The sequence below is a fragment of the Equus caballus genome, chromosome 27 (assembly GCF_041296265.1).
Source record: "Equus caballus isolate H_3958 breed thoroughbred chromosome 27, TB-T2T, whole genome shotgun sequence".
Lineage (NCBI taxonomy): Eukaryota > Metazoa > Chordata > Mammalia > Perissodactyla > Equidae > Equus > Equus caballus.
Window position 1 is genome coordinate 32,892,429 of NC_091710.1, and position 103,267 is coordinate 32,995,695.

Consider the following 103,267-nt stretch of genomic DNA (forward strand, 5'->3'; position numbering starts at 1 on the left):
ACCCCAGTTGTAATCTTTTAGGAATTAGAAAGAACCTGATACATAGAGGCATTCATTATAAGGAAGACGTTATTATTTCTGTTCTTAACTTCATTATTTCATTTTGTGGGACCATTTTTATCTCAAAAACCTTAACTTTGCATTAGTAGGTGTTATTATTTCTTAATTAAACAATTAAAGTTTATGGATTTATTTCTAAATCCTGCTTGGCCTCATTTCTTGCTTTGATATGGATTTATTATTTCCATTATTTTCTAAATAACATATTATTGGTTTATTGATTTCCTCCTTGGTCCAATGGTTGCTAGAAGACTTTAAAAAAATTCCAAATCGTTGGGGTTTTTTTCTGTTTATAATTTTAGTAAATTGCTTTTAGTTTTGCTGTACTGTAATTAGGGAATGTGGCCTACCCAATTTCTAGTCTTTGAATTTATTGTGGTTTTCTTCATTTATGACCATTTGATTAATATCTGGTAAACATTCTATGGGTCTCTCAAGAAAGAGAAGATTTATATTCTGTAGACAAGAGCAGAATCAGGGTCCCAACTAGATTAAAATTCAGGTTCAGGGGCCGGTCCCACGGCCAGGTGTTTAAAGTTCTGTGTGTTCCACCCAGCGGCCCAGGTCCACAGGTTCAGATGCCTGTTGTGGACCTACACCATTTGTCAAGCCCTCCTGTGGCAGTGACCCACATACAAAATAGAGGAAGACTGGCACAGATGTGAGCTCAGGGTGAATCTTCTTCAAGCAAAAAAAGAGGAGAATTGGCAATGGATGTTATCTCGGGCAAATCTTCCTCAGCAAAAAAAAAAAAAAAAAAAAAAAAATTCAGGTTCTAGAGCATGAAGCTGGGCAACACTAGCCATACATCACATGTGGCAAGAAGCCCTGTGGGCAACAACTTGAAATCTGTCCAAACTGGAATTTAGGCATCTACAGGCACATTTAGTGGGTTGGAGTGCTGGGGAGTCAATTCCGATTGCTGGGTGGAATTAGACAGTTAAATAAAATTACCACAAGGGACCACAGCATCAGGCACTGATGGGCTGGTCTCAGCATCAGACCCCCTGACCAGGGAACTGATCTTAGAGCCGGGCTGTGCCACCTGGCCCGGGCATCTAGGACCCTGACGTGCCCTGGGGTTTAAATAACGTTCCGCAAGCCCCCTCTAGCAACATGGTCTAGGAGGTGGAAGTGAAAAAACTGTCACCAGAGCTCAGAAAATGCTGCCGTTTTCTTTTCCTCTTCTCTCTCCTACAGAAAAAGCATCTAAAGAGTGGAGCACTGCTACGCCAGGCAGAAACATAAGGTACAGAAATCCCTGAAGTTATACAACACCGGCATGAATTGTACAGGAGGCAACGGCCCTCGACTGTTGAGGAGAGGCCGGAGCACTGTCTGTCAGCAGAGGAAGGCAGTGGGGGGGATGACAACGCTGAAGGGGATCAGAGCTGGTGTGCAGCGAGCACCAACCTCAGAGCCGACACTGTGCTCAGCACCTTTTATGCGTTATCACAGGCAGCTATTGTGATTATCCCATTTTACAGATGAGGAAACTGAGGCTCAGAGAGGTGACGTATTTCTCTTCTTAAGCGAACTGAAGAGCTGAGAAGTGAAGTGTCTGATTCCAGAGCCTTACCTTTATTCTATACTGCTTTCTTCCTAAAGACACGGGCACCAGCTAGTACAGGACCACACCCAGGATCCCAGCCTCAGAAAGATGATAAATATATACATTTACATATACGTACATAGACTTTTATGTAAATGTATACAATATTATTTTTAAGTGATATTGCTCAAATACATTCTTATATTTGGGGGGCCTCTGTTTGCTCTGTCATAGACTGATGTGGCTTCCGAAATTATGCTTCTGCAATATCTCTTTTCATTCTAACAATTTTTGCCCTAAGACTTTTGTTGATGCTTTCTTTGGTACATGACGGTTTGCTGTTGTTATGTCTAGCCCTTTCCTTCTATTTTTTATAGAAGTGTTATTTTACACACTGACTATACAGTACATATTGAAGGTATACACACACACACACATCCAAAGATTTTTCCACATCCCGTCGTCCCTGTACTGATGATCTATCACAGCTGTGTGTACTTTGACCAGCTGTGAGATGATTCTATGCCGTCTTGTACTCTACGTTACAAGTGAGAGGAATAGTATTTCTCAGTATAAATTCTGCTGTCTTTTAAAATGTGGAAACTTATTCAGTGTCTCTAAAATCTGACTCGTTGGTCCATGGATATGCATTTTAATGCTTTTTACCATCCTTTTCAATAGTTCTTGGTTAAATGAGTTATCTCTTTTTTGCAATGAAGGCACCATTGGATACTTTTGGGCATGGGGATGTACAAAGGAGGTTTTGTGTCCAGATATAATTTCATATTGCCCCATAGCATTTGTACTGAAACATATTTACTGGGGCCAGCCCGGTGGTGCAGCTGTTACATTCGCATGTTCTGCTTCTCGGCAGTCCGGTGTTCACCGGTTTGGATTCTGGGTCCGGACATAGCACTGCTTGGCAAAAAGCCATGCTGTGGTAGGTGTCCCATGTATAAAAGTAGAAGAAGATGGGCATGGATGTTAGCTCAGGGCCAGTCTTCCTCAGCAAAAAAGAGGAGGATTTGCAGTAGTTAGTTCAGGGCTAATCTTGCTCACACACAAAAAAACTTACCATCTTCAGACTACAATAGCGGAGAATCTCTGAATACTTATTACAATGCTCAGAAAACAGAATCAATCCAGGTAGGTTACTAGGCAAGTCAAGATGTCTAAAATACCACACTAGGTTCCAGAAAACACCTGGATGATGAGTCACAAAGCCTGCCACTGTTACTGTATGATTGTCTTCATTTTCTAATAAGCTTTCAAGTTCCTTCCATGCTGTTAAGGGACCAAGATAGGAAACAAGGATAGGATCTGGGCTTGGGAGCTGCCATTCTCATCCTAAAAACTGCAGATTCTTGTCAAGTGGCTGGTGGGCTGCCTGTAGGAAGGAGTTTCTGTCTTCCAGTATCTCCCTTAGCCAAGGAGTCATAAACATCAACACTCCTGGCCATTCAAAAAATTGGACATTTTGACATAGCTCTTCTTGATCTATCAGCAGGAATCTGAATACTTCAGGTACATGCATTTTCTTGCCATTTGGATGTACATTTAGATCAAACGTCCCTCCAACAGAGATAACAGATGTGTGCAGACCAGAGGCTGATGCTGAGATGCAAGACTGCCTTGTCTGACTTGAAAGGAAGATGGAAAATGCATATTTTCTGTAGATAGGCTTGACTTCAAAAAGCATCTCCCAGGTCATCTTAAATCTCTCATTTCAATATTTAGAAAAGATTGCCAAAAATCAGGCATGTGGTATTAAGACGTGAGTCATCTGCTGTCCAGGCTGGGTGATTCCCTCATCGTGGACGAGACTAGTTTGACACGAAGAGTAACCTGAGATGAGAACCTCCATTACATAATTCTGCGATATATTTGTATACTTGTACTGCACTAAGATGCCACTTCTGATGTCTCAGGTAAGGCAAAGTTGACAGGGATCCTTCTAAGGAGGCGGAACTTTCCAGGTGCATTCAGCTGATATCAATTCCCTTAGTCCCTGAGGTGGCACTGCTCTCTTGGGAGGAAGCAGGTCCTTCTGACTCATGGCAGATACCTATACCTGTTCAAGAGGTGGATTCAGCATCCTGGGCTCCCACCTGAGTACCGTGGTATATGGTGAATCTCGAATGCCATTTGCTTACTTTCTCTGCAACTCCTTTTCCAGGAATGCATGTACTGTCTCTTAGAACATCTGAGTGAAATACTAGTGGTGTATCTAAAGTAAGTGAGGGTGCGGAATGGGTTAATGTATCTTGAGAGTCTTCCCTAAAAGGGAAAGTAGATGAGAAGGCTGGTGAAGCCCAGTCTGTCCCGTGGTCTGTCCTACTTTCTGTATAGCTTTGGATTGGTAAGTGCCACTGGCCTAGTAGAATTAGGAGGAGACTAGTCCTTCTGCATACCTTGACTAAGGTTGGACTTTTCTTATTGCTTCATTTTTCATCGTCTGATTTAAATCAATGTTTGATGTACTAGTCGTCAAAGGACTGCTCACGTCCCTCGTATTTATCCCAATTTCTTCAGCTAAGTCACGCCTAGCAGATGGTGTTGACATGCTTTCGCTGTCGTCTTCATCCTCCTCCTCCTCTTCTTTTGCTATTGTTTAGTCTCCGCAACTGAAAGAGAGAGGGGATCAAATCCTGTTGCCACATCAGTTTTTTCAAAAGGTTTGACTGGAGACTGCTGTTCGTATGTTGTATAGCCAAATCACATTTACGGAATTATCAAATTTATAGAACAAAATTACTTCCACTAATCCTTCCTTCACAGCTCTCCCCCTGCCTGGAATGACTTTGTCGTTTACCCGGTTAATTCATGCTTCAAGGACCAGTTAACTGTCATCTCCTAGCGAGCCTTTTTAAGAGACTCCTTTTTCTCTACTCAGCTCCTGTCTGCTACCGCCTAACTTCTGCTTTAGGAAGCCTTCCTTCTGTTTTAGCATATTTTGTGCGTACTATTACTACAGTACATATGATATTATATCATTGCTAGTTGTGAATGAGTTCTGTTGTCTCATGTTCCAGATTCTGAACTTCTAAGGACTGTGTCTTATTCTTTTCTCTATTGTCACAACCTGGTTCAGAAGCTGGTGTGCTGAGCATGTGTTCACAGCTATCTGTTGAATGGGCATATGACCGTGTAGCACAGGGGTTCTCCTCTCTGAGCCTGAGTGGAGATTTTTGACCCTGCGGCCATCCCCAGGCATCTGTTTGCATGAATGAATGGTATAACCTTAGAGGAAGATTCCTGAGCATGCTCCAGGTCAGAGGCAGGCGCAGGAGATGGGGAGGACTGGAAGGCATCTGCTCCCCCAGTCCTAAGCTAGCTCCCTTTTTAGAGAGGGGCTGCAGGCTCAGCAAAGGAAGGCGCTGTTTCCTCAGGACTTTGTAAGATTCTGGGCTCAGGCAGTGCCACCCTGGGACCCCAGAGAGCATCGTGCAGTACAGGCCGGGGGAAGGGTATCACCCATTTCTGTGATACAGGTGCATGGTTCCAGGGGTTAAGAGGTGACTTGAGGAAACTTCATGCCATTGTCACCTTCAGGTGCCAGAGAGCAGCTTTGCAAACTCCCAGAGACTGTGCTCTTGGAAGAAGAAATCTCAGGGGTCCCTGTCACACCAGAAGCAGTGCTGGTGGCAAAGGCCAGGCTCTCTGGAAACTGACCTGTGGGGACCAACATTAAAAAAGAGGCCAGAGGAGAGGACCGGGAGCACAGGTGAGAGTCCCTCAGAGGACTCTCAGGTCAGACTGGGAGGGCTTGGGGACAGGGGCTGAGGGCTACCCAGCCAGCACTACTGGGTTTAATGAAAACGTAGTGCTGTCTGATGGGCTTTGGAAAGCTCAGGTTATAAATGAATAGTAGCTTCCTAGTTTTGAATAGAGGACATGTGTAAAATGTGAACACTCACATGCTCATTAGAATTAGGATGTGTTCAGAGGCTTCTGCAGATATGTCAGAACGTTGATTGGGTAACTCAGGTTAGGGGCAAACTTCCATTTCCTGGGTTTATCACCACGGAATCAATCATCCGAGTGGGCGTTGAAAGTGGAGCGTTCACCTTGAAAGATGAAAGTCCGGGAGGGAAATGCGGTGTAGACGGAAGGCTGACTGCCTGCTACTGGGTACTTCAAAGGGGAAGTCACCTGGGTGATTTAATCACAGTCCAGGGTCTGGCCTTTAGTTTTTCAGGTTCAAAAACTGAGAAAATTGGTTTTGTCAGCAGACGGAAGTAAGACCAGTTTATCAGACCCTCAGTCGTACTAACCAAGTTCACAAGAGACAGACGTGTAAATCAAAATGCCATTTTATTAATTTACAATGACAAGCAAAATCGGCCAGGAGATCAGACACACATTCTGTTTCAGGCACATTCTCTCCCTGGTGAAATCCGTGTGGGAAGTAAACTATCATCCGAAGAGAGCCGGGCGAGCCTGGAATCAGAGGAGAAGAGGGAGCTGGTGTCTGACTGGAATGTTACATGAAGCCAAATGCCTCACTCTCCACCAAAGGGATATACCTGGAGGGGATCAGATGACGGAACAGGCAACACACTCCAGGACAGACCAGGGCGTTTTGACTCTTTCTTCCTCTTGGACGCTGTTTTGGCCCATGCTGACCACACCTCTGTGCTGACGTGTTCTTTCTCCAGCTGTGTCAATCTCATTGACTAGGTTATAGCCCAGTTCGCCCTCTTCTTTGACTTTGACCTTGCTTTCGCCCCTGCCTACGTGGTGGGGCTGGGAAACAGACAGTTGTCCCAGAGTGACCCTACTCTAGTGTCAGCAGGGCCCATAGCGTTCTGCTGAGGTTAGGAAGCCTTGTATAATCACATGTGATCAGCACGTTAACCAAACAACCCCACCAGGATGTGCTTGTCAATCTTCAGGCCTGATGCAGCTAATGAATTGTTAACGACGGGTGATCAATGCCTTTATCTCAGAACAGGGGCTGCCTCTTCCCTGGAAGCCATTTGCTGCCTTAATTGAACCCAGGGTGAGCTGTTCTTGGGAGCTGAGCTGACAAGGGCCTGCTGCAGTCCTAGAAGCACAGGCTCATGCTTTGCACATGATATTCGAAATGCTGAGGGTGTTAGCTGACACCTTCGTGAAAGGAAAGAAATAGCCTAAAGGTCACAGCTCTGGATTGGTTTGTGGGGAACAGACATTCATGGCATTCCCTACTTTGAGCTCTGCCCTTTTGTCTAAGGTTTCTGTCTTGCCCCATCATCCTTTCCGGAGCCTCCTCTCTTACAAACACGCTGACCCATGTGAGCCTTCACCTTACTTAAATCGTATTAATACGTAACAGTTACTGAGCGCTTATCATGTGCCAGATTGTTCAAAGCCCTTTGCATATTAATTCACTTACTCTTCACAGCAATCCTATTATCTTCACCTTACAGATGAAGAAATGAGACAAAGAGAAGCTAAATATCTTGCCCAAGGTCACTGGCTAGTAAGTGGCAGAGCCAGAACCCACATGGTCTGTCTGATTCCTGAGCCTACCCTTTGACCTGCAATGTTAAACAGAACTGAGAGGTTGCTCTAAATGTCTTCAACTTGCCCTACAGAACTGTTTAAATTTTAGCTGACTCTACCAGCTCTGACTATCTGAGTTTCCAGGAATCTGCTTAAAAATTGGAACCTTTTAACAATAAATATTTGATTCTCCTGATAGTCCAGCCTTGTACCAGTCATGTCTCTCTCTGGAACTCTGTTTGAAATGAGAGGGCTAGGCTACGGAATCTCTAAGTTCTCCTCTAATTTTGACTTTGTGAATTTACTACCAGGACCACTCCTAGGACTTTGTAGGGATTTTAACAATTTACATAAATTATTTTATTTTTCCATTCAATGATCTTTGAGTCAAGAAATAAGACTTATCTGGGCTGGCCGGGAAGCATAGTGGTTAAGTTCGCACACTCCACTTCAACAGCCCAGGGTTCCCAGGTTTGGATCCTGGGTGCAGACCCACACACTGCTCTTCGAGCCATGCCTTGGTGGCATCCCACATACAAAATAGAGGAAGATTGGCACAGATGTTAATTCAGGGACAGTTTTCCTCACCAAAAAAAAAAAGAAGAAGAAGAAGAAGAAGAAGAAGAAGAAGTAAGACTTATTTACCTTTATATTTCCAGAAATAGCTATTACAGTGTTGGACATGGTGGGTACTGCTTATACATTTATGCACTTCAACTGATTTTCATAATCACCCTGTAAGATGGGCAGGCAACATTATTATTTTCGTTATTCAGATGAAGAAACTGATGCTTTGAGAGCTTTAATAAATGACCTAAAATCATAGAGTTCACCTCCATGCCCTTCTTTATTTCCATCCATCCACCAGCAGTGTTGTAAATGCACCTGTTCTCCCACAGTAACAAATTATCAAGTAATACCCAACACTACAGAGTATATTTCCTTGGCAGCTGTCTGCCAGAGACATAATAAGACTGTGCTTGGCATCATGTAACTTTTCTAGCTACTCATTTAAGAGAACAAATTGTTCTAAGGTGGGTTTTGTAGAGCTATGCATCAAATGATTACAGTGGGTACAAGTCATTTTCACATTGAGTAACTGGTAGCAAAAGATGAACATTTGATTGCTTTTTGTTGACTGAAATAGAAATTCTGAGTGTTGAGCAAAGATCACGAGGAGGTTGATACAATGAAATGGTAGCCCACGTGGCTGAGACTTCAACATTGTACAGTGTGACCACGTTTTATTATGGGGCCAGCAGTCCAAATGTCTGCATACCACAAATGTAATGGAGAGGGAAACAGCTCATCAAGAATCGGATTCATGCTTTGATTAATTAGGGTTTTAGATGTGTTCATTAATGATTTTTGCCGCCAAATGTTTTCCAAAGAGACACTCTGTGAATGGAGGAAAAGGATGGCTAATTATCTTAAGATCAATCTAAAGTTTTGTTCCCTGAGGCTCTGCTCTCTGGGAAGTGTTCAGCTCCTCCAAGCTTCAGATTCTCTGGACTTCAAAAGGAATGTTGGCCTCAGATGGGATGATCCGTTGGGAAAACAGAGCCCCATAAATACATCAACTCTAATTATCAGCATGAAAAATCTTCGTTGGAGATGCTGGGGTGTAGTCAGGACTGGGAACCATACAGGGAGAAGAAAGGGCTGAACGAGATGAGAAAGTCAGAGAGTCACCTTAGCTAGAAAGTATAACCTGCAGCTTGAACTCCCATGTCCCACCAAAATGAAGAGTCTAGTCACTTAGGTCTGGCTCTTAGAGGCACATACGCTGCTTTTCTTCCTTGTTCTTTTTCAGAAATGCCTTTGAGGGACAAGAAAGACATATCTAGACATAGTGAGAATGGGATACTGTTTATCCCGTTCACCGACAGAAGCTCTGCACTCACCTCAGAGGTTATGAGCACCTTGAGGGCAGGGATTTTGCGTTTTGCATCTTTAGTTCCTTTTATCTCCTCCTCATTCCTCCTTACTATCAATAGACAGGTTTACATTGTTTCTTGAATTAATCTCCAGTGGGATCTCAAGTAATTTTTTTTTTAAGTTTCAGTGCATAATTGTGTACCCCAGTTGTTAGTTGTTAGTTCTCTATGTGAGCCGCTGCCACAGTACGACAACTGACAGATGAGTGGTGTGGCTCCACAACTGTGTAATGAACCCGGCCGTGGCTGTGAGAGTACCGAATCTTAACCCCTAGAACGTGAAGGCTGGCTCCCAAATAATTTTTTAATTAGAAAATGGTCAGTCTTCCATGAATAATATAAAGTTTAAGTTCACATGGCCAAGATCTGCTGAAAGGTAATGTGCCTGGGTATTTTACGGCTTTTGTTGCTATTGCGAATGGGATTTTCTCTCACAGTGTATCTTTTAATTAGTCATTTCTAATGGGCAGGAGACTAATTGCATTGATTCAGTATTGCCACAAAAACGTTGCATAACAAACCACCTCAAAACACAGTGGATTACAACAGCAATCGTGTTTTCTCAGGGCCTGTGGGTCAGACGAGGGTGACTTACATAAGCTGGACTCAGCCCAGTGGCTCTGCCTTGAGTCGTGGGCCCATTTGGCTGGGGCAGCTCCTGCTCCACGGGTGTTCATTCTTGGGCCCAGGGGTGAAGGCAGCAGGGACCTGGGGAGCTCAGAAGCACTAAGAGTCCAGCAGAAAATCAAAAATGCCTTTTAAGGCCTGAGGTGGGTTGAATTATGTGCGCCAAAAAGATACATTGAAGTCCTAATGCCTCCCCCATCCTACCGATGTAGGTGACCTTATTGGAAACAGAGTCTTTGCAGATGTAATCAAGTTAAGACAAGGTCATACTGGGTTAGAACCGGCCTAATCCAATGACTGGTGTGCTTAGTAGATGAGAGAAATTTAGATGCAGACACAGGGGGAGAAGGCCAGGTGAGGACAGAAGCAGAGAGTGGAGCTCTGCTGATACGACCAAGGGATGCCGAGGATTGCCAGCACCCACCAGAAGCCAGGGGGAAGGCATGGGACATGTTCTCCCTTTGAGCTGGCAAGAAGGAACCAAACATGCCCACACCTTGATTTTAAACTTCTGGCCTCCAGAACTGTGAGAGAATACATTTCTGTTGCTTTAAACCATCAAGTTTGTAGTAATTTGTTACGGCAGCCCCAGGAAACTAATGCAAAGCCCAAGCCTGTCACCTCTGCCCATGTTTCTTGGGCCAAAGCAGGTCCAAACCCCAAAGTCAAGGTGCAGAAAGAACATGCTGAACCATTGTGAGGCCATGACGAGGATGTGGATGTAGGGAGAAGTGGGAAACTGGGCACAATAATTTAATCTACCACATACAAGATTCAGAATATGTAAGAAAACTTCATATTCTGAAGTATCTTTGGAGAAGACAGTAGAATCTAATGATCCATAGCATGGGTCTTGTATCAAGAAAGCTTTGGGGTGAATCCTGTTCTGATACTTCCTACCTGTGTGATCTCAGGCAAATCACTTAACCTCTAAGCATCAGTTCCTTTATTTGTAAGATGAGAAAAATAATCCTGCCTATCTATCTCACAGGACTCTTATTGGTGTGACCTGAATTGATGTTTATTTCAGTTGTTGACATAGCAGGGGCCGATAAATGTTACCTGTTACCATTATTATTGCTATAATAGTATAATAGTGAAGGACTTGGAAATACAGGTAATATTTTCTACTGTGACTTTAGAGGTGAGAAGAAGATTGCCTATGCAAAGCTGGTGAAAATTCAAATTTTGATTTATGAAGAATAGTTTAAGATATGTTAATGATCCTTTGGGTAGGCGTGGTTCATATCTTGTGAAGAAAGAGAGGAGCCTGTTTGCCTGGAGAAGAGCCAGTTAGTTTAAGAAGACTTTAAATTGAATATAAAGGAGGATAGGATGAAGTTCCCAACTACAGAGAAATAAGGGGCTTTGTCAGGAAACGCATGGGAAAACACTGAAGGGGGGGGGCAAGGCAGAAACAGTATGGGGAGCATTTGACATCATTCGCCAACACGCAGAGCCTTGGAAATAAGTGGACATAACATAAAAATATAATCTCAGGAGCTGATTGCCTCAGCCTATGGGATGAAACTCAGAATTTTGGCTTGGGGATGAGACTAATGTGCCTTTTTCAAAGGGAACCAGCTTATGAGAAAGAGATGTGACCCTAAGTATCAAGAAATGTTCACGTGCTGGGGAGGCCACAAACTCTAGGAGGTTTGTGGAGAACCTGTGGGAAGTGGTCAAAGGAGATTCAAGACAGTATTATTATTTGAGTTTTTTTATGTCACATGATTAGATGAAAAAGGGTATTATGTCATTTTTAGCAAATGTCAGATATAACAAAGACAATAAAGGGAGAGTTTGGAGGAATGGTGGAGGACTTGGACTCTCAATCATGGAAGTTCCCCATTAGGCCGAAAGCAGCAGATACGACAAGCTTTTGACCTTCCTTAGGAGGAGCTGAAGCAAAAAAGGGAACTAACTGTTCATACAATCTTATTTTTACAGACAGTGAGGAATTTGGGAAGTCTGTAGTATTAATAAATAATAGCTAAACTCACTGAGCTCTACTGTGTGCCAAGCATTTATCTAAATCATTGCACACTTCATCACATTTAATCTTTGCCATGACCTTATGAGGTTGGTATCTTTTAATCTTCATTTTATGGGGGAGGAAATTGAGGCAAAAGAGATTAAGTCAATTGCTGAAGGTCACAGAGGAAAGGGCAGAACTGACCAGCGCGCATGCTCTTCACCATCGAGTTGTTCTGCTCCCACTGCCAAAAGGCTGCGTGAATCACCACTATCTTTATGGGCAGGGAAAATTTTTAGATGAACGTGACCCCAAGGGTCTAGTGGATGGTGACCTGAGCCAGCCACTTGGTGCCAAAGGGCCAGAAAATCTGGGCTCAAGTGGCCCATGATGTAGGATTAGGAAAGGGCGCAAAAAGTGCATAAGCAATTCATGCTTTTACAAATTTGCAAGCAAAGTCACACCTTTGTTCAAGGAGTAGCAACTGCCCTCTCACTGTGTGTACTGACTTCATCATTTCCCGACATGATCATGCCATTTTCGACCTTTGAATCTTTGGAAAGGCTGTTCTACTGCTTGGAATACCATTTCATCTGTTTTCTACTTCGCAAACTTCTGCTCTTCCTTCAAGACTCGGCTCAAGTGCCACTCCCTCTTCTGAAGACTCCTCTCTCCCTGACTAGCTGGGAGCTCTTTGGGGCCGAGACGGTGTCTTCCTAACCTTGTCTGAGCTCTCTAACACTAGCACACAGCTTGGCACAAGGTAGGTTTTAAGGCATATTGAAAGGATATACACATCAATGTGAGTCCAAATGTTAGTCACCATTAAATGATCAAAATGAAATAAGCCGCATCCTGGGCTATTTGTCTAGGATTTTGGAAGCATGCCATTGCTTACTCTAATTGAAAGGCAAAAGTTAAAGATGCATGCAACCTATTTCCTTTTGAAGGGAAATTTGTCTTGCTGTTTTATGCAAGTGGATAAAATATGCTCATAAAACAATCTGTTTTGAGAATGGCAAATGTTTCAGGGAAACCTCAAGGGAATAAGTTCCTTGTGATTTTATTACCTAACTCTATGTAAAAATGGCTGGAAAGACAAAATATATAGATTAGGGGAATGGCTCCAAATATTGTAGAGGGGAGCAGAGTAGCTGAACAGGAATTCATCATTAAGGAAGATTTATGCAATCTCAAGAGTGCCTTAAAAGTTAATCTCAAAAAAACCCCTTTAGCTTGAGCAGATTATTCTTAAGAAAATCTTTTTGAGTAAATCCATGGAAAACAAATAAATTTTATTTTATAATTTAACGGAAAATAGTATATATTTGTACTGTAATAGCAATTTAGGATTTATTGTTTTAGGTAAAGTCGCACCAAAAAATGTTTCTCATTGACATATCCTGCCTACATACTTTCTAGGTTATTTGTGAAAGCTCCTATTTCAGCTAAAATATGTTATTAGTTACAATGAATTATCCAAGTTAATTTTTCAAGAAAAACACAGTATTAGAAAAGAAGGGGCTGGCCCCATGGCCGAGTGGTTAAGTTTGCATGCTCTGCTTTGGTAGCCCAGGGTTTTGCCAGTTTGGATCCTGGGCGCAGACATGGCACCGCTCGTCAGGCCATGTTAAGGCAGCGTCCCACATGCCATAACCAGAAGGACCTACAGCTAAAATATACAGCTATGTACTGGGGGGATTTGGGAAGAAAAAGCCAAAAAAGAACAAAGAAGATTGGCAACAGTTGTCAGCTCAGGTGCCAATAAAAAAAAAAGAAAAGAAAACTGTTCTCTCTCTCTCTTTTTGTGAGGAAGATTGGCTCTGAACTAACATCTTTGCCAATCTTTCTCTATTTTATGTGGGGTGCTGCCTCATCAGTGTGGCCTCATGACTGGTGCTAAGTCTTCACTCAGGATCTGAACCTGAGAACCCTGGGTCACCAAAGCGGGGTGCACAAACTTAACCACTACGCCACTGGGCTGGTCCCGAAAGCTGTTCTCTTTAGAGGGTGAGCCAATTCAACGTTGGATGGTCAGTCAGAGTTCATACGATAGGAAATGATGAGATCCAAACATACATTTGCTCAGGTAAAGACAGAACAAAAACAATTACAACAAATACATCTCATTACTTGTTGATTCATACTCTTGCTCTAATCAATTAAGGGGAAAATAAGCCACCAACATGTAGAAATGTGAATTTGAAGCATTTCTGTATTTCATGGTTCTTGCACAGGGTTTGAAAAGAGTCAACAATAATTTTCAAGTCCACACGTGCCAAATATGGCCTCCTTGGAAGGTCGGGTGGCTCGGTACTATTGTCTCATCTCTGAGTAAGGCATTTCTACTTGGACTTTAGATACTAAAATAGACTAGATCAAGACATTTCAGAGTTGGGGGGATTTTTAAAGATTATCGTAAGAGCTACCATTTGTTGAGTGCTGACTATGTTTCAGTCACTGTGGAAAGCAGTTCATACGCATTTTCTCATTTAATTCTGAGAACTACCCTATGTAGTCAGCAGTATTAGCTCCAGGCTTACAGATAAGGAAACTAGGGCTTACAGAGGTAAATGCTCCAAGTCTCACAGCTGTTAAGTGATGGATCTGGAATTAGGATGCAGGTCAGACTCTGGGATTCCTCTTGAACACAAACACTCATTATTATATGCTGCTGCATATTTGAATTTCTCTTACCAAAATCCCACCAGGTGATCTGGCCCATGTTTGAGAAGAATAAGACCAGAGATGGTATGTATTTTTTCTTACAATTGTACATAGTATATATAGCACACAACCTTGACAGCTATTCATATTTGTTGAATGAACAAACTCCTCTTACATATCAATCTTTCATGTATTTAGAACCTGAGAGAATTCATACAATTATATAATTCTTCTGCTCCATTATAAAACATAGCTTTTAACAGATGGAAAACACAAGTCTAAAAGGATTGAATGAGTTGACCAACATCCCACAGCAGGCACTCCGTGTACACCAGGTTACCTGTCTCACAGGTCTATGCTTGGTGCCAAAAGATGTCTGTCTACTCTCTCTGACTTTCTGTCAGCCTCTATCTCTCTGTCTCGCCATCTCTCCCTGCCTTTCCATCTCCCTCTTCATCTCTCTCTCTTGTAAGCCAGAGAGTGAGACCGTACCATTTTACATGGCTTTGACCATCTCTGTATCCCAGAACCTTGCAGGCTCTTAAAATATTGATGGGTTAAATGGATGATTCACTAACGAAAACACAATTTTCATCCGAAACCCATCATTCTCTCTCCTTTTAGACCCAAGACCACACTCTGCATTATAAGTGTTTTTGTAAGTCACACTTTGATGGAACAATGGGAAAGCTACAGAAAAGAATACTCACCTGATGTAATTCAATGATCTCTTAAGTCTTTAGTTGTTTTTTTTTTTCATCACTAAGAAATTATATCTGTTTTAGCTAATGTTCTTCCTTTCCTCATTGATTAGTCCAGGTGAGGGTACTGTTTGGGACTCTGATCTTACCCTGGTTTTCCAGAGCCCCTCTAACGCACTCATGGGCGTTGCACAGATGGGGTAAGAATGTGTAGATTTCCACCTTTCCTGAAAGCAGCTCACAGTCCTACACATGTGGCTCTTTGTGTTCTGTGGCATCATGAGAAGGATTTTCCCCCTTACAAATCACGAGGCATCCGTTCTATAGAATGCAGGCCGTGTTCAATAGCAGGTGCAGAGTTGCTGATGGAATTTCAGCTCTAAGGACCATAGTGCAGGCCTCTCACGCTTATAAATCTGCTTCTTTGCTCTTTAGGAAGATTCCAAGGATAAATTTGGGAGGCATCGGAATGCTAGCACCTTGTGCCTATATGAATATGGGCTAATTTCTGGGCTCTCTTGGCATGATCTTCTCCTTGTTTTGGCAATGAGGTGGTTAAAGCACCTCTAATGATTTCTGCCAAGTTTTGCCTAAAAGTATGACTGTAGGCAGCCTCAGACATCTGCCGTGAGGTAGCCATGCCAACGTTAGCTATAGGAATGGAGAAAGCATCTCAACACTAGACAAATTCAAGGAAGTCTTAGAGCCCCCCTACCTCGCAGGAATGAGCAGATATTTCAGAGTTCCACGTCTGTCAGTGTCTGTCTTCCCACCCCACCTGCCTACAAAGACGTCTGTGCTGGTGGGCTGCACACACGTGCACAAGTCAGTGTTGTCTCTGGATGGTTCATTCTTTTTTGTGAAGAGCTTCCAAAGATGAGAAGCATAGAGTCTGCCCTTAGTTTCTAACCATTTTATATTCACCAAAAAAAAAAAAAAAACCAAAGAGAAAAAGAAGATAACTACCCTCCCACTCTGGGAGAACATAAAGACATAGGCAGGTAAAGCTGAAAGCCTGCGTCGCCCAGTGCTATTTGAAAAAGTGGGGAAGGTGAAGAAAGGTGAGGTGAGATACTTAAGTTGTCACATTAAGACAGTCTGGGCGCTAATGCCCTCATTTATCAGTGCTCCCAGCCCTCATTATATTTGCCTCATTCGACTGTGGAGGGGATAGTGTCCCTGTTCTCTACAACTTTTCCAGGTAATTCTAGCCCTTAAGATTTTCTGGGTCATGGTAATAATGGGCCATTTTTCTTCACAGTCCAGAAAGCTGTACTATCTTTCTCTAGTCAATGTCCTGGGAGGAAGTGGAAGCACAGTTGCCAAAGCGGAGGGAAGGGGGACCCATAGTTACATAGCACTTAGTTTAAAAATTCCGTCACACTTCATGATTTCATTCTCATTCCAACCCTGTGAGAGAGGCCCACGGGAAGCTGGCCTATTTTATGGAAGAAGAAAGAATGGAGTTGAGATGAGGAATGACTGTGCTGGGGCCCCGGGCTCCTGAGTGGCAGAGGGGTCTTGAACTGAGGTTTCCTGATTTGGTGATCCTACTAAGCATGTTCTCCAAAAGCAGTGTCTTCCCCACAAGTTTCCTTTGCTCTTTTTTGGGGTGTTATTTTGGCACAATGGTGGTTAGAGCTATAACAAAAAGGTGAGACCATGGAACTGCCAGAGACTATGGTTGAAGGATGGCTCCTTTTCTATGTGTGCACCCACAACCAGCAGCCCAGGAACTTCACCCTCTGCCATGATGACCCCCCGGCTTGCTCCCCTGGGTTGGAAACTGGTTAAACCTCAGCTCCTAAGTGAATATTTGTCTCCATTCATCATGCCTATAACTTACTGCAGCCCACACCTTCACCAATATCACTGAGTCTCTGAGATAGAGGGTGAGTCTTTCTTTCTCTAAATAAAACTTTATTTTTATTAAATTATTATATGCCCACTCTTTTTGAAAACAATCATACATTACTAAGGGGTTCACCTTTGTTGGTGGGGGGTATTATTTCCTTGTTCCACCCTTTTCCATCTGCAGTTTTCTTTCTTAGAAATAAGCCCTTTCAACTCTTTTAGGTAATCCATCTGTTTATCTCCATATTTTTCTATATAATATGCATTTTTTGCTATTTCTTAGTGTGTCAATTTTAGATGGTGTCTATAGACTCTGATAAGGTAGGTAAATATTTAGCTTTTATTTCTTTGCCTTCTCCACTTACGCTTCCCCTTCTCCAATGTGGTTGTATTACAATTTTTTTTACATTATTAAATAAAGTTTACTGCTCAAATACTGTAATTCATTTTTATATTAGTTATCTATTTCTTCAAAACAAATCACATCAAAACTTGGCGACGTAAGGCAATTAACATTTATTATCTCACACAGTCTATGGGTCTCGAGTTTGAGAACAGTTTAGATGAGTGGTTCTGGCTCTGGGGTTTCTCATGAGGTTTCAGTCAAGATGGCAGTCCTGGTGATTCATGTCTCTCCCACATGCAAAATTCACTAGCTCCCCTCTCAACATCCCCAAAAGCCTCATCCCATGATGGCATCAGCTAGGAGACCAGAATTTCACTTTTAAATCAGGTTTGGGGAAAGAGAAGCTCCTCAGGGCTGGCTCCTGGAGAACAGTTCTTCAAATACAGTCGTGTCAATCTGAAGACCCGTGAACTAAAGAGGCTAGTTATCTGCAGCCCCCACACCCAATGTACGTTGATGGGACTTGTATGTGACAGCTGTTAGAAACTCTCCTATCAAAAAGAGGAGAAAGAGGAGACACACAAGAGTCAACGGTCAATAGTAATTCTTAAATCTAGCAAGACACAGCTGACATTCCTGAATTAAGACTCAGAATCTGGGAAGAATTCTCCGTGGCTCTTGATCATGTTCTCTGAGCATTTGTTTCTATTTTCTGAGTCATTCTTCCATTGCCATGAAAGGTAGACTGTGTTTACAGCTGAGAAGTTTTCTCAGCCTGCTTTTTGCCTGTAGAAGTTTGAAGGTCCAAAGCCTTCTTTGTAATTTGTTCTGTTTCTGTTCCTTTCGATCCAAGCTGGAGGTATTTTTGCCAATGCAACTCATATAAAAACTTTATAGGTCTCCTGTGAATCTTATTGCAGTTCATGCCATTAGATGAGAACCAAATCCAGAAATCTCTGAGATAGGGCTTTTTCTATCTTGGGCTTTTGCTGAGATGGCTGAGGGATAGAACTCAAGATTCTTGGAAGCCTTGTTTGACTAAACAGTTCTCTGAGGCACTGCTTTAGATATTTCTGAAGTTTTAACAGTTTTTTTTTTCACAACCATACAGTCAGCTTTATCTTTTTTCCTAACTTTGCCCTGGATTTGATCTTTGCCTAGAAACCATTTCTTAATTTTAAAACCATTTGCCATCTTGTGATGCTGGGAATTTTCAAACCATCACACCCCATCTCTTTTTCAGTTAAAAACAAAACAGAACAAAGGCTCTCTCTCTACTCTCACATTTTACTGTAAGCAACAAAAAGGACTTGTGTGGCACCTTCAGCATTCTGCTAGGAAATCTTCTGAGCTAGATTACCCACTTCATTAGGTACATTTTCTATTTTCCATGTTGCCACAGACAACGGTATTGCTAAATTTCTGCTCCTATATAACAAGGATCATCATTCCTCTGGTTTCCAGTAACATTTCCCTCGCTTTCTTTTAGGCCCTCCCCAGCTTCCCCCTCAAAAGAAATCATGCTTCTACCAACAATATCTTTAACATCCCTTAGGCTTTCACTAACACTCCCCTCAAGGTCCTCCCAGCTTTTTCCCACTACTATGTCCAGATCCACACCCATATTTTTAGGTTTTTGTTATAGCTGCACCCCATTTCCAAGTACCAAAACCTTAATACTCCAAATGTACTCCAAATGTACTTAGTGCCTTAAAACCACAGTAAACATTTATTATCTTACATAGTTACTGTGCACCAGGAATTTAGGAGGAGTTTAGGCAAGAGATCTTGGCTCAGGGTCTCTCATTTCTTGCAGTCAAGGTGTTGACTGGAGCCTGACATCGTCTGAAGGCATCACTGGAGCTTGAGGACCCGCTTCTGCAGAGGCTCACTCACACGATTGGCAAGTTATGCTGGCTGTTGGCTGGCTCTTGGTTCTAAGGCTGCTTGAACATCACCGTATTGTGGAAGCTGGCTTCTTCCAGAGCAATTGATCTATGAGAGCAAGCTAAAAGTCCCAGTGTGTTTTATAACCTAGCTTTAAACTCCTACACCATCATTTCCACAAATCCTAGTTGTTACATGATCATCCCTATTGGAAATGGCTTAGTCTGTTCAAGCTGACATAGCAAAAAGCTGCCATACAAAAATGTTATAAAATAACATAACGATAGACTGGGTAGCTTAAACAGGAGAAATTTATTTCTCCGTTATGGAGGCTGGAAGTCCAAGATGAAGGGGCCAGCATGGTTGGATTCTGGTGAGGACCTTCTTCCTGGCTTGTAGGTGGCTGCCATCTCTCTGTGTGCTCACATGAGCTTTTCCTTCTGTGCATGCAATGAGAAAAAGAGAGAGATCTCTGGTCCTCTTCCTCTTCCTATAAAGACACTAATCCTCTTGGATCAGGGCTCCCCTACTTATAACCTCATTTAACATTAATTATCTCCCAAAGACCTCATCTTCAAATCCAAGAACATTGGAAATTAGGCTTCAACACATGAATTTTGGGGGGAACAGAACTCAGTCCATAGCACCCCATCGGCTTCTGTTTTCCCCTTTATTTATAGAAATCTTTTGTGTCTATTTTTCCTTTTCCATTTCTATTTTCGTGCTCTTTGCCTGTGGGTTAATGCCCTTTTTCAATTTCTTTACTATTTTTTTAATTGGGGTTTTGGAAAGGAAGAAAGATAAACATGTTTGGTTATTTTTCCATGTATAGCTCTAAGTCCAGGGATAAGATTACAATTTGTAAAACAAAAACTTTAACACGAAAACTTGAAAGAAAAGAAGGTCAACCTGTAAAGACTCCAGATGAGAGGTGGGGGGACCTACCAACGTTGCCCCAAATGAGCAGCTCCAGTCTTGCAGAAGATGAATCTTCACACCTTCCCTGAATGGGAAAACACCGCCCCTTCTCCAGCACCGGCTCACTTCAAGCATCTGTAGCCAGTGCCGCGGGCATGAACTCCACGCCAAGGAAAGCAGATGGCTTTCAAGCACTGATTAATCGCTGCTCTCCCTTCACTTAGGTTTCCAGCTGTGGTTCACTTTCTCCTTCTTGGCATGGAGTCATTTCTGCTGGTTTCTTTTCTTCCTGGAGAAATGTAAGAAGCACTCCTGTCTTTTACTAAATCTCTTCTGGTCATCAGCTTCACATTGCTGGTGGTCAGCATTGCTTTTCGGCTTATCTCAAAGCCACCCTTAGGCTATAATCTTCCACTGTTATGGCACGAAGAAATCTATCTTCATCTGGCTCATTGACCTCTGATTGCATGCATGGTCAGTAGGAAGCAGAAGGTCAAACTAAAGCAAACCTCTAGGGGTCAAGGAAGTCTTTCTGTATGCCTTCTAGAGTTGGACCCAAGAGAAAAGTCACCTCTGAGCTTTTTACCTTCCTGTTTAGCCTTATCTCAAAGTCACATGGTGCATCAAAAACCAAAATGGAGTCATCAATGATAAAGCGTTGAGGTCTGGCAAATGGTTGGTGAAATTTGTTAGCACTGAAACAGTACATCTGGTCACATAGTTTTGATGGTGTAGCAACCTCTCTATACTACCTCTTTTCGCTAAGCAGTAGCTCTGAATCAGTGATGTACATCAGGATTGCCTTGGGAATTTTGTCATAAGACGTGTCCAGACCCCACTCTGAGAGTTTATTAGAGCCAAGGAATTTGTGTCTTGGAATAGCGCTCCAGGTCATTTCAGTTAAGAAACGTTGCTCAAAAAAACTATCTCTAAAGTGAAAGAGGCAGCACAGTATCATAATTATTAAAAAATAAAGACTCTGGATACCTGGATGTAGATTCTGGCTCCAGCTTAGTTGCTTCTCTCATTAACAGGGAGACTATATAATTTATTGTCCACATTAGGATACATTTGAGAGTAAGAGAGGGAGCTATTAATAACTACGTCAGGACAAGGGGCATAAATTGAAACTGTCCGGACAAATCGGTCACCCTACTCATTAGTCAAGTGAGAGACTAGAGGAGACAACTCTGAGATCCCTTTCAGATTTATGATTCTATAATTCACCGCCACTGGGACAAGTGCAAAAGATGTTTTCATTCCGAATGTGTGCAGGACAGGGCTGTTCGGGCATCAACTGCTCTCAGGGAAGCTGAAATGACAAACAGGGGCAACTTAGAGGCAGGGAGCTGATGACACCAAAGCTGAGAGGCCAGGCAGACAGAGCGAACTGGAGTGAGTGACCCTCCTGGGGCAAAGGCACCCAAAGGGGTGGGTCAGCAGGGGCAGGTTCATAATTGGGACTTCTCAGAGGCAGCTGCTACTGCGTCAGAGCCCGAGGGATAGAAATGAATGATATTTGAGATCTGTTGACACACAGATTTCTGTTTTGTCTTCCAATATGTTACACAAAGAATTTCTACAACCATTTCCTTATGCCTCTCTGCCATGTGGCACAATTAGGGAAAAGGGTGTTTAGGTCAAATCAGAATAGTCACGCATCACTTAACTATGGGGATACGTTCTGAGAAATGCATTGTTAGCTGATTGCATCATCGCGTGAACGTCATAGAGTGAACTTACACAAACCTAGATGGTATAGCCTGCTACACACCTAGGCTATATGGTACTCATCTTATGGGACCCCCATCGCATACACAGTCAATCGTTGACTGAAATGTCATTATGCAGTACATGAATGTATATAAATTGTACCATACACAAATTACCAATTTTCTAAAAATCAAAGTGTAATAAAATGCCTCCCAAAGTCCCCTAAACCCTGATCATTTGCTCTTTCATATTTTAGAAAGCACTTGGGGGCTCCAACTTGTCATAATAAAGATCGTGTCACACTGTAGCTGTGAAAGGTCAGCCTAATAGAATCCACGGTATCAACGAGTGTTAATGAACACGGGAGAGTTAAGCTCAGTGCAGTTTGGTTTTATAGCTTTTTTCTGCTGTATTTTTTTGTTGCTGCTTATCAAGCACGTATTAAAGAAACTCTGTAGAGTGAGACGCTGGGACACAGTGATGGGGAGTGAGTAGACGACACAACCCTCACAAAGCTGACGCTTTATAATTTCAGGGCCATGGGCTGAATTCTCTTTTTTGCCCAGTTTTAGGCATCAGGGCGATTAGTAGAGATGAGGGGAGAGAGGCACATACAGATAGAGAGAGAAGATAAAGAGAAGGAAGTGTGGGAGGAGCGGGGAGAAGAAGGGAGTGAGGAAAAGAGGGAGAGAAGAGAGAGAAAAAGAGAAGGAGAGAGAAGGGAGAGGGGAGGAAGAGAGAGGGGGAGGGAGGAGAGAATATATAAACAGAGAAACAAATGGAGAGAGAAACTAGAGAAGGGAAGAGGGGGCGGTGCATACGAGCCAAGTTAGGTGTATATGTGTACACATACACACTGTGTCTCTGCGGGAAGAAAAAATAAATCATGGGTTATAATTTTTCGTGAAAGCCTCGAAAAGTCTTGTATTGGAACAGAAGAAACGGAACGGCTCACACAGTTGCTGGAGCTATTTCTGATGAACACAATCCAGTTCATTTCACGTAGATTCAGGCTCATGCTGTTGGAAGGAAATTGCACACCGCGGCTGTGCTTTAGGGGTCTAATCAGAGCGACTGGCAGTGATGGAAGCTCCTTGCCGCCACCCTAGGAGGAAGCCAGAGGATTGCGGATGGCTCTGCTTCCACAACTGTGGCTATGTCATCTGTTTGTCAGAGTCCGTGCCCTAGGTGCATTTGGGATGCGAACATGCTTAGCCCAGGATTAGAATTCTTCTGGCTGCAAAACAGTTTCTGCTTCTTAGTGATTCCCACCTGTGGCAGAGAACAGCAGCATGGCAAGGAGAAACAGCTATTGTCGGGCGGAGTCATTTTCAGAGGGCCTTGGAGAGAGTGTCTATCCCTGAGAGAATGCAGGAGAAGGAAGGCCAGAGGTTATCATTCGGCTCATCTGCTGGCATGGGTTGATGTGACCAGAGGGGCCAGCACGAGGCTGGTGTCGCCAGGAAGAGCTTTGAAAACACATAACAAATGCTTGCGTTCCCCTGAGGTAGCTGTGCATCCTTCTCAAGAAAGCCATATGGAACTGGAGAAGGTGCAGGGACGGGCCAGCGAAAGGATCAAGGGACTGGAGGACTGGGCAGATGGGAAATACTGGGATTGTGAGTCAAGAGTGGCCGAGGCTCAGAGGAATGGGACAGGTCTCTGAAACAAAGAAAGGGTAAAGATGGAGAGCAGGGGCTCTATCACAAGATTCTTGGATACCAGACCCTTGAAGGTAGAAGGGACTTTTTAGGAAAAAAGAAACAAAGCATGTATTTTTATAGTGAACAGGGCGCTTAGGAACCTTGCAGATGGTTGCTAAACACCACTAATCCCCACCCCCTAGACTCTCATCGGCTTTGGGCGTGAATTCTCCTGATTAAACCCAAGCAGGTGGTTGATAATTGGCCTCTCTGTCAGTGCTGAGTCTGTATCCTGGTGTTTGCCCTCGGATATAGGGAATTTGCCCAACAGAATTGGGACACCTGGTGAAAGCTATAACACAGCCAAGCGGCAGATACAGAGCAAGAAAAAGAAAGGGCAGTGTTCTGGAAGTGAGTTCAATAAACGCCATTCAGAAACAGCCAGCATAGACCAAGATAGACAATCACAGTGTGATGGCATAGGACAAGGTCCTTAGGTAATCCACGACTTGCCACAGCGGGTGGAGAGGATCCCTCGCAGGGCATCTCAGATCCATGAGGGTTGGGTATATTTGGTATATGTAATGTCATTGTAATGTTGTAAAAATAGAAGCTCAATTGTATCTAAATCCTCTTGATTGGGGAAGCTATTCAGGAAACAGAGAAAGCATTGGGGAGAGCACAAGATGGAAACGTTGGAAAACACCAGTCTGATGTCGCAGTCCCTCATCTCTCTCCTGTAGCTCCAAGCACTACTGCGGCCAGACGCCTGCCGTGCTTCATGGTAATGGCCTATTGGTCTGACTTTGCCACGCGATTGTGAGCTCTGATGGCAGGAGCTCTGCATCGCTCATCAGCCGATCTATTTGGCACGTCCTCAGCGTGTGTTGCATACGGACCAGTGTCCACCTGGCTCTAGACAGGACATGTAGTTGTCAGCGTGTCCACCATATATTTTATCTGCTCTTCCTGGAGCACGTAGTGCCCTCCCTGAAGCTCCTCCACTCCACTGTCCTCAGGTACAGAAATATCCCCCAAGAGGATATGACAAGTCCTTAAAGAACATGGAAGCCCCCCATTTCACAGATGAGGAAACTGAGGTTCAGACAAGGAAAGTAAAGCTAAGCCAAAGTTAAGCAGCGAATCTGCAGCACATCTGGAATCAGAACTCCGGCTGCCCCGATGTCATCACTCTTGTTGCTAGGCAGCGCTGCCTCAGATGTTCAAAGTTTGCTGAAATTCTAAAATAGACCACATTGATTGATTTGCTCATTTTTAGCTTTGTGTGAGGGGGAGGGTGGAGCAGAAATGGGTGAATTAATGCTTCATCCATACTCTCAGAGATAAGCTTTCGTCTTCCCGCTGCGTTTGTAGGAGAGGTGGAGGCTGAGGTGGGGGGTATTGATTGCGGGGGAGGGAAGGAGGCAGCGGGCAGAGAGAGAGGAGTGGAGCGGGCCTGCCTGGGGCTCTTCATGGCTCCTTCTTTCTTAGGAAGTTCAGTTTCAACCAGCACCGCTCCTTAGCCAGACATATTTTTTCCAGTTTTATTGAGAAATAATTGACATACATCACTGTATAAGTTTAAGGTGTACAGCATGATGGTTTAACTTACATATATTGTGAAATGATTAGCCCAATAGGTGTAGTCTCACGGAGATACAATAAAAAGACAAGAAAAAAAAATTTTCTTTGTGATGAGAACTCTTAGGATCTACTCTCTTAACTTTTCTGTAGATCATACAGCAGGGGTAACTGTCGTTATGTATGTTGTACATTACATTCCTAGTACTTATTTACCTTCTAATTGGAAGTTTATACCTCTTCACCACCTCCCCCGAGTTGTCCTTCCTCCAATCCTCCTGCCTCTGGAAACTACAAATCTGATCTCTTTTTCCATGAGTTTTATTTTGTTGTTGTTGTTTTAGATTCCACATATAAGTGAGATCATACAGTTTTTGTCTTTCTCCATCTGACTTATTTCACTTAGCATAATGCCTTCATGTCCATCCATGATGTCACAAAATGAAGGATTTCCTCATTTTTTATGGCTGAACAATATTCCATTGTGTATATTCCCAGCTGCTTTATCCGTTCATCCATTGCTGGACGTTTAAATTGCCTCCGTGTCTTGGCTGCTGTGAATAATGCTGCAGTGAACATAGTAGCCCAACATTTAATGTTTTTCTTGCTTTTCTACCCTTATTTTTCTGAAATAGCAATGATAATGGCACATTGAGTTTGTGCAGCTATTTAGAATTTTCAAATAGCTTTCACATCCACTATTTAATTTGATCTTTCCAAGGACTCTATGAGGGAGAAAGAGTTGTCAAGAAAGGAAGACCCTGGGCCTCAGCAGCCTGTTGTCTTTGCCCAAGGCCCTTGGAGAGCCTCACTGGCTCCGTGCAAGGTCGGCGCGAACACTGCCTCTTCCAGCTCCCGTCTGGTGCTCTCCCTACACGCTTGTCTCCTCCCTGCCTTGGTCACATGCTCTCTGTCACCACCTCCTCTCAGAATTCCCACTCCTCTCTGCACAGCTAGGTGAATCCTTCCCCCTCAACTCCTGGTTCAAGTCCCACTTTCTTTATCAAATCTTCCCCAAAGACTCTGGCCCTTTGCTCTCTCAGACCTGGCAACCCCAGCTGGCTCAGGCAGCCCTTAAGATGGGCTGTCTTGGAGTGCTGGACAACTTTTATGTGTTCATGTCTGTCTCTCTGGAGGATGTGGATACTACATACCTCAGTTTACCCACAGAGCCTCGCACAGGGCCTGGCCCACTGTCAGAAGTGGTTGGTGGCTAACACTTTCCCTAGGGACATGACAAGGATGTGAGCCAAACTGGCAGGTCTCAAATGTGAGGACCCAGACAGACCCTGCTGCCTGCACTCTAGGGAGACCCCACCTGAGACTGGGATCTCTAATTTTGTTAATGTTTTCTTCTAAAATCATCATTTCCCACTAATATTTGGAGGGTAATGGATTTCTAGAAGTGCAAGCCAGGTGACGGCTGGAGGAATTATGGCAAGGCAGACGTGACCCCATAAAACCTCCCTTGGAGCTGTCACAAAGGCACACGACAATACCTCTAGCTACCTAGAGACAGGGAGATGAAACCAGAGCTCAGGTGAAGGTGGTCTTTAGAGGAAAAGCCGTACGTGTATTAGCATTGGTTTGCCAAAGACAAAACAATTTAAAATTATAATTCCATCAAAGGTTGAAATACTTTACAGAGGTTGAAACGTGCCAAGGGAAGTGCCCTATAGTTTATTACCTCTGGGGAAGCCTGTGCTTGCAAATAGTATAGAGGACTTCATGAACTCTTCATATTTTGTTCCTGTCAATCCACTATTGTACTTATTCCTTCGCTCATTCATGTACTCAACCATATTTTTCTACATTTTCTCTATGCTGGGTGCTGCTCAAAAATTTGAGATAAAACTTTAGGGGACACGATCCTTCTGCACAAGTAGATGATTCTTGTGAGCTAAGCAGAAGAGGTTATTTTTATTTTACAAAATAAGAAACAAAATTTCAGAGAAATTTGGTGAATTTCCCTTGTTGCACCTCAAATATACAATGAAGCCTTTAAAAGGTTGATGTGAGAATCCGCTCTTCTTCCCTCAAAGCTTGACAACAGTCCCCGAGGATCTATAATTTATCAAGTAAACAAGTAGTTCTGGGGGCCGGCCCGGTGGTGCAGCGGTTAAGTTTGCCTGTTGCGCTTCTTGGCGGCCCGGGGTTCGCTGGTTCGGATCCAGGGTGTGGACTTGGCACTGCTTGCCAAGCCATGCTGCGGTAGTCATCCCACATATAAAGTAGAGGAAGATGAGCACAGATGCTAGCTCAGGGCCAGGCTTCCTCAGCAAAAAGAGGAGGACTGGCAGTAGTTAGCTCAGGGCTAATCTTCCTCAAAAAAAACAAAAAACAAAAAATAAAAAACCAAGTAGTTCTGAACTCCACACCTCCATTCTCCCTCCCCGAGTCCTGGTAGATCTTGAAGCCAAGAAGAAATTGAGGGCTTGAATTCAGGTCTGCACGTATTCAGAGTTCAGAATAATGTGGCCAAACTCTGTTGCCTCCCACAGAGCTGTGTGGGACAAGACTTTTAGCTTCAGAACCAGTGTGTCTGAGACCTAAGTGAATAAGTGATTTTTCTACGAAGAAAAGGAACACTCTCTTGGCTCCAATAGAGTTAATTTTAAGATCAGGAATACTCCTGAAGAACCTGACAGAGACACAACTCTGGACTGTGGGGTAGCTCATTTTGAGGCTGCATGAGACTAAATTTATTCCTCCCTCATGCTTAATTGGCATCTTCACTTCCCCCCTCCGGCTCCCTGATCTAAAAGAAACGTCTATTACTGACATAGAGGAACAAAAGGATATCTCCTCCAATTGGCTATTGCATTCTGTGAGTGACAACAACAGGAGAATTAACCCTTGAGAAGAGAAAAGAAATCAGCCCTCGCCCTTCTCTGAGGGGTGTCGCACCCATATACAGGAAGAGATGGAGCCCCTCTTTAGAGAAGGAGTATGTTGATTTGAAAGCGGGCTTTCTCCATTTTGTTTCCTTGCACATTGATTTGAAGGAGCACATGTTTGGTTGCCTCGGTTTGGCTGATTCCCAGCTGTATCTTTATACTTGTCTGTGGAAGATGAAGCAGCTAAGTAGAGGGGAAGCAAGTGGCTGCATTCACAGATGATGACTTATCGCAGCACTGTGTACTGTGATGGTTTCAAATGCGATGTGCCTGATTGATTTGTCCTTTTCTTGTCTTCAAGTATTCATGTCTAAATGTTTTGGAGGATTGCTAATGTCATGCCGATGAATCTCCCCAAATGCTCTTCCTTTGGGGAATAAATAGCTATAGTCTCCTCTTGCCTTGACATTCCTCATCTTTTCTGATGGCATTTTGTGAAATAAATGGGCATCGTTTTTCTTGGACTTCCTTTATGCAGACACACACACAAACACACATGCATTCAGATTTAGAATTTTTTTGCTCTTTAGCCCACTTTTTAAAGAATCTCTTACTTAAAGATGGACTTTTAATTTTTTAAAACCTCACGTGTCTATTAACTCTCCTCAAATGCATTCTTTTTAGAAGATGACAAGGCTGGAAGTTCAAAAGCTTTTTATCTTAGCACGATCGCTGGGCTAAAACAGGCAATCAAACTATTGGCTAACTGAGGCACTCATGGTGGGGAAAACGCTCCCTAAGGCATGTGCACAGGATGTCTTATTCCTAAAGGAGAGGAGACGCCACAGTAATTTGGGGAAGATTGTTAAGGGCGAGAGCTCTCTCAACCAACAGACAGGCCTACGGAGTAACTGCTCGGACCATGAGCTTTGGAATCAAGTAGAAGGCGATTCGAATCCTATCTCTGGTGTTTACAAACACTGTAACCTCGAAGGAGTTGCTTGCACTTTCTAAGTCTCCATGTCTTCATCTGTAAAATGGGGACAATATTACTATATACGTTATAGAGTTGTTGTGAGAATCAAACGATGTGTGTAAAGTGCTCAACATGGTGCCACGCATCTATAAAATACTCGATAATTGAGCTCTTGTGGTTATTCTCTAGTTATTAGAGTAACACAGAGGCGTTTAGGTGGGGTAGAAAGATCAGTAGCGTAGGAGCCAGAAGCCTGAGACCCTGCATTTGAAGTATCATTTAGAAAGTGGCTGTGCCTGTCGCTGATTCCACAGAGGATTTCTCATTCTCCAGCACTGTTTAAATGGCAGTAGAGAGGCACACCCTCTCTTCCCACTGACATTCAAAAAGTAAGAGTCAAAGTTGGATGAAGAGTGTTTCTGCTGAATTTATGGAGTCGCTGTCTTTATGGGCTTTTCTTGAAATGCTTGAGGCTGAGTCAGAGAAAAGCTACGAGGAACATTTTCTGAGGAAAGACGTTCAGCAAGCTTCACGAGGAGAGAAGGGACCATCTCTCCCTTTTGAAAAGCTTTTTGTGAGGCGCTAAAGATGAGCCACAAAACAACTAGATCCATCGCCCAGGCAGGATGGCTTTCCAAGGGCCCTCGGGCACTAACTGTGACCCCACATGGCAACCTCTACTTATCTTGGATAATTTCACAGAAAAAGAGGAGAAGCGAAACCACTTTTCATAGAGTTTCAGCTTTTTCTTAAATTGGTATTAACTCTCAAACAGCTTTAGAGAGAAGGATAATAGAATATTTCAATGGTTTCAATGATGATTTCCTTCCATTGTTTGTCATATACCCCTCATTTTTACGAGCACATATACACTGAAGACAACTATTTGCAACTTCCTTCTTCTACTTAACGTTATGGTGTCTTTATGTCTTCATGAACTGACACAGCTTACAGATTCTTCCTGGCGATCTGGTGGTTAAGATTCGGCACTCTCACAGCCTCAGCCCGGGTTCACTTCCTGCTCAGGGAACCACACCCTCTGTCTGTCAGGTGTCACACTGTGGTGGCTGTATGTTCTACGATGCTGAAAGTTATGCCACTGGGATTTCAAATGCCAGCAGGGTCACCCATGGTAGACAGGTTTCAGTGGAGCTTCCGGACTAAGACAGACTAGGAAGAAGGACCTGGCCACCCACTTCTGAAAAAACTGGCCATGAAAACCCTGTGAATAGCAGTGGAACATTGTCTGATGTAGCACTGGAAGGTGAGGGGATGGCGGAAAAGATGGGGCAGGGTTCCCCCTGCTGTCCACAGGGTCGCTAGGAGTCAGAATTGACTCGATGGCACTAAAAAACAGACTCATCATTTGTAATATTGTTCAACTGTGGGTTTTCTATCCTTATGTCATAAAACTAGGATTATAGAATGCTATAGCTGGGGAGATTTTTGAGCTATATTATATCTATCAAGAGCCAGTTTTTGTCAAACCCTTACTGTGTGCCAGGCACTGTGTGCTAAGTACTCTATTCATTTACTTTGGTCAGTCATCCTGATAATCCTATGAGGTAGGTTCTACTAATTCTCCATTTTACAGATAAGGCAACTGAGGTTAAAAGGTTTAAATGTCTTGCTCAGAGTTGTGCAGCTAATAGGGCTGAAACTCACACACAGGCTGGACTGAGTCCACACCCCTGCTTAACTGGGGTGCTGCGAGCTGGGTACCAGATGGTCCTTACTTTTCAGATGAGGGACCTAGACACCCAGAGGAGTGAGGTGAGTTTGCTCAGAGCTGTTGAGTTAGCGGCAGCGGGGCTGGAACCCAGTTCTCTGTGTCTCCAGGCGCAGCTTCCTCCCTGCATGCTTCCCTCTGCATCTCATTCTGTGTGAGAGGTAGAGCTCCAGTATCCTCGTGGAACTCTCCTTTTTTCCCTTGTGTTTGCAGCATTCACAGTGTGTAATTTTATTTAATTGAAAATTAAATTTTTATATAAACTACTTTTTAAAATGACAGAGTTTCTGTTTTTATATTCCTTGTCTTCTCATTTTCTTGGGGAAATCTAAATTTTCAGACTTTTTAGAATCAGAAAGTTCACTTTAAATAAGGCATCTTTCCCTAAACACATTTCCCAAGGTCTCTTCTGGTTTCCTCACGTCACAGCTCTGAGGCACCAGCTTCCTTGAGACTAAAGAACAGACCATTCCAGTCACTAAGTTGTTAGGCCTTTGTGTCTTTAGAAAGCAGAATAAAACACGCACATCCTGCCCAGAATGGAACCTAAATGAAGAAAACCATCAGAGGAGAAATGCACCCAGATTCAAATTAAATTTTATTTGGCTCATTTTCAGCCTATACCTTCCATTCTAGACAGATCTCTGGTAGATCCTTAAATAAATAGTCTCCATGTTTATTCCACACACCTGTCAAATGTTTCGTAAGGTCTTATCAGATCAGGGAATCTCTGTTTGGGTCCCAAGATGGATGAAATCTGCTCCTTGTGTGTGTCACTGTTTATTTACTGTCTGGATGAATTCATATTACGGGAAGACTCTGGAAGGGTTGTTAATTATCCCTGTAATCTAATTTATTACTTCGGGCGCCCGATATGTTCCATACCTTAGATAATGTTAATTTTATTCTTTAGTCAGTTGAGCCTGGTGTTTGCAAAAAGCTATAAGATGTAATTTATTTCTCCCCACTTGTCTTCAGAATATTAACTCTATTGAAAAATGATTAAATAGATTATGTAAATCATGGTCATTGCATCCACTTTAAAGGTTAATCCTGCCATCGTGTAACCAGATAATTAATTTGAATTCATTTCCGAGCACTAATTCTCAGGGAAGCCAAGGTGTGATGGGTGGCAATACCCTCTTATGGATGTCATCGTATGCCTGCCTGGGATAAAATTTGGAAGAAACAAACATTAACGCTTCGAGAACAAAAATTCCTTAGGGCCATTGAGAGACTCAATGCCTCGTAGGATTAGAGCTACACTTTCTCCAGAATTTTAGGATATAGGTTTTACCAACATGTTCTCCTCTTCCTGGAGTTTTCTTAAGTGTCAATCCGTTGTTGGGAAGCCAGACCTAGCTTGGTTTCAAGGATTCTGGGACAGCCCTGCTGCCTCAAACAGAAAATCTCACCCTCTTTCTGAAAATTCCAGGCCAGGAGAGACCATATCAGGTGCTTTCGCAGCTTCCTCTGTCCCTTGCCATACCCCATGCTTGAGCACATCCACTAATTAGCTCCCTCCACCTTCCCCTGTGGGGAATCACCCACCAGCTGTGTAACTCTCCTCCTGGGTTGATAAAGGATTTCCCCTCTCCAGCTGGCTCCATGAATCCTCTGCCCTGTCTCACGGGAAACCTGCTGTTAATCCCTCATCTCAGGCAGGGGTGGGGCCGGTGATGTGGAGCTCAAAGCTTATTCAATTCCACGGGCCTTCTTTAAGAACTGGAGTAGGAAAATGTAAATTCAAAATTAGGCACAGACACGAATACGTATTTAGAATGTGAAAAGAAGCCACAATCATAAATTTTAAAAAGCTGACTGATACTACAAGCATCACAAAAGCCATTTAAAAAACCCTATATTTTTATTATTTAATTACCTGAAACACCTTTATAACATATTCCCCCAATTTTTTGGCTGCCTGCTCTTTGATTACTTCTTCATATGACAGCAACTCTGTAATAGCTTTTTCTATAGAGAGACGAGCAAGATAATTCAGTCTTTCCTCTACCACAGATCATCAGCGTTTGTTTCTCATTGCTGATAGTTGGGTTGACTGAAAGATGTCAGCTTCACACACGCACAGACTTGCTGTTTGGGTCCTACAAACATAAGATTTCTGGTAAATTCTATTTCACACAATTCCCATCAAAAAAGAAAAAAATACATGAGGCGAGTTTATAGTTGTAGATGTTGCTTTACTGAGTGTATTCTTGACACAAGAGAGCTTCCAAGTTTGATTTGGCATCGATAAGATTCAAATCCTCTGCTTCAGTTTTATCATCTGATGATTATAATTTTCCTAGACTAGCTCTTGCTCCAAACATTTCCAAGCTTATTTCTTCCACACTATCCAGATCCTTTCTTACCCATCACTGGAGAACTCGTTCATATCTCGATGTGACCTCTGGCCCTGCATCTTGGTGCTATGATGCTGGGCAAGTCAGCGCCCACAATGGTAGGTATGCTCCTGAAAACCATTCCTACATGGAATGACTATTCATAGAAATAACTGAAAACCATATTAATATATCCCATTAGACCTCAACTAAATATACCCCCAACACAAATTCCTCTTAGCTGGATTCCCAAAAGGACCAAGGACATTCTGGGGCCACTTGATCTATGGGCAAGTAGGGTGAAGGGGAAGTTGGAATAAAAAGATTCACCAAGCTTAACTAATTTCAGCTAAAACATCTCTTTTCCCCTAATTTTACCAAGCATGTGATCATACGAATGCATTGTCAGTGTACTTTGTAAGCTCTTGGAAAGGAGCCTTTGGGAGTGAGGGACCCTCAAGCTTCACCTTCACAGGATTTCTGCCTCTCTCTGTCCATGGGGTCTGCTAGTGCAGAGTTCCTTATCTTGCCTTCCAGAGAGCACCTTATCCTACTCTCACCAAACTCGTAGCGCTGAATTGCATCTCTGCCTCCTTGGGTTCATTCCTTCTGTCTCTTCTCATGGATTATTTCTCCCATCATCTCTAGGATCCTTTCTCTCTCTCTAATGATCCAGATCATTCAGAAGCATCACTCCAATCTTCCACCTTCTCCTGAAGTAGATGTCCACTGCTTCATCTCCACAGCATCTATGGTTGATGAATGTCTCAGGCAGCATGACAAACAGCACAGACCCTGCCTGCTAGTCATTGAAATGCTCCTCCAGGGCTTTATCTCTTATGGGCCTGGCTGGAACCCTCTGGTTTAGACCCAGGAAAGTGTTGCAGCACATGCCATTTGGGTTTCTGGAAATGTCGCTTTAAGCTTCCCTCTCCCTCTCTGTTAATTGTAGCCCATCTATGAGGCTATTCAGCAAAAAGCACTAACTTTCCCCCATAGTCCTTCCCAGCCTTCTTAACAGGCAATGAGAGCAGAGAGATCTTTGAGTAGAATATTCTAAACCTTACTCTTATTCCTGCTTTTTTGTCTTCAGAGATCATTTCTTTCCTGCTGGATTTTCCTATCTGCAGACTCACTCTGGTCCTACCAAGCTCTTCAAAACTTCGCTCATTCTAGGAGACAGTAAGTAGAGCAGAGTGCAAAGAGCATAACTCAGGAGACAGACCTGAGAAATCCAGGCTCTCGTTGATTGGCTGTGTGTTCTTGGATAAGTTGTTTAGCATCTGTGAGCATCAGGTTCCTTATCAATATCACAGAAATAATAACAGCTGTGAGAATTGCACGTGATGCATGCAAAGTTCATAAAACAGTACCTGGTGGTTAGTAGTTGATCATGAAATGGTGATGATGCTAAAATCTCAGTGTTCCTTGCGGGTGATGCTGTTCTCATGTTGCTCTGTTTCCTAGGTAATTTTTGGAGGTGGGATCCCATACCCCAGTGTTGGCCACTCCATCCTTACTTTCATTTCTGTGAAGAACGTAGAATACTTCTCTGGTCCTGTGCGTGTAAAGACACTGACAATATCTGTAAACTGGAATCGAAAAAAGTTTTGGAGTGTGGTGGGCAGGCAGAGTCCTGCCAGTTCAGTCAACAAGTTCTGAAGAGTCTGATTACGAGGAATAAATATTCACTTCCCTTAGTTTTAGAAGTTGATATTATTGTGAACGGGCCCACAGCAAAACATCAGCATTGTCTGCTGGGTGAGATGGAATGTTCTTCACATCTTGTTTCACGGGAAATGTTCTGAGGATTCAGACGCAGACGAGCATGGAGCCAGCACGCACTTATTTACATGGATCTCAGTGAACCTGGTTTTTTCCTTCTCAAATTCACATTATGTGCAGATAAGATGCTAAAATGATTCTTCCAAAGTAATTTCTTTCCTTTTTGATGCTATTCATATTATCTGCCTTTGCAACAAACAAACATTCTCTCACTATGTTGTTTAATTTTTGCCCTCATTGCCAAAGGTCCCCTTCACTGTGCTCCCTCCGGCTCATGCACTCTGTGCCCCGGCTCACTGGGGTGCTTCTCCCTCTCCTGTGGGCTTTTCAGCGGTTCTCTCTGTGTTCTCCTCCCACCCTCACTTCTTGCCCAGGTTCTGCAAAAAGCACATGGGGCGCAGCAATGGTGGACACAACTGAAGGACCAGGAAGCTGGCTATGCCCAGAATCAGATGTCAGAGCTTGAGGTTTGCAAAATTTTACTGAAATCTAACATACATACAGAAAAATGCATAAACCATCCGTCCTGAGCTCAGTGAATTTTCACAGCATGAGCACACTCGTGTAACCAGCACCCACACCAAGAAATGGAACATTACAGCATTAGAATCCCAGATCCTCCTCTCCCATGGCCCCTTCTGGTCATTATGCCCTTCTCCCAAGGGTAACCACTCTCCTGACTTCCAGATGTAATTTTGCCTAATATTGAGCTTGACATTAACCGAATCATAGAATGTGTACTTTGAAGCGTCTTGCTTCTTCCCTTGTGTTAGTGAGATTTATCCATGTTACTGCTTCTTTTTGCTGCCGTATGCTCTGATGTTGTGGGAATATACTAGCGGTTGTTTATCCATTCAGCAGGAAATGGATATTTGGGGTTTTTCTGTTTGGGGCTATGAACATTCTATTATATGTCTTTTGGTGAATACATGGACACATTTTTGTTGGATACATGCTTATGAGCAGTGCTGTTTTCTCCTATGGTAAACTTCCTGGCTTCTGATGAGGCTGTTTTGATAACCAGGAATATTTTGAGGTGATCTGAAAAATCTTGGTAATCGAGTGACTTGTGGGACTACAGTTTTCTTTGGTTTTGTGCTGTGAAGGGAACTGAGTCCTCCAAAAATTCATACATTGAAGCCCTAGCCCCAGTGTGATTATATTTGAAGATAAAGCTTTTAGGAGGTAATTAAGGTTAAATGAGGTCATTCGGGTTGGGACCAAAAACAATAGGACTGGTGTCCTTACAAGAAGAGGAAAGGAGAGAGTTCTCTCTCTCTGTCTCCACACGTACACCCAGGGGAGGCCATGGGAACGCTCAGCGAGAAGGTGGCCATCTACCAACGAGGAGAGCTCTCACCAGAAACTGACCCAGCTGGACCTTGATCTGGGATGTCCAGCTCTCAAAACTGTGAGAAGATAAATTTCTCCTGTTTAAGCCACTCAGCCTGTGATATTCTGTCATAGCAGCCCGAGCTGACTGAGACATTTTGTTCTTTTGGGTTTTTTGAAGTTGGAAAAGTATCATTTTAACATTGCTAGTAATTTTCTGTTATTTGTGGAGCATGTTTCCTTTGGGGAAAATAACCAGAACGGGCCCCTTGGTCACGCAGATGTGAAGCAATCACCTGCCTCTTGTTTGGGGAAACCCTGACGTCACGGCCGTTGCCTTCGGTGCAGATGTTCCATGTGAGTTGCGCGTTCTGTGCTGTCCTAGCAGGGCTGCATCTTTGCAGGCGTGAGAGACGTTTGTCTGTCTTCCCTCTAACTGTTTTTTCAGTTTCTTTGAGATGTCATTGACATTGATGCTGGATAATTTTAAGGCGCACATTATAATAATTTGACCTACATATATTATGAAATGATTATCACAAGTTTAGTTAACATCCATCCTCTCATATAGATAGAAAAAAAAGAAAAAGAAAAACATGTTTTTTTCCTTGTGATGAGAACTCTTGGGATCTACTCTCTTAACGACTTGCAAATAGTCTTCCCTCTAAACTTGAATTTAGAGTGGCCTGGCCCCAAAAATTGCCTGCTCGTGGGGGATGGGCGAACGTCTTTGTTCAAAGTAGCTCAGAAAGGACCAGCCACACTGAATGCCTTCTCTGTGCCCTCACTCTGCACCATGCACTGTGCTAAAAACTTTACATGGATTGTCGCATTTAATTAGCTCAAAAACCCTTTAAGGTGGGTACCGTTATTGTCCTCATTTTATAGATGAGGAAACTAAGGCTTGGTGAAACTAAACAATTTGTTCAAGATCATATAACTAGCAAGCTGCAGTGCTCAGAGTCAAGCTCTGTCTGATGGCGGTTTCAGACTCTGAAACCACTGTCACACATTCACACGCACTCACACACATGCACAAGAGAGAAAATTAGTATTCTCTTTACTGATGCTGGAGAAAAGATCCTAAAAATGAGTGGGACTAGGTTGGGACGTTGCAATTGGATAAGTCTGTTGGTGGCCCAAATGGTGTGCCAAGCCATTCTCTCCTTTCTCTTCCCTGCTCCATGCTTGGGATGCCGACCCCTGTGGACTGCATCCCTTGGGCCCCTTGCTGACTGGCTGCCAGGTGGATTTGGTACAGGGAGACAGCGGCAGGGCATCAGAGAGGGGATCAAGGTATCAAGGGGGCAAATGGATAACCCCCTCCATGCCTTCTGTTCCTGCCAGTTGGCCCCATCTCTACCTTCAGCTTGCACCCAGCTCTGGTAACTCTATTTCCTCCTTGTCTCTCTGGCCTTAGTGGAGGTAATGTCTTCCAATGTCGCTAGTCTCTGGATATCTTTGTTTTCTGGTTTGTTGCCTTAATCTTGCCTATACATCTGTGAATAGTTCTTCACAAAATCTCTTTATTCAAACCACCTGAGATGAATTCTGTGCCTTCCCAGAACGCTGAATGATAAGCTGAGTGGTTTTAATTAAGACCAAACAAGAAACGTACTGTCAACAATTGTGATTGCCTTCTTTGGGCCCTGGGGGCAAGATCATCTTCACTCATCTTTGGGCTTCAGATGATGGGATCCTGAACTCCCTCTTCTCTGGAGCCAGGGAAAGTTTGCTCTGAGAAATAGGGCAAGAGCGCCATTGGTGGGCAGTTGTCTGGCCCCTGCAACATGGTGACAGGTAGAGGGAAATATTAAGGATAGAAAAAGCCAACAGGAAATTCCCTGTGGAGGCTCATGACCAATGGACCCAAACCACATCAAGTTCAGATTGGTTAACAGTGATCCAAAGATTGGGAAAAGTTACCTCGTTTCTTATAACAACCAGTTTATCAGGAGTTCATTATTTCTGCCCCCCCCCCCCAAAAAAACCTCCCAAATCCGAACACAACAATAATGAAAAAGATACTAAAAGCTTAAGGTTTAGCCAAAAGAAAAGGTCGCATTTAGCTTTGGGGTTTGGGACACCAGTGTAGCAGTCTATTAAAATTTTGATTCACAGTTGTCATCATGTGATTGCAGGAGAGTAAGTGGAATTCTGCCCAAATGCATCCTCTGCAGTAGCCAGGTTATTTTTCAGTCTGTCCTACCTCTTTTCCTTTTGGAACTCTTGTTTCCTGCTTTCCATAAGATCTGTGGGTTCTGTCAATTGAGGGTTCTCGCTGCCTTTGCCATGGGGACAGGCACACAACCCAGTCTGACTGATTAGATTATTCTGGAACCAGTGAGTTGTCCAGGGGCTGACTCAAGGCAAATCAGGATCCTTTATTGATGCAACTATTGACAGAGGAGCTTTAAGGGCAGAATAAGCTCACAGCTGCCTGCGGCCATTTGCTGTCACAAGGAGAAAGACTTTCAGACAATAAAGCTAAACAGAGAGAGATGGACAGACACAGTGTGCCCTTCTCCTTGTTCTGGCCCCTGAATCCAGCAATGCCTGTAGGGCACCCTTGGGCTTTCAATAATATGAGCAATGATTTCATCTTTTAAGAAGGAGCTAGATGTTGCATTTCTGTCACTGTACAGTGAAAAAGTTTTGACTAATTCTCCTATCCTCAAGAATAACTAATTCCAGTCAATACAAGGGAGCATGTTGTTTTTTTTCTTTAAAGCTTTAAAGAAGAGAATTCTTGCTCTTTCACCTGTTTCAGAAGCGAAAGTCCTCCTTGTATTGATCCTTCTAAATCCATCCTGTGGCAGTTTAAGTCAGCTTCCTTTGTTCTCTTCTCACAGGTTGTACAAAGTAGCTGGTTCCCATCTTCTGCAGAGTAATCTTTGTATCATTTAGGCAAGTAATGGGGTACCCTGAAGCCAGTTTCCTCCAGGCTAAGAAATTTGAGGCACTTAAGTCTATCTCAAAGGTTTTTTTTCCAGCACGTTTCTCTCTGAATTGCAGAATTTTGAATCTTTTCATTTGATCTGGAGAGGTGGAGGGAGGTTCCAGAAACTAGTAGAGAAGGTCTTTATTGAAAAAACTTTACTCCAATGATAAAGAATTCTATTACTGTAATTTCAATACTAAATAAATGTTTCAGAAAATAAGGTAGGTACAAAAGATTCACGCAGAAAAAAATGTAAATATATATATCTATAAACCGCTTTTTGGTTCAGTTTCAAAGCAGATGGCAAATTTCTGAGGATGCACTTAGTGGCTGGGTTTTGCCATCTCGTCGATGTGTTGTCAAGGTGAAGGAGGGGCCGGAGCCTTTGATGTCTGCGAGGTGGGGCTTTCTAGGTCTTTCTTCATGCTCAAAAGAAGAGTATTGGTTACTCCCAGTCTCTTTGGAAATAAGCTTTTAGGGAATCAGGCCAAAAGGACTAGAACTTGGGGGAGTGTGTTTCATGCCAGGAAGCCTTAATTAAAGAGTGGGAGGTATAGATTATCTTGAAGAAAGACCTCTGGTAAAGATCTATTTTTAACCTTAATGAATATGCTATTAATTAAAAAGTCTTCCGGATAAGACACAAAGACTTACCAAAAGATTATTGCCTGCTATGTTTAACCTGGGAACATGACACAAAATGCTTTAAACAGGAAACTTATTACATTGAAAGAGAACTTTCTCTTGGTAAAATCATGTTCAGAATAATGAACTGTCAATTTGCTTTAATTACTTTTAAACATATAAACATTTTCAAACACCAAGATAACACTGTGCCCCAGGAAATCTCGGGGTGCAGGGGGCTTGGGGTTCCTGAGATGAGCTGTTATTTCTGATATCCAGCAACAGTTTTGCAGACATGTCCCCAAATAAACTATTTAACAAAACTCAACTCTCTCTTCTCCTCATGTTCTTCTCTTTATCTAACTTCTAAATATAATTCAATCATAGGTTTGAGCAATTTAATTAATTAAATTACCAACGCTTGCCTAAAGAACAGTGTCTATTCTTGGTGAGCTAAATTATTTTGAAGCAAATTAAACATTTAGAAAAGTGGTTTGCATCCCTCACGGCACATTAGCATTACCGGGGGAGCTTAAAAAAAATACTAACATCCTGGTTCCACCCCCAGAGGTTGTGTTTTAATGGGAATGGGAGGGGAGGCAGCCGCTCTGAGATTTTAGCTTGCAGTCAAAGGTAGGATTCACCGACTTAGCGACTGAAAGAAATCACACTGCCAGTTCAAGTGCAAGTCACCAGAAAGCAGGATGGCTTCGCAGGAAGAGCACAGGATGCAGAGTGAGGGGTTGTCATCTCACCTGTACTTTGTCCCCTGTTTGGACTTGATCATGTACTTGGCCTCTTCCTCTCTGTGCAGCATTTCCTCGCTGGTAAAATTGGGATAATTATGCCCAGTTTGCAGAGTTGTTTTGAGGAAAAGAAACACCTTGTACATGAGGGAACCTCTGTAGCAAGAGCTGTTATTAATGTCGTGTGTAACTCTGCCTGGAAAAAATATTTTCTTTCTTATTTGCCTCCCCTCTGCGAATAGGAGTCCAAATCCACATTGTTTCTGGGAACCGTGAATTCTCTGGACTTGCATGGATGGTCCTAAAGGCTATATTGAGGTTGCAGAGTCTTAGGGTTTAGAAAACCAGCACCTGTGACTTCAAAGCTGAAGCAGCGTGGGTCAGTGAAATGAGTTTGAAGGTGAGTCCAGCTTTTTCATGAATTGAGTTACTACCTCTGTTACTATGGACACGTTACCACCTAGCTCTGGGCCCCTCCGCTTCTTAGTTGGTAAAATCAGATTAGACTAGAGGATCTCTCAATTTTCTCCCAGTAACATGAGTCTGTGAGCTTTAAAGATGCTACAAGATCCAAACTAGAGAAGCCTGCAACATTTTTACCTGTCTGGAGGAAAAAATACTGCCCAACCAGCTTCTGCAGTGGGAAGGACCCAAGAAGAGAGTGGATTTTCTTATTCTGGAAAGCTGGTCCTTTTGCAATTAATAGTGGAAAGGAGTTCCATCCTGACTTTTGGCTTGGGGACAGAGTGCGTGAGTCTCCCGGTCAGTCTTGATGGAGAGTAAGGTCTCAGGATTGACATTAAGGTCAAAAGGAGAGCACATCAGAGCTTCCAGGGAGTCTGAGCTCTATGGTTGCCAGGAAAGGGTCTTTTATTGAGTTCACGGAAGAAATGCAATGAAATCGCCCATGTAAGATTTAGGCTGAAATCGCCAGTGCTACCAGGACACTTAGAAGCTCTCCGGGTGAATGGTTTTCAAACTGAGCCTGCATCAGAATCTCCTGGAGGGCTTGTTTAAGCTCAGGTTCCTGGACCCCAGTCCCAGAGTTTCTGATGCAGCAGGTCCAGGATGGAGCCTGAGACTTTGCATTTCTAACAAGATCCCAGGTGATGCAGGTGATGCTGGTCCCAATCTCATACTTGTAGAACCACCGCTTTAAGTCTTACTTCACAAACTCTTGTGTTGCTAAGAATCCCCTGGAGCACTTGCTTAAAAGACAAATTCCTAGATCCCTCCAGTGGGAATACTGATTTAGTAGATTTGCGATGAGGCCCAGGCTGTTCTCGTCATCAGGGAATCTGAAAAAACCCTGACTGGGTCTACTACCATTCCTTGAAACAGAATCACCTGGGAGGTAGTTTTAACAAACACTGCTCCCTGGGACTTCCTCCCACTCTTCAGACTCTGATTCTGAAGAGTGGGCCTGGGAGACTCTGCATTTTAAAAATTTCTCAGGTGACTCTGATGTGTGGCTAAGTTGCCTCATCTTGTAGGTGAGGACACGAGGGAGGTTAAGGCATTGCTCTAGGGTAAGTGGTAGAAGCAATGATAGAAGCTGCATGGCTGGACTCCCTGTGCTTGGTCTACACTGCCACATTTCTTCTTGTCTGGTCAATCAGAGGCTAGGGCTATTTCCTCTGCCATTGACCTTCAAGTGGAGAAGCCCAATGAGTTGGATATTCAGCTAAGTTCTGACACTGATTTTTTGACCCAACTGAGTGTCTTCCACTTCAGTTTAATTCTGACACTAAATCCTGGAATTAGCATCAGATCTCACACGTTGAAAGGCAGGGTCCCCAACAAGAATGCTCTTACTTCAGATGCCAGTCACAGGTGGGGTCCCCAGGCTACCTACACTTCTGTCTGACTTGGCTACAGGTTCAGAGCTTCCCACAACCCCTTCAGGTTTGCTAACTCACTAGAGGGACTCACAGAAACCAGGAAAGTGCTGTGCAGTCGTGTGTTCCTCAACGACAGGGATGCGTTCTGAGAAACGCATCCTTAGATGACTGTGTCATCATGTGAACATCATAGAGTGTACTTACACAAACCTACATGGTATAGCCTACTACATACCTAGTCTATATGGTAGTCATCTTGTGGGACCACTGTCATATATGTGGTCCATTGTTGATTGAAATGTTGTTAATGCAGCATAGGACTGTACTTCCAATCACTATTTTATTACGAAGAATACAAATGAACAGACAGATGAAGAGATACATAGGGCAAGACCTGAAAGGGTCCCCAAAGCAGGAGCTTCTGTCCCTGTGCAGTTGGGGTGCACCACCCTCCTGGAACATTGATATGTTCACTAACCAGGAAGCCCCCCCCTGAGCTTTGGTGTGCAGAGTTTTTATTAGGGTTTTGTTACATTCACGTGTTTGATTAAATCATTGGCCATGAGAAGGAACTCAATCTCCAGTCCCTCTCCCACCCGTGGAGGTTAGGGGGTGGGGCTGAAAGTTCTAACTCTCTAATCACATGCCGGATCTTTCTAGTGTAGTTAGCTCCTTCTTGAAACCAGTCAAGGGCCCACCATAAGTCACCTTGCTAGCATAAACTCAGGTATGGTTGAAAGGGGCTCAGGGACAAAGCTAGATTATATGTCAGGAACTGGGGACAAAGACCAGATATATTTTTTACTATATCACATGCACCCACAGCCTCCCAAACTAGGCTTCCCTTATAAACAAACATAGTTCCCTAGATTCTCATCTTCCACTCCCACACCATCTACAGGGAGTAGAGCAATTCAGCAGATTCAAATGCAGACTGCACAACTGCTCAGCTCATTAAAAAGACATTCTCCTTGCCTTCGTAGAAATAGCTCCAGGTTCCAATTCTGCTGAGACCCCAAGCAATGTGTTTTCTCTCCCGATGTGTGTAGGCGATGTGGCTTCCAGAAGGCCAGGTCCCAGCTGTAACTTTCGCATTCTGAATAATGCAGTTCAATGAGACACACGTCTCAGTTAACAACACTTAACTTTTGTTTATTGCATTGCGACTTTCAAAATACTCTTACTTTTCTAATTTAGGCTCCACAGTAGACAACTATGTAAGGTAGGAGGAGAAGGATAATGAATAATATTATTTATTCAACAAACATTGAATGCTTCCCATGGATGTGTCTAGCACTATTCTAGCCACCAAGGAATAGAGAGGAATGAAATGTGGTCCCTGCTCTCATCAGATGGGGAACCATTTTTCAGATAAATGGAGTGACTTGCTCAAAGCCATGTGGGTCTTCTGACTTTCTTCTCATTACTTTTTCTACTATAGGGTGCAGGGAGCAGGAGCTTTCCTTAGGAGGGTCCCAGGTCATGTCAAGAGGACCTGCCAAGGACATAGTAAGTGCTTCTCTGGGATGCACAGGCCCAAGGTGGCCTTGCACCTGGTATTCGTTTCCTGTGGCTGCTGTAACAAATAACTACAAACTTGGGGTTTAAAACAACAGAAATTTGTCTTCTCACAGTTCTGGAAACCAGAAGTCTGAAATCAGTATCACTGTGTGAAATCAAGGTTTCAGCAGGGCTGTGCTTTCTCCAGAGGCTCTAGGGGCTAATCTGTTCTTTGTCTCTTCCATCTTGTAGTGGCTGCTGGCATTCCTTGGCTTGTAGCCACATCGCTCCAATCTCTGGGGCCAACATCTGTGAATTACTCCCTGCTCCATCTTCAGACCACCTTTTCCTGTGTGTGTGTGTGTGCATGCGTGTGCATGTGTGTGCACGTGTGTGTGAAATTTCCCTCTGCCTCTCTCTTACAAGGACATTTATGATGGCATTTAGGGCCCACCTGGATAAACCAGGATAATCTCATCTCAAGATCCTTAATCACATCTGCAAAGACCATTTTTCCAAAAAAGGTAACAATTATAAGTTCTAGGAGTAGATGAGGGGCCATTATTCAGCCTAGTACTCACCTGTGAACCAAAGTACTGTTTGAGCAGAGGCCATCAATGTTTGTCTTTAATCTACAAAGGAGCCCCTCTCCCCGTCCCCCATGGCCAGAACTCTGGACGTTGAAGAGTGCGTGGAGAATCAGCCCTGAGCAGGAAGGGCCTTTCCCAGATTCCTTGCACAGAGCTAATAGCTGTGGAAGGATCTGGCCCCCTACTTTCCAGTCTAAGGTTCTTTTTGCCAAAAAGTTTTCCACTGAGATCAGGTTTGGGCACTCTGCACATCCAGGGCCCCTACCCTCTGCTCCCACTCCCCTCCTGGGCCTCTCTCCAAAGGCCTATCTTGACTCACTGTCTCCTGGGTTACTGTTGCCGCAAGAGGGGGCGTAGGAGGCAGGGCAGGAGGTTCCAGCCTGGTCTGGTGACTGGACGGGGACACAGAAGGAGCTGAGGATGATCCTTGGTTCTGTCCCAGAGATACCACAGGCAACTACTCCTTCCCCACTCCACCTTCAAGTAGAACTGCAGCAGAACTTCCCAGGGGATGGGTCTCAGTGCTGTGGACAGATGCTGATGAGCAGCCAGAGCGAAGGCATTGCCCCCTCTCATTAGGGCTGGGCTCCAAGGTTGGGCTCTGTGAATGCAGAAGCAGAGGAGCCTTTGAAGTGGAAATTAAGCACTGCTGAAGGGTCTTGGATCCTTAAAAGGAGATTTCTTCCTAGTGACTGATTAGATGGAAATTCTGGAAGTTTCATGTCATACCACAGTATAAAAGCAAAATACTAGTGGGCTTGCCTAAAAGGATAAACAGAGCTGAAGGAAACCTCACCTTCCCCAAATTAGCTCCTCGTGCCAAGATGTCCACTAACAGCCTACCTTGCTGTCACCCAGCTGCAAGCCTGGGATCTCTTTCATTTTCCTTTCTTCCTGATATCTATTGGGTTGTCCATTCTTGGAGACTTGATCTCTGCAATTCATCTCACATCAGCCCTTTTTCATCTTCACTGCCCTATTTCTGGCCCTCATTGACTTTGCCCCTCTTTATTTTAATTACAAAAACAACACAGCTTGTTTCAGCAGGGGCCAACAGGAATGCAAGGAATGCAAGAAATGCAGCTCTAGAAGCTGGAAGACAAGGAAATGAATTCTCCTCTAGAGCCATCTTGATTTTGGCCCAGTGAAGCCGATTTTGGACTTCTGATCTCCAGAACTGTAAGAGAGTAAATGTCTGTTGTTTTAAGCCATGAAATTTGTTGCAGCAGCCATAGGAAACTAATACAGATGGTTTCTTACTGTTTGAATTTATAAATATTTTATTTCCTCCTACCTCTAGACAGGAGCTCTTGATTCCAATCTTCCCTGGCTTCAGTCTGTTCATATGGCCACTCCTCTGCTCCAGGGCATTTAATGACTCCCCACTTCTGAAAAATGATGTCTAAATTCTTTAGCTAGAAGGCCCTCCCTACACCAGCCCTAACCCACTTTTTTAGCCTTAAAATGGACTATTCTGTGACCACCCCCACCCTCAACACTTCCTACATTCGTTACTTGGCTCACGAGTTTTTCAATACATGAAATGCCTTCCTGAGCCCATCTTTGAAGATGGTACTTTAAACTCCAGCTCAAATGGGATCTCTCCCAATAAGGCCCCTCTGTCCTCAGCCCACCCTCAACAAGATGTGATCTTTGCATTCTTCAGATATGCATAACACTTGACCTCTCTCTTCCAGCGAATATCAATTCTACCTTGTATTTAAGTTATATATTTAAATATAAAGTGCCTAGCATGTAAATAATTTGCTGAATTACTTGCTGATCAAATATGTATTGAACTGAATTGAAATGTGAACCATGCCGTAGAACTAGGCTTACTTCCTGTTTGTGTTATAATTTGATACCCATGATGAGATGGAAACACCATTGATTTTAATAACAAAAGATGGACATAGGAAAGGAGGGCAGAGCAAACTAACTGGGCTTAAATAAGTTTCCAGTTTTTCAAATCTCATCCCTGTGTTGTGCCTTTAGAGATTTGAGAATAAATATCATGGTGATTCATGAGAAAAGAATTTGAGAATATTCACTGACCCCAAATTCAATAAAGATTCCCTACTATGATTCCATCATTGAAAATGCTAATACCGTCCCAGGCTGCATCTACAGGAGTGCAAGTCCAGAACAAAGAGAGGATTGTCTCATGTTTCTTTCAGATGCATCTTCTGTGGGAGGTTTGGTCAATGTGATCATTGTTTCCAGGATCTGGTACAGCACCCAAATGACCTGGAAAGCTGTTAAAAAATACAGATTTGTGGATCCCACCTCCAAGAAATTCTGAATGAACAGATCAGGGAGAGCCTAGGGGTCTATATTTTAACCAGCACAAATGGTTTGAGGCTCACTGGTCTAAAATAATCCTTACGGTTGTTTCCAATTCTGGAATTCTATTATTCGGAGTATTGTGTCCAATTTCTGGTTCCATTGTCTCAAGCTTCCTCCTTACTGTCTCTGCTGGTTCTCACCATAGGCAGTCCCAAGCTTTGGTCTTCTGACGCTCTACCTATGGGAAAGGGAGTACCTATAAATTGGCCAACAGGTAAGGTTTGGAGTTTTAGCTAACTGGTTATTTTAGAGTTAGTCACTTAATATACCAAGCCTCAATTTCCCCATCAGTAATGAGGGCTATAACTCACATGTCCGAGACACTCACTTTATTTCCCAGAGATGACTGAAATGGACATAGGATATTATCACAGCAGAGGAGCCACCAAAGACAAAAATATGCAAGTGTTTTTATCAGGTGGTCTTGAGTATGTGAAGGTGAGAAGATCCCAGGTGGCAGTGGCACGCATAGAACTGGCATCTTGTCAATCTGATCCTGTATTCTAGAAGGAAACCTGCATGATTAAAAGAAATCTTGTCGCTCATAACCTTTTCCTCCCCTCAGAGGCAGAAGTAGTGTTAGCTGTTCCCACTGCCTGGGGGTGGAAAAAAGTGGTAGATGGAAGCCACGGCTGGGGAGCAAGATGGGCTTCTTGCTCTGTCCATTCCATATCAGAGATTTACTGCTGCCTCCTAAATAAACAAAGCCATCGGGGCTTTAAAAGCCCAGACCAGACAAATGACCAAGAGGAAGGAGTCATTTTTCAGCCTTAACACTATTTGTTTATTGTGTGTCCACTGTCATTAGCCCCTAAGAGTGAAAGCAGACTGGTCCATTTCATTTTCCTATTATCTAGTTTATGACATCATTAAAATTAATTGAGCGCTCATCTCAACACAGAACAAGCAGGCCATGTGGAGGAGGCAGTGTTCCTGGAAATATACCGGCGGAGGATCTGAGTGTGTTCTCCCTGTCAGGATGGTGCAGCCTGGACCCTTATCCCACGCAGGTCACGGAACCTTAGCTAGGACAGTTGTGCATCATGGTGGTCACTCCATGTCCTCAGCCCTGTTGTTTCTCAGTAGAAGGTACCACAGGACTGAAGCAGTGCTTGGAGTCAGACAGGAGAGAGTAACACAATTTGCACAGTTGTTTCCTACGGATTAAAGAGCAAGTGGAGAGTTTCTGTTTAGGACGACGACAAAGTTTGGGAAATGATGACAAAGTTTTGGTAGTGGTGATAGTTGCACACTATTGTTGAGTGGATTTTTAATGCCACTGAATTGTACAAATAAAAATGGCTAAAATTTTATGGCTTAATTTTATATTATGTATATTTTACCACAGTCTTTTAAAAAAGGGAAGTGGATTGGCTTCTAGATAGACTAGTCCACTGGTAGAGAGGGAGGTAATCAACAAACACTTGCCACCTTATTCCCTTTTGATTTCAAATGGCACACTGAACAAGCGATCTTCTGTCCCTTCTGTAGGGTTGACTTACCTTGGAAGCAGTGACACATGCTGGCTCTTGTTACAGGAACCACACAGGCACTTATGCTCAATGTAATTCTGGGGCGTTTGAGAACAAATGGAACCCCTCCAAATCCTAATACTTATATATGTTTTGGCAAGGCTTGAACTCCTTTTGTGCTCCAAAAGATGGACCTAAGAGTTTGTCTCGGGGTGGACTCTCCTACTTTTCCTACGGGAATGATAAACGGTTCATCTCATTTAATGTAGGTACTCCATACAATTTTTTGAGTGCCACCTCCCCCTTTTTCTTTCACTTCCAGAACTGAGTACTTTAGCACAGAGCTGGAAGAGGTAAAGGCTTTTGGATTTCTGGCCCAGACACACTTCATTCTGCCCTTTTTGAGCCTATGGATGTCTTCACCGCCTGGAGTTCAGACTAATAGGATTGTAAGGTTGGAAGAGGCCAAAAGGTTCCCTTGTTATCTTCTGTACGATGCCTATCACATGGTCACAGTCGTTGGTCAGACACATCTGGTGTGGCTCATATCTTTGAGAAAGGTCACACCCTGTGACCATTACTCGTGTTATCTCCTCAGAGAGCCCCTCAAAGTTTCAAACGTAAACACATTTCTAAAGTATCTTCCAGAAATCCAGAGGCTTATAGTTCTGCTATGTCTGTGTTGCGTTCAGATTGGGTTATTTTAATATTCCAAGAAGACACTTTCAGGTTTAGAAATTTCAGTTCAATTCACATTTTCTACTTGTAATTTCTACCTGGAAATTACGTATGGAAGCTGAGTCACCTCCCTCGCTCCTGGAGCCTGAGGGCAGTTGCCAAGGCCTTCCTCATTATTCAAACCACCACACATTCACACGAATGCCAACAGCAACACTTGATGCATGTAGAAGATTTTCATGCTCACAGGTCATGAAATGCATCAGAATGCTTTCTCTGCATCCCGTACACTAAGGATTTATGGCTGTCTGCGTGCTGTATTTCTAGCCACTGTATTCTGAAGGGAAGCATCCTGCCCTGAGGTAAAGACAGCTTCTTTATTCATATTAGAAATGATAGCAAGTAAAGGGCAAGAATTTTTTTAAAAATCTCACTTCTGGTATGTTCAGAATGAACATCTTATTGAAATAATACCTTTTAAGTGCTTCCTTTTGCTGTTCATTTGGGAAGATATTCCACAGACTGTACAGACACCCTCAAATGTTGCCTGGTCCGAAATCTTTTATCTGTAGCTTTAGAAGAACAAAGGGTATGACATATGGAGAGGAGAAACCAGCGTGGGGAGGCATGGCTGGGGACAGGGACGGGAATGTAAATCACATAACCGATTCTTACCTCAAAACAGTTTTGGTTGGTTTCTACCTGTGGGGGGCTGTCCTTGGGTACAGGAGGGAGATTACATATGGGGTGATTAAGGGCATTGTAATTCATGATGTGATTCATTGATAGTAACGCAGAATTGCCAGCTTTGCAAATCCCACCCCTTGACCAAAGCCATACGTTTAAAAGGAATAAAGGAGGTGGGTTTTATTTTTACATAGCCATGGTTAGTGTGGATTGGACTGCGTCCCCTCCAAATTCACATGTGGGAGTCCTGACACCCAGGGTCTCAGAATGTGACTATTTGGAAATAGAGTCATTGCAAATGTAATTAGTTAAAATGAGGTCATACTGGAATAGAATGGGTCCCTAATCCGACATGACTTGTCTCCCTATAAAAAGGAGAAATTTGGACACAAAGACACATAGAGAAGGGAAAATGATGTGAAGACACAGGGAGAAGACAGCCATCTACGAAGGACATCAAGGATTGCCAGCACACCATCAGAAGCTAGGAGAGAAACATGCAAGAGATCCTTCCCTCTGCAAAAAACAAGACAACAGGCCCCAAATGGAGTCGCTGATGCTAAGCCCGTGTCACCAAACCAAGACTTAAGTTAATTACAGTATTAGCTCTCAAAGAAATGAAATCTTAAACCAGTCGATCAGGAATTGCCTGATCGGCCCTAGTTGGGTAATCTGCCTGATAGACCCCTACCGTCCCCTACAGGAAAGTAACCTTGCGATAACCAAGCCACTTGTTTGCCTAATGTAACTTCCTTGTTCCTGCTCCTTTCTGCCTGTAAGTCTTTCATTTTGTACATAGCTCCTCAGAGCGCCTTTCTATCTGCTAGATTGGATGCTGCCCAATTCATGAATCGTTGAGTCAATAAGATCTTTAAAAGGTACTCAGTTGAATTTTGTATTTTATGCCTCACAGTCCTCAGAAGGAACTAACCCCATTGACACCTTGATCTCGGACTTCTAGCCACCGGAACTTGGAGACACAAATTTCTGGTGTTGAAGCCACCTGGTTTGTGGCAGCCTGAGCTCACTAATGCAATGGTCACCCTAAGGGCGTCCAGTGCTTACATTGTTTTGCAGTCATAGAAGCTGTAATACCTTACAGTGCAATTTTATTTTCAAAGCATTTGTCATTAGAAATGTTTCTTAATATCTTGCCTTCTATCCTGTTCCTCTTATACTCACCTCATGTACACATGTAGATTTTTATAGAATTCAAGGTCTTTCTCTACTCCCAATTCCTAATGCTTGGGATTCCTATGCTCAGCCCTTGAAACTTCTCCAAAGACTTAAGAATCTTAGCATCTCAGTTCTGTCATCTTAAAATATCATATCGCAGGTTCCTTATTACATGTCCCACTTTTGACTTCCAATCTGCCCACCTTTCTACCCACCTTGAATTGCTCCTTGCACACCTCTGTCCTTTCTGAAAGTCTGAACGTCTCTGGGGTTATAACGGAAAGGTCGATGGGAACCTCCACAGCTTGCTGGATGTGGCCTCTTCACTTACATGGTGCCGGTTGTTGGAAGGGGTCTGGTGCAATTCTGTGGACTCTAGTGAGATGACAGGGCAATAGGCACCCCATACTTTTCTTGGTGCATATCACATTTGCTTTTGGGGCAGCCATAGGTTCTCTTTTGCTGGCCTATTTCCACATGTCACACTGCAAGTGTGATCTAAGTTTGGATGTTTTTGCATGTTGCACTCACAATCTGATCCTATCCACCTTTGAAGTATCATTTCCTTCCAGAATTATTTTGATGTTGAGCAAATTAAAAATTTTATATTTATAACTTTGTATTTCTATATTCATACATACGCACTAAGTTGGCAATTTTTAGGCTGATAGATTTGTTCCTGTGGTCAATCTAGTGAGCCATACTCTTTGAATACCATGGTTGGGGTTTTTGGACCAGCGTTTTCTGTGGTGAAGACATGGCTGATGCCTCTATTACCTGTAGGCAGCTGGGTCTCCTCATGACAGTCTTAGCTCAGTGTAACCTCAAACAGGATTGAGAGTCAGTTATCCTAAAAGCATGGAAAAGTTATTCAGATGTTTGTTCAAGTCTCTTGAAAGGGCATCAAAGAGTAAAACTCAGTACACTGAATGTCATATAGCAACACGCTGTAACGTTCTCTACCCGACAGTGCTTTTCTTCTCTTCTCCATCTCTCCTGCACAGCATGACAAATGGACAAACTGACAAAGAACAAATCCAGTCTGCCCCTCCCCTCCCAACAACTCACACCTGTGGATCCCTCTCCCAGCCCCTCCCCCTCAGGCTGACATTGTTATCATGCAGATTAGTTTAGTCTCTCCTGGATTTTTCCAGATGTCATTTTTCACTCCTATTTAAATCTATGGTCTTCAAACTTTTGACTGTTTATTGCATCCACAAAACCTAATAACCAGAAAGAGAAAGTTTCAAAATGTTTATGTACCATTGATGTATATATTTTGTCCATTAAAAATGTGCATAGAAGAAATTGTTAAAGTTTGAGACTAAGGTCATATTTATATCTCATACTATATATACATGTTTTAAAGCAGTTTATTGACAAGTTAACAAAACTTTGCCCTCACAAAGGAGCTTATGAATGGTAATTTTCAGTGGAATGGTATGATTGCAAATGCTTCATTATTTTAGAATACAGTGGCGTAATACTTGTGATACAGTAACTCTAATTCAGGTTATAGGTTCAGTTCTGTCTCTCTCCCTCCTTCGCTCTCTTTCTCTCTTTGATACTTGACTTTATTGCTTATTACAGCTGAAATAGTTCCCTTGCAAAGATGCGCAGAAACAGATGGACTATGTGCCCCTTTAGAGGCTCATTTTCATTCCACTCCACTGATTATGCAAAGGTTTTTGCTTAAATTCTGCTAGTGAATTTTATCTTCTCTGATGTCAATCAGTTGCTCTTCCTGACTAATCACAAAATATTTCATTTTCATACTTTTGACAAAAGGTTCAAAACTCACTAAAACTCTGAAGAAGTTTCAGCAGAGTTTTGATAGTTTCTTTAAGTATGCTGATATGAGGTTTTATAGGTGGCACAGAATTTTTTTCAGGTAAAAATTAGACTATATAGACATGGAAATGTTTCCAAATATCCACTTTCAATTTGTTCTTTTCATAACATGTAAGTCTTCAAAAAGCACTTTCTCACGGATTGACCAACTTCTTTTCACATCCAATAGGTCATCTCTGATTTTTAAAATACCCCATGATGTGAGCAGATGAAGACTCGCTGAGGAGTAGGAAAAATGTCAGCTCTTCCATTGCCTTGACGTTCTCTTGTGTTTGCATTATTATTATCTTTAGTTGACTCTTTGGGTTGTTTGACTTTTTTAGGTGAGTTTTCTGTGGTAAAGATATGGGCAATTCCTCGAAGGAATTGTTTTAAGCCACTTGTTTTTTTTGTGAGGACTAGTTTAATTAAATCTAGATAACATGATCCATAAGTCCACCTAACCAGTAACATGTCTACCGCAATATCTTTCAATAACCTGACAGCTCATGGCTAAATGAGAGGCTGTCATCATCCTCCTTGATCAAAGACTCCCCACTCTTTTCTTAAGACACTGGGAATGCTACAGGGGTGCCATGACTGTGTCTGGAACATGTAGACTAAGTGAGGGTGCCAATTCCAACATAGATGTTAGTATTAGTTAAGTTAAACATTTATTTTTTAGATAAAACTAAATATACATGAAAATTCCAACATTTTCCTCTGCACCCCTGTGGATCAACATCGGACACCCCATTTTGGAGATCACCGATCTGAATCAGCACCACAAAGTCACAGAATCCAGAGAAACTCAGAAACTGCCTTGTTGGGGGAGGGTGATTGGAAAGGCTATGACATCCTCTAATACTTTTTATTATATTTTGCTATATTGCTTACAATAGCTTTGGGAAACACAAGGGTCAGATGGATCACCAGTGTCCAGTCAAGAGAACTCACGGCAAGCCATCCAGCCACATCCAGGATTACTGGGACTATCTATGTTCATTACCTCGAATCGCTAAGTGAGTCTTTGTTCCGTTTTCATAAAGCTGTGCTGCCCTTGTGTTATGACTCCAGTGGGACTTCTAAAGATAAGCCAGAATATCCAACAACAAACAAGTTGCCAAATCTATCAGACTCATTTGTTAGGACTTTTTTATTAAGTTAAAGAAATACAGGGTTCAAAACTCATAAAGACTTTTGCAGGGCTCATAAAGTTAATGTTCACACTGTCTCTAAGGATTCCTTGACCATGATTAAGAAAAACAAACAAAAGAAAAATCTTCTTATTTCCCAGAGCCCTGGGAATATCACAATGGTGGTGAGGTTCCAACAATTTGGAAATGTTTATCACCCTTTATTTTTTCAACACACACACAAACACACACACCCCTACATTGGTTTGTTTCTGAGTGATATGCAAGGGAATAAAAAATCGTTTACTGGGGCCAGCCCTGTGGCCAAGTGCTTATGTTCACATGCTCTGATTTGGTGGCCCAGGGTTTCGCAGGTTTGGATCCTGGGCACAGACATGGCACGCCTCATCAAGCCATGCTGAGGCGGCGTTCCACATAGCACAACCAGAGGCACTCACAACTAGAATATACAGCTATGTACTGGGGGGGCTTTAGGGAGAAAAAGAAGAGAAGGAGGAGGAGATTGGCAACAGATGTTAGTTCAGGTACAAATCTTTGAAAAAAAAAAACACAAAAAAACCACTCAGAGTAGACCAAAAGTGTCCTTTTCACAATGTCTTAAAATGTACCAAGATTAAAAAAAAGAAATCATTTGCTAAACAAGTCCTAGTGTGAGCGTGTGGAGGTTATCAGTTTTAAACACTTCATGTAATATGAATTGCAAGTAAGAAGGCTCTCAACTAAAATGATTTTTTTAAAGTGATGCCATAGAAGAAAGTGTGGTCCCAGAATCTCCTGCATCAGTATCACCTGGTGAGACCTCTCCCCCAGGATTCTGATGTAACAGAGGAGTAACAGGCTTCCTTGGGTGATTGATATGGCCGCTGAAGTTTAAGAACCATTGATCTAGGCTGTGTATCTATAGAGATAAAGATGTCAACCCAAGTGTGTACACAGTACAGATCCGCTGCAGCAGAAACAATTACTTCTTTCTTCCAGATCCATTCACGGCTTCTATTCATGTCAAAATACCTCCTGAGAGTAGGCAGTTATCACAGCAATGAATCTGTTTCCTCAAGACTCTTGGCTGACACTACCCTGACCTGCCCCCACCTATGTCACATCCTATTAGGTTTTGTCGTGGAGGCATGGCACTTGTCACAGAGTGACACACATTGGGGCAGAAGCTTGATAGGGCAGGCTGAGCCAAAGCAAAAAGTAGAGATGAACCAAGATACAACTTTTCTAGAAAACTCTCTGAAACAAAATCAACTCTGTGAGACAAGACTTCGGGGAAAGCTTGGCTACTGATGGAGGTGAAGCCTGGTAGGTCCAGGGTGGGGATCCCAGAGGGATGGAGACAAAGATAGCTGGTTCTGAACCCAGGTTCTTTGACAAGCATTTCCAAGCATGTGTTCCGAAGAGCATTAATCCTACCAGTGCTCTGGGAACAAAGGGTCTCAGGGTTCAAACCCTTTCTTGGACATTCTAAATCTTTGTTTTTAACTTTCTATTTTGAAATAATTATAGACTCACAGGAAGCTGCAAGATAGTACACATAGTCCCGTGTATCCTTCACCCAACTTCCCCCATGGGGACATTTATGTAGCTGTCGTACAATATCAATCAGGAAATTGACACCGACACACTCCTAATAACTGGACAGCAGGCCAAGTTCAGTTTCCCCATTGTTTACATGCATTCATTTATGTGTGTGTAAATAGCTCTGTGTAATTTTATCCCATGTATTGATCTGTGTAACCATGACCACAATCAAGGTATAGAACCATTCCATCACCACAAAGGGACTTTCCTACATTACCCCTTTGTATTCACACACCCCTCTCTGTCCCTGAGCAACCACTAATCTGCTCTTCATCTTTATAATTTTGTCATTTCAACCATGTTATACAAATGGAATCATATAGTACACAACATAACCTTTTGGGATCAACTTTTCACTCAGTATAATATCCTCAAGTTTGGTCCAGGTTGTTGCAGGTATCAATAGCTTATTCCCCTCTATTGCTGCATAATTAATATTCCATGGTATGGATGTACCAGAGTTTGTTTAACCATTCACCCATTGAAGGATATTTGGGTTGCTCTCGGTTTTTGCCTATGAATAAAGATGCTATGAACATTTGTGTACAGATTTTTGTACGAACATAAATTTTTATTTCTTCAAGATAAATGCCCCAGAATATAATTGCTTGATTGTATGGTAGTTGCATGTTTAATTATATAAGAGACTGCCAATGTACCATTTTATATTCCCACCAGGGAAGTAGGAGAGAACCAGTTTCTCCAACATTATCATTGTTTTTTGTTTTAGCTGTTCTAGGAGGTATGTAGCAATATCTCACTGTAATTTTAATTTGCAATTCCCTAATGGCTAATGATGTTGAATATCTTTTTCACGTGCCTGTTATTCATCTGTATCTCCTCTTCAGTGAAATCTCTGTTCATGTCTTTTTCTCCAGTTATAATTGGATTTTTTTGTTTTATTATTATTGAGTTTGAGAGCTCTTTATATATTCTCTGTTCTGGTCCTTTGTTAGATATTTGATTTGCAAATATTTTTTCCCAGGCTGTTGGTTTCCTCTCCATTCTCTTAACTGGATCTTTCACAGCACAAAAGATTTTAATTTTAATGAAGTCCAATTTACTTTTTCTTTTGTGGACAATGCTTCTGGTGTCATGGCTAATAACTTTTCACTTGGACCTCAGCCCAGAAAATTTTCTCTTATATTTTCTTCTGAAAGTTCATAGTTTTACTTTACCTTTAAAGTAAAGTTTAATTTGATCTGTTTAAATGTTATATATAATTCTAGTTTTACACTTAAATCCGTGATTCATTTTGAGTTAATTTTTATATAAGGCATGAGCTTTAGGTCAAGGTTCATTCTCAATGCTTTTTAACATTTTAAGGGCTAATTAAAGTTCCATAATCAAAGACATCTATTTTTAAGTTTAACCTGAGTTCCCCAAAGTTGGCCATCTATCCATGCAGCAAATATTTGTTGGGCTCTTTCTACGTACAGTCACAGGGTTGGGCGCTGGGGTAGAGACAGCATCTCTGTTCTTCATGAACTATTTGTGTATGCCTAGTTTGCACAGCACTCTTGGAATTGTATTTTGTGGAAATCCTTTAGGGAATTCTTTTTGAGACAGCAGACAGACTCAGAGGCTGAGCTGGATACGGGTATAAGAAATGAGAGATGCAAAATCAGAAGAGTGCCCAGGCAAGAGCCAGCATGGAGGGCAATCTGGAGTCAAAAGCCAGAAGAGTATAAAAAAGAGCAAGGGCTCAGGAGCTGGAGAGAGAACACCAGGGACAAGTCATGTGCTGGTGGACCGCGGCTGTCTGCGCCCCGCCCGCATCTTCACTTTTGAAGATCTTAGTTGCCTTTTTCTGTCCTTATTTGCTGGGCTCCTCAATGCCAGTGTCTGGCTACAACCAGCTATATTATACATGTGTATGTAGGTATATGTATGTGTCTATATATATGCCTGCATATACCTACACACATATATGTATATATACACCCATACACATATATGTATAACATACATATAATACACACACATATGTATATATATGATATATAAACTTAAAAGTTTTTTAATGTAAAAATGTTTTCTAGTTCATACCATTTTGGAGGTAAAATCTATGGTCACAGTAACCCTTATAGCACACTTATCTGGCATTTCAGATGCCTCACATCCTCTCCAACCGTTGTGGAAGACCCAACATGTTGCTCTGTGCTCCACAGTCTTTCCCAGTGTCTTGAAGAAGGACACCTGAGCTCTTTCCTGTTCCAGCTCACAGTGGCAACACCTCACTTGGATGTTGGTGTCAAGAGTGCTGCCGATGTTGCTGGCTCTCACTCTGCCCGCACCAAGGGAATGTCCGCCACAACTCTGCCTCTACTGAAGAGAGCATTTCTGATGCGCAATAGCTTTTAGTGTTTTCTTTCTACTTTCTGTCTTTTTCTCTAAGACATGGGCATTGGTCCGTGGGGCTGGCCTAAGGTGAGGTGTCCATTACTTAGAGTCACCTTGCTCCCTGAACTTGCCTCATGGTCCAAGAACCAAAGTGTGTCCCTGCTTGTCCTCCTCGGGCACATCAGTCCCCTTGCAAACAGCTTTCCCGTGGGTCCTCCGGTCATTTAGAAATGCCCTTCCTTATCTGAATCATACTTCTGGTTCAGGCCATTTACAAAAGAACCTGCTGTTCTCAATTTACAGGCAGGTAAATTCTGAAAATAAGCTGGTAAGCCATTCATTTAGAGTTTGGGCCTCACATCCCATAGCTACAAAATTATACATCATGGCAGAGTTCCCAGGCCAGCCCACAAAAGCCTACTTATCCAAAACGCAGCTGAACTGAGGTGATAAAGCTATGTGCAGCCTAACCATGCTTACCAACGTGCTTCTGTTGGAATGCATGTCTTGTATCAACCAGGAAGCCAAGAAGATAGAGGGAAATTAATCTTGAATTTAAGTCTATTTGGTTGTTGGGATTTCGTAGCCAGGTACCAGTAAACCAGGCCCCAGAAGGGGGAGGAATCTTAGATGGAGAAGCCCACAGAGTCGTTTATCAAATCCTGGGAGCTTCCAAGGAATGTGTAAAATTATGGTTTAGGTATATGGAGGTACAGCCTTAATATAACCCCATCTGACAAAGCTCTGCAATGTCTGTCATCTTGGGATGAAGTTGAAGACCCAAAGTCAAGAGAGGATGAAGGCACCCTGTTTGGGGTGGCACCAGGTTCTGGAGCATGCCTAGATGAGTAGTAGATGGGCAGAAAGGCAGTTGAGGCTCTAACAAAAGCAGTGTACTCTTGGCCACCTGGTTCGGGAAGTGGTTTTATTCCATCTCGATTACAACTACATCATGTTCTCTGTTCCTAGCAGATGGGTTTCTCTTTTAGATTTGCCCACTCCCCACTTCTCTGTATAAGAACATCCTTATCTCACACTGATCAAGAGAACAGGCCATTAAATAATATGAGGAAAAATAACATTAGAGAGAGATTATCTTTAAAACTGACCAGATGGCAGAGACATCTTGACCAAAGGGGAAATAATGGATTGAGTACCTACCATGTGCCAGTCACTGTCCTGTGTCTTTTCACCTGCATATCTTTATTTATCCTCCTAAAAATCCTAGGATGTGGGCATTATTATCTCTATTTAAGTGATGAAAGCTGAAGCCTGAGGGGTTATGCTAGACTGAGGATCTTGGACCAATAAGTAAGCGTCATTGCAGGGCTTCCAACACAATTTCTGGCTCCAGAGTAATACTCTCTCCGTGACCTCAGCACCTCCTACCATAGAAATAGAGCATTTCCCTGTCACTACCCTAGAAACAAATACATTTTACTCATTGTTTTCAACCAGTAAAAAAAAAAAAATTATTCAAAAAGCAAGGATGATCCTATTTCTCTTAGCTACATATTCAAAAAAGGGAAGATGATGAATGCGCAAAGTAGGTTTGGCATTGAGCAGGCTTAGCTATACGCTGCTGGGCAGACTGAATGAGACGGTCAGTTTCCCGAGAGCCCTGGCAGATGCTGGCACTTGTGAAATTGACACTGAGCTAGCCAGCACTAACGAGGAAGGAGCCGGCCCACTCCTTTGACTATGTGTGGTACCCAGCTCAGCCAGAAAGAAGGGAAGATTATATGTATTATTTTATAATAGAGAGAGAAAAAAAGGCCTGTGATGCAGAGACAGTGTTTGAGCTTTTTAGATCACAAAAAAAGGGAGCTGGGACATCCACTCTGACAGAACCCATATTAAATCGAACCACAAAAATCATATCGAAGCCAATGCATAGAAGAGAGTTGTGTTTCCAGTTAGAAGACACACACACGCACAAATCCAGTTTCTTTCCGGTTCAGTCTCTTCGATAACAGCGCCTCCTGGCGCCCGTGCTGCCTTAGAATCTCCCCCTAGTGGAAAGCTGGCACATTTCAGTGTCAAGGCTTGTTGGATTCACAATAGAAATGGGTCAGGGTTTCCATTTTAAAATGTTTCTTTAGTTGGGGCTGAGCAAAAACTGATACCAAAACAAGTGGATTTTTATGGAACGCAGGTAATAGAATTCTTTCCCCTCCCCTCAGGTTTATGCTCAGGAAATCCTAATAGACCACACACATTGAACGTACAGGAATAACTCAGCCGTCTCATTCATGCCTGTGCACGTATTAGTCTTGCTCAATCCCTCGCCTCCAGGGGGACCCAACAACAATATGGATCCCAAGATGTGGTAAACACAACAGAAAAACAGAGACAATCCATTAGAAGGGCCCTTTCTAACCCCTGCTAAGGCCTGACTCTGTTGGGTAACATTCCACTTAAGTGTCTGCACCGACTTTCTGCTTGAGGGTTGCCCTTGGCTTACACTCAAAGGGCTGCTGACAGGATCCGTCAAGTGACAGTTTTGTGTGCCCTCTCCCTCTTACTTCACTAATAGGTGAGCAACTCGAGCCAAATATGAGGAAGCCACTTGCTCCAAATCACAGTGGGAAGCTGAGCATATGACCGCTATGGAAAATAATGGGGCACCTTCTCATCATGGCAAGCTGGCCACCAGCAGTGCCATGGAGCAGCCCTCAAAGAGAACCGCTGTCTCTCCCCTGATGAGCTGGACAGAGGGATGTGGGTCACTCTGCTGGCCAAATACCCTGCTCCCTTCTGGAGCGATCCAACTCCCTGTTAACTTGGACCCCTTCCAGGAGACAGACATCCTATACTAATGTAACCCTCAAGAAGAGGGAATGAAAGGTTTAACCACACTTTCCAGGCTGTGTTACCAGTCTCTGTACAAGCGAACTCTTTGAATTCAAAAGCAGTGCAGCTTTTGATGTTAGGAAACAGGAAAATTACGACAGAGAAAAGGGCATTTGAGTAATAGCTGAAAATCTTCTGGGGAGTGCTCATTCCCATTAATGTGTTAGCATTAGGGCGGCACCTAAGTGGCAGAAAAAGTCATCACACAGCCATCTGATGTGTTTCCAGCTCTCACAGAAAGAAAAATTCTTGTGTTGCATAAATTTGTGCAATATCAATATTGAAAGAAAGAAATAAGGAAAGTTATCAACACGTTTTAGGCGCTGAATTTTGAGAGTTTGTTGATAGAGAAGTTGAGCATTCTGAAATTAGCACATTAGCATGAATGTGGCAGAGGAAACCAGCCCGGGGAGACTCGAGAAGAGGATGAGGGACCTGGAGATAAAGTAGAAGGATGGGAGCAGAGAAGCTGTGATGAGGGCCAGGCTGCCAGACCCACACTTCGCCCTTCTAACAGGGGCTTCCCAGGACCTTGGGGTCAGGGGTTAGCCATGAACTTCACTGCACCCAAAGGGCTCCCTACTGCCAGAGAACAGGGAGGGGAGGCAAGGAAGGCCTAGGCAAGCCTGGCTGGGGAGGGCTTCCCTGGGTCTTTGTGGCGGACAGGAACTCCTGTCCACACTTGAGAGACTGCAGAATCTAGAAAGCACAGAGTTGAGCAAGAAGCTAAGGTCAGGGAACCAGACAAGAGCGTCTGAAGGGATCTAGAAGTGGATATGAAAAGTTGAGGTGTTAAGCCAGGGATTAGAGCCTGGGGATCAGCGGGTCTGGAGGATGAGTGGGAGGCCAGTGCTGGACAAACACGCTGACCAGGCACTAGAGCCAGTGCTGGCTCGGGGGTGCCAGCTACAGCCGCCTCATGGGGGGCTGGCTGCGTGTGAAGGATCCAAGCGCTTTAAAAAGTTGCCTCCCTAAGCCATGGAGGTGTCAGCCAAACCTGCCTTTAGGAGTGGCAAGAGGGGTGTGTCTGAACGAGTCCTTCTACTGGCCCTGGTCCTGGTTAAGTGTTCACATGTGTCCTTAAGTTAAATTGATCATCCAGAGGTTGGTTTCATTCTTTCCTTACCTTCTGCTGTCTCCCTGAATCCATGCAGAATGGAGACCCCTCGAATACCGTAAGAGGAGGTATGTGAGTTTGGGTTGCCCCAATTGGTCCTGTGAATTTATTTCGTCGAGTCATCAGGGATTGGTTCAGATTGGTTGGTTGGTGAAGTTGTTAGTTAACCAGAAGCTGAGAAGGGGAGAAAGCATTGTAAACCCCACCTGGTACGAGCAGTGTGCACCAAACTTCCAGGAAGCTCCCATCTCTCTCCAGCACGGTCCTCGCAGGGAAGTCTCTCCATCCCGCAGGATACAGATGCAAGTTTACAAGCTCTGGAGGGCAGGGACCATGTGATGCAATCCTTTATGTCCAATACGTCATTATCTAACATGGCAGCCACTAGGCACACGTGGCTACTGAGGACTTCAAAGTGGCTACTCTGAACTGAGACGCGCTGAATTCAAAGACAATGTGGAAATATAATGGAAAAGATCTCATTAGTATGTTTTTATATCAATTACATGTTGAAATGATAATATTTTTGTTAAATGAAATATATGAAAAGTTTCTTCTATTTCCTTTTCCTCTTTTAAAAATAGGCTTTATTTTTTAGAGCAGTTTTAGGTTCACAGCAAAACTAATGAGAAAGTACAGAGTTCTCATCTATCCCTTGTCTTCACACATGCACAGCACCCCACGCCCCCGTCAACATCCTGCACCACAGCGGTACATTTGTCACACTCGATGAACCTCCGATGACACATCATTATCACCCAAAGCCCATATCCTTTTCCCGTTTAATGTGGCTATTTGAAAATTTCAAACTACACCTGAGGCGTTATATTTCCTAAGGGCAGCACCTCTCTCTACCTTTTCTAGTGGCAAATCCCAAACAAAGACCCTTAGATCTGTTCCATGGTAAGTCCACACTTACAGAAGAGTGAACTGATCTCAGCGCCTTTGAGATCTTAACCCAACTAAAAACTGACTGTTGTTCCTCTTTTTTATAGCCAGTTAGGAAGGAAATTACTCAGAGAAAGATTTTCATATATTCTCTCAACCAAAAGTCTTGTCTCGGACCCAGACTGACTTTCAACCCATTCCTGAAATTCGACAATCCAGCAGGAGCCTGCTGTGGCTCATCGAGCTGAGACGGGTTGAATCCTTCTGGAAAAAGGGGCTGTCTTGAGTGTCTCTGGGTGTTTCTAGCTTCTGGCCGTGTTCTCTCAGAAGGCCAGTTTCAATGTGAAAGCCCACAGGTCACGCGCTGGATCTGCTTCTCCTCCATGTCCCTCAGGGGCCTGCTCGGCCGGGAGAGTCAGGGTGACGGTAAGAGTTATAGCTGTTATTCTTCTTGGCTCCTATGAAGCCACGCTGAGTACTTATGTTTAGATTGTTTTTCCTTCCTCACTTGGTGTTTGGCTGGGGTTATATGGAAGACTTGTGCCTTTAGCAAATTGGTTTTCCACACCTCACAAACCAACTCATGCACTCGCTCCCAGTGCTCACAGAATAGCCAGTCTAATTTCTAAAGTTGGCCTGCGTTTCAAGCCAGAATCATCATGAGCTCCTGTCCAAGGCCTGGTGAGAAGGGCCTGTTGGCCTAAGAGGATTAAGCAGAGCACAGTCAGCTAAGCTTCCATGGAGACTGTTTAATGACTTCAGCTCTAATCTCTTACCAGTGTGAGCCTTGTCGACAGCGCCCAGTCCCGACTGCATTTCTTTATGACTACTGTTACTAATCTGAGCCTCTCTCTTCACGCCCTCTTTACTTCCCCTTCACAAACTCCGTTTTTATTCTTCCGAAGAATGTAAACTATCTCTCTCCCTCTTCTCTCCTCCTGCTTCTCTCATCCCACCAGGTTAGCCTCCTCAATGCCCCCTTCAGAACCTACTGGAATTTTGGACAGGAAGTAGAACTGTATTGACAGGTTCACATCATCATTTTGGAAGAACTTACTTAAACAGAACATTCACTTTCACATAAGAAACTTCTCCCAGATTGGAGAAAGCAGAGTCAATGCCTGGGTTTGTGAGCAATCTCTGCCCCTGGCTTTTCTATGACTTACAAAACCTACTTGCAGGGCCGGCCCCGTGGCCGAGTGGTTAAGTTCACACGCTCCACTTCGGTGGCCGAGGGTTAGGATCCTGGGCGCGGACATGGCACTGCTCATTAGGCCATGTTGAGGGGGCTCCCACATGCCAGAACTAGAAGGACCCACAACTAAAATATACAACTATGTACTGGGGGCATATGGGGAGGAAAAAAAAAAGAAAGAAAACCCACTAGCCCGCAGCCAGCCTCTTAACTCTGATCTACTACTCTTTCACCTGGTGGTTCCAACACTGACCTTGATCCAAAGGCTGTGATCAAAAGTCAGTTTTCCCACAATGCCCTTCTGTATTGTTGAAATATTTTCTTGATTTCTTTCTTTTGTAATAGAGCTACCTTTTCCTCTTTGGTCAAGGAGCTGATAGAAAGTGTGTCAGTTTTTGAGCCAGCCCTGAAGCCTAGTGGTTAAAATTTGGTGCTCTCTACTTCAGCAGCCCAGGTTTGGCTCCTCGGCGTGGAACCATACCACTCGTCTGTCAGTAGCCATGCTGTGGTGGTGGCTCACATAGACAAACTAGAAGGACCTACAACTAGAATATTCAGCTATGTACTGGGGTTTTGCAGGGGAAAGAAAAGAGATGGCAAAAGATGTTAGCTCAGAGAGAATCTTTGTCAATAAAAAAAAGAGTTACAAAAATTTTTTAAAAAGTGTGTCAATTGCAAAAAAGAAAATCCTAACTCATGTATTGATATTTTATGTATGATTTTTGCATTAGATCTATTAGTAAAATTAGTCTGCTGTTTTTTTGAGTTCTGTGTGTGCATAACACACCATCACTGTCAAATCTGGGTATCAGCGTTACACTGGCTTTATAAGATGACATTGGAAGCACTTATTTTGGTTATTCTAGAAAAGTTTTTAAAGTATTAGAACAATCTATTTCTCAAAGACTTAATTCATTTTGAAATTATGTGGGCTTGGCATCTAGACAACTTCTCACTTCGTATATGATAATTCCTTAGGTTTTCACATTTGCTTGCTAGGAGTTGAGCATGGAGTTTTCTTTGAACTTTCTCCATCTTTGTGTTATTTCCCCATTCTCCTTTCTAATTTTGTGTATTTGTATTTTGTCTGTTATTTGGGAGGGGGGGTACTAACAGTTTATCTATTTCATTTAAAAGCATTAGATTCTGGATTCGTTTACTTTCTCTTCCAAATATCTATTTTTTAAAAAATTTGTTCATTTCAGCTCTCATCATTATTTATTTCTTCTTTTGCTTTCTGTAATCACCTGGTGTTCTTTTTAAACTTTCTTGAGTTCAATAAATAATGCATTGTTTTGATTATTTTTTATTTATTAGTGCTAAGAGCTTAAGCCTAATAATTTTCCCCTAAGCATGGTTTTAATCATAGTCCTTGGTTATGGAGTACAGCTTTCAAATTTATTCATAATTATTATTGTCTAGGTTTTCTGCACAGATGTCCTGTACTCTTTGCTCTGAATAACTACCTGGTTTAAGTTTTTGGCTTTCCCCTCCTTTGCAGCCAGGAGTGCTTGGCGTGGGGATGGGATCTTAGAACACACAGATGGCTTACCCTAGGTTCCATCCTATGACATCCGTACCTCCCCTGCCATTCTGAATGGACAAACTTTAGAATACCACTATGGAAATGGTCCTTTTTCCTCCTGTGTCCTCTCCAGGAATTTGAGCTTAATTGTTCCAAGTTCACACTCTTGCTTGGGTTTTAGAGAATTCTTTCACTCAGCATCAGGGATGTGAGCATCCTGCTTTAGATCTGGAGGGTCAACATTTACCAAGTGTCAAGCACTGGCCTGATTGTTGGTATTCCTTGCTCTTGTTACTCTCACTCAATCAGCTCTAAATATTCTTCAGAATGGTTTACGGGTTATACATATTATTTTCTGTGTGTTCCAGAAAGGGAAAGAGACCAATAGCATTTTATTCCATCATCTGTTACCAGATATATCAATGGTTAATTTTTTGAAGAGTACTTGAAAACTTTTTTTAGACCCATGGGACTCATATGAAACTTAAGCTTGATTTCCAGTGACCACCTCACAAATAGAAAAAGAATTCTCTAGGCCTAAACATTTCCTAAGCATTAATTGATCTTTCATCTCCTAAATATTATTCATCCTTCATGCCTTTTACCTCCCATTAAGCGAGTAGGGTTTATTGGCCTGATTTATCCTGTTGAAAACATGGGGCAGGCAAGGCTGGTAATAAAGGGAGAGAGTTGACTTCTGCCCTTGTCCAAGGAGAATACTGACTCCCAGACCTTTGTAGACCTGACTTTGAATTTGAAAATGTGCTTAGCTTCTCTTGTGATTGCCAGAGGCTGTCTAAGGTGGCCTGGCAACAACAACTAATGAGGATGGTCAGTAGGTGTGTCAATATTGTCTTGACTTTTTTTTAAAACCTGCACAACTTGCTTTGGTCAAGAGTGAGCCTGAGAAAGAGGACCCATCCATCTTTGGGTCATGTGATTCCTGTGGCTTCTGGTTAGGCCTAACTCCAATGAAAAAGAATCAAAAACTAATCATAAATCACACTGGTGGTTTTACATAAAACCAGAGAATAATCAGATGGAGTAGTGTGTTTCTCAGGCAGATTTTTGCTTGGGGCCCACTAACTCATCCGTGTTCATGGCCTCCATCGTCTTTTGCTCGATGCAATGGGCTTCCAGAGAGCGGCTTGCAGACTGAAGCCAACTCTGCATTCAGGGAAACCTAAGGCAGTGCCAGGTGAGGTTGTACACACTTTTCAGCCACCTGCCTTGTGTTAAGATGCTTCAAAATGCCTTCAGGCCAGAGATTCACTTCATATGCTGGCTCAGGCTTTTGAAATAAAAAATCCTCCTAAAATAAGAGTTGGCAGGCTCTCCTTTAGGGATGTAACAGATGCAGGAACCTTGGCCCTGTCTCCATACGGCTTTGGGTGATGCAGTATCTTTGAATTTAGCCTCTATTTCTAGTGCTTGCTGAAAGAGGAGAGTATCAGCAGGACATCTTCCAAGGCAGATGGCTCTTCTATTTATTTTCTCAAAGCAGGGTGTAGGAAATGGAGAAAAGGTGATTAAAGAGATGGTGGTGGGAGTACACGATCTCCAAAGCACTGTGTTTGTGTAGGGTGAGAGCTCAAGCACAGGATAGTCAACGCATGGATAAGGACTTTGCAGAAATTTTCTGGGAGATCTGGAACTGACTTCTAGAAAATGCTTTCCTCCTGGACCTGGCTCTCTTAAGAGGCAAGATTCACCTTGCTGGGCAGGAAGGCAGCAGAGAGATAATAGCAGCATTAAACTTTTCCCAGCACAGGGCAGCCTGACCCTTCTGGAGAACTAACAGAGGTTCTGGGCTAAAAATGACCTCTCTTTCTACACCTATGTTTGAAACACTAAATCTGACTTTCGTCCTGAGAGCATTTATCAAACTCCAGTGGCCAGGCCACAGGAGAAAAAGCCTAAGGACTTCACAAAGTACAGAACCTAGTAGAAGATCTTCACATAGAACCTGGAATCCCAGTGGGTTATATCTTTCGTGTGAGCATGAATTAGATATATGCTTCCCTCCCCCTCCCCCATCATTGCCCTAGCCATCAAGGAAAATTGCCTTTTTCCAGCCTTAGTACTTGGGTTAAGGGAACAAAATCTCTGCCTTGATTATTCATAAACATAAGGCCATTGTAGAATTTTCCAACTTGAGTTCATATGATCTGAGTAGAGCCAAGAAACTCAAGTTGAGAATTAGCGTATCATGCTGCTGAGCTGGAAGGGGCCCTAGGCTCATGGCACTAAGAAAAACAAATCCTCTCAGATTTGCCTTAAAGAATTCCCATCGATAAAACTTTTGAGAAACATGAGTTTACCTGCACAGATCACAAAACTCACAGAGACCAGGCTCCATCAGCATAATACCACTGAAAAAAACAGGCAAGAGCTTCAGCTTCCAAAAGGTTTCAGATGTTGGCTTATCAGTCAAAGAATATAAAAAAAGTATTTTTAACTATGTTTAAAAAAAAGACACTGAGGGGTCTCTATGAGTTTACCAGGCCTGCCGTAACACAGTGCCACGACTTGGTGGCTTGAACAACAGAGATTTATTTGCTCACAACTCTGGAGGCTAGAAGTCCAAGATTAAGGTGTCAGCAGCACTGATTTCTTCTGAGGCATCTCTCCTCAGCTTGTAGATGGCTGTCTTCCCTCTGTCCTTACATGGTCTTGCCTCAGAGTGTGTTTGTGTCCTAATTTATTCTTCTGATGGGGACACCAGTCATATTGGATTAAAACCCACTGCAATGACCCCATTTAACTATAATTACCTCTTTCAAGGGCCTATCTCCGAATACAGCCACATTCTGAAGTACTAAGATTAAGACTCTAATGATGAATTATGAGGAGACACAATGCAGCCCGCAACAGGCTCTGTCAAATATAAGTGAGGAATAAAAAAATAGAATAGTTATCAAGCAGATTTGAGGAAAAAATCCAAGTAGAACTTCTAGAAATGAAAAATATCGTAGCTAAAGCTTTTTATAAGCTTCAATGGGTGCTTTGGGAGAAGATTAGCACAGCTGAAGAAAGAATTAGAAAACTGGAAGACAGATCAGCAGTTTATCTGTTACAGAGTCCCGAGAGAGAGCAAGAAACAATTAGAATTGGTGAAAGACTCCAGTCCCCAGACTCAAGCATCCTGAGGAATGCAAGCAGGATTTCAAAAGGAAGAAAGAAAAAGAAAGAAACGCACACCCAGATATAGCGTAATGAAACTTCAAAACACTAAAGCTAGGGAAGATCTCAAAAGCAGGCAGAGAAGACAGATTACTCACAAAGGAATGACAGATTTACAACTGACTTCTTAACAGCAATCGTACAAGCTAGATGATAGTGGAAAAATATTTTTAATATGCTGACAGAAAATAGCTATCACCCTAAAACGATATATGCACCGAAGATTTCTTTCAAAACTAAGAGTGAAGTAAAGACATTTTGAGGTAAGAAAAAACAGATTGTGATTAAAAGAAATTCTAAGGGCTTGTTTTAAGCAGAGGGAAGTGAAATCATATATAAATATTGAGATGAAAGATGGCATAATGAGCCAGGAAAGTGGCAAATACATGAGTAAATCCAAAAAACATTGACAATAGAAATGAAATAAATAGCAACAATAGCATATAAATTGAAAGGGGGAATAGGATTAAAGCGTTCTAAGGTCATTGTAGTGTACAGAGGAGGGAAAATTATTAATTAAATTTAGATTATGGTAAGTTAAGTATGTTTCTTAACATTCTAGGAAAATCTCCAGGAGAAGAGAATTACTTATGTAACTTTCAAAGTAGTAGGAAGAAATGAAAAGAACTCAGTCCAAAAGAAGGCAAAAAAAGGAGAAAATAAGAGATGTAGAGAAAGTCAGATTCTTACAAAACACGAAACAAGATATAGAGGTAAAATATTTCAGCATTTACATTTAAATGATGGACTAAATGCCTCAGCTAAAAGCCAGAGATGTCAAACTGGATTTAAAACGCCTAGTTAAATGCCCTTTCACAAGAGACATGTCTAAAACCTAAGAATCAACAGGTTCAAAGTACAGAAGGAAAGAAGATACAATAGATAAATCTAAAACATTTCTGAGTCCATGACTTTAGTTGAATTTCCTGTTTGGAAAATTGTTAATTCTGTTATTTCTCTATCTACTTCTTAAATTAGATGTTTAATTCCTTAATTTTTAGCCTTTCTTCTTTCTTAATATAGGAACTTAAAATCATAAATTTATCTCTAAATAATACTTTAGTTATACCTATAAAACTTGGGGAGACGAGAAGGATTTTTTTCACAGTACGCCACTTTGCTCTGAAAAATATTTAATTTCATGGGAGTATACTCATGATAATACATTGTTAAATATAAAAGCAAATAACAAAGTATGAACAACATGATTCTAATTATTCAAAAAATATATAACTATTAATATTTGCATCATATATACATAGAAAACGGACAAGAAAGAAATACGCTAAAATATATTCAGCGGTAACTCAGGGTAGTAGAGTTACATTTTTAGTTTTCTTTATACCTTTTTACAATTCCTTTACATGTTCTGATATTGCTATAATGAATGCAGATTATTTTTATAATCAGAAAAGAATTACAAAAAAAAATCAGCCAAGCAATATTTATAGCATTGATAATTTAACATGAAAAAGTATGCTGGAAGGGGGAAACAGTTTGCCTGTGTTATCCTCAATAAGTATCATTAGATTTCCCTTTAGTGTCCCAACCTCATGGACATGAGCATACAACACAGAGATAATGAATATGCCCCCAAAGAACTTATTGCCTTCCCAGGTGGCTAAGAGCTGGCCTGTGCCTGGTTTTATGATCTCATGTGCCTCTCTGCTGTGCAACATGCAGTCTCATTCTCTTCTCCCTCAGAGATAATGTGGGGATAGAAGATTTGACAGTCTATAGTAAGCATTCAGGATTTCGTTAAAAGACTAACAAAAAATGCTTTGGGAACCTGAATATTTCACATGACACATACACAACTTCTTATGACATTTCCTTATTGCCATGTTTCCCTTTTGAGCTAGATTTGTTCTTTTCCTAGCTGGGCTTTCTACCAGAGGGAAGAAAAAGGAAATGGCTTTTCTGATGAAATCCCATGAGAATGCTCTGAGGACATTGGAAAATCTTTCCTGCATTCATCCACTCACTGTTGACTTGGGAAATATGTCTCCTCAACTTCAGAAAAGAGAATAATACCGAATTCTTCTGAAGTCCTGAGATGAGAAATGATATATTGCCAGAAATTTTGATATTACTGAAACAAGGGATCTTCCATCAGTGCGGGTCTGAGTCCATCTTTCCATCCGTCTACTCACCCATCCAGCCACCCCTCCATCCACCCATCCACCCACTTATCCGCCTATCCACCCATCCTCTCATCCATCCATCCATCCATCTATCTGTCCATCCATCCATCCATCCATCCATTCATCTATCCATCCATCCACCTATCCGACCATCTACCCACCCATCCATACATCTATTCATCCATCCACCTACCCATCCAATCTAACAAATATTTGTATAGAAAGAATTATGCATCACGCATAGTGCCAGGTGCTGAAAGGAAGGGAATAAGATATTATCACTGCCCTTGAGAACCTCATAAGCAAACAAACAGAGGCATGTAGAGAGCTAATTATAATGCAAGTTAGACTAAGTGCTGGTGTTTATCATCTGTATATAAAATGCTGAGGAGGAGATAATAGGAGAGCGTAAGTCATTTCCCCGGCCTTCCAGTGACTGATCATCTCACTAGGGATATAGAAAGTAAGCCAGAGAAACAGCTACCGAACAAATTCTGGTGATATTCCCATGAGTGACCTTGCACTCAGAGTTCAAGGACAGCAGGTTAAAGGAAGTGCCCTTCCTGGTCCAGAGAGATGCTTTTCCCCAAGTCCTCTGAGGCAACAATGGTATGTCTGTAAAAATGTGCATCTCCTCTGTGTGTGGGCAAGTCTGCTGGCACAGGCTTTTACAAGCTGTTTGCATCAGCTTCCCACCTGCTCAACTGAAATTCCCAGACCTCACGAGACCCATTGCTTAACCAGGGCAGAGCTTAGCTCCATGTTGGACTGACAAGGCTGGCATTTAAAGCAATAACAACAGCAGGTGGATGCCCTAACCAACCCAGGAGCTCATTTTCTAGACCAACTCAGTCCAACAGAACTCTCTGCAATGATGGAAATGCACTGTCTGGTACTGAGGCCACTAGCCCATGTTGTTAGTGAGTACTGGAAATGTGGATAGTGAGGCTGAATAATGGAATGCTTAATTTTATTTAATTTTAACACATTTAATTCAAAGGCAAATACCTTAATTTTAATTAATTCAAATTTAAATCATGGCAACTGAATTGGACTGCAGAGTTCTAGATCATGAAACTGAAGGACATGGTGAGGTGAAGAGTTTTTCTTGAACTAATAGTTGCCCCTGTAATTCACAGACTCAGCTACCAAAGTGGCTAAAAGTGGACCTCGGCTTTCAACAGCCAGTTGGGCCCATGCCAGAGTTCAGCTTCTCATCGCCCCTCCACCCCACCCCCAACTGCAATCTAGAGGTTTCCAACAATTTTTACTCTGGTGGAACAGAGGACTCCCAAGACCACTTAACTTGAATTTCATTAACCTGAGTGCCAGCCCCCTGCCCCCTGCCTTTGCCACTTCAAGACTTTTCATCAGCATGAACGGAAAGATCAGGACACTTTCAATGGCCCATTGATAAAGCCTGGGATGGGGCCAAGAATCTGAAAAGTATGTCTAGGTAATTCTCCTGTGCTGCCAGGTTTAGAGACCATGTTGCTTCATACCAGAAACAGGAACACGGTATAGAGCTTATCATAATGGGAGCATTTACTCACACAACAAGTATTCATTGAGCGTATGATCTGAGCTAGGCATTAGCATAAGTTCGGGAAATAGCAGTCAACAAGGCAGACCAGATTGCTGTCATATGATCTGCTGTGGGAGACAAAAATAAACTGTAAACAAATAAAAAGATAATTTCAAGTGGAGAGTGTTAATTGACATGTAGGAAAACAAACAGTGTAATGAGATAGAGCAGGACCAGGTTTGGGAGCTGCTCCAAACTATGTGGTCAGGGAAACTCTCTCTTAGGAGGGGACAATGAAGGTAAGACTTGAACAGTGCAAAGTCAATAATGCCAAGGTCTGGGGGAAAAGCATTCCAGGCAGAAGGAACAGCACATGCAAAGACTTTGAGATGGAAATAAGTCAGGGCTGTTTGAAGACTAAAAAGAAGGCCAGTGTAACAGTGTAGTGAACCAGCTGAGAATGGAGGTGAGGAGGACAGGGGTCTGATCATGTAGGGTCTTATATATGCGGCAAGTGGCTTAAATTTTATTCTGAAATGTGGTTAGAAACCATTAGCAAGATTTATATGGCAGATTTACACTCTTAAGGGATTATTTTTCCTGTTAGGCAGAGAATGCGTTATAGTGGGGCAAGTGTGGAAACCCAGAAACAGGCGCTCTTGCTGCGGTCCAGGCAGGAGACGTGACTTGCATGTGGTGACATGTAGTTAGATTCTGGGATATACTTTGAAGTTAGAATCAATAGGTCCGATTGATTGAATGTGGGGTGTGATTGAAAAAGAGGAGACAAAGATAAGTGATTCTTGAGATTTGGACATGAGCAATTCCTCACAGAGGAATCCTGGGGGAGAAATCGGCTTTAGAGGGACAACAAGAGTTTAATTTTGGACATTTAAGTTTGAGATGGCTATTAGACATCCAGGCAGGGATGTCATATAGGTGGTTATAGATATGAGTCTGAACCTTAGGGGAAAGATAATGCTGGAAAGATAGATTTGAGAGTCGTGAGTATACAGATGGTATGAAACTGAAAGAGATTACCTGGAGAAAGAGTGAAGAAGAAAAGAAGGAAAACAGAAGAAGAGAGGAACCAAGAGACAGAAAGGAAAGAGAAGAGATCTGAAGACCCAGTCCTGGGGGATCTGACATTAAAAGGTCAGGCAGAAGAGACTGGGAAAAGCAATAAAGTAGTAGGAAGAAAACCAAGAAAATATGGCATCACAGAACCCTAGAGAAGAAAAAGTTTCAAGAAGGAGGGAGGGGTCAACTGTGACAAAAGTTGCTGGGAACTTTCGTAAGATGGAGTAGAAATCTAACCTCTCGTTTAAGCAAGCAGAGGTCAGTGGTTCCACTCTAATGGAACTGAGAATGAGGAAGCTGGTTGGGAGAGAATGGGAGGTGAGAAAATAGAGACAATGAGAATGCATAACTTTTGAGGAGTTTTCCTATAAGGGGAAGCAGAGAGGGGCCATGGTTGCATGGGAACATAAGGTTAAAGGAAAGCTTTTGTTTTGTTTTAAAGATGAGCATGTCAAGTCAGATGTATACGTCAATGGGGATGATATGGGAGTAAGAAAGAGTTTGATGGTGCAGAATGTTGAGCAAGTCTCCTATCCTGTGAGAAATTAGTCTGTCGTCACCTGGAGAATCCTTACAGACCACCACTTGTCTCTGAGTCACAATGAGAACTACTTCTGTGGACACTCTTGAGTTTCCATGTATGAGAATAAAGGCTTTTAATTGGATTGGACAATGGGAATGTGGCCACTAACAGCTTGACATCATGGTCTTGTAACAACTCTGGGTTGTGATATCATCAGTTGACATAAATCTTACCACCCAGTGAGATGTGCCACTCACGATACGGCCCCTGGAGGAATGGGAAGCACTGGGAGATTCACCAAGCCTGGTGCCCCCTCAAGTGAGAACCAAACACAGGGCAGTCTCTTTGGACTTTCATCTGCTACCGCAACCTGGTGCCAACTCTCCCCTCCCCCTGCCAAGACAGCATGGACAGGGCTGGGTTTTAGGATCATTCATCTACTCAGCTGAGGTTGGCTCCTTTCGCCTTCATCCCTGGTTGTCCTTTTTGCCCAAACCTTCCCTTTCAGGCAGTAGACACACAAGAGGTACCAGGAACTTGGTATGGGAGGGCTGGTTCCTCCATCAGTCTCTTAGTTTTTCATGACTTGCTCTGCTATAAGAGGTTGAGAAGAGGTAGGAGGTGGAGATGGAGCCAGGCACACTCTACACATTGATATGGATATGTTGCCACAGAGCCGGGCCTCTGAGATGGTCTTTCTAAAAGAAATAGATTCTTTCTGCTCTCCTCTCAAACCCAAAGCACACCCATGACAGAGCCAACAGCTACCCTCCAGACTGAGGACAGAGTGGCAGTAGGCAATAGATGAGATCCTTCTCTAGAGTCCAGTTTGCCAGGAAGCAACACATGTTACTATCTGACCGGAGAGCTGAGGGCTGCTTTCTAAATGGCATGGCGGGCTGCATTTTCAGTCCACCCTGGGAACAACGACCTCAGCCTTGCCAACAAAACCACCAGTAATCCATGCTGGCGAGTGCGCACTCCCATCCTGGGATGCCCAGGCTGAGAAAGGAGCGCCTCAGTACTGTTCTGGAGTAACTTATAGGGCCACAACACTCAGAGCCATTTGTGGTTAAAATGGAGTTTACTTACTCAAAACAGAGAGCTTTGGCCATCACTTTCGCCCTAGGAAGCCACTTGGGCAAATATGAAAATGCACAGCTGTGTGGTGCCCTGCAGTGTAACTGCCTTCTCTTGGGTTTCACACCAGCTTGTGTTTGAATGAGAGAGCTCCGGTGGCCATTGGGGGACAATAGAAAGAAAGATCGGATATCACCATGTAAGCATTAAATAACTCGCTACTCCAGGAAATGCCATTGAGGCAAGAAGCCCGAGGAACAGCCCTGTGCTGGCAGCCTCTGGACTGAAATCTTGCTTGGCTTTTGTTTCTTTATATTCTTGAGGGTCTTGGAGAAAGGCATTACTACAGAATTGCAGAGCAGTTGATGTAATAACTTATAAGCAATATCCATTGAAATAGTGATTTGCCCCTGGTTTATGACTAATAATAGAATAAAAACATTGCAATCATCATGCTGTCGATGCAAATAATCCATAACCAATCTATAAATCAAAATTGGGGTGAGTTTATTCTGTTCCAGATCTGAGGACTAGCCTGGGGCCTTCCTTCCCCAAGGAAGGGCACCAAAGAAATGGGATGTACAGAGTGGTTATATACCATCTTGGAACAGAGAGCATACATCGTATTTGGTAGGAATGTCCCTTTTACAATTGTCATGAGATGCTTAGCTGGCACAGCAGGTTGGTGGTGGGCAGATCAATGGTCACAAGGTGAGCACAGCAGGTCGGTAATTAATCTTTAGTTCCCAGCAAGAGATTCTTATCCTTAAAGAAATGCCAATAGAGAGGGAAGTCACATCCCTATGTTTAAAGGCATCATTCTTGTCTTTGGGACATAGTAAATGTTTAAAGCAGATGTATAATGCGTGCTCAACAGGCCATGTCAGGCCCTTTTGGAAAAACAAGGTCAGACTGAATTAGTTTAAAACCAAATGGCTCCCTCACATATCCTATTGCTTTTCACTTATCTATCAATGCCGATAGTTACAAGTGGAAAAGATCCTGATGAGGGCAGAATATTTAATTCAGAATGAGCAAAATGCTAGAAGCAGGAGGCTCTGGATGGGGGCATCTGGCCTCCCCATGTTCTCACCAAGAGGGATTCTCATCTACTCCTCCAGCGGAGAATTTAACCCCTGCAGGGCAAAACCTCAAACTCATGGTTGACCAGGACACCAGGGAGAGGCTCAGCACAGTGACATATGGCGGAGTCACATCCTGGTTCCTGTGCAAAAATCTAGTAGGATGCGTAAGGTGTTCTCAGTGCAGGCAACAGGGTTCCCGGAGGCTTGGGGGCTCGCTTAGCTATGCATTCAGCTTCCATGGAATTTCTACCGCCTCTGCTTTAAATAGCCCTTGTGCATCCCAGGGGGACCAGATGTGACAGAAATCATGAAGCTGATCTTCAGCAGTTGCCCTCACCTCTGCCTACACTTTTCCCTCCTGTGACTAGGGCCCCATAGGCGCTCATGCCTTTGGTGAAACAGAGAGGGCCTTTGAAAAGAAAGAATAGCTTGGGTTAGCAGCCTGGACTTTAGAGGCACAAAGACTGGGCTTGAGACCCAGCACAACTGGACTGGTTGCATGACCTTGAGTGAGTTATTTCACCTCTCTAGGCTCAAGTTTCCTCATCTGTAAAATGGGGGCTTAAACACCTACTTTGTAGGGTTGCCATGAGAATTTAATGATCAAATACATGTAAGATGCTTAGTACAGTTCCTGGCATGGAGGGTACTCAGTATGTGTTAGCTATTACAAGTTTTACTTGATACATCAAGAGCCACTAGAAAATTAGTGGGTTTCTCAGCAGATCTCCCAGAGATGAGTATGCATTAGAAACAGGTGGGTTGGCGAGCCAATGCTTAACCCAAAGAAATGCATGCCCAATCCTGACCTTCCAATGCCTGTGCACACTGGAAAGACTTCTTAGCAGGTACCTTCAAAAGATGACAAAGTTTATTCTACTGGATGTAAGGTCATCCTTGGCTCCAAATCCCTGGGTTGCTTCATGTAGCTTTTCGGGAAACCCCTTCTTGTCTGCATGCCCTTTGAGGGGCCAGCCAGGAATCCAGAAACTTGAGTTTCTCTGCATCATGCAAGGCCACAGAGAATGGACCTGGATTCTCCTGGTGGCCAAACTCACTATGAGTCTGGGGCTCCCTCCAGCAGTCAGGGGCCTCATTCAGGTCTCAGCACTCAGCAGGGCCACTGCTGTACCAGATCCAAGCATCTCTTGTTTGGTTCCTTTGCACACAAAAGGCCCTTGTACCTCCCAGGACTCACATTAGGGAAAACACAACTAATTAATGTAATTTGACTTTGCTTGGTCCTTGATGTTTGCTATTTTTTTAACAAGTGCTTCTTTAGCCACAATGGCTAAAACAAAAGCTGAGATTAATGACTTGCCAATGTAGTATTTTCACAAATGCTTATAAGCAAGTTTAAGAGGAGACAAAGGTAAGTCATAAATCATACTCAAATGTATTCGCTCCCTAGGGCTGCCATGACAAATCACCATAAGCCTGGTGGCCTAAAACAACAGAAATCTACCCTCTCACAGTTCTGGAGGCCAGAAGTCTGGAATTAAGGTGTCAGCAGTGCCATTCTCCCTCTGAAGACCTAGGGGAGACTCCTTCCTTGCCTCTGGTTGTTTCGGCTTCCGGCGGCTCCTAGCATTCCTTGGACTGTGGCTGCATAGCCCTAACCTCTGCCTCCAACGTCTTCCTCTCTCTGGTCTCTCTGTGTCTCGCTCTCCCTCTCCTTTCTCTTATAAAGACATCAGTTATTGGATTTAGGGCCCACCCTAAATCCAGGAGGATCTCATCTCAAGATCCTTAACTAATTACATCTGCAAAGACTCTATTTCCAAATAAGGCCAAACTCCGAGGTTCCAGATGGACATGAATTTTGGGGGGTATTATTCAACCCAGCATATCAGAGAACATATGATTTAGTGAGAGGAATAAGACAAATAGCTGTTAGCTGGAAGACATGATAGAATACAAGTTCCATCAGAGACTTGCAATGAGTTGTGGGTATACAAAAGAAGGAATATCCCCATCCAGCAGTTCTGGAGGAAATGGGGAGATAAAGTAATTTGAGAGATAGGCCTTGAAGGATGAGAGATATTTTGAAAGGTAGGGCATTTCCAGAAGAGGAAAAAGCCTGAGTGCAAAAACAGAGAAAACAGAGGCTGCTCAGGGAACACGGGATTCTGCTTCCTGTATCATTTTGAAGAATAATCATTGGCCACTGTGTGTGTGTCTATGCCGTTGATGACAGTGGCTGGCACAGTGCTTTGCACACATCAGGGAGTTGGTTAATATTTGTGGACTGATGACACGGGAACGCTTTACTGCCCCTCCTCTCCAGTTCAAATTCTTGGTTTGCTAAGCTAACCTTCGTGCTCACACAAATTATCCTTCACCAACAGGCACTAAATAATATAATCAATGTAATGATGACAATAAAATTAATTCAAATAAGCAGCTAATTAAAGTTGAGTCTGGAAGGGTAACGTGGGCCTGATTACTAAATTGGTTAACTGTTATCCCTCTTCCTGGAACAAGTTCCTACTTCATTGCCCTCCTTTCATGTCACAAATTGAAGGCGTACAATGTGAAAGGCACAGACTAGGAAAATCAATCATGAACAGAATAGAATGGCCGGTCCTGTAACCCTAACACCAACATGCCTTCCACCAGTAACAACAACACGAGGTCACTTTTTCTTTTATATCCAAATTATGATGACTCTTGGTTCCTACCTGCCAACTTAACAAGGGTCTCCTTCAACAAATATTCCTGAATGGTCCTGAAGTTGCCTACCTTGGTTTGTGAATTGGTGCTCCTTGCCCTTTGCTAGCTGCCGACTCTGGAGGCCAGAGACTCAGGATAGTGCTCTTCACCTGACTCCTAACTGTTGCTTACAGACTGCCCTGCCTGCAGGAGGGGGATCCTGGGGCCACTGCCAGTCCTGCCTAGTCACCCTGCTTTCTGCAGAGATTGCTCCCTGCCTTTCTCACCCAGGCACGGTCCGGTCTCTGTTAGCATCTGTGGTCCCCATGGGGTTAAGGCTCTGCTTGGTTACTTCGTTGTCTGAGCTCCATTTCCTCCTCTCATGCTCGGCCTCCTCGGGTGCAGCTGTTGTTTCTCAGCTCCCACTTGCCAGGTGTTATCCACAAAATGGCATTAGGTTGATCCACATACGAGAGTCTCAGAAAATCACAGAATGCTTTACCTTCACAGAATGCAAGGGATTTCATTAACCACTTGCTCCAACTTCCTCATTTCACAGAGTCTAAAAGATTTTTTCCAAGGCCACAGATATAACTCCTTAATTTTATTAAGACTTAACTTTATTATCAATCGATTGTATTCATATCCTACGGTTGCTGTGACAAAGTGCCACAAACTGAGTGACTTAAACAACAGAAGTACACTATCTCACACTTCTAGAGACTCGATGCCTGAGATCAAGGTGTAGACAGGGCTGGTTCCTTCTGAGGGCCGTCAAGGAGCATCTTTCATGCCTCTCCCCTAGCTTCTGGTGCTTTGCTGGCATCTTTGGTGTTCCTTGGCTCGTAGATTATGCATCACCCGACACCTGCCTTCATCTTCACATGGCATTCCTTCATGTGTGGGTCTGTGTCCATATTTGCCCTTTGTATGAGGACATCAGTCATATTAGATTAGGAGTCCACCTTACTCCAGTATGACCTCTTCTTAACTTAACTGACTACATCTGCAATGACCCCATTTCCAAACAAGGTCACATTCTAAGGTACTGGGAGTACTTAGGTACTTAGTACTAAGGACTTAGGACTTCAACATATGAATTTGAGGAGACATAATTCAACCCATACCATCTGTCCTCACTCCGATCAAAAGATGGGGTGGAATGGGAAGACATCTCTATGTGTGACTGGAGTCTGTCAAGACAAAAATGAAAGACAAACAGGTAATGTGTTTGCATTAAAATATGTCTGACTTTCAAAACAAACTCCATCTTCTTTCTGTCTTTTAAACTACTTTGCATCAAAAACATTGAGTGGGGGCTCCTCCATGTTGATGCCTCTCAGGAAATGTAGGGTGTCTAAGAGGGATGGGTGCGATCAGAACCACTGAGCTCTTTCAGGGGAACAGCCAACATCTACACCGTTTGTGGCTGGCCACTGTATTCCAGCCTGGCATTCAGAGCCTCCCTGAGAAGCCATCGACATTTGTTTAGAAACTAATTGTGCTGCGGTTTGGGATGTGGAATGGAAAAAGATCAGTTCACATTGCAATCCATCTTGGAATGAAATGGCTGTTGTGGCATCAGAAGAAAATTGTTCCATTAAGGCGAAAGCAAACCTCAATTTGAAGGACAGAAAGGCCAGAGCCTTGAGATGAGGGTCTCTGTGCTTCAGAACCGTCACTGCATTTTAACAGAACTGCAGTCATCAGGACGCTCCATTCCTGCTGCCTGTAAAATGCCTTCTTTTCTCTCCCTCCCTTTCCCATAACCGCTAATTCTCAATTATCCACAAGCATTTCAACCACAGCAACATTCTACACTCATGCTGGTTTGACCCTCCAATTTTAAGAAAACTAAGCTTTCCCTCTAACGTTTGGGGGTGTCCCCATTCCCTGAACCACAATTGCCTCGAGAATCTGGAGCCCTCATTCAACACTTAGCAGAAAATCTTGTACAGCTATTTTTCTGCACACACACATCTAATTTCTCCTGGGAGCATGTTAGAAATGCAGAATCTTGAGCTCCACCCCAGATTTACTGAGTCAGAATCTGCATCTTAAGGTGCCTTGTGAGTGGGGTGTGCCCTGAATTCTAAGTGGCCCTCTCAGGGTTAGGGCTGGGAGCAGGCCTTCAATGGCTAATTGTCAAACCAGTGAATGACTCCTTCTTATCTCTCAGGCACATATTCCGTCCTTTCTTGGCTGACCACCATTAGTGGTCATAGAATGCAAACTACTAATAACATTAATTATTCATCTCCCCAGACCCACTTAGTTCTCTGCAAAACAATCAATATTTTGATGACAGATGGGATGGTCAATCTGAATTTCTGAATCAGACATAAATGCTTTCTTGATTTTCTGCTGTTTTGGATTCTCTGTGCCATTGTTCTAAAATCTCTAGTAAGACTGTCATTATCATCAGTTGATTCAAACTTTTTATAGTTTGTAAGTTGAGGATTAGAGAATGTTAACCCTAAAAAGGAACTTAAGGGTCTTTGGGATCGACCTTCTTACTTGACAGATGGGGAAACCAAGTCATGGTAAATTCATAGCCTAGACAAGTTCACCTACACCTTTGGTCTTGGGTGTGTGCGTTCTGTACCACAGTGCACTGCTTCGTTCTACCCTGGGCCGGTTAGTAGGTTGCACAAGATGTTTGGCTTGGTAACATCCCCCCTTATAACAAAACTGAGAAGACTGGAAACTGAATGAAGTTTCTTCTGCTATACCCTCCACTTTAAGCTCTTCTCAGAGCTCACTGGCACAGACTAGGAGAGGAGAGTGAATAAAATGGGAGTCCCCATTGTTTGTTCTCACTATCTTAATAGAAATGTTACTTAAGGTGTCTGCAACCTATCCCAGGTACATGGGACCCGTGCAAGGGGGACAATTCTGTTTAGACATCCAGAAACGCTGAGAGGCCCCTCCACCTCCAGTTCTACTTAATTCTTTGCGAAATAACTAGACTTCAAGTATGGCTTTATCTTTCCGTCTTCTGTGTGTTTTTACAATGCCAAAGAGCCATCAGCAGTAGAGATGTTCGGGAATCAAGCTCCCAGGTTCTGATTATTCTATTACTTATGCAACTAATGGAGGCTCAGGAGGTCAGAGATGTTAACCAGCTTGCTCTTGGAAGACGAGGACTGTGGGGTCTTCCAGAAGGTCATTGACATTGTGCCCATCGAACTCTCTGAGTCCACAGCACCACCAGAGCATTGCTGTCTCCTCACCCATCAGCCCCACTTCCACCCACGCCATTTATTAACCATCTGCCTGTGTCAAGCCTGGGCTGGGCGTTCGACATCTGTTATTAATGCCCACCACTAGCCTTTTTTACTGATGCGCATCCTGAGGACCAGACGCTGAATAATTTTTATCCCAGTGAAATCAAGTTAAAACATCTATCAAGGGTGGAGAGGAAATTATAATGTATGAAGCCTGAGAAATGTGTGAAAAGCAGAAAGGAGCATCTCAAGGTTGACCTAGGGCTTGCCCAGGAATAAATATATTTATATTATATACTCAAATCAATAAATATTTATTATTTTAGGTAAAAAAAGATATAGCTGGAGCTCATACATACACACACAAGTCTCACATAGATGTATACATATATTTCATATCTCATACATATTTCATACATATAAATATCCTATATATGTATATATATACAGACAATCTCTGAGACTATGGGTCTAATCTGTTCACACTCTCTTTGGATATTTTTCGGGGGGTGCACTTCGTTCCCAGCATCCTCACAGGCCTAGAAGGTTGAAATGGATGTTAGAAGGAGAGTTCATTTTCTCAGAGTACTGACTAGAAAAAAAAAGAAAAATCACCATCATCTGTAGTGAGTAGGTCTGTCCATGAGGTGGTGGTGTTGGTACAACGGAAGCAGGAGGGAATAAGGTCAGGGCCCAGGGAGGTACCAATCAAATTGATCGTGGAATAATAAATCCGTGTCACCTCCACAGACTCCCATCCCCCACGTCTGATGAATGCCCGGCATTGGGTGCCAGGGTGTAGGCGATTTCCCAAACAGAGCATCTTAGCTCCTAGTCCAGCCTGACTGAAGGCTTGGAAGCAGCCCAAGCAAGGGGACCTGAGAAGCCATGCGGTGTGCTGGCTGTGTCAAGTGGACTTGAGTAGAATGCTCCCACGGTCCTGGACACTCCTCCACATTCTCTGGTGTGTGGGTGGTTGTCTTCTCTGGTCACTGAGCACCATGGGAAGCATTCCAGCCAACACACAAAGCCTAGCACTGGGTCTCCTGGGGCCCTCGGCAAGCTTCTTCTGCCCTTTCAACACAGGAGCTGGAGGCTTCTGCTGGGTGGAGGCCACAGAGACAGGACCCAGGTCAACAAAAGAGCTCTGCATATTGAAAACATTCCTGAACCTTGCTTTTTGCAAGCAACTGCTGCATAAGGCTGAACCACACCGACGTAGATATTCTCTCTCTGCGTGGTCTTTGAAGAGAGAAGAGATGCTATGGAAATAATTCACTACTAAAGCCTACCCTGGGGCCACGGGCTTGCCTTCTAGTTTTATGAAGTTCCATTACCATGTAAAGAAAGTGCTCTGTGTGTGTCTTTACTAGAGAGAAGGGAAAAGCACTCTTGGTTGACTGTCTGCTACCGGCCAGGCTCTTTACAATATCACTTTCAGTCCATTCAAAGGCCCTGCTCTCTTGGGACTTCATGGACTGCGAAGTCGGGGTCTGGAAGGTCATGGTACTCACCTGAGGTCACGCATGTGTCAGCCACAGAGGTGGGGTAAACCCAGATCAGATCTCGTTGGCTTCCTTTGCTCTGTTGCCGGCTACATAGATGATAAACAACCGGCTTTTCAATGAAAAGTAGTAACAGTTATATAATAACACCCCTTAACATTTGGGTGGCCCTTGACAGTATACACAATGCTTTTCCATTGCCCAAGACCTACTCAGATGAATCCTAGCACTGACGTCTACCCCCTTCTGCTCTGGCTTTCTCTCTGACGCCTCCTCGCCAGCTCCAAGGATATGCCTCCTCTGAGCTGGCTGTTGCTCCCGAATTCACTGCAAGCCTGCTGACTGATTGAAGGTGGGAGGCTGCCCCCAGTGGCCCTTCCCTGGGAGTGTTTTCCAGGGCAATAGATCTTGGGTGGGCCTGGGATGGTAGGGTGCTTAGAAGGGAGCAGCTCAATGGAAGCAAATTTGGCCTGTCTTAGTTTTACCCAGGGCTAGCTTTGGCTGGTGCTGGGCCAAATGTCAGTGATGAGATGACTTCTCAGCATAGCCTGGCTTCCTTCCTCACCTACTAACAAAGGGGGTCTTTTGGCCAAAGCCCATTTAATTCAGAAATTGTCTTATATGTAACTCCCAAGTTAAATTGGACCCAAGAGTAAATTCGATCTGTATTGAAGAGGAACCAGAAATCTAAGAAGTTCTGGGGTACCATGAGTTTGCTACATAATAGTAATGATAATGATCGACATTTATTGAGTTCTTAATGCAGATCAAGCTCTGTTCTAAGTGTTAACTCTAGCAAATTCTTACCTCACAACCCTGTCAAATGCATATTGTTTGTGCCCAGAAAAATGAGGCGCAAAAAGATGGTGTGACTTGCCCAAGATCCCACAGCTAGTAAATGAGGACTTGGAACTTGAATTCATAACCACCACTCTGCAGTGCCAAAATGGCCCTTGACCCCCCACAGTTCACACTGTGGTTTTCTATGGGCCCTGAAGCTCCACCAAGTTCCTGGCATCTAGGAAGATCTTGATTCAGATCTGACCTTTGGGAGAAGCCCAAGGACAAATCAACCTCTGAGGGCCAAATTGGGTGAGAAATAAAGTTGTTGGCAGCCCACACTGAGTCTTGGAGCCCTTCTTATCTTCTGTCTTTCCTATCTTTCCTCCCAAATGCTTCCCACATTGTCCGTCATTTAGCTAATCCACTCCAGTGAGGCCGATTGAGAGAAGGAGGCCTGAGCACCCTAAGTCATAACTCTCCATTGTGTTGGAGTTTTGGTTATTTTAAGGTCAGCAGCGGCAAGAATGAGGCAGCATCCCTCCTGAAGGACCATATCAAAGTATACTCTTTGTCTTAGTCTGTTCAGGCTGCTGTAACAAAACACCACAGACTGGGTGGCCCATAAACAGTAGAAATTTATTGCTCACAGTTCTGCGGGCTGGAAGTCTGAGATCAGGGAGCCAGCAGTCAGGTGAGGGTGCCCTTCTAGGTAGCAGACTTCCCGTTGTATCCTTACGTGGCAGAAGGGGCGAGGGAACTCTCTGGGGTCTCTTTTACAAGAGCGTTAATCTCATTCATGAGAGCTTCACGTTCCGAAGTCCTCATCTACTAATACTATCACCTTTCAGGGTTAGGATGTCAACTCCTGAATTTTGGCGGGACAGAAACATTCAGACCATAGCAATCTTTAATCTTGACTCTGGCCCCCTGACTTGGACCCCAGCCTGCAGCCTACACAGGTGGAGTGTACGGTGTCCGTCCTTATCTTGGCAATATGGCCATGTGGTTGCTATATACATTGGCCTTTTTAGCCCCAGCACACCGGAAACAGGTTTAATTGAAGCGATAAAGTGAATTTGTCAGGAACACAGAAAACACTCTCCTGCATGTGCTCACTCGGACAGACACTGTCAATCTAATTAGAGGGCTTTAATTATTAAAGTTCCCAGCCACTTCGAGCTGCAGGTCACCACATCACCATGCACACGTGCCTAAATGACATCAGATTAGGAACCAGCAGGCTCACCCCTGGCTGTTATTGTGGACTCTCAAATTTGTTTGATCATGACTCGTCTCAGTCATGAAGTCCCAAACATGGTCTCCCAGGCCTGATCCTGCAGACAGAGCTCTAAACTGGCTCAGGTCCTGGATTCTGGTCCTACCTCTGCAGTTGACTCTTGGGGTCTTTGGTCAGTCCTGTTTCTTCTTGGGGCCTCCATATTCCCACCTGTACTGTGTGGCTACAAATATTTGCTTAGGATCATTTTAGCAGCTGTGAAGCGTCCTGGGATCTTTGAATGAAAGACGCTCTATGAAAGCTTATGAAGCAAGTGACGGCTCTGGCCCCATCCGCCCAGCACAGCCTCTGCAGGAGACAGACTGGACCCATTCATCCTTCATACAGTCCTAATTTTGTTCCAAAGCCTCACTGTGGCCGAGGCAGCGGGGCTTTTCAGAGAACGGAGCAGTCTGAGCCCTTTCACAGTACCTTCTGTTTGGGAGGGTTGCTTTTTTTCTTTCTTCACCATTGCATATTAGCACAGGTAAAACTACCATGGAAGAAAAAAGAACAATTGTCAAAGAAAGAGGCTCTTCTCAAGGGAGATCTTCTCTTAGGTCATTAAAAAGGTCAAGGAGGCCATTTCGCCCGGGGTTGAGGTTGATACTATTAGCATATTGGGCACTTCTGGGGCCCACCTTGCATAAATATCAGGGTGCCGTTTCAACATGTATCTTTACAGGCTTGTGCACGCTGTTTCAGGGCACATACTGTGCGGGAGAGCAGAGCTGAAAATGAACAGTATGGAAAATCCAGGGCCGGCTAGGGTTAGTGGGAGTATTTTTGTTTTTCTAGTGTGGCTCCATTGTTGCAGCCCCAAACCTTGCATGTGTCTTGACGCTGCGATAGCACTGTTAGTGTTCACATTGGTCTCCAGCCTTCCTGGATCCTTGGAGCTCACATGTCCAGCCTCTCTGAGTCCTGGGGCCCTCAGCCTCCTCAAAACCCCTCCTCTCTAGGAGGACTGGCTGAAAGATTAGGTCTCTGCTTACTCCCTCCTGGATCCATTTGAACTCTTCACTAGCCCCAGGAATCGGGTGTCCATCAAGATATCATCCTCGGGCTCTGGACATCTAAGAAACTCAGCAGTCACTCACCCCTTCAGGGCCTGTCTGCACTCTCTGTGTGATTTCCAGGAACCTAGATAGATGCTCAGACACTGTGGTCTCTAGCATTGCTCTTGTTCTGAGTCTGCAGAGCATGGCTTCCTGTTGGTCTCAGATGGAAATGCAAACTTCTGATGCAAACTTACCAAGGCCTTACGCAATCCCGCCTGTGTCCTCCTGTTTGACCTCATCTCCTCTTGCTCACCACTTTGCTCATCAAGTCTGGTCACACTGTCTCCTTTCTGTTCCACAGCCTCGTCTAAGTTCATTCCCATGTTAGGGCTTTGAACTTTTGCTGGTCCCTCTACCTGGGATACTCTGCCCACCAAGACTGGCATGTTGACTTCTTCTTATCATTCAGATCTTTGCCTAAATGTCATATTCTCAGTGATTAATTCCTTGAGCATCTTGTTTAGATTGGCCCTTCCCACTCAGTCGCTTACATATTGTACAGCTTAATTGTCTTCAGACTTTTAAAACCATTGACAGGGGCCAGCCCAGTGGTGTAGTGGTTAAGTTCATGTACTCCGCTTCAGCAGCCCAGGGTTCCCCAGTTCAGATCCTGGGCATGAACCTACACACTGCTCATCAAGCCATGCTGTGGCAGCATCCTACATAGAAGAACTAGAAGGACTGACAACTAGGGTGTACAACTATGTGCTGGGGCTTTGGGGAGGAAAAAAAAAGGAGGAAGAAAGATTGGCAACAGATGTTAGCTCAGGGCCAATCTTCCTCACCAAGAAACAATTAAAAAAAAACTATTGACAATTTTTGATGCTATGTTTGAGTTAACATAATATATTTTCTCTGTCCCTCTAGTACTAGAATACAGATTCCATGAGCAGGGACATAGTCTGACCTCCTCTGTGCTGTATCCTCAACACCATGTAATGTATCCAGCACTTAGCAGTCTCTCTATACAAATATTTGTTAAGTGAATCAACGAATGGACAACATGGAAATACTTTTTATGGACTCCTCCAAGACGTTGCCAGTGAACTTCATCTCTCAAACCTCATAGTCTGGGAGTCCTATTGGACTCGTTGTTCAGCAAGTAGAAGGCCATGGTGCTGGACCAGGGCTGGTTTTCAGTGTCCCCGTCACCTGGACTGTGTGGGGCTTGCTTGTGGCTAGTAGGCCATGATACCAACGCAGAGCTAAGAAGAAATCTCCAAAACTCATCAGAGAGTCTAACCACTCATTGGAGGATGGGCAGAGTAGCAAGATCTTGGTATGAAGCGTAGGCTACAAAGAGGGGAAACCAGGCCAGAATGACAGCCTGGAGGAACTCCCAGAGCCGTGGGAACATAGGTTCTTTGAAGAAGGCCCCCAGAGTTTTGAGTGAGCAGGTGAAGGGGCAGTTAGAGTCGCTTGGTTGAGATACACAATGACCTCCAATCCATCTCTTGAAGGCACGAGCTGCTACAGCTCCAGCTCGCCCTGCTGCCGAGGATCTGACCCCAGGTCCTGGCAGCGGTTCTGGGAGGGGTGGGGAGTATTCACTGCTGATTAAGCCTTTCCTGCTGCTGGGTGAGGGTGGATTTAGAGGAGGGGAAGGGTCTCACAAGAAGACCACCAAGGAAATTATTTCACTGTCCAGAAAAGAGAGGACAAGAGCGGGCAATAGCAGAAGGGAGGAAGGGAAAGAGATTCATGCAAGAGGAATTACTAATTCAGAATTGAGAGAATTTAAATGAGATCAGGTTAGGTTGATGGAATGGGGAAGAAGGAAGACACCATGAGGACCGGGAGATCTCAGCTTGCTCAGCTGTGTAGAGGCTGTCCATGTCTTGACTAAGGACAACAAGGAGGGGACAGGTTGGAGGAGGGTAATGTGATTTATCTCTGAATGGGCTGAATTTGACAAGCTCGTAGTCCCTCCAGAGAGAGGGTTTTTCCATAAACAGATGGAAATATAAGCCTGGAGAACAAGAGAATGGAAGAAATTGTATTACTTTGAGTAAAATGAGGCTTCTAAAAGTAACCAGGAATTTTAGTGGAAGGAGAGGGAACCAGGGGGACGTTTTAACTTGAATAAAGGTAGTAGTGATTGAGGTAAAGCTTGAAGCTGGAGGATGGTTTCTTATTCAAATGGAGGGTTTGGGATTTAAGTTTTAAAATCAATCATGTGGTTTCAGAAACCAACTGCCTTTTTGCTTTACAAAGAGAATGCCAGAGTATCTTTAGCGGGGCAGCAGCCCAGGGACAAAAGCCCAAGGCAGATCAGAAGAATATAGCTCTTCCCAACAAGGGGAGAGTTCTCCCCTGCAAGGCAGCCGTCCTCGGCACAGCCTCCTGTGAAGAGCACGTTGTGCACGTAATCCTGAAAGCATCAGGCTAAAAAAAAGAAAGTCACGTCGCTGACACTAAACATGAAAGCAAAACCAAATTAAGCTCTCTTCTTTTCTTCAAGTAGAGAAAACCGGTGTTGATGATGAAAACAAGTAAGACAATACACAAAGACGCAAAACCAGATCAAACCCTAGAAAGCATGCACAAAACTAATGAAAATAATTACAAACTATGTGAGGTAGAATATGGAATGATAGGAGCCCTCAAAGAAACTCCCCCAAAACCAAAGAGCAACTGAAATGTGTGAGGAAAGAGAGTAATATTTCCTAAGCCAGTGTTACAGCAATGAGGCAGTATTCATGATGTCACCTTGGGCCCTTCTTGCTGAGTTCTTGTGAAGAGCTCTGGGCCAGAGCTAAAAATATCAAGAAACAGGAACAATAAGGAGCTAGCGATGAGCTTCTGGCCAGGAGCTGGTCACGTGGGGCGAGGCAGATGGGAAGCGGGGCAGTTCTTAGCAAAGAACAGGAAGCGATGCTCCTCACGTGGGACCCAAAGGCTACCGCGTCAGGTGCAGGAGCAGAGAGGAGAGCTGAAGGCCTTGCCTGACTGGAGCCCCTGCTGCTGCTGCTTCCACTTGTTCCTGCCTCACAGGGTCCCTCCAGCTTCCCCAGAAACTGGCATTTTCCTCTTGAAATATAGTGTGGGCAGACAGTGGACTCTAATATTTTTTGAGGGTCTTGGAGGGCCTCCGGGAGATGTGGACCAGAAAATAGGAGGGAGTTTGATGGTCAAATCAACTTGAGAAATGTTATATATAAAACCTCCTTTGAAATCACTATGCTTATTAGCATATTCAAAGCTCTGAAAAGTCCTGCTGCTGACACGAGTTTAATTAACCCCAAGGAATATGCCAGAAAGCTAGAGATCCACGAAACATGCTTTATCGTTCCTGCCTTACGGTTATTATTCTGAATAACAAGAACCATATTCGTGGTCACCAAATTTGCTTTGACGGACCTAACTGGTTGTGCCCATCTCTCTCACTGTCCTACGTTTCTGCCCTGAAGTTGCCTGTTAAATTGAAGGGAACCACTTTCTCCAAGGAAGTTATCTGCGCAGGTCTGCATCCTGCCTGGAGCCTCTGAGCATGCCCGTGGAAAACTGCAATACTCATTCTCAATGCATTTGTAGCATCCTGGGTGTCCCAAAGCACTTTTCCAGAAATTCTGTCACCTCTCCTCTCTCACTGTAATACAGTGATGTCACGTAGCAGGCTGAGCTGACTGCATTCTAGGAGTGCAGCAGAACAAGTGTGCTTCATGGAGGGCTTAAGTCAGCAAGCTAAAGAGCTGGGACAATTAAACCCCTACTTTCCACAGCAGCTTCCACCAGTCCGGAGTGCGCCCACTGCCTGCTTTGGAGGTGCTTACCCGCTGATCCCTTCTCATGTTTAATCTCTAATTGCTCAACGAGGATGCTGGCTGCACAGGTGGTTTTTTATTGAAAGACCTAAAACTCATATTATTTTTCGGTCCCTTGCTGAGTTGTCTGATGACTATACCATAGCCAACAGGATCAAGTCCAAATGCCTTAGCTTCTCTTCACATGTGACAGCCACACAGCTTTCCAGCATCATCTCCCATCACTTTCCAGCCCTATGCCCTGTGCTCCAGCTCCCCACAACCACCCACCATTTCCCGAATAGGCTCTGCGTCCGCCAGCTGCTGTCCCTCAACAGACACACTCTGTGTTCCGTTCCTGGCTGGCGTTCTTTCCTTTCTCTGCCTGCAAAGCCTTCCTCGGGACCCCAAGGCAGAGCTAGTTGCTTCTTCCTCTGGGTCCCACAGTACTCTGTGCCTAGTTTTAGGTAGCACTGATCATTTTGGAATTGCTCTTGTGTCTGCCTGGAGCTTCCTGAAATCAGGGCCTTTCTTGCATTCATCGTTGCACCTCCTGGGCCTCGCGCAGCACCTAATGGCACATAGATGATGCTTAAGAAACATCCATTGCATGGGTGACTCATTTAGCCACTATCTTTTACTGCGGGACCTCTGGATTTGATGTTTAGACAAGAAAGCTTCCTGATAACCAATCACCAGCAATCAATGGAGAGCCGGAGAGCTGTGAGAGGGAGGAGCCAGAGCTGGCACTCCCACTCAAGTGTGTGGATGGGACAGGTCTTGGCCCAGGGGATGCCTATCACAACCACTGCGGGGGAGGAGAGATATGCGAGATTTTTAAAAATGCTTTTAAAAAGGAAAATGGATTCATAGAGGATGAGAAACAGTGGCCCAGAGGAAGAACGTATTCAAAGCGAGCCACACTGGATGAGAGAGAGGGAGGAAGAGCTAGGACAGGCCCACCTGCCCAGATGGGGGGCTCCTCCCACACTGTCGGGGGCTCTCCTTGGCTCAGGGACCGCCAGGCTGGGGGGTAGGCTGAATGCACCAGCCAAATACAGCCTCCTTGGGACACACAGGGCTCATTGCCGGCTTCCCCAGAGAGGAAGGAAAGCTAATATAGTGTTTGTTACTGGCTTTTCACCTATTTTTATGACGTTTTGTCTTCCTATTTAACTTTCCATGATTCGATTAAGATCTCTAAGAAGCATTTAGTTCCTTCTGAACTCTGTCTACCCTTGTTATCTTTCCTCAGAATTCCTGGACTCAAGGGGACCAGAACCAAATGTCCAGACGTTTAGCTCAGCCATGCGAACAGCCTCCAGGAATTACAGGCAAGTGGGAAGACAAGTAGCAAACAGGGCAGGCAGCAGAGGCTGCCCCTATTGCCTCCTGAGAGTATCCATGTCAGAGAGTCAGAACTGATCGTGAAGCTGTGTTTGTGTACAAAAATTGCTTTACCTGTTTGAGCCTAAAAATCCAGCCGTGCACAAAAGGAGATCATGGACCACAGCAATTAAAAAAAACTTCAGAGTTTATTTAGTTCTTCCCATCTCATTTCACAGGGTAGAAAGCAACAGTGGGAAAAGTGGAATTCAAACATTTATAACAGACGTAATAGAATTCTGTGGCTATTTTCCCCTGGAGAACTTCGACTCAGTTTAAGGTACTTTAAAATAGCTGCCATTTCTGATTTTATTCCGAAGCAGGAGAGCAAAGGTGAGGATAGGGACTGAAGTAAGAAAAGCATGCTGAACAATGGACACGAAAGCAGAGCGATGGAGAAGAATGTGCCTGTGCTTATTTAGATAATTCCACTCTAAGGAAGTCCTCGTATGGAGGAAACACCACAAAATATTGATGAATTAAAGGGGCATACTGAGTTGCCCACGCCTTCTTAAAATGTGCTCATGAACGGATCCAGTGATTAAGGTTACATATCTTAATTGTTAATTCAATAAACTTCATTGAGCATCTACTCTGTACTAAGTCCATGGGGATTAGAGTAAAAGAAAGGATATAAATACGAATTAGGAGAAGAGCAAACACTTATTGACGGGGACCGTCTTTCAGGCACCAGGCCAAGCATTAGCTCATTTAATCTTAACAGTAAGTCTGATTGTTTCTCCATGTTATAGGTAAGGAAACTGAGACTGAAGACAATGTAGTAACTTGCCCAAGGTCACAGAGCTGGTAGGTGGCAGTGCTGAGTTTCTGATTCACTTTAGCTTGAGTTCCTAAGCTTTATGTTCTCGTGACTTCCATGAGACTAGATCCCTGGAACTTGTAGTTGAGTGGGTGGGGCACTCCTCAGCAAAGAGTCCATAGGATAAAGGACTCCAAATGCGAAAGGGATGGTTGAGGAAGAGTCATCGGGAAGGTAGCTAGAGCAGGAGCTTAAATAATGAGGGAGGAGATGTCTATTTGGAAAGAGGTGGGGAAAGGCACTTTAAGCACAGTGCCAGGATAAACAGGAGTATCCTGCCTGATGCTAAGGAAAAGCCAGATGGTACTAGGATCAGACCAACATACCCCAGGGGCTCAGATTTGGGCCCAAAACCAGTTTAAGAAAGCAAAAAATCCTGATGCAATCAGGATGAGGAGTAAGATCTGTGGACCATTGGTGGAAATTGCTCATGGCCATCAGAGCTCTAGCTTCATGTAGGTTGGTCCACCATAGCCGTCTCAGGTAGCAAGCTGGACACTGCTCTGGAGTAGACTAGCCTAGGGGGTTGTGCAGGGTTGGCGAGCAGCTAGACAGAGCTGCCAAGAACCAGGGAAGTTACTGAAGATAGTGTCAAGTTAGTGCCTCTTCTTTAAAGCAACCTCCTTTGCCATAGCCCATGGCTTTATTCAGATAAGCAATGTGCTGCAGTCAGGGGATCTGGAAGAATGACAAGAAGCACGACAAAGAAAAGGCTGGGGTCCACACGTGCTATTTATGCCCAAGGTTCTAGCAGAGTTTGCTCTTTGTTCATTGCTATATGCTTACTCAAGTAAGTCATCAAGTTTATATGATAAAGACCACAAATTATGGCTAACATGTGGACACCAGCCAACTGAGCAGCCCCAGGGTCTCTGGGAATATTTGCTCACTTCTCCTTAGAGAGGCATTACTATTTTTTCTTGCACACCCTGGATTTTCTCTTTTTCCATTTTCTGCCCTTAATCATCTCTAATGCTTCCTCTTCCATTCTTCTTGCAATGTCTCCCATCAGCCTCTGGTGGACTAGATCCATGGCTGCACCTCCAGGTCCAGGCTTTTACCCTGAAGGGCGTGCCCCCTTGTGGTCACGGACCACCTGAACCTGAATTCCCTCAGAGAGCTGGATTAGTGCAGACCCCTGGGCCACACTGCAGACCCACTGAAACAGTCTTGCTAAGCTCGAAGCTGCATTTTAAACAACTCTTCCAGGTCACATTTTGCTCACTGAAGTTTGAGAACCACTGCCCTGGGAACAAAGATTCTGGAAATGACAATGACCCAGGGCTCATCCTTTCCCTTTGTTTTGTGTTTACTTGTCTGTCTCCTCTGTTAGACTATGAGTCCCTAAGGATAGGAATCATGTTCTACTCAGCTCTCAAACCCTGGGTCTTGGGCAGTGCATGGGTTTGTGGCATGAATAAATTGTTAGTGTGTAGAACTCTGTACAATGTTTGTGGAATGAATAAATTGTTGATGTGTAGAGCTCTCCTCTCCCTCCTTGCCCTCTTCTCCTATCCTTTCCTCCTCTCTTTTCTCTTTGGGCCCCCTCGGTCTTGGGCACAAAACGCAAATGTTTTAAGAGATGGTTAATGTTTAAAGGGAGAGAGTCAGACCTTGGCAGCGCCATGGCAGGTTGCTCAACTGGCAAACAAACCCACCTTCTCCTGTTCTTTCCTAAGCCAACAGGAAGCAGCCAGAAGACGGTCACTCACCCAGCAGCGGCTCAGACCAGCATCCAACCCGCCCCACACAGCAATTGTGCAATGTGGATGCAACAGTCTGAGGCTATAAGCAATCTTTATTAAGAAGTCCTATCTGACATTGAACAGGCCTGATAGTTGGCCTTTATTTGTTGCCCCTTCAAACAAGTGGAGAAAAATTTTTAAAAGTGTCACTTATAGAATCTAAGCCTGAGGCGAAGTATTCTATCTCCATCTTTGACTTCCGCCAGTTCTTGCAGGTCGAGGCTGCGTCGTGGGGTCTCCATGGGGATGCTTTCTGCTTATCATTAGCCAATATGTCTCTGAGTTCCACTGATGTAACGATAATAAGGAAGATCATGATAGCAATTCTTTAGTGATTCTTTTTTTCCCCCATTCCTATCACCCCTATGCTTGTCTAGTCTCTTATCTCTTATGCGTGGACCACTGTAGTTCTTTCCATTTTGATAGATGGCCCTACCTCCCTCCAGTCTACAGATTGATTCTCTTACACACTTGTTTTTTTCACATTTTTCTCCTGTTCAGAATTTGTCAATGACTTCCCATTACTTATAATGGTGGTCTACAATGTTTTTAATGCATACGTTATTCTTAATTTATATGTTTATTTATAAATTAAATGCATGTGCTACTATCAATCCATATGAACTATTAGAAAAGTTTACTTTCATTGTTAATTTCTGACAAACGTAAATATAAATAGGAGTTTTAATATTTTCTCCCTGTACCCTAACGGATAATTTTGAATACCGCACAGTGGACACCACAGAGGATAGCTGAGATTGAATCGTTTTGCTGGGCCATCAAAGGCTTGTGAGAGCTAGGTCCATGTCAGTCCTTCCTTTGCTCAACATTTTTTAGAGACCACTATAGCCCAGCACTGGGCTAGGTGGAGGGTAATATAGGTAGTCACAGCCCCTATAGATGAGGAGCTGACAGACCAGTGGAGGAGGTAAACACATTAATAAATAACTCTTGGAGAGTCGTATACATCATCATAGAAGTTTGTATGAGAACTTAAAGGAGAACAAAGAAATAACTTTGCCTGTGAGAGTCGGGAAATGCATCACAGAGGACTATTTGAGCTTGGTTTTGAAGGATGAGTAGGATTTCACCAGGTCATAAAAGGGAGAAAGGGTCTTTCATGCACAGGGAATAGCATAGGTGAAAGCACAAAGGTGAAAAAGAATATGGTACATTTGACAAGGGACAAGGAATTCACAGAGGCTGGCAGAATATGTGGGGAGTGACAAAAGATGAGGATTAGAAAGGGAAGTTGAAGTCAAGTCACGGAGGACCTTGTCTGCCATACCAATAAGTTTAGATTTTATCCTGGAGTTAGTGGGAGTCATGGGATGTTTTGAAAAACTGCATTCTCCCCCAAATGTGTTTTTACCTCTCTTCCCCACGGGAGTAGTGGAATGTGAAGTAGAAATAATGAAATCAGCAGCTCTTCACGGCAGGCCTGGCATACCTTCCCTTCCCTGGATGTGCTACCCATGGATGTCTCTCCCTTCTCGGGGCCCCTATGAAGATGATGGCCTGTTCCACTCAAGAGGCCCCAGACCGATGGCCACAGCCTTAAGACAGCAGGAAGAGCCCCTCCCCAGAGTGTAAAGTTCAAGAATGTCTGGTGTTAGGACTAAAGCTGACAAGGGCTCAACTCCGTGTCTGGGATCAATGGTCATTGGGAAACCTTCTTGATGAGATCAGGATGCCTCTCACCTATCAAAAGTCAATCAACCCAAACTTTAGTAAAAAATTAAAGTTTTGAAATACAGCACAATTTCAGATGCATGTAGTACAATGAATCCCAAATTGGAGAGTAAGAATTTTTCATTTCTTTATCTCCATAGTTTTCAGGTGGGGGACACTGCCATCTATTTTCTCTCTTTATTATGCTTTCATTAAGAAATTAATGTTTTTACAGTGTTCCAAAATAAGCTATTCACTGTTTAGGTTCATTAGCTTGTCTAGCTCCTCTCCTAAGAAGCTTCACCTTAAAAATCTCCTTTGAAGAGTTTTCGTTCATTTAATCAACCTTAATTGTCCCTAATGATTGCCAGGCACTGACCTTGGCTAGCTTTTCATTTCTAAAGGATTTTCCTTCATACATGAAAATGATGCAGACATCACCATCTCTACAATGGGTACCTTGGGTAGTTTTGCCCAAGAGGGATGATGGACTTACCCTGAGCCATCTACACTTTCCCTCTTGTGACCAGGGCCAGGCATTTATAACATCCTTGGTCTGTGTTTGAGGTGGCCTGTGTTTGAAGACTAGAGCTTTCCTCTGCAGAATAGAGCTCTACTCTGTGCCATGCTCAAACAGCAGTGTTGAGCTTTTAGCCCTATGTGCTAACAAAGGGAAATAATCATTCAGAGAGAAAACATTGTGTTGAATTAGAAATGACAGAGATCTTCATCTGAAGTGGGAAAAGACGTCTTGAGATCATAAAAATGAAATGACAAACACAAAGTGTAGCTGTGTGGGGCAGCTGACACCCTGGGAGACAGCAGAGTGTGGTAGACAATGGACTGGATCCAAGTCAGAGACTGCACTGCTGGTCTCAGCTCTGAACTCCAGCCATCTTCTTGAAAAGCTCACACCCTTTCTGGCTCTCCATCTTCCCCTCTGTCAAAAGAAGGTACGAGGTGGTTGCTATCAAGGAACCTGGCTCTGAAAGACTGCATTCATTTCATCATAGTTCCACACAGTACCAGCAAAAGCAAGATTCGTGAGGTCAGCACTGCCTCTTGCACGGGTATATCTGAAATCTGGCGGCTTTCATCATTCTAGTCTAGAAAAGTGTTGTTCATCTGCCATTTCCCCTTGGAAATACTTTGGAAGGGACGAGGATGAAGCAACCATTCTTTGCTCTCTGCTCTGCTCATCCAGGCTTCATTCTGTGGCTCTTCTAATAGCTTCACACAGGAGGGAGGATGGGAAAGAAGAGAGAAACATACAAGGGAAGCAGTTATCTAACTCCTCATCAGAGACAGAAGGAGCCAGAAACCATTGCTCCACTCAATCATGGGAGTTGACTTTAGAGTCTTGAGTGCTATGTTTAAATATTCTTCATCACAATTCTCCTCTTTGCCAATGACAGTGATAAAGCCAGCTTACCTCACTAAGGTATTATGGGAGAAATAGTGACAAAATTTAAACACACACTGTCCCCAACAGACTGTTTGTGAGCTAATTGCCATATATAACATTAATTGTTTCTTACCTGCGCAGGAGTGGCCCCCAAATAAAGGCCTTCATCCCATTCTCCCTGCAGGAGCTACGCCCAGGCAGCAGTGGCTAGGGAGGCAGGATGGTCAGCTGCCGTTATTATGAGGGCCCAATGAACCTCTTAGGCACGACAAGCAGCCTAATTGAGGCTGAAGGCTGGCCTCCAGTTTAAGACCACAGATTCAGTCAGCACGGATGCTCTAGCCTAGGCAGTGAAGAGCTCAGCAAATGGCAAGATAGTCTAGGAGCATCTGAACAAGATGGCCTGTGGGCTGGGATTCAAGTAATTTCACCAGTGGGGGACACAAGTCAGAAAATACCATGGATATGTATATTCGTTTATATTCATACACTGTCCATATATCATTTATTTATTAATGCTTATTTACATTTAGACTTATCACAACCACTGGAGGCTGATCCTCCGTCCAACCATCTCCTGTGGTTTGTCTCCAGTAGAGGTTGGCAAACCGCAACCCGTGGGCCAAATGCCACCTAGGGCTTGTTTTCGTGTGGCCCATGAGCTGAGAATGATTTTTACACTTTTAAAGCGTTGTAAAAACAACCCACAAAGAAGAACGTGCCACAGAGACCTTATGGGATACATAAGGCCTAAAATATTTACTACCTGGCCCTTTGTGGACAAGCTTGCCCACCCCTTGATCTTATTGGTCTCTTGTGTATAATATGATTTATGGTTGTTTTCTCATTTTGTCCTGTCAGCCACCCTGTGAAGTAGGTAGGAGAGTTGTTGTGATGTCCATTTTAAAGGGGAGGATGTAGAAGCCTGGAACAGTTACCTAACTACTCCGAGGTCATGGACATGGTGGACAGGCTGGGAGTAGACCCGAGGTCCCCTAAGTCCCATCCGGGACTCTTATCAGTGGATCACGGAGAAAATGACTGACCCAGTTTATCTTCCCAGGGAGAAAAAAAATTGAATTGCATCCAAACTGATTTGGGAGGATTGGGTCTGTCCGCCCTTTCTCAGCAGGCAGCTCATTGGGGAGAAAATCGTGCAGAGTATTTGGAAATGCTAGACGTGTTTACTTAGCCTCATTACAGACTCAGGCGGGACAAGCAACAAAGTTCACGTTCCCCTGCAGCAAGGTCCCAACTCCCCAGGCTGATGGTGGCCCTGCAGTTGCATGGCACTCATACAAATGGCTGCTTTCTCCCTTCTGCTTTGGCTCCCCCATTTCATTCACTCCCCTCTGCACCCTCGGTGAGCCTGCCCTGTGAGGAGCAGCTGGAGGCAATGAATGCCCACATTATCCAGCCCCGGCTGTCAGCAGCCACAGGCCCGGGCGGGCAGCGGCAGCTGGTGTGGAGCCCTGTGTCCCCGACATAAACAGCCAGCCAGGCTGAGTAGCTGCTTGTTCTCCTTGCTGCGCTTGACCAAGGTCTTCCCGACCCTGGGACCCCCCTGCTGCCCCAGGGCTGAAGAGGGGCTTTGTGCCCTTAATTTAGCCCTTAATCCTCCTGAATGCTACCAAGGTGGAGACCTGTCATAAAGGCACCCATGGCCACTGGTCTCGAGTTACCTACAGGCAGAGAGATCAGAAGCTGCCAAGGTGGATGATTTAGGAAGTTTGGGTACAAACGGTAGGAGGTTGGACTCGGTGCCTTTGGGGATTTTCTAAGAACTTACAATTCCAGGTCTTCAAATATCTTCCTACTGGCCTGCTACGGAGTCAGAGAATGCTGCTCTTAGAGATGGGCCTCTAAGGAGCCAATCGGTTCAGTCATGAATTTAGTCATTCTGGTCATTTAGTAATTTAGTCCTCACTGTGCAGAGACCAAGCCCCAAAGGAGGAAGAACAGAGAAGGGAAAAGGAGGAAGACAGGCAAGAGGGGGTCCCTGTTGACTAAGTCAGAGCCTGAGAGCCCTGAGGATGCAGAATGAGACACGAAGGGAGGGGTCAAGGTCAGGGAGGGGCATCCACAGTCCTGAGGGGGCTGCAGGAGTAAAGTCTTGCTCTCCTTACAGGCGGCCTTGATGTTTCCTCCTATTTCCTCTTGAAGTGGCTCAAACCTAAGGAAGTCCTCTCCACGCATCTTCATGCAAGTCAACGTCTTCCTGTCTTGACCCCAGCAGCTGCCCTGTCCTTTCTTCTTCACTGTCACAGAGGTCACAGAGGTCCTTTTGCACGTTCTAGTTCGGAATCTGCAAGTCTTATCTGAAAGAGCACGTGGATCTTTAGCTCCTTTCTCAGGACTCACCCCTCCCTGCCTAGCACTTCTTATGGCCCTTCTTTCTTTCAACCTTGAGTTACAATTTTCGGAGCCCTGCCCTTCTTCTGACTTTAGCCTGAGAGCCACTTGAGGGCTGGGCCCCGTCTGACTCAGCAGCACCAGCCACTTGTCTAGCCCATAGTAGACAAGCAACAAATATGGAGCCACTGCAGTATTTCCTCATGAGTCTTCCAGCCAGTTACTAAGAAAAACTTTTAACAGTCTAGGTAAGAGCCAGCTAGGGGATTTAGATCAGCTCTAAGTCTAAGAAAGACTCTTTCTAGTCCAGAAACTTCTTTTTTTAAAATTAATGTTATTCAGGACATCAGGTTGCATCAGACACTAACAGACATTTCCAAACTTCTTGGCAATGCACCCGTCCAATACTTCTGCCAGTGCAAACACTGCCAAGGATGGGGGAGAAGAAAGAGCCTTCTTTTTCTTTCAAAGTCATTCACATATAAAGATCAGCTAAGGTTTATAGGAGACAATGCTTACAAAGGGGCTCACAATGCTTTAGCTCGGAAACTGCTTTTTTCTCTCTCAGTCATATACCATGCAGGCCCCTTATTATACTTGCCAGGAGAGAGAACTTGCTGTGTCTGCCTATTTGCTGAATCACTGTTGATTTAAACTCAGCAAATGGCAACAAAACGCTGTTTTAATGAGATTTTAAAGTTCAGCTGTGAAAATGGAAAAGCACCCAGCACCCAACCACTCAACCACCTGAGAATATTGCACTGAAATGTACTTGTCACTCACAGGGGTTCTATTTGTGACCCGCCAGATTGCAGTAATGGGAAAGAACCACAGGCAGGAAGGATGGGGAGCCCTTGGCTTGCTAGGGACGCCCTTGGGAGAATCAAATAAATAATGTTTGCAAAGCGCCCAGCATAGTGCATGGTAAGGAGTAGATGCTCACTAAATGTTGGTTGTCCCGTCTTCACTCCTTTTTCTTCTCTTCTCTTAGATCTCATCTGAGCAGGGTTCATTGCCGTGTTCAGTATTCTTCAATACAGAGCTCAGAGTATGAATGCTTTCTTAGCTCTGAATAATTGCATAAATGCATTCACTCAGACACTAAAAGAAGACCATGCAGGGGCCAATGATGAGAATGTGCCACAAATCAAGAGTTATGATTAATCTAATTCTATGTACTCAAGATCTACTAAAAACAAAAATATAAATTAATCTTTTATTATTTCAATCAATCACTTAGGCCCTAATTTGTCCTATTAGTAGGAAGTCAAGTATCACCCTCTTGAGGGCCTCTATTTCTCATTCAAAAAGTATTCCTGTGTCTCAGGGCTAGCTCAGTCCAAAAGTGCTGATGCTCAGTCCTGGTTTCAAATCCAGGCACAGGCGGAACCAAAAACTTTTACTGGTCAACTCCAGTTTCTCCACGTCCATGCCATGCAATATTGTAGACAAAGCTTCACATGGCACAGTCCACAGATGCTTGCCCATGCAGTGGCAATGCCCTGAGTTTCTGCCCAGGCCAAGTAGTGCTCTGCTCCTGAACTCCGGTATTCCATCTCCAGCATCAGCCACATGCTCTGCAGAAGGCAGTCTACCCTGAGGTTCAGAGGCTGACAGATGCGTGCCTATAGAGCAGGCAGGTGCAGAAATGAGTGGCATGGACTGGATTTAAGAAAAAATCAGTACACCGGCTTTACAAATGTTTAACTTTAATGCGAGCAGGTTATATATATATGTGTGTAATATTGATTACATTTTATATTTATAAAAATACAAATTGAGACCTAGAGATGTTTAATAATAAATCAAAACAAATGTTTGTAATTCTTTTCTTCTTTAATGTGAAAATGGAAAACTGACACCTTGTCTTCTGTACCAAAATGTCTAGTGTTCCATTTTGTGTTCTGAGCATGAAAAGAATATGTGCACTGTTAGAATTCTGATACATCAATCGTATCATGTTTAGTTTTCAGTACTATTTTGCCCTAAAATTCAATAATGTTAATTTATAGTGCTTCCTTTCTTCTATTAAGATTAATCGAGAAAAGTAAACAGCAGTGTTATTTCATTGTGATTAAGTCTGAAATACACTTGTAGGAGTTCGGTCTTCAAATCTACAGTTTTGAGAAAGAAGTTCAGGCTATTACTTTTATTTCTGGAAAGCTCATTCCACTGTAGTTAAACCGGATTATTCCCAACAAAATGAGGTTCTCAGTGGTAGTTTTTTTAGAAATGAGTGAATTGATCTTACATTTTTTAGCTACAGTGTATAGATCCATAACTCACGGACACTCTTGAAAAGAAAGATTCCAAGTGTTTCAGTGGTCTAGTTTTTCTGAGTTGGATGGAGATTTTTCCTTGGATCATATGAACAAGTCGGTTTCTTTCAACAATACAAAAAACTGTTCCCAACCCAAAACCGCTTAAACTGATCCAGCCAAACTCCATGAAATACAGCAGAATATGACATCCGTGCCTCAGTAGGGTCACACAAATCATTGCCTATCAGCAGTTGAAGCCACAGAAGCATATCCAGTGCTGGTGTTATTTACTACATCCCTGACATTTTCTAGTTCTAACCTTTTACTACTAAGCTATTGGTGGTGATTAAAGTAATGAAGAGGCATAAGTTCTATGTCTTTATTCATGTTGCCTTACTAAGTTCACAATAAGTCTGACATTAACGCCAATCAGATCACAGATCACAACATGTAAGCAGGCAGATTAATATTGACTACTCTACCTTCAAACTATCAAGATTAGCCTGGCACCCAAAAATAAGTCATTTCCTGATAATTATGTCCACCATAATGGTATCATATCCAAGCAACCTTCTAGCCATGAATCCTAATCAACTCCATGAAAAAAGATATATATGCTGTATAGTATATGTAGTATATATATGTACTAACATACTAAGTCATCAGCTAAAACACTAGAAATTATTTAACTTTCTTATATAATTTGTGCTGTAGATTCTTAGCCATATTTTTAAAACACTAAGCGACAGGACTTCCGGTTGCTTCTGTTTGGGATATATCATGTCTGTTGCATTCAGTAGACAGTCTTTAACAAACTCACCATTTATCAGTGGTTTCGATGCCCAGGCAAAATTTTCCTTTAATGTATTGTGGCATTTAACTACAGTGTCATTCAGTGTATTCACATAAAAAAAAAACCACACACACTTTTAAAATGCCTGCCTTCTTTTGAGTTTAGAGTTTTTCATCATGCATCTTTTTTCATACAGAACATAGTCAAGACTGTATTTTATGGCATAATGTATATTTTTTTGACATAAAACACAACCTTCTCTGGGTACCTTTCATTTCAGAAAAGCAGTGCACGGGACTTTAGTAGATCTGGTGTGTGACATTGAACCAGGCAACTTAACTTCTCTGGGTCTCAAATTCTCTGTAAATGATGGCTGGTCACCGGATAAACTCTAAGGTCCTACCAATTCTAATATTTAAAATTTTTATGGCCCTAAGTCCTAATGGATCCTTGTGGTCCCAGTGACTCCTCTATCTTAGAGGCAAGCTACCTGCAAGAGAGACTTTTCCCAAGGAAAATGAGCCTGTACCCCAAGCTGTAATACTCACAGCAAAGCAGTAGAATTATTAGCAGCTCGAGCATTGCCTAACCTTCGATGTGACCACCTGCAAAGTATTTCATTGCTTTTCACTTTGTGTCCACCTTTATATAAACTAGAGAAAGGGAAGAAGGAAGATGGGGGAAATGGAGGCGGGAGGGAATCTAACGTTGTGCACCTACTGCAAAGTCAGGAGTATGCTTGGCCTTTGATATACAAGGTCTCATTTAATGCTCCTGATAAAACCATGTATGCAAGAGATGGTAGTATCCTCACTTTACAGATAAGGAAAAGAAGCTCAGAGAACTTAAGTATTCTGGCCAAGGTGACACAATTAGCAGCAGATCCAGGACTCGAGCAGCTCAGTTTGGCCCCAAAGCCCATGTT

At 43.4% G+C, this 103,267-nt stretch overlaps 2 long non-coding RNA genes across 3 annotated transcripts; one reads left to right on the forward strand and one right to left on the reverse strand.

Annotated features, from left to right (window-relative positions):
- Window positions 1–5,907: 5,907 nt before the first annotated feature.
- On the reverse strand, window positions 5,908–6,286 carry LOC138920968 (uncharacterized). Its single transcript, XR_011433094.1, has 2 exons — window positions 6,139–6,286; window positions 5,908–6,052 (listed from the first exon to the last, which is right to left on the reverse strand). It is a non-coding gene; the product is annotated as an uncharacterized lncRNA (long non-coding RNA).
- A 31,676-nt stretch (window positions 6,287–37,962) lies between these two features.
- On the forward strand, window positions 37,963–61,991 carry LOC111770872 (uncharacterized). 2 transcript variants are annotated; one of them, XR_011433095.1, is made up of 4 exons: window positions 37,963–40,660; window positions 43,543–43,610; window positions 46,683–52,724; window positions 53,283–61,991. It is a non-coding gene; the product is annotated as an uncharacterized lncRNA (long non-coding RNA). The 2 variants fall into 2 exon arrangements; XR_002804308.2 differs by having other exon boundaries at window positions 46,683–61,991.
- The last annotated feature ends 41,276 nt before the right edge of the window (window positions 61,992–103,267 follow it).